A 131,779-nucleotide genomic window follows, 5' to 3' on the forward strand; every position below is an offset into this window, starting at 1 on the left:
CATTGTCTTAAAAAAAAAAGACTAATAATTAGACCTTAGACAATGTCGTATTTCCGAGAATATCTACATGTGTTGTAAACACTGTAATTTCTGGAAATAGTGAGATACTTAGTTATTTAAATATAGTAGATCCTTAAAGTCATGTGTATATATTGAATATGAACACGACAAACAAGGATGAACTATAAATAACCAAGTAATGGAAATAGGTCAATAAATTCTTATTTAAACACGTTCAATAAATCACACTATAGTAAGTGATGATGAGATCAAACCATGCAATGGTGCAACCTGTTTTGGCACCAAAGGGATGTACACCTTGATAGGAAGACTTGTTATCTTTAGATATAAAGTCTGGTGTATAATCTAAAGGTATGCGAAGTGTTAATTTGTTCTAAAGTAAATTTATTTACTATGAACAATTTGACTTGACCTTAAATGGTAAGTCAAAGATCACTTGCAAAAATGATGGGAATCTCAATCCTGGGTCAAAGTCTAAACCGTCTATAATGATGGCAAAGAATTAAATTGGCTGAAGGAAACTTATCTTCTCTGGTCAAAGTGGGAGATTGTTGGGAATATTTCCCACTTGAAGATAATGAATAAATGATTACTAAATTCGATAATAAGATTACTTTATTAGCATTATATGATTAGTGGGTTGAGTTCTAAACAATTAGAATCAATAACAACTATCTTCCATAGCCTCCGTATCTAACTGAGTCACGTGCTGGGCACCTGAGTTCGGGCGGTGTGCTAAAACGAGGTCGATGACTGATATACGCCTGAAAAGCTATATCTAAAGTCATATATGTGGAACACATAGGTGAGGGCTGATCATTATGTGGGAGCATTCTACACTTGTGGTAAGTGTACGACTTGGACAGGTCTTGGTTGTAGATGTGTCGTTTAAGGACCGTTACGACACACTAACCGAGGCCGCTATGATGGTCACAGTGAGACTTGATCTGAATCCTGAAGTGATCATGGACACTGGGTCATGCTACTGAGCTCTTTGACTCATTCTCTAAAAGGCTATCCATGCTAATCACAGCTTATGTCTTGGGAGTCTCTCAGAGCATGATTCGAGTGGGAAGTGATTTACAAATACGGAATCCAGCCTTCCTAAAAGAAGGTTAATGTTCACTCACCTAAGGGTTGATTCCAGAACCGATAGATTGCTAGCACTTTTGAAGTAAGTAACGTTCGAAAGAATCTTTCGCTGGGGAAGCAACAATGCTTAGGGCTGATATGTATCAAGAAAAGTATAACGGAAAAATTGACTTCTCTTGACACGGGTTGAACCTGGAGGATCTTGATCACGAACTGACTATATCAGTGGATACTCGTAACGATGAGTAAATATAATTCTAGTATTAAAGGAGAGTTCAGTCTTGGCTTACAAAGTGGAGTATTTGACCAAGATTAGATGAATCGATGGAAAAAGAGAAATGACTATTTCGTCTTTTTCATCGGATTTGTTAAGCTTCTATTACTAGGTCCATAGTCCCCGATTCGGCTCTGATAAAGGCGGATAAGAACTTTCGTATAATAATGTTTATCATTATTAATCTCACTTGCTGTAATTGTGATTGACATCATTAATTCTGGAAAACGGGTATTCGCAAAATTAAATAAATATTTATGGTAGAATTGTTTATTTATTGTTTGATCAAGTAAATAAAAAATTATTAATTATTTGTTTGTTGTTGGACCAAGTAAATAAATGATTAATTGGGTTTTAAGCAATAGGGCCTTGCACAAAATATGAAAATCGGATTTGGGAATTTCGGCACTAGGGTTTGCGCAAATCCCCCCTTGGCCGTGTGCCTAAAATTCGAATTTTATAATATTGGTATTTACCAATATTTTCTCTTTAGTTGTTTAAATAAAGGAGAGAGAATAATGTAAGATATTGTCCTATATTTCTCCTTATTTAAAGGAAAGTATTTAGGAGAATATATGAGAATATATTATTCTCCTTTATTCTCTCACTAAATAAAATATTCTCTATTTAAATAGAGAATAATATCCCATAGATATTGATCTGATGGATGAGAGAAAAAGTAGGATTCACTTGTTGAGATCCAAGGACCTAGATTTAATCCACTAGTGTGAACACAATAAAAGGAAATAAAATATTCTGGAAGATTCCATGAATATCTCCTTTTTACTACTATAAATAGGGGTTCGTGAGAAGGCAAAAATAAGGAATTATTTTGTGAAAATTTCGTGCATCACTAGCCTCCCTTGGCCGTGCATCTGCCTCTCCCTCCCCTCGGAAATTCGTTTCCATTTTAGTAAAATAAGAGAGAGATCTCGAAACACCTAGTTTCATGATCTAGTGAGATAAATACTGTGCCCACTCATCTTTCTTATTCGTCTCGGAGATTACGTTTCGGAAGACTAAGGTGTCATCCTCGAGTCCTTCATCAAGACGACGCAAGGAGTACGCGATTGGTTTAGGAGCGTTATGTAGCTGAACCAAAAAACAATGTAAGTATTCGTTTTTCGCTCAAATCGGTTGCTTGATAAACATGCTCACGTGAATTAAACATAACTAGATCTTGTTAATTATAACCATAATTTAATTAGCTTATGATCAGCGTAATTAATTATTTTTCCTCATTAATATGGTTATATGGTGGAATCATCTCAAACGAGTCGTATCGGAGCGATTGTTCGTGTCTGATGCGAGCTCGATTCCCCAACAGCAATAATGCTTAGGGAATATAAGTATCAAGAAAGGTATAACAGAATAATTAACCTTTCTCGATACGGGTTGAACCTGGAGGATCTTGATCACGAATTGATTATATCAGCGAACACTTGTCACGATGAGTAAATATAATTCTAGTATGAAGAAGGGTTCAGTCTTGGCTTATATAGTGGAGAATTTGACCAAGATTAAACGAATCGATGGAAAAAGAGAAAAGACTATTTCATCAGATTTGTTAAGCTTCTATTACTAGGTCCATAATCCCCGATTCGGCTCTGATAAAGACGGATAAGAACTCTCTGGTAATAATGAATATTATTATTATTACATTATCTCAAATGTAAATTGTTTAACAACATTCATTCGAAAATTTGTATATTTGTCGAATTAATTATTTATTGTTGAATTAATTATTTATTGTTGGATCAAGTAAATAATTAATTGAATTTTAAGTTGAGCATATGGACACTGTAAAATTCGAAATTCCTTGGTCGAATACTAGTCTAAGTTGGGCGCCTACATTTGATGTTAATTACCCAATATTCTCTCTTTAATTAGTTGTTAGATTTGTGAAAAACAAATCATGTAACTAATTAAATAAGACAGAGAATAATAATGGTTGAGAGATTCTTTCTCCATTAAATAAGGGAATAAGATATTGTCATTTATTCTCTCTCATAATTATTTCCTAATATCTAAAATAATAATAATGGTAGAGATATTCTCTCCATTAAATAAAGAAATAAGATATTGTCCTCATTATTCTAAAAAAATCTAGATTCCTTAAATATATGAGAAAAATAAGGAAATATATTTCATAGATTATGATCTGATGGATGTGAAAAAGAGTAGGATTTGTAGTCAAGATCCAATGGCTCATGCTTAACTAAAAAATAGGAAAGAATAAAGGAAAATTAAATATTTCTAGGAGCTTCCTAGAATATTGTTGATGTCGAAATCTGTTCCTCAACAATCACGAAACTATATATATTATATTTAGTATATCGTTTTTATTTAGATGATGTGGATCTCAAGAATTCGTCGTAATTAGAATTGAATTACAAAGGAATAATTGCGAAAAATAACGAAAATAATATCGGAAAATAGACTGGAAATAACTTCTTTTCTTATTGATCAAAATCGAGTATAAAGCAGCAGAATTTTTGGGAATACATGATACTAATGGCGTAAAAAAATGTAGAATCACCTCCCTGCGAAATCTGCTTCGTCGTTTATTTATAGGTGAGATCGCTGCTCCTTTGCTGTTGATCTGGGGGACACGTGGTCGGTCTGGAGCATTCTGCGATGCTAAGTCCGGAGTGGTTTGACTTGTTCTCACGAAGATTCAGCATGAAGGCCGCTTCCTCCGGACTCACGAGATGGTCAGCTTGAAGACCGCTTCTTCCGGGCTGACGGGGTGGATGTTGAGGGCTGGTTCTGTCCGTGTGACTTAGATCCGAGCGAGCTGGGCCTGGTTAAATCTTATCAATCAATCAAGACCCAAAAATCGATTCGGGCTTCCAAGGAATGGCCCAAATTTCCGGGTGGAATTTAATATAGGATTTAATTAAATAAGGTTTTATTCTAGTACCCACAAATATCTCATTTCTACCACTATAAATAAGGGTTTAAGAGAAAACAAAAATTACTCAAGTTGATAGCTAAAAATTTCGACCAACTCTCCCTGTGTTGGATGAAACTCTCTCTCTCTTTCTCTCTCTCTCTCTCTCTCTCTCTCTCTCTCTCTCTCTCTCTCTCTTGGAATTTCGTGATTCCATTCCCATAAACACGGTACGATCTGAAATCATAAATCGTGGTCATAGTGAGATTCAGAGTGTGTCAACACTTTCTACTTATTCGTCCGGTGATTATGTTTCGGAAGACTACAGTATCACTTTTTGAGTGCCATACGACGAGAGTACTAAAGCCATTCAAAGCTAGAAGATCGGGTTACTAGAGTTCAGAACGAGATCTTGAAGAACTTGATTAAAATTTATGTAGCTAAGGAGAAACCTGTAAGTTTTTTTAATGACTCTTATGTTTAACTCGGTTGCTTGATATTGCTCTCATACTTAATATTAATTAAAGTCAATCTAGATATTGTTATATAACCTTAATTAATTAGTTAAATAGCTTAATTATTTTTGTCCGCATGGTTATATGGAGATTTGGGCGAAACTCGACCACAAATTTCATACCAAATCGAGATTTGCGAGGTCTCTTCCCAACGCGGCGCTTCTTGTTCTTCACTGTATGCCGGTCGTTTCGGACGATTTCCGAAGCTTCCCGGCGTCCAAACGTTGCATTCTTCCAAAACTCAGCGTTCATGCTTTTATTTCTTCCTGGTTTTGATTTATGAGATTTAAAGTTTGGGAAGAAGATGAAAGAAGTAGGAACAAGAAAAAGATTATCAGAGGAGAGAGAGAGAGAGTGAACAAGTTTTTGAAAAATGTAAAATATTAAATAATGTATCCTTGATTTGTGGTGTGGGCCGTAGGAAATTAGAGTACCACATCTCATTAATAATAAATAATTAAATCATCATTACTTGATTTATAAATGTAATAAAAGAAAAATAAAATGCAAATACTCTATATTATATTATATTATAAAAGAGGCAACGAAATGGAACCGTGCCAATGAAAGAGGCAAATACTCTATGGTGAATTGTACTTTGCTGAATTGTTTTTTTTTTTTTTTACTTATTTCTTTTACTTAATGCTATCAACATTTAACACTAACAAATTTAATTAAATATTAATATTTTTAAGTTATCGTAGTATTATTATTAATTTATGTATAAACTTATGAATACATGTTTGTATTTGTTTGTTCACCGGATACCCTCTCGGTAAATCCGATATTTGATGATAAAACATATCGGTAACGGTAAGTTCATCGATACGGTTTAACCTTACTTTCACTGGATACCCGGTAAACCAATGGTATCTCCCGGGAACCCAACAAAATTTGAGTCTCGGTACGGTACCGATAACGGTATTCGAATCTTTGTGTATATCTACAATTTGGTATGTAGACATATATAATTTTGACAATGTAGACATATATGTCTACAAATTTATGTAATTGTAGACGTATGTTTACAATATTTGTAGCTTTGACTTTTGGACGTGATGTTGCCGTTGCCGTTGCCGTTGCCGCTGAACGCGTCGGAGAAATTGATGTTGATGTCTAGAGAGAAGAAGTCGATGGTGGGAATTAAATCGGAGAAATCTTGCGGATGCGGTGGAAGGGATCGGAGAAGAAAGGGAAAGAGAAAAGAGAGAGAAAAATAATTAAAAAAAAAAAGAAAAATAAAGAAAAACAGAGAAAAAAAAAAGAAAAAAAAAATATAAACAAAATAAATTTTAGAGTAAAATAGACCTTGCATATATTAGGCATACTACCAAAAGTATCCGAAACTATACTTTGCATATTGTGGTAAAAAGTATTAAACTCACTAGCCATTTCCCATCCTCAAAATACAAAAATGGCTTGTGGGCCTAAGATTACGGCCCAAACGAAGACACGAGAATGTGTCGAAGGAAAGCCCACATCTCTGTTCTCAACCGCCATTAATCTCTTCTTTGCCTTACCCTCTTCTCCTATCATCCTTCTTCGTTCTCTGTCTCTCTGCTCTAATCTCCGTAAAATCAATTAATTAACTTCGTATTATACAAGAAGCCTGTACAATTCCGTCTTTCTTATTCATCGTCTTCATTAAATAACATCACTATTTCTATCTTCTGAAGTTTTTCGGAAGATAAGCTTTTAGTTGCTCTCCTTATCCAAAATCGAAGCGCACTTTGGATTTTATTGATAAAGCGAATTGTAATAAAGCTCTCTAAATGGCTTCTACTTCTCAGGTTCGTTTTGATTCGCTTTCATAGAAATTTCATGTCGCTTTTGTGTGATTTTCCGTCTCAAGTCATATCTCGTTTCTATGGCTGCGAAGTTTCAATTTTGATGTTTGGCTAAAATTGAGCTTGTTTTCGCTCTACTTTTTTTTTTTAATTTTTTTTTTTGTTCCTTTTCAACTTGGTGACCGAGTGAATCGTTAACTTTCTAAGTATCTTCGTTCACTTTGTCATAGAAATTTTCCGTTTTTCTTTCGGTTAGATTATTGGTAAAATACATTTACTTTTATGTAGTAGTTCCTTAAATTCTAATTTATTGGAAGCATTAACCTTTTTATTATATTTCGAAGCGGTGTACAGTTCATACTTCATAGTACTTATGAACATATGTTCTTTTACTGTCATCCAGGTCCTTCTGGGTTAATGATCGGTGGTTGAGGCAAATATAATGGTGTTGGTGACCCATCAAATGCAGGTGAGTAATTTGATTTGAATATTATCACTTTGCTTGTATCAATAATTCGGATACAATATATGGTATCAGGCAATGCAAGCATGATTATGATGTTCCCATTTGTGAATTTTAATATGGTGTGTTAAACTGAGGACTTGGGTCTTTTCGCCTGTTTGTTTGTTAATAGTGACTATCTAAGCCTGATAAGTTAGTGGACCAGCTTTTTTGTGAAGTTTGTATCGGATAAAAAGCTTCTCCCAGAAGTGGTAGAAAATAATATTCTGGTTCTCTAATGGTATTTATTGTATAGTGGTAACTGTTGATTCTTTTTTCTTCGGAAAAAGAACATATTCTTTGTTTTTGGTTGTCGGTCATAAATATTGTATGCACTACAGTGCAGCAACTTGAAGACCATAGATTTCGCGTTTGGTGCTATTTATGGCTGTTAAGTGATTATTCTTTTTGAATATTTTTTCAGGGTTCTTATGTCACATTACCCTCACAACCGCTACCATGGATTAGGGGAATCAAGTTGAAGAGATCCGTAACAACGTGTCATGTGCCTGGTAGATCAGATAGGCCGTTATTATCGAAGCGGAATATTGGTCTAAGGTAAGAAATAGTATCTTAAGCCGAATGGAATTTTTTGTTTACTCTTTTCTTGGAACGTATTCGCTTAATAGTAGAGTTAATGACATCCCATAATTAGTGCTGTATCAATGTTATCGTTGAATTCAGAAGCTTTTCAATGCATGCTTTGCATGTATATACTTGAACTTTGGAATTTTATTTCAGTGTAGGGGCTTCTTGTGTATGTAGACCGAAGCTCAAAGATTTGCGTATTACGGCCTTTAAAGGCATTGCTCAAAACGATGAATCTGGAGGACGAGGAAATTGTTCCAAACCCGCCAAGAACTCAGTCAAATTAAAAGACAGTCACGATCCTATTAAAGAATCTTCAAACGCGAATGAGATTTCACTTTCTTACCCCTCCGAGGCAAACAAAAGTACAACGTCATCCACAGCTATTCGCAGATTATTTAAGAAATGGTTGACGAACCTAAGCACACCGTCCTCGGGTGAAATAATGGACGGGATATTGGAAGGTGAAACATCTCCCGGGGAAATATCAGATACTCAAGTTACGAGCGTGGTGAAGGAAAGAAATGCTGTTCTAAAGACAGCTTTGTGTCAATTCCTGGCTTTGGATGCAACGGTCAAGATACCCTTGCTGGTTTTGTAAGTAAAATAGCTATCTCTCCCTCTCTCTCTGTCTCTCTATCACATTGTTAACATGCATATTTTTTTATATAATAAGCAAGTATGTCTCTATGGTCGAATGAGATCTTTGCATGGATAGCCCTGTTGATTACTGAGGTTCTAGACTATTGGGTATCAACTTTCACTGAAAAACAAATGGTTATTGGCTTTCCTTGTCTCATTTTGTATACTTATGTGCAAATCTCACTCTAAAAGGCATTCATGATTATGTGGAGGTCAATTCGGGTTGTCCATGATTTTAACAACTTTTACTCTGTTCATGGATAATTTAGTCGTTTAATTGGAGGAAATCCCTCCATCAATAGAGAGAGCCTGTAATTACAACTGTACAAGATCATTGTAATACAGATTCTATTTCTTAAAAAAAAGTATTCTTTTTGGTTTGTTTGGCAATCAGAATTCCTCTATCGATTGTTTGTTCTTACAATTTATTGGGCTATATCTGCAGTATCCCTTTTTACCTGGCAGTCAATGTGGCATACGGACCCGAAGTTTCAAAGGAATTGACTCCCTTGTGGATCCTCGGGCCAGTGATCCTAGCTTTCTACGTAAAGATGCTTCAATGGCTGTTCTGGCTGTACGCATTTACCTTCAGGATGACGGTAAAAGTTATTAAAAACTCACCCACTTACGCAAAGGTGGCGTACGTGTACCTCGTTCAGGGCAAGCTCAAAGAGCTCCTTCATGCTCACTTGGTCCAGCCTTTCGTAGACATCCGAAACATGGACCGCAAAGAGTTTTTTACCCGAAAGCTGAAGGGATTGCAGGTATGGGCTTTGGACAAGTACCTTGATTTCGTGGAGTCGATATGGCCGTATTACAACAGAGCAATCAGGTTCTTAAAGAGAGCCAATCTCATTTAGAAACACGGACGAGTGTCTTCTGAGTCGCGTCTGAAGGTTAAGACCGATGATTCGACTTAAATTAAGCTCAAATTATTATAACTTGCCGACCCGGTTTTGAATGAGGATTCTGTAGCCAGTTTTGGGGGGTTCATGATTAAGCCGAGTAATCTGATTTCTGTTATTCTCACAAGGCAGTAATTGTAATTTTTTTTTTTGAATGAGGCTTAATTGTATTCAGTTATTAAGGGTTTATAATGAGATTAGAATTATTTGGACTCAAATGTATTGAGCCAGGAGAAGAATTAGGGGTTTTGATGTTGAGCACAGTCCATCCACACTTCCCTTTACTTTTCTGATCATTCGTGATTTTCATGTTAGAATGATTGATTTATTAATTTTTTTTTTCTCTCATTTGTGCCCTTATATAAGTTGTTTGTGTTGAATCCTCTTGGCCTTGGATCATTGGACATAAAAAAAAAAAACTTTCATATGGGACCTCGGATAAGCCTTTTGAACAAAATATTGCAAAAAAGTCTATATTTAATCGACGCTCGGGAAAAACGTGGAAGCAACAAAAATAGTAGTTATTAGATTATTTAATTTTTAATAGGGGTGAAACATGATCGGTTTCGTTTTCACCCTTTTTAATAACCGAATTCAAATTTTTGGTTTTCAACATTTTGAACCAAGAATATTGATTTTAGTCCAAAATTGAAATTATACCCTTGTTCATGGAGCGACTTGTGCTTTGAATCTTCCCGCCAAAAGAGTGCGAATTTCTTAAATAAGTCCAACATTCGCGTAATTTTTCATTAATTTTTTTAAGGTAGCTCAACAATTTCTAATAGGTATAAAAGCAGAGTACAAATATCTTATATATATTAATAAGGTAGAATGAGACCTCAAGAAAACGATGATTCAAAATTAAAATCATATGAAAACACATTGTATGAGAGCTTCTGATGATCACACTTAAACACGAGCAACTCATTGGCTCTTTCAGAAAACTATCAAAGGTTAATAAACGAGTCAAAGTGCTCGATTACCACCAACTGTTGAGAAAAGCATTCGAGTATTTGCATCGTCAAAAGACCAAAAAACACTCGATCTAGAAATCTGATAGATGACTAGATCATCTTTGAAACACAAAAACCACTATAATAAAGTGGACAAAAAATCAAACCTTAAACAAACTTAATGCACAAGATAAACATTAGACAAAACCCTTACCATCAAGAGTAAAACACTCAATTTCAAGAAAAAAAATCACTATAAAGAAGCCATCATAAGAAATTACAACAAACACCACCAACGCGCACGAGGGAGAGAGAAAGAGAGGACGACTGGGGCGATGCAGTCGGAGATGGAGGCGTCGAAAGTGAGACCAAATTTGAGTGAGTGATCACCCAAAAAAGAGAGAAAACTTAGAATCCATCGCCGGAGCAAAAATCTTTTGTGAGATGGGGGAGGCAGAATTTGAAGAGATGAAGGAGGTAAAATCCGACGACAGTGGCATCAAGTGCTCCAATGGTCTAGAGAAGATGACATAAACTTCCATCTCCTTTTAGATCGACAAACACCGGAGAGTAGCGTCTTACTTTTTAGAAGGAGGATGATAATTGTCAATCACAAAACCCTATATTTGGTTGTATTATGAAAAATAAGTGAGAGAGAGAGAGAGAGAGACTTCCTTAAAAGTTCTTTTACATCCTAAATAATCAAATTAGACATCTTACAACGAGCAAATGAGTTCAAAAGGAAAAACTAAATGTAGAATCATGACAAATTAAAGAGTTAATAGTGGCAAAAATCCTTAAAGTTTTTTCAAAACGATACTTATATACCTGAACTTTTTTTTCTGCGGCAAAAGTACTTGATGTTATGATTTCGTAGGGGCGTTAGTACTTTGGACGTTAAGTTTAAATTGAACGGCCAGGATGTAAAGCTTCTAATATATGTTGGTTTTAATTATTTTTATTATTCTTTATTAATATTTAATAGTTTTTGAAATTAGAAAATATACTGATAAATTATAATTAGTTTCCCAAACTTAAAAGAGAACATCGGAACCCTAATTTCCTAAAACCAAGAATCAGAAACCGGACTCGATTGAAGAAGAAGATGTCAGAACAACAACAAGGGGGCGACGGTGATGGCGATGAGGAACAGTTTCGTCTGCAAGAAGAAGAGTATGCTGAGGAAGAATCGAACGAAGATGAAGATGTTCAAAACACCCAGACATGCGATTGACGCTCAATCGTGAATGACGTATGCAATAATGGAGACGTTGGTGATGGTGATTCTGATGGGGTGAGATCAGATAGCGACCTCGACAGCCTGCATAGTGACGACGAGGAACAGACGATCACGAAGAGCAGGAGGGAGTTCAACCCGCATTCAAGTTTGGATGATTTCAAGTTCAAATTAGGTATGGAATTCCCTACTATTGGTGATTTGAGACATGTATTGAGAGAGGTATTCATTAAGTCTGATAGGGAATTTCAGTACGTGGTTAATGACACAACTAGATTAAGGGCTAAATGTAAAGCAAAGGGTTGCAACTGGATTCTTTATGCGAAGGTTCAGGACAACAAGACAGTTAGAGTGAATACGTTGGTCGACAAGCATGAGTGTGACATAGTATTTGACAACAGGCTTGTCACAAGCCCCTGGTTAGCGATGCATTTTCTAGAGCATTTTAGGCTTAATCCTAACATTGATTATAAGTTGTTCAAAGAGATGGCTGCTAGTTCCAAATTCAGCAACGTGTCGAAGACAAGATTCTATAATGCCAATAAAAAAGCTAGAGAGGTGTTAGAAGGCTCGGTGAAGGACCAATATGCAATTCTTGATGACTATTGTAAACAACTCACATCTACAAACCCAAGTACAACAACTCTCCTTAAAACTACTTTGGTGAATGGAAATAGAGTGTTTCAAAGGATTTGCATTTACTTAAAAACTTGTAAAGATGGGTTCAACAAGGGTTGTAGGCCTTTGTTAGGTTTCGATGGTTGTTTTCTAAAAGGGTATTGCAAGGGAATGTTGCTTGCCACTATAGGTATATATTCTAATAACTCGCAATATCCTGTAGCTTTTGCTGTGGTGGAGAAAGAAAACACCTCTAGTTGGACTTGGTTTTTGCAGCTTTTGAGTGAGGATTTAGATGTTCAGAATCCAAGTAGATTCACGATGATAAGTGACAGACAAAAGGGTTGGAGAAGGCATTGTTTGATGTTTATCCTGGAGCAGAGATAAAGTTTTGTGTGAGGCATTTGCACGCCAACTTCAAAAAGGATCACAACGGTCTATTGCTTAAACAAATGTTGTGGGCATGTGCGCGAGCCACGACACGAGAAGAATTTAATCAGAGAATGAATGAGTTAAAAGAAGAGGATGATAAGGCACACGCGTGGCTGTTGAAGAGAGACCCAAAGGAGTTGACAAAATCACATTTCAGAGAGGTGGTCAAATGTGATATGTTACTCAACAACTTGTGTGAGACCTTTAACGCGGTTATCATGCCTGCCTGAGACAAGCCTATTGTTACCTTGTTGGAGAAGATACGATTCTGGCTCATGTGTCGGTTTACAAAAAAAAAGGGGGCTGAGGTTGAGAAATGGCATAGACCAATCGGTAACCGAATATTGGCCTTCATTGAGAAGCTTAAGAATTCAGCAAGGTATGTGAGATAATTGCTATAATGTTAGATTTGATTGTTAGATAATTGTTCTCACATGTGGGTTTGTATGTGATTACAGGTACTGTCAAGCAAGCTTTGCTAGAAATGGCAAGTTTCAAGTGGCATTTATGGGAAGAGAGACGTTTGTGGTTGACTTAAGAGCCAAGGTATGCACTTGCATGGCATTTCAATTAAGTGGCATACCGTGTCCACATGCACTGTCGTGTATATGGTCATCAAATCTTGATGTCTTCGACTTCGTTGATGAGTGGTGCAAAAAAGAAGCATACACTACAGCTTATAGTGGTATTATTGAGCCTATGACCAATCTTGATAAATGGCCAGAGGTTGGCCTAAACCCTATCCTGCCACCACCTGATTAGTCACTTCCTGGAAGGCCAAAGAAGAAGAGAAACAAGTCCAATGACGAGCCACCTCCTGGGTTTCCGTTCCCCGAAAGAGCAAAAAAAAAACTTTCAAGAAAAGGCCAAGTGAATCGTTGTAGCAAGTGTAGGCAAACAGGACATTCAAGGCTGACATGTCCTAATCCAGCTGCAGAACAGGTATGTATTGTTATATTTTTAAGTTTTGGTTCTATTAAAGTAGTTGTTACTAATTGTATTTAAACATTGCAGACAAGAATAGTAAAGAAGAGAGGCCGACCAGTCAAGGCTAACCCTAATCCAGAGACAATCAAGAGAGCCGAAAGAAGGAAGAGACAACAAATGAGGCAAAGTTCATCTCAGCCAAGTACATCTCAGTCAGGAGCATCTCAGCCAAGTTTAACTGTGTTTAATCCTTCGATATGAATGTAGTTGTGTTAGTCTTTTTTGGACCTGAAAATATGTAATCAGGTGAGTTTATTTTGGACCTGAAAATATGTAATCAGGTTAGTATATTTTGGACCTGAAAAAATGTAATCAAGGTAGTCGTTTTTGGACCTGAAAAAATGTAATGAAGTTAGTCATTTTTGGACCTGAAAATATGTAATGAAGTTAGTCTTTTTTGGACTTGAAAATATGTCACTCTCACATTACAAAAGCAATTACAGAACTTGAGCAAAAAAATCCTGCGAAATTCACAGTCAATTAAGCAAAGCAATCATGAAATATACACTTCCATTTCATTCAAAAAAGAGTCGATTACATCATCTGAAAAGCATAACCATAACCATACATAACAGAGTCAATTACATCATCTGAAAAGAGTCAATTACATCATCTGAAAAGCATAACCATAACCATACATAACAGAGTCAATTACATCATCTGAAAAAAGTCAATTACACTTCCAGTAAAGCACAAAGTACATTACCTTACTTCTATATACATAACAAACCCAAACAAAATACCAACAAACAAAGCACAAGCATAAATACAAATAGTTTACAACTTCCGAATATGGTGCTACTTCGTCTCAAGTCTTCATTGTTTGCACTCAATTCTTCAATTTTTCTGACTTCCTCAATCTCTACTCGTAGTTGATTAATTCGTCTAAGTAGACCTGGAATCACTTGCTTAGATCTTTCGTACATCTCTGGATCAATCCACACAAAGAAATCGCAACCCCCATTTTTCTGAAGGAAAAAAAAAACCGATTTCAATAATAAACTAAACCCTACAATACAGAAAAAACATAAGATCTTCACCTTACCTTTATCTTACAGCAGCTTAAGAACCTCCTCCCGGGATTCAAATACGTCCACGACGTCCTCTCAACCCAAGGCACGTCACAAAAGCATCTCCCTTGTTGTATCGCCATCGAACCCGAGTTCCTGTCCACTGCTGTTGCTGAAGACGAGCCTCGCCATCGAACTTGACTCTCGTACGATGAACACGAATTTTTTGATGCCATAGAGAAACCGAACCTAACCCCCAAAGACGAGTTTAGGGATTTCAACGAGTTTAGGGATTCAGTGTTGAAATTCGGTTTTATTTTAGTTCTTTCGATCAAAACAATTTATTTATTTGTATCCTTTATTGAATTTAAAAACCCGTGTAACATTAATTCAAAAAACTAGGTCCCTACACGTAGAATTCTGTTAAACATAACGCCCAAAGTACTAATGGCGCTACGAAATCATAACATCAAGTACTTTTGCCACAAAAAAAAAAGTTTAGGTATATAAGTATCGTTTTGAAAAAACTTTAAGGATTTTTGTCGCTATTATCTCCAAGTTAAAATATGAGATTTCAATCAATGCATACTTCTAAATTTTTTTTTGTTTTGTTTTTGTTTTGCCAAGTGATGTATGTTTACTTAATTTACTATATAGTTTGGAAAATTATAGAATCGGATAACTAAAGACAAATATCCCAATAGGAAAATTAATCAAGTTCTTGTTCGTAGTTGCATTTTGCACCTTTTTCACGCTTCTAGAAGAGGATAAAATAAAGTATAAAATCAATTAAAAAGAAAGAAAAATAAAATAAAATATTCCGTACAGGTGAAGGTGAAGAGTGATACAAATATGATACCACACTAGACGACGGAGAATTGAAAAAAAATCCTCTCTTCTCTCTCTCTCTCGACATATATATAAAAAAAAACAAACGTAGTCGGAAACTCGTCGTTTCTCTTCCACTTCTTTCGCTTCCGTCTGGTTCGTGTTTTGTTACACACTCTCCGAAAACTCCCCCCCTGAGAATCTCCGAGTATTTTCGCTTCCCACGGCTTCGTTGTTTTTAAATTCGCCAAATTTCCCACCTGGGTCCGTTCGATTACCATTCTAGTGAAATGGGTTCGCTTGAATTGGCCGAAACAAGGTTTTGGAGCGAGTGATTGTGGTAAAGCGTGTGTTTTAATTTTTTTTTAATATTTTTTTTGGGGGGGCTAATAATGGCTGTGCGAGTTGGGTCTTCGTTCTCTTGCTTGTCCACTTCTCTTTCTTCTCCTTCTCGGACTAGGAATCGCTTACAGGTATTGCTTTCTCTTCACTAACTATTTGATCCTACTGGCTCATTATTTATTTGGATTCCCTGTTGTTTTAAAATTTTATTGCTTTACTGGTTAAGAAAGGTAAAAGAGGGAAAACATGGTGGCTTAACAATATGTGGGAATTTTTTTTTTTTTTTTAAAAATTAAATGTGAAACCTTTATCTTGTTTGCTTAGATATATTCTTTTGTAATTTATGTGTGTGTGTGTCTTGTGTCATATTTTGTAGCAAACGTGTTTAGCTTTAAATTACAGTGATACCTGTTCCAATGGGCTTGTTTAGGATGTTATTAGATTAAAGGAAATTATATGAAGTAGATAAAATGGATAGTAAAGGGGTTCACATAGAACAATTAGGAGTTGTTTAGTCTAATAATAAATAGGGGAGATTTTGAATGTCCGATATCTACCATTGTAATTCTATACTATCTCCGATATTTTCGTTAATACAAAGTATATTAGTTCGTATCAGGCTGTAGTTATTGATTCTTGTGAAACCCTCGATGACGTTTTTTCGATTTAGATAAATGCTCTTGGTTTAATTTAGCTTAAGAGCGTTTTCGAACAACAGAAAATTATGCCACAACTTAATAAAAAAAATACTGTGAATTTTTAGGCTCGTCAAATATGATGAGGGAAACGAAAAACGCTTATTAAAGGTGCTCATGAAGTGTGATATGTATTTTAAACAAGTTTTATACTATTTAAGGATCAGAGCATCAATGGCTCGGTGATAATGAATAGCACAATTATGGTTTCCTAGTTTTTATCTATCAATTCCTTTTTTTCTTGCTGGCAATTCACGCCGAAGGGATTTAAACTGATATTTATTTCTTCGTGTCTAGCTTAACTTATCACGACCGTACATCAACCAGCAACAAGAATCTCAGCTTCTAAGATTCTCTAGAGGTATCTTCTTATTCTCCCAAAACTCAGATAGTCTCGATATTTTTCCCAGATTGGTCATATAAAAAAGAAAAAAGCTTTATGTCCTAAGAAGTGTAGACAAATATTTCTAGATTACAGGGTAAAATAAAATTATTCCTATTTTGCTCCGTGCTCTCAATTTTTATTTTTATTTTTGTTTTCATATAATTCTAGTGGATCGGCCGTGCAAAACCAGGAAGTGGAATGGGATTGTGTTTGCAGTCTCCGAAGATCAATCGCAACAAGACGAGATAGAACTAGAATTAGCTTTTGAGGAGAAGGAATTTCCTCATCCGAATGGCGATGCCGAGGAGGACATAGCCTCTGTAAATGCCTCGGATCTCGAATCCGACGATGATGCTGTTGGAAAACCCGGGTTTGTCTCTTTCTATCGGCGGCCGTATAGAGCAGAGATTGAGGAACCCATCGTCAGCGGAGTTGTTAGTCCCAAAAAGAGCCAAAACAACCTTCTCTGGTTTGTGGGTCCAGCTGTACTTGTCGCCTCTTTCGTGTTTCCTTCGCTGTATATACGCAGATTGCTCTCCGCTGTGTTCGAGGACTCTTTGCTGACGGGTGAGAACACTCTCGCGTTAGTTTGTTTGTTCGTTGATTCGTTCACACTATTCTTTTTTTTATATTCTTATTTTAGTTAACTTTTTTTTAACTTTATAAAAAAGGCTTTCTGGCGCAACGGTAGGCTATATATATATATAAATAGATTTTTCTAGTTGATTTTTATATCTGCGTTAACTTCCCTGAACTTTTGGTTTATTTTGTTAAACCATTTATTTTAAACAATTCAAACACATAACTAATTTTGAATGCGTAGTTTTACAAGATTACTAATTATGACACTGGATATATTAATGATAGCTAATAAAATACAGGTAGTTGTCAATTAAAAATTAGTTATAAGCTTGGAACATGATGTGATTATAGTCGCTAAACCTTCAAGAGGTCAGGAGATCACCGGGAAACAAAAAATTGATCTGATATTGTTTTAGCCAGTAATGAAATTTTTTTTGTTGTTCCCCTCAGATTTCCTGATACTGTTCTTCACGGAAGCTCTGTTCTACTGCGGCGTCGCGGTTTTCGTTCTTCTGCTGGACCGGTTGAGAAGGCCTTGTTCCGTGAATAACGTTGTCCCGGCGGTGGTCCCACCAGAGATGGAACAGAGGATCTCGTCGGTGGCGACTCTGGTGCTGAGTCTGATAATTCCGATGGTGACGATGGGCTTTGTTTGGCCGTGGACCGGCCCAGCGGCCTCGGCTACTCTCGCCCCTTACCTCGTTGGCATCGTCGTTCAGTTTGCCTTCGAGCAGTACGCCAGATACAAGAAATCCCCTTCTTGGCCCGTCATCCCAATCATTTTTCAAGTAAGTTTCACACACACACACACACACACACACACACACAGATATATATATATATATATATATATATATATATATATATATATATATATATATATATATATATAGACTACCCCAGTGACTCTAATATTGAGTCCACGAGGTCCCAAGTCCTTGGAAATATATATATGTGTGTGTGTGGGTTAACTACAAAAGAATACCCTCAACTTTTTATTTTTTTGCAAAATAATGCCCTCACTTTTTAGTTACGCAAATAAATGCCTTGGAAACAAGTTTATAATGAAGGAAGTTCTATTAACTTGACATAACTACTTGACTTTTTTTTTCTTTTTTTTTTAAATTTTTTAAATGGGTATCAAAATCGTATTTTTTTAATTTGCAGGCATTTAGACTGTGTACTATTTTGTTTATGTAACCGATCCCCGGAAAAAAGGCTATTACTCCCCGCCCCCCCCCCCCCCCCCCCCCCCCCCCCAGATGAGATGAGTAAATGTTTAAAAAAAATGAAAAAATTGCTCTTAAAATCAGAGCAGCATTTGTCACGTAGGAAAATAATTTGCAGAAATTTGAAATGTGAGGGCATGATAAAATTCGCAGAAATCAAAAGTGAGGGTATTATGTTTGAGAAATTTAAAACGTTTAAAGTATTATCTAGCCAAAAAAAAAGACAAATATTATTTGGTATTGAGATTACTTGGGGAGCAAGACATAAGTGTGTTTGTTTTCGGGTGTGGACAGGTTTACAGGTTGCACCAACTGAACCGAGCAGCGCAACTTGTGACAGCGTTGTCGTTCACTGTGAGAGGAGCCGAAATGACAGCCCACAATTTGGCCATAAACGCCTCTCTCGGCACTCTCATTAACGTTCTTCAACTTCTCGGTGTCATTTGCATTTGGTCCCTTTCCAATTTCCTCATGAGGTTTTTCCCCGCCACTCCGGCTTCTGCTCAATGAGCACTCTCTCTCTCTCTCTCTCTTCTTTTTTTTCTTTTTTTTCTTTTTTTTTTTTAAGAATTATTACCAATAAAGCCATTGAATTTTGAAACCACTGGTTCTTTTATGATTTTATCATTCTCTCTAAAGCCCAAACCATGTAATTTAGTCATGTTTGTTTTGGGTTTGACGAGATATTGGTGGCAGTGAAGCATTTTGACTTTGCTTTGACACACACGTCTCTCAGGGTTTTGTGCACACAGATCTAGAGATAATTCAACGAAATACATGAATTGAAGATTCTAAATTTTGATGACTTTTTTGTTTTTTGTTTTTTGTTTTTTTTTTTTGTGTCGTATGTGAGCGACCATAATTGGCCTCGCAATATCTTCAAGTTGTTACCCTCCAAATTGAATGGTAAAATAAAGTCTTTAGAATTGTACACCTATGAATAAATAAGCCGGTTATTTCACATATTTTTTTTTTTCAAATTAGACAGATTTAAAAGTGTTTAGTTACAAACTCTCTTATAAAAAAAAATAATAAAAAATAAAAAAAAAAGCGTGCAAGATTAGGGTTTTCTCTCTATTAAGAAAAAAAAAACAGCGCTCCTTCCTTTGCGCCGCCGCTGCCTCCCCCGGACATCGTTTTCAGCCCTGAGCCATCGGCGGCGGGCCTTGTCCGGGGGAAGCTTGGAAGGACCTCCGCCTTCCCGTCTCCCTTTCTCTTCGGTTTTTCTTTCCCTAAATCAACCAAAGCTTCCCCCCTCGTCGGTTCTTCTCTTCGACATCGGACCTTGCTACGGCGGAGTGCGACCACGGTGGAGTTTTTCTTCCCGGCACCGTCTTCCCCCCGCGGCGTCGGTGTGAGCTCAGTTCTCTCGACCCGTTCTCGGCGGCTCTGCCTCCGTGGTGTAGTGTCTTCCCGGCGTCTTTCCTCCCCGGAGTCGGCGGCGAGCTCTCGGTTCTCCCTCCTGGTGTGGCTCATCGATCTCTACCCAAAGTCGATCCAAGACAGGGAACGATTTTTTGGTCGGAGAACTTCTTCCGGCAACGTCCTACCCTCGGCGTCGTTGTGTGTTTGATCTGTCCATTCTCTGACTGAGATTTGTTCTCCTATTTTGGGTCGAGTCTCCCTGCCTCGGAGCCTCGGCTTCTCCTTGTCTTTCCGTCTGCGAGAGGTGGGTGGTCAAGGCTGGATTCGAGTTTATGCAGCGTGAGAAGTTGTGGGTTTTTACTTTTAGGTTCCGCGTATGTTTCAGTTTAGCCTTAGTGTTCTTGGTTTGAGTATGGATCATTGTATTTATTTTTCTGCTTGGTTTCTTTTGGTTTGTTTTGGACTCGGATTAGCCGTAGTCTCATCTCCCGTTGTGGATTTCCTGTTAGGTTTTGATCTATGCAGGTTGAAGAGTCATCTTGGTTGTGGCCATCGGACCGAAGTTGGTTGGATTTTTCCATCGCCAATCTTTGAGTTTTTGAACGAGCCTCTTGTGTGCTCTATTTGTGCTTGTAATTCTTCCCGTTGTCGGAAGTTTGCACATAACATACTTTTACCGAAACTTAGTGTTAGATTCACTTCGACTTAGGTTTAGGTGATCCATGTACTAAGGTGTTATTCTCCTGTATTGATGGGTCTTTTTACCCAATTTTAATGGAAAAATCCGTTCTATTAAAAAAAAAAGTGTTTAGTTACAAACAAGTAACTAATAGTGTCAATTTTGTGACTATTAGTTACATATTTGTAACTAAATACTTTTAAATCTGTCTAATTTGTAAAAAAATAAGGTGAAATCAGCCACTTATTTACTCTTATTGATGTCCAAAACCCCAAAACCTACGTGGCAAAGCTTTATCTCTTTTGAGACGAGGGTACTATTTTTATTGTAGTAAAACAAGTTATAATGTTGACATTTAAAGTTTATCTCTTATAATTTTACCTTGAAATTTTTAAATAATATTGGTGTATAAAGTATAAACCATACCAATATAACAAAATTGCGTTTATTAAAAACCTGGGCAATAAATCTTATTTTCTCTCGACAAAGACAAATTAACGTCTATTGGTCTCACAAATGATAGATTATGATGATCGACTTTGTTAATAATAAAAATCCTCCCTATTAAATTAAAGAAAAATTATACAAAATAATTTTTTGAAACTAATTGATTAATAAAATAAACAAAATTACGTAGTCAAATTTTATTTTTGACAATAAGATTAATTTTTTTTCGATTACTATAAGCAATTTATTACTTAAACAAATTAATCTTAGGATCAATTTTTTTAATCTGATTATTGCAAATTTTAGTTATTTTACTTATTTTAGGTAAACTTTTGACTATTTTATAAATTCAATAGTATAAATTGGTTATTAAGCTAAATCAACCTTAAATTAATTATAAAAACGCCAGTGAGCGAGCATTCCATCTGTGTCATATTTTCTCGAGAAATCGGACATGGAAAACTAGGAATAATGTAAATGATTAGTGTATAATTAGATGATAGAGCTCATATATATTCATATTCACTCAAAAGTTAAGAAGCGTTCATTTTATTATAATGTGTGTGAGACGACCAACTAAAAATCGAAACATATGTCAAAGTCAAACATACTAATATAAAATTAAGTCAATATTAAACGATTTTATGAACAATTTATTAAATAAACATAAAATTAAGATTCTGAACTCGGAGTGACCGACAGAAGACACAATATAGATACATAATAGTGGTTAAATATATGACCAATTAGAAGTTTCCACTTAGTATTTGCTAATCTTTTTGCATTGGTATTTGATACATTCTCTTTGGATCACGACTTCATGTTTCATCATACCATAATATTAAATTCTATGTACGGTTTTCATTTTCAACACTTCATTTGATTGGACAAATCAGATTACAAAAAAAAGAGGGGTTTTATTAGCATAATATATCCAACTTATTGTAATTTTATTTGCAACTATATAATATATCGCCAATTATGTACCTTCTCCTTTGTAATTATGTCTTTGATTTATTGTCCAAGTGTCTATCAGTTGGTGTGTGTGATAATATATCAAAGATTAAATTTAAACCATGTTATTCGGCTTCTTTGAAAGTCCAGAGTTGGTAAGTGATTATTGTACAACATTCTATTATTCTTTGTTGAATATCAGATTAAGACTAAACAAAATGTGATTAGGTTTTAGACAGATAAGATCTTTTTCATTCAGAAACTAACAAGAGAACGCAATTAATTGGTTGGTTGAGAAAGAAAAAAACACACACACACTAGCTTTTAGTTTAATAATCTTAGAAGATAACGTACACAATTATATATTTTCATTAATCATATTCTCTATGTCACTATGTGTATATCTTTTAAAATTGGGTAACTTTGTGGTCAACATGGAAAACAAGAATATTATAATTACTTAAATATATAAATTTGAATCTGCATTTCATATATGCGTATTAACATTTTTATCACACTCGTAATCGAATCTTTAATGTGATATTTTGTTTCAAAACTATTATGAGAATAGGACTATTTAGCTTATTGAAATACTCCATGAAAAGATTTATTATTCAATTATGTATTCTAATTAATAATGAAATATCGCCACAGATTTATAAGTATATCATAGACAACTGAAAAGGAAAAAAATATATCAATAGGGTATGAATTTATGAACGCACATTACAAACACTGAAATAAATATGTAGGAAAGTAATACTGGCCTGATAATCCAAATTAAAATCATTAGGTAATTAAAACTTTCAACTCAAAGTAATTCATAATCTATTGATCTCAGACTTCTCAGCCGCATATAACATTTGATATATTTAATGATGATCTTTACAAATAAAAAAAAAAAAAAAATTATATTCGCACCTCCAATCTGATGATTTTTTTTGTATAATTTTTTTTTTTAATTATTACTACATTGTGTCAAGGCATGCCATGCTTTATATCATTTTCTTGGGATATTTTTCAGTGGGACAAGCAAACTTAGAGTCTTTTTTATCCCATCCCCAAAAGAAATCCTCTGAAAACTAAGAAAAAGTGTGGGACGTGATAGTGATATCCAATACAAACACTCGTTCCCTGTTAACAAAAAAAAAAAAAAAAAAAATCCAATTCTGATTTGTGAAGAAAAAACTATTTGTCCTCTTTTGTTTGTGTCTGCAAGAAAAGAATCCTTACAAATTACAATATACTAAACTCTCTCATTTATCTAGCTCTACTCATTTTTTTTTTTTGGTTTAGAAATAATCAACACCAAACCTCACATGGTTTTTGGCTCTATTCTTGTTTTTCAACATGATTAATTAAATTTTTTAAAAAAGGATCACACACACACACATCTTTGAACAATGATAAAAACAATAGTGGTTTTGGGCTTCTCTGTTTTCTTCTTGTATTTTAATTTTTGTATTAGGTGGTTTTAGGTTGAGGAGGGAGGAAAATTTTCAAGGTTTAATTTTTATTCAAATCTGATGGAATAATAATCATCACAAAAGAGTGTAGGTGGTGAAAATAATATGGTACACAATTTTGTCTTGTACCGTAAGGAAAAATCAATCAATCAACACACGTCTCAGAAGCACAAATGTTTGTTTCATTTTCTTCTTCCACTAATAAAAAGGACTGATTTTGGCCATGAAAATTATTTACAATAGAAGTGCGCATGTATCTTTTGTACATATGCTTATGTGAAGCTTTTCATTTCCTTGGATTTTTCAGTAACATAGTGGCTTTATACCCATTTTTAAGTTTGACAAATCTATGAATCTAATGTGAGACATACTTAATAACACAAAGTCAAACATAATTAAATCCTTTTTCAGATTTCTTTTCAAGTGGATCATTAATCTTTTCAAGATTCTTGTGATTTTTTTTAATATAACAAAAAAGAGCACAAACAAATATGAATAAAAATAAATAAGAATTTGATAATCCTATGTTTTGAAACTCATCATCATAGAGCCTTAGACACAGCCCCCTACTTTTCCACTTTATTTATATCAAGCACACATTCATGCAACTTGTCCTTAAAAAGTTTTTGCTCTTCTTCTTCTTTCTTTCTTTCAGAAATTGCCCATCACACCACCAAAAAAATAAAAATAAATTTAAATAAATTAATCTTATCTCAAACTCAATAACTTTCCACACTCGTAAATCTCTACTCATTCTCATGTAACACATCTTATATAACATATATAATATAAAAGATCACAAAACAACCCCCCCAAACTTTTTGCCAATCAGATCAGTAATCACATAAACTGTTTATAAGCTCTCTCTCTCTCTCTCTCTCACACATATATAAACACCAAACATTGTTGTGAGTGAGTTTTTGCTGTGTATTTGCCTCTGTCATGCACTGCACAAAATGGGCAGAATACTCTCAGTCTATTCATGTCTGCCATTGATACTGATCATCATTTCGCTGCTCTTCGCTCTCGGCCACGTAGGAGGACAAGAAGACCAGTCCCATTGGCTCCTCGAGATCAAATCGGAGCTTGTCGACCCCGCCGGAGCCCTCGAAAGCTGGTCAAACCGAACCCAGCCATGCTCGTGGCGAGGCTTGACTTGCTCCAACGATCGCAACGGCTTCGTCGTCGCTCTCAACCTCTCCGGCTCGGGGATTTCGGGACCCGTGCCACATCACATCTCGAGGCTCGCTCATCTCCGGGAGCTCGATTTGTCCTCCAACTCGCTCTCCGGCGCGATCCCGCCGGAGCTTGGCCAGCTCCAGAGTCTCCAGACACTTCTCCTACACTCGAACTACCTCTCCGGCGAGGTTCCCCGGGAGCTAGGGCTGTTGAAGAAGAGCCTGAGGGTCCTGAGGATCGGAAATAACGATCTATCCGGCAACATCGGCGAGGTGATCGGCGAGCTCGTGGAGCTGAGAGTGTTGGGACTGGCATTTTGCCGGTTCGACGGAGAGTTTCTGACGGAGATCGGACGGTTCGAGAAGCTCGAGTTTCTCGACGTGCAGAGCAACGCTCTCTCCGGAGGAATCCCCGGCGAGATTTCTCGGCTCCGGGGGCTTCGAATCTTCTCGGCCTCGAACAACCGGTTCTCCGGAGAGCTTCCGGCGGCCTCGATCGGATCCTTGGAAAGCCTCGAGATCTTGAACCTGGCGAACAACTCTCTCTCGGGAACGATCCCGGCCTCGCTGGCGAATCTCCGGCAGCTCGAGTACTTGAACCTCCTCGGGAACAGGCTCTCCGGCGAGATTCCCGCCGAGCTCAACGAGCTTTCTTGGCTGAGAGTTCTCGACCTCTCATCGAACAACCTCTCCGGAGGCGTCTCCGTCGAGGCTTCCCGGCTCGGGAGCCTCGAGTCCCTTGTCCTCTCGGAGAATTCCCTTTCCGGAGTCGTCCCTGGGAACTTCTGCGCCGGCGGAGACACATCTCTCCGCCAGCTCATCCTGGCTAGGAACGACCTCTCCGGCGAGTTTCCGAAGGGAGTGCTGATGTGTCGGAGCCTCGAAGAGCTCGACCTCTCCGACAATGCCTTCACTGGAGAGATTCCCCGGATTAGCAGCCTCGCGGGGTTGACCGACTTGCTGCTCAACAACAACAGCTTCTCCGGCGGAATCCCGCCGGAGATCGGAAACCTCTCCGCCCTCGAAAACCTCTTCATGTTCGGCAACGAGCTCTCCGGCGAAATCCCGGCGGAGATCGGGAATCTCCGGCGGCTCAGGGCTCTCTACCTCTACGACAACCAGATGTCGGGGAATATTCCGGCCGAGATCGCGAACTGCTCGAGCCTAACGCACCTCGATTTCTTCGGCAACCACTTCATTGGACCGATCCCGGACGAGATCGGGAACCTGAAAGCTCTCGTTCTGCTTCAGCTGAGGCAGAACGGGCTTTCGGGCCCGATTCCCGCGAGCCTCGGGTTCTGTCGGAGCCTCCGGTTCTTGGCTCTCGCCGACAACGAGCTCTCAGGTCCGTTGCCGATGAGCCTCGGGTCGCTCGCCGAGCTATCGACAATCACTCTCTATAACAATTCCTTGGAGGGCAATCTTCCCGAGTCTCTCCACCGCCTCAAGAAACTCGAGATCATCAACTTCTCTCATAACAAGTTCAACGGAAGCGCGTTCCCTCTCACCGGCTCGGCCAATCTCGCGGCTCTTGACCTAACCAACAACAGCTTCTCGGGCCTGATCCCGGCAGAGCTGGCCCAATCCGGGACCAGTTTACGCCGGATAAGGCTCGCCCACAACGGCTTCACCGGCGTAATCCCGCCGGAACTCTCGAGCCTCGTCGAGCTCAGGTTCCTCGACCTCTCGTCGAACCGGCTCTCCGGGGAAATCCCGGCTGAGCTCTCGGGGTGCGCGAAGCTCGAGCACCTCTTGCTGAACGACAACGGGTTGTCGGGGAATCTCCCGCGGTGGCTCGGCGGTGCGAGTCAGCTCGGCGAGCTCGATCTCTCGTCGAATTCCTTCGCCGGAGAATTGCCTCCTGAGATCGGAGGGTGTTCCAAGCTCATTAAGCTCTCCCTCCGCGCCAACGGAATCTCCGGGAAAATCCCCAACGAGATCGGAAACCTGACCTGGCTCAACGTCCTCGACCTGAGCGGGAACAACTTCTCCGGCGAGATTCCAGCGACGATCCGACGCTGCGAAAAGCTCTACGAGCTGAGGCTCTCGGAGAATTCCCTCTCCGGGCCGATCCCGCCGGAGCTCGGCGGGTTGAGTGACCTCCAAGTAATCCTCGACCTAAGCGAAAACAAACTCTCCGGAGAAATCCCGTCTTCTTTGGGAGACCTAACGAAGCTCGAGAGGCTTAACCTATCTTCGAATCTCCTCTCGGGGAATATTCCGGTCTCGCTCGGGAGGCTCACGAGCCTCCACGGGCTCAACTTGTCGGACAACGACTTGGCGGGAAAAATCCCGGCCACGTTCTCGGGGTTCCCGGCCGGGTCTTTCGCGGGGAACGATCAGAGGCTGTGCGGCGCGCCGTTGTCCGCCACTTGTCGGAGATCGGACGGTGGAGACGAGCCGAGGCTGTCGGGGAGAGCGGTGGCAGCGATCATATCGGCGATCGTGATAACTTCAACGGCTATATGTCTGGTGATGATTTACATGATGGTGAGGATTTGGACAGAATGGAGGCGAAGAGTCTCGGTCTCCACTGATGATCACGATCAGCTTCACGGCATGAAGATCAGGGAAGAGAAGAAGAGATCGTGGGGTTTTTTCGGAGGCGAAAAGTGGAGCAAGTACTGGAAAGTCGACTCTTCCTCTACGCAATCTCAAGACGGCAAGGAAAGCCCCGACAGGACTAAATCGGCCGCCATGTCATCGTGTATATTCAGTCTCAAGTTGGACCGAGATTCCATGGAAAATACTCTCGTCTGAGAATTAGAAAGTTGGGTTTCTGTTTCTGGTTTTGTATATTTTATTTTTCTTGTAGATAAGTTGATCAGGGAAAAAGGAGAGAGGAAAAAAAATGTTCATGTCATAAAGTTTATAATTGACACATTCTCTTTTAATGAGTAACACAAAAGGAGATTATTTATATACATTAGTGTTGGCTCAAATGAATGTACCTACATCAATATCAGAAAAAAAAAAAAAAAAAAAAAAAAAAAAACAAGCTCTAGAATTTTTTGCTAAGAAAATACATGTTTATTGTTATTATTATCAGAAAGCAAGTCATAAGATTCAGATATACATATCTGTGACTCAAAAGGCTTATTCTGGACTATTTATTTATACACAAATATATGATATTCACAGCTGAGAAGACTAGTTGAGGATAGCACCAGCTTTGATGAGAAGATCCTTGAGCTGACCCGACTGGTTCAACTCCATAACCGCTGCCCAAAAAAATATATATACATATATATCAGACAGTCCTTAGTTATCTTTTTGCTTCAATTAATTGGGTAACTAAGCCACAAAAATTCGAAGATTTGTTAAAAATAGCAAACCTTTCATAAATTTTAAGTAAATAGCTGTTATGCTGGCGTGCCATTGTTTGAACATTTTTACCCATTTCATTTATACCTTTGGAGTCTGATAATTATTTACAATAATTAATGAATATTGATAACAATTAACATTTTTTTTTGGCTTTGTTAAAAAAAATCTCATGGTTATTTAATTAAAATATACCAAAGATTGGCTATATGGCAAAACTTGAGTTTTCATATGATTATATATCTGTCTGGAGAGCCATTTTTTTTATTATTATTATTTGTTGAATACTACTAACACATGCGTTTTGAGAATGTCAAGCAAGGAATAATGGGAGATGTGTCTTACAATCGCAACCGCCGACATTGTTGCCGGAGATGAAGACATTAGGGACGGTAGTCCGGCCAGTCCACTCTGCTAGAGCCGCTTGCATATCGCTCCCATCACCTTCACACCTCTCACAAATATGTTACATTAAAAAAATTTAAAAAAAAAAATTATAAATTTTGCTTAATGTTTCGAGGCAATGCAGTTTTTTTTTTTTTTTTTTTTTTCACTCAATACCGTAACCAAGCATATATTTGTAAAATCCAGAAATATCAATGAAAATCTAGACACGATACACACATAAATAATTCATGTATACACAAACATACTTTCTTGATTGAGCTCAATGACTTTGAAAGTGGCTCCGAGTTGGGTGAACAATTGCTTGACGTTCTTGCAGTAGCCACAATACGTTTTACTGCGCACAGATCAAGATCGTATTTTTAGCGATTCGATTAGGTCAAATATTCTTTGATCGGAATTTAATACAAATACCCATAAATTAAGCGAGAGAGTGACCTGAAGACGATTACGGGGTGAGAAGAGACGAGTTGTTTGACTTTGACGAGAGCCGCTTCGAGTTCTTCCTTGGTCCTGCTAACCCCGAACACCGATCCCATTATTGAGAAATGAGAAGAAAGAAAGAAAGAAAGAAAGACCAAGAAGAAGAAGATGAAGAGAACCGGTGTGTAATCAAGTTTGATTCATTTTTTTAAGTTGTTGACATAATTGCCCTCTTAGCTTAATTTTGTTTTTCTGTTATTTTCACTCCAAAATAAACTATTTTTTTTTTTGAGTAAAAAATAAACTATTTTGTTTTGGGAAAGTTCTATACTTTTCAAAAAAATTATTAATTAGCTCTTTATTAATAATATAAGATGATTTTGTCGTTATGTTTTGAAATAAAATCGTGAACTAGCGGAAAAACTAATTGAAACTATAAGGATAAATGAAAAAATTCGAATACAAATGCAGTATTTTTTTTTTTTTTTTTTTACATGCTCGGGTCATTTTTGCTTATATTTTTATTTAATTGTAGAAAAATTTAATGCCTAAATATTTTGACTTAAAAATCAGTAATTAAACAGATCTAATATATATATACAGTGACGGAGCCAGTATAGGCCCAGCAGGGGCTTAAGCCCTCCCTCAAATTTTTTTTTTTTTACTTTTTGCCCATTTAAAAAAAAATACATTTTTTTCCCTTGAAAATTTATACTTTTGGCCCAATTTTTATAAATTTTTTACAATCAAGCCCCCCTTGAATTTTTTTTTTCAAATTAGTCCCTCCTGATGGGCTTTTCTGGCTCCGTCATTGTTTGACACAGCTTTTTTAAGCATGTTTTTGCTGTTAGCAAAAACCAAACTGCAATCTTACTGTTTGGTAAAACAGTTTTTAGAAAAAAATTTCAAAAACGATTTTAAAAATTGTACGTGAGTCACAAAAGCTAAGAATCTTAACTTTTAGAAAAAAGCGTTTTTGTATCTGATATAAAATTACTTTAATATCGTCACGTGATTATCCATAGCACTGTTAAATATTTATTTTATGTCTATTTTAGTCTTTTTACTATAATATATTTATTTGGGCATTATAGCGAAATAGCCAAAATGAAACTATAAAATTTATTTTTAACCTATGTTTCACAAATTTTAGAGAAATAGCCAACATGATTATGTGACAATAATTAAGGTCTTATTTACCCTTATTTATTAATAAATTCGTCATTTTCTCTCTCCTATTTTTTTCCTACACTTTTTTTACGTAAAAACTTCAAAAAACCATATCTATCTCATATGAACTCGAAATTGAGTGATTCCAAATCCTACGGATTCGTGACGCCGAGATCTTCAAAAATAGATCCATTGTGTTGGATGAAAAATAATGTTTAATACCATAGATGTAGAAAAATCTACCTTAAATATGGAAATAACTGAAATTTTTTGAAATTATCAAAAAAAATAAATGGAAATGTAAATATGATGCATTAAAAATAATTTTTATCAAACATAATGGGTCTATTTTTGAAGATCTCGACGCCACGAATTTGTAAGATTTGAAATCACTCGATTTCGAGTTCGTATGAGAAAGATACAAATTTTTGAAGTTTTGATGCAAAAAAAATTATTTGAAAAAAAATAGGAGAGAGAAAATGACGAATTTATTAATAAATAAGGGCAAATAAGACTTTAATTATTACCACATAAGTCATTTGGCTATATACCTAAAAATTGTCAAACATAGGCTAGATCCAAAATCACATGTTTAAAGTGGCCTAATTAGTTACAAATCTCTATTTATTTTACCAAACACAAAATCAGCTTTTGTTACCAGCAACAACTGTTTTATAAACAACTTACCAAACACCTGTCAGTTTTTAAAAAAAAACAGTTTTTTTCTAAAAACTGAATCTAAAAGCATGTTTTTTTTTTAAACAAAGCTATGCCAAACGATGCCTTTATAATTTTTTTAGATTTTTTTTTTCAAATAAAAATAAGAGATTGGACCATAGACACAAGTAGTGTTCATTTATCAATTTCTTTTTTTATATATAAAAAAAGATAAAAATGTTTCCAAAACATTTTAAATACATTTTTTTAAAACCTAAATACTTTTGAACATGTTTCTATATATTTCTTCCTTCAAACTAAAATATATTAATTATTCCGCAGTAACGTACGAGACATACTGCCTGTATATATATAATTCTATAATTTTAAAATATCACATTTCAACTCTTAAACAAGTACTTTCTTATACTTATCTCACAAAATTATTTAATTTTAATTATTTTTCTCCGTATATAAATATCTTATTAGTTTGAAATACAGCTGTATTTACACCATCAATATACCCACCTAAAATATAAAAATTTCAAGTGCACAATCACCTGTCAAAATTGATATGATCCTACTAGCGAAGAAACAATGGCATTTTGAGGAGTCAATTTCAAATTTTAAGGGTTCAAGGCTTCAACGAAGACTTTCATGGTTTAAATCAAGATCAATAGAAGAAGTATAAAGCTTGCTTGGACTGATCTACACTTTTGGAGGTAAAATACTTACTTCATCATCAAAGCAATTGAAGAGATGTTTAAGAATCCAAAACCATTTTATTCTTCATCAGATTACAAATGAGTATGACTTGTAAGTTCGATAAAAGTTCATGTAGAACTCAAGAGAAGACTTTCAATTTTTTTTAAACGCCACAAGATTAGTCTTGATAAGTTCGATAAAAATTCATATAGAACTCAAGAGAAGACTCTCATTTTTTTATATCAGAATCTGGATGCTTTTCTCATTAAAATGAAGAGGTATTTATATGCATGAAACAACTCTTCATGCAAGGAAAATCAAAAGCCTCATTTAAAACCCATTAACACAATCAAACCATAATTAAAACCAAAGATTCGAATACCGTTACGGATGCCATATCGAGACTCGGATTTTGCTGGGTCCCCGGGAGATACCCTTCGTTTACCGATGTATCCAGTGAAAGGAAGGGTAAATTGTACCGATGAACTTACCGTTACTGACGGGGTTTACCGGCAAATACCGGACTTACCGATAGGGTATCCAACGAACAAATATTTATCTAATTTTTTTCTATATATATGTATAAATTAATAATAGTGTTAAGATAATTAAAAAATATAAACACTAGATAAAATTAAATTAGCGAAATAAGCCACCGAAAGTCTAAGAATTGATAGATAGCCAACATTTTGTAAATTTTTTTGTAAATAGCCACCTGAACTTTTATTTATGACACTAAAAAAGACAAAAATACCCAAAAAACATTCCCGCTTATTTTGGATTTTTTTTTTTTTTATATTTTTGAGTGCCATAAATAAGTTGAGATGACTATTTTTAGAAAATTTACAAAAGGTTGGTTACTATACAAAACGCTATAAGTCAAATGACTATATAACTAAAAAACCCATATTTGTTTATGTTAAGTTAATGTTGATAATACTAAATAAAAACAATTGAGAAGTTAGTATAGTTTGTGACATAAATTAAAAAAAAAAAAAAAAAAAATTGTTCCGCAGAATTGTGACATAAAAAATTTCCCTACAATTTACTTTGCCTCAAAATAATAGGAAATCAAATCGATTACAAATATATATATATATATATATATATATATATATATATATATATATATATATATATATATATATATTGAATCGTGTTGGCAGCAACGCATTGCTTATCAAGTTCAATTAGAGTCTTTTCTTTATTCTTTATTTTGCTCTTGTTTTTCCCAAAAACCTTTCCCCCCTCTCTCTCTCTCTCATTGTCTTCTTTCCAAACAAACCAAGCAACAAAACTAGGTGACTTCAACGTCAGGAATCGTCGAGATGAAAAAGACTTCAACGTTGGCCAGTCGAAAAGCTTTGAATCGGGAGCCGGACCGCTTCTCGTCCAGTTTCCGACGGTTTACGCGGAAAAAAATGGGTTTTGAACGTCCAGGTGCAGGTCTTCTCCATTTTTCCGATTCCCGAGCGAAAACCCCGAAATTTGAAACCTCGATTAAAACCCCCTAAGTAAGCAGACTACATAATCACATATCTGAAACCCAATAAATACAACATTTTACATTCAACCTACTAATAAAATGAAAATAAACAATTCTCAATTGAAGCAAAAAGTCGTGCAAAAAAGTCATGCCCGTTTGTAATCTGATGAAGAATAAAACGTGTTTGACTTTTTAAACATCGCTTCAATTGATTTGATGATGTAGTAAACATCGTTTCATTGAAGTCTTGAACCCTTGAATTTGGAATTGGCTCCTTGAAATGCCCATATTTCTTCACTCGCAGGATCATAAAAAAAAAAAAAAAAAATTCATCCAATCCTTAATTTGGAGCATGAAAAAAAAACCCCACAATAAAAACTAATCATAATAATAATAAGAAAAAAAAAAGGTTAACTTCCAATACAAGTTACCCCACATACCAAGCTCGCTCAATCAAATCCCTTATCTCTTCCCATCTTCACACAAAGAAAAAGAATGATGGTCTCTCTCTACTTGGCTGCAAAAATATCCTCTAAATCTTTGTACAACAAGCCCTTATTAGACTTATTTTTATCGGCATTTCCGACCCCGGGGCTACTTCCACTCTTCTTGGAGCCCCAGAGTCCACTCCAACCACCGCTCCGGCTCGTCGAAGCCTCGTTGGCTCCGCCGCTTCCTTCTCGGCTAAAGCTCGCCTTAGCCATTTCCCTGAGCTGCCTCAGCCACGGCTTCTCCGCCCCAACCGACCCTTGGCTCGAGCTCTTCTCCGTGCTCTGGCTCCGGCTCTGACTCTGGCTCCGGCTCTGACCAACCCTCGGCTTCGAGAACTTCCTCTCGAGCCCGTCAACCCATTTCCGGGGCAGGAAAACCAGAGCCGACCCGACCAAGGCGATCAAAACCCCTCTCGCCACGGACCTCTCTTCCGGGTCAAGAAGCCTGACCTGTCCGTACAGGGCCCACCACTCGTTGGCCATCTGAGGCACGTACCAGACGAAGAAAAGCGACACCATGAGAACCCCGACGAGGCTCGAGGGAGATGATAAGGGGTGTGACTTGAGGCCCAAGCAAGCGGCGAAGAGCGCGGCCTCGGCCGAGACCGAGAGGATCTCCGTGAGCTGGACTCTTTTTTTGATGAAGGGCTTCTTGAGGAGGAGGAAGAAGAGCTGGAATGAGGTGACGCAGAGCAGGGCCGTCGCCGGAGACCTCGACAGCGACAGCCAGTCTTGCGCGTGGGTCCCGGCCATTACTCCGAGCAAGACCCTCTTCGAGCACTCCAAGACGGTGTAGTAGATTCTCAGGATCCCGAAGAGTTTTTGGATCGCCGGCGCTTCGGCGTCCTCGGTCTCGTCGTCCGACGCGATGATTCGGTCCCCCGCGCTCTTGCCTGCACAGAAGAAGAGGAAACGGTTTTTTTTTTTTGGCAGATACTAATTTAACTGTAATAAATAGAAGAAAAAAATCCTTTTTTTTTTATATTAATTGTAGTAGAAATAGTAAATTTCGTGTTACTCCGAAATTCTTTGGCCAAAGGTTAATTTGAAAGAGATGGAAGAAAATACATGCGAGAAACCAAAAAAAGTGACATATTGTTAATAATTTTTTATTATTATCATGATTATTATTCTTGTTATGAGAATGGAATTTTAATGTCTAAACTATTTTTATTAGCAAAATAGTACTAACGTTGAGCGTCATACCGCGCGTTTGAAGTATTTTTCAGCTTGTGAACTAAAGTGATTAATTCTACTGCATTACATACTAATACTTGAAAATATTAAATTCTAATCAAGGTTTAAACTTGCCTGTGGTGCTATTGTTTTGGTCTCCTCTGGCGATGATCTGGGAGAGCATGTACTTTGGTGGGCCGCGGAGGTCTTCGAAAATCGGGCCGAGAGCGAGGAGTGATCGTGGGCTTTTCTTCTTCCACGTCCACTGGCCTCGTTTTCCCGGGCCGAGCGTGACTCGGACAAGCTCGCGGTACCACCGCCACGTGCTTCCTTCTCTTTGGACCTCCTTGTACTGAAGAAGCCTCGCGAACGTGACTCCGTACGAGAGGAACACAAACAGAGACGTCAGAAGAATCGCTACGAGGCTCAGCATTGAAATTCCGACTATCACCCCTGACGTGTCCTTCCCTAGTTTTAACCGCGTCGTATCGTCAAATTATAAAGTCGTGATTCGTAGGAAAAAAATATATAAAATGGCCATAAAAACACTAATTGATCAGCAGCTAAAGTGACGGTTGTCAATTTGTTTTTACACTGTCATTTTGACTATTTCACTAAATTTAGACAAACCTCTGAGATTTTTACAAATCTATTATTTTACCTTTGAGTAAGGCTGAAGAGACTTGGGAGAGGCAAGGAAATGCGAGGATGAGGAGGAATATCTCGAGCCTCGGGAACGTGAGAGCTCCAAAGCCTGCACTGCTACTTTCGGGGCTTTTCTTCCTGAGCTTTAAAAGGGATAGAAGTAAGATATGAAGCAGCACCAAAGTGCCTGCAATCAAGGCTAGCCAGAACATACTTCTTTCGAAATTCGTCCACCTACAAACAATATGAAGAAATAAATAAATTAAATAAAAAACATTATTGGTTTTTTATCGATTACATATCCCTTGCATTCGTACCCGTTTCTATTATGAGGGTCCAAAAACACTTCTGCTTCCGGTTTAGTATTCGGGTTCTGCGACACACAAAATAAATAAATAAACCTTAGTAATCCGGGGTAGTATGATAATCAATCGATAATTAAGGGGTTAATATATTACTAATCATAAGCTATGTAAGCTTCAAAGCAATGATCAAAATGCCGGTCGCGGGTGATTCTATTTTTTTTTTTTTTAAATGATGATGGCTGATGGAATTATATCTCAAAATCCGTCCCTTATCCGAATGATGTTTTTCATGAATATTTGATAAATAGCCACAAACATGACATGTTTGCCATTTCATTGAAATAAAAGGGGGTGATACTTATGTCAATTTAAGCGTGTAAATACGTGGATATAGCTATTTACCAAATATTTACTAAACGTTGGCTAAATAGTAATCTAATATCCAATGGATCCTTATATGTAAATATACATATATGTAATATTTGCCTGAAAATTGTCGGTTTTCGCTGGAATTTCAATTTTCGCTCAAATTTCAACGATTTCTCATAATGAAACAAAATAAAGTATTGCTCTTCCGCCCATATGCACCAAAAATAAAAAAGTCGACAAATTTCAAGATTTTATAACCCATGGGTAGAAGAGAGGTATAAAGAGCCGACCTCCAATTTCAAATAAATAAAATATAAAAAATAAAGAAAACATACGAACGGTTTACCTCGAAGTAGAACCGGTATTCCATGGGATCAAGTGGGAGACCAAACACCTGTGTCGGTTTAAATTTCTCGGAGATCACCGCGGTGTAAGGACTAGTCCCGACCATGACATTGCTAGCGTGACGACTCTCCCATGGGAGATGAAAATATGGAATACTCCATTGGAGGCCGATCACAAACTCGTAGTACTCGACCGGCAACATCACCGCGAGCCATCTCGAGAACGCGAAGACCTGAATGTGGCAAGCGATTCTCTATAGAAAAAAAAAAGAAAAAAAAATGAGAATTGGTTCACTTTTGATGTAACTTGTTCCCCAAGAAAGAAACAAGTTTTAGTTCAAGTGTGTTTGTTTTTTTCAGCTTACAAAGAGATTTCTCGCGGGATCGGTTCTGAGAGAAGACGGTCCTTTGAATGTCCAGACTGTTTGAAGGCTTGAGGTCGAGAATGAGAGAAATCCCGACACGAGACACGTTGCGAGAAACGAAAAAGTCACGAGCCCCGAGGCTATGGAAGACACTAAAGGTACCGAATCTGCGCATTAATCAAACTTAGTCGCCGAGATTATTTTAAGCCCCGAGAAAGTGAATATAAATTAAATTATTTTTTTAAAATGTAAGGCCTTACAGTGTCTCAGTTGTAGAAAGTTAGAGGCGAGATTTTTGTTCCCCGAAACATCGCCAGTCACGTTTTCGGGCACGTGGACTGTTATCGAATTGTCGCTTGCTTGTATGCCAAGAATATATGTGCTTCTACTTATTTGGTGAAAGCTGGAAAAAAATGATAGTATAGAGAAATTTATTAGTATAGTTTTCAAACCATTTGAAGCTTGTGCTTTTACAAAATAACCAAATTTAACAAACAAACAAAAATCTGCTCGCATTAGAACTGTAGTACTACACTCAAATGGTTAAAAATCACTATAAAATGCGAATTCTTGATTAGTTTGTTATATTTCTTCGCAAGCTAAGGCTAAACATGGACAAACAAAACGGAAGAGAGCCATAATTCTCTTCCGCTATGTTTGAAAAAGACCGGAACCAGAATTCTGTTTCGGTTCCAAAAGAAACAAAACAGTGTTGGAAACTCGGAATGGTTTTTTTTTTTTTTTTTTTGAACAGTGACAGAAAAAATTTAACTGAGGTAAATCCATGACATTTTTTTTGTTCTACTTGCCTTTTTACATGCCCTCCCGAAATGGACACGTGAGAAGAATTGAAATCGAAGACGGGCTTCACAAACGTGATGGCGATAGGGATGTTGTGGTCTCTCGTCCGCCAGCTGGACGTTGTTCTCAGCTTCACCGAAGGCCTCTTTGAATCTATAATAACTTGTCCTTTTCATTGTTTACAAAATAAAAGTAGCCGATTCGAGAGAGATTTGTCGTTCACTCACCAAAGAGGAAAGTAGTTGGTAAAACCGGAGAAACCGGGGTCCCGGCTCTGCTTATGATGATGCTCGACTCGACGCTCAATGTGACCACCGAAACGCTAGGCACATTCTCAATCTAAAAAAAAAAAAAATCAAATTAATTATTTTTTACAAGTTAAGTCATGTTGTTTACAATTACTAATCTTTGCAGCATAATTGACACACATAGAGACACAAAATACATGACATTAAGTACAAAGACTTGATTACATCTACTAAGCAGTAATATATTTATATTTGTTTTAAAAAAAATGTGATACTAAATTGTCAAAATGCGTATAACTAGAGGACTAGTATACTGACTAAATTCATGAGAGAGAGAGAGAGAGAGAGAGAGAGAGAGAGAGAGAAAGTTCAAATATTTATTTCTTCTTCGTCTTTTTTTTTTCCTTTTAAAATTGTGCTAACCAGAAAGCCGAATCTACGGTTCCCAATGGTCTGTGAGTGAATCGGAACGAGCTTCCCTTGGCTTGTTCTCACAGAGCCCAGAATCTCTGCAGACGAGTTCAGAATCGGTTCCGAGAAATACAAATACGCTCTCAGATGTCTCTCGTTATTCGTCGCCAATACTGTTCTGGTTTTCCCGCTCAGCTCAACCAGTCTCTCTGGAATGTGAACCCTCACGTTCACAAACACACTTCTTCTATCTATCAATAAATAAATAAAACAATTTATTAGAATTTAGAAGGAAGAAAAATGTATATAAATAAAGCACAAAAGTGAACTGACCGTAGTGAAGAAAGAAAGTCGAATTCGCTGTTCTTGCGAATCTGTTTCCGGCGATGTCGGAGCAGAAATCCTTGTCCATCGCCAGAACCACTCGTCCGTACGAAACTTCCGGCGATAAACTCACGGCGAGCGAGTATTTTAGGTCCTTCTCGAGAACGCCGAGCGACGCCGGAATTACTCGTCCCGATCCGTATACCAATACCTAAAAATTGAAAAAAAAATTCCATAAATCAAAACACAGAAACGAAATCATTTATGAATCGAAGAAAATAAAATACATATGTATTTGTGGTTGAGAACCTACTCACGTTGCAGGCGTTCGCAGAGAGACACGCGAAACCTCCATTGACGATACAAGGCTCGCTGAAAGAAACGTTGACCGAGAAATTCAGAGCGTTTGTGAAAGGACTCGCCGCGGTTATATTCGCTGTTGGAGGCACTGTATCTGCAAAAAAAAAAAAAAAAAAAAGTATTTAAGAGTTTGAGAGAAAGAAATAAAAAAAAGAAATGAAAGGTTATTTTTTACCAATTGTCCAGTTATAAGTAACACAGCCAAGTCCTTGAAGTCCATAATTATTTGTGCAAACTTCAAATGTGTGTTTCCCATCTTGCAAATTTGAGTATGAAATTCTTTTGGAGTCGCATTCGGAGGCAATACCATTATCTAGCTGCATTAAAATGAAAAAAAAAATTATAAAATAAAAGAAAATCTTCGAGACATATGTGTATGTATATATATACCTTGCAAGTGAAGCTACAATTACTAGAACACTCAGTGTCTGAAACATTATCGAAGGCGAATAAAGGCGAGCTTCGATGCGAGAACTTGCTCGGAGTCTTCAAGAGCTTCACGGAAGCCTCTGAGAGGTAACAGAGGAGTGATGTGAAGGCAAAGAAGAGCAATAGTTGTGAGGTTTTTCCGGCGAGCCGATCCATTTTTGTTATGATCGGATTATTGATAATGGCATGTTTGGCTGTTTTGTTGGTGAGTTTTTTTTTTCAGTTGGAGAGTGTACAACACAGCACGAGAGAGAGAGATGAGACTGAGCCTATTCAGTGAAAGAAGCTCTTTTTCATGGGAAGATAAGAGAGAGAGAGAGAGAGAGAGAGAGAGAGAGAGAGAGAGTGAGATTTTGTATTGAATGAAGGCAATAATCGATAGGGACAGGAAAAATGTAAACAAGGCAATTAAAATTTAAAACATACAAATTAGTAAAATAGTCATAACTTATCATTTGTTAAGAAAGTAGTCAAACAACCTAGTGATATTACTTCATATGAGTATATGACCATCAAAACCATATAAATAAACTTTAAGTTGAAACTTCAATTTGTCTGAATAAAATATTATTCTCACATAGACACCACAACACATACTAAATAGTAAATAAAATAAATAATAATATAACTGCTAGTAGTGCTAATTTTAAATACGGAGAGAAATTTCACTTAATATGTGTAAAAAATTGCGAAAAATTAAGCATTTTTAGAGCGAAAAATGTCACCAACTTAATGCTGTAGGTATTAGTATCGATAAATTTTTGTTGTTTTATAGTTTTAGAATATCATTTATCATTTTTTTTATTCACATATGGGATTTATAAGTAACATCTTCAAAATTGTTGACCATACGTGATCAAATATATTATACATTATTAATTTTAATTTTTGCTTTGATAATAATAATACTAAGACATATATATGTATAAACTATTTTCGATTTATTGATGAATAATCATCAATTCAGTTTAACCTTCCGGTAAGTGTTTAGCTATCAGTATTGATCATTTACTTTGTTGAATACTTGTGGAATTCCTCGATCATATGTGATTTACTAATAAAATCAAAATTGGGACACATTAATGATATAGGTTAGTTTTTTATTATTGATATATTTATGTTTATTCAAGTAAAATAGTATTATATAAGATTCGTGATCTTATAAAGTTTAATATAGATTTAAGGACTGTTATTTAATATTTTTGTCGAAAAACATTTAGGGATCTTTTGAGTGTTCCAAAGACCAAAAATTACTCAATTGCTTGTCATCATCCCATGATGGAATAATAATTATCTTATTAGCCCCAAAACAAGCGTGTATAGTGAATCATGTGATTGCTTTTTTTTTTTTAGAGGAGTTAGACATATAATTCTTATATTAAAAATCTAGCATAAAAGATCATTCAAACTGAGAAAAGACACATGAGCTATATTACATGAGCTATAAAATCTAGCATAAACATACGTTAAGTTATTTTTTTTATTTGAATAATTACACTAGAATTTTAATTGAACTTAGCTATTTTGCTATTTCATCATACGGTTTTTATTTATTTTTTTAGAAAAAGATAAAATTTTATTAATTCTATTAAAAAAAAAAATTGTGACTGCGAGAGACATCTTAAGACTTTTAGATAAAAATTGTTTTGTCAAACAACTACGATGGACGCATAAGTAAATCTATTCGGATGTACATCTTAAAACTTTTAGATAAAAATCGTTTTGTAAAAAAAGGCATGACTTGACACGTCTTCATAATTATCATTTAATAGAGCCGATAAAAGAAGTCGTTTCTAACCACTCTCACTCTTTGAATATATGTTGTTATAAAATACTACACACTGATTCAATGATTATCGTAATGTTCGAGATTCTCCGTTGCTCACAAACGTTGCCATCCAACCTTATAAGAGGGCCATTAAGTAAAGTAAGATCGATTTTTATTGCAACTCTGGATCTCAAACCTCTAACTAATTTACTCAAATCATTAATCTAGAGTACGTGTTTTGATTATGCAAATCTCATATCGAAATGTATTGTCGAGCGCCTTAAAATTACTATGCCTCATTGTATTTCAGAGAACCAAAGTGCTTTCATTGGCGGGAGGCAAATCTACGACAACGTGATGATATGCTACGAGGCGATCCACACCATGTCTCGGGGAAGATTTGGCAACGGGTCGTGTGCGGCTCTAAAAATTGATATGGCAAAGGCATATGATAGGGTGGAATGGGCTTTCTTGGAGGCAATGATGCTCAACCTCGGCTACGATGCTCGTTGGGTGGAGAAGGTTATGCGCTGCGTGACCTCGGTGAGTTTTTCCTTTAATATTAACGGTGATATTCGTGGTAGTGTGATCCCTGGCAGGGGGCTGCGACAAGGAGACCCGCTCTCTCCTTTCCTTTTCCTCTTCTGTTCTGAAGGGTTGTCTAGTCTCCTGCGGGCGCGGGAGGAGCAGCAGCTTATTAGGGGGGTTCGGTTCGGACGTCAGGATCTCTCTATCACCCACCTCTTCTTTGCGGATGATAGTATTGTGTTCTGTCAAGCTACGATGGAGGAGTGTGAAGAGGTTACGCGTTGCCTTCAGGAATATTCTAGAGCATCTGGTCAGGTGGTCAATTATGCCAAATCCGATGTTTGTTTTGGCTCGGAGATTGAGGAGGCGGCTGGGGCTGAGCTTGCTACTATTCTTCATGTGTCGGTTACGGCTTGCCATCAACGATATCTGGGGCTCCCTACGACCGTGGGTAGATCGAAAAAGGAGATCTTCGCCTTTGTTCGTGAACGTGTTTGGGATAAGATTAACTCATGGCGGGGGTTGTTTTTCTTGAATGCCGGGAAAGAAGTCCTTATTAAAGCGGTGCTACAAGTGATTCCTTCCTATGTCGCCAGCTGCTTTCGCATTCCGCAGGGGCTCGTGGATGATATTCATAAAGCCATGGCTAGCTTTTGGTGGGGAGATCAGGTTAGTCAGAAGAAAATCCACTTGTGTAAATGGACGGAACTGACAGTCCATAAGGATAAGGGTGGGCTGGGCTTCCGTGATATTGGGAGATTTAATCAGGCTCTCCTCGCTAAGAATGTTTGGCGTCTCCTTAGGCGCCCGGATAGTCTGGTTGGCCGTGTGTTCCGGGAGAGCTGCTTCCCAACGGGTGGCATCATGGACGCGTCTTGCGGGTCTTCGGGGTCCTTTTTGTGGAGAAGCCTTTGTTGGGGAAAAGAGGTGATTCGGCGTGGCTCGAGATGGAGAATCGGGGATGGTGAATCGGTGTCAGTTACTGAAGACAGATGGATTCCATGTCCCCCTTCTTTTGGTTTGGAGGATCCCTCTGCGGGTGTCAGAGCTTATGTCAAGCACCGGGGAGTGGAACGTTCCTTTAATCGAAGCTATGTTCTCTCCCGAGGATGCCGATGTTATTACTAGCATTTCGCTTAGCCGTAGCGGCGGCCCGGATATGCTTCGGTGGCATTACACGAAGGACGGTGAGTATTCGGTCAGGAGTGGCTATCGGGTGGCAATAGATACTTTTTCCCCTCTGGCCAGCACTTCGAGGCCTTCAGGAAACATTGAGTGGTGGAAGAGACTTTGGAAGATCCAGGTGCCCCCTAAGGTCAAAAGTTTTGTGTGGAGGGTGTGCCCCGGGTGGATCCCCGGTTCGGGTTAATCTTGCGTAGAAAAAGATTGTGGACGAGACTCATTGCCCTATTTGCTCCTTCAATGATGAGACCATTTTCCACGCTTTTTGGGGATGCCCTTGGGTCCGGAAAGTTTGGAAAGCTGGAGGCTTTAAAGCCCTCCTTCCTTTGTTCCGGGAAGGCGATACGATATGAATGTTCCTCGAGGTTTCGAACTCCCTTCAGGTACGAAGTCTTGAACTCTTTATTTCTTTAATTTGGGAGCTTTGGAACCACATGAACAATGTTTGTGCTGGGAAAAAGGTGTGGAACCCGGGGGATCTCGTGGAATGGACGGGAGGTTTTGTTCAAGATTTTAAGGTTGCCATGACTGAGGCCCGAGGAAATGCTCCTCCTCGCTTGGATAAAAAATGGAAGGCTCCGCCGAAGGACAAGGTAGCGATATCTGTTGACGCTGCGGTACGTCATCAAGATAGAAGATACGGGATAGGATGCATCGCGAGAGATTCTTTGGGTCAGGTGCTTGGTTCGGAGATTATCCCCCGGCGTCAAGGTCTTTCTCCTCAACTAGCGGAAGCCTCGGCGATCCTCCAAGGTATGGTCTTTGCATTGGATGTAGGTTGGAAGAAGGTGGTGATCCAATCCGATTGTCTTGAGGTGATATCGGTTATTTGTCAGGGGACTTCCCCTGCTTCGGAGCTTGGTACTTTCATAGATGATATCTTTATGCTCAAGCCTGATTTTGATTTTATTGATTTTGTTTTTCACTTTCGGGAATGTAATAAAGTTGACACAACCTTGCTAGTTTTGCTCTTAATTTTGAGACGGGCGCCCGGTGGATAGGCTCGGCTCCTCCCTGTATTGTTGAGGAAGTCGAGCATGATCGCCGTGGTATTAGTCCTTGCGTGTAACCACGGTTTTCCTCCGCCATACGTGAGGGTTTTAATGATATTTGCTCGTGGTACCGGCCACGATTATTAAAAAAAAAAAAGTATTATCTATTTTGCAGATCATTTGCAAAGTCTACCATATAGTTTCATTACTCCAATGATTTTTGTGTTATCAAATTTCCGGCTACAACAAATATCTATATTTGTCTTTCCTCTTTATGTTTATTTTAGGCAAATTACACATGATATAGAGATTATCTGATAGTAAAACATAACCCCCCAATATTTAATCTTTGCAAAATGTCATATTTTTTTAAAACTTTTTAACATACGTTACTCCTTGATTCTCTCTTTTTCCTTCTATTTCAAGCTTGAGTCAAGGCTCAAAATCAATTCACTGTCGGGAAATAAATAAAATGATAAAACCATAATTATTTTTAAGGGGGAAAAAAAACACAGAAGACAGTTCTCCACGTGCATGGACAGCTTTCAAGGGCACAGAACAAAACAGAACCAACCAAACTAGCCATGCTTAGATAATTCTTTTAACAAAAAGAAATGATATAATCAGGTAAATCGGTATTTATGTACGCAGAAAAAGAAAAATACTTAGCAAAACAAATATATTAAATTTCAATGATGATGCCTTTTAACAAAAAAAAAAAAAAATATATGGGTAAAATTATCTAGATCATTAGAAAATGAAAAATATAATCTTAAGGAACAAGTTAACTATTTTCGCCATCATATAATTTGCTAACCATGCATGTCTAGATAATATTTTAGCTAAATGTGATGGGAATGTGGTATTTATATATATTTAAAGAATTCTTAAGGAACAATATAATCTTAAGGAACAAGTTAACTATTTTCGCCATCATATAATTTGCTAACCATGCATGTCTAGATAATATTTTAGCTAAATGTGATGGGAATGTGGTATTTATATATATTTAAAGAATTCTTAAGGAACAAATTCAAAAAAAAATTCTTAGCTAAATGAATGTTTCTATGATAATACTTTTGAACAAAGTTATAATCTAAAATATGTGGCTTAACCTTGATCAATGAAAGATATAGAATCTAGATCTTAAAGTCTTAACGTATGAACAAATTTAACTTTTGCTAGTTTTATTAGGAAATATTATACAAAATACATCTTGTTGTAACTAATTGATTAGCAATATAGTCAACAATTAGTTTTCACTAAATTAGCCAAAGTTACGCGGTGCATTAAAAAAATTGACAATTAATACGAACGTTTTTATAAATTTTGACTACTCCACTAATTTTAGATTAATCTTAATTATTTTACAAATTCATTACTTGACATTTTAGCTATAACACTCTTATTATTAGTATTACTATTAGTTCATCATCTTTTTTATGTCAAAACGACCCTACTACTTGCATTCCTGATGATGAATACACCCAATACTTCTCTATCTGGGATATCAAGTCTCTTTAATAATTCATCACTTTGTCCGTTTGTTTTGTATTTCTAATCTCACATTTCCATTGATGCTTTTTAACGTTTCTCAGAATGCAATGTCACGTCAAATCATATACTACGTTATATCATCAAATTCATGAGCTATGTGTTCTGAGAATTACGAAATAAAAAAACTAAGAAATAGAATGTCAAAGTATTAATTATAACTTGCTTTATCCAAAGGGCTCCATTATGTTTCAAAAGAATTCCAGTCCATATATATGCATAAACTATTAACTGGTTTTTGGAATGAATATGTCATAGAGTAATAAGAAGAAGCAGATTCTGAAAATAGAACCGTTGGTTTCTTCATTTATTGTCAAACGTCAAAGCGAAAATGTTACTTCTTAATTTCAGCCATTATTTCAGGTCCCACACAAGTGTGTTCGAAATTTAAAATAAATAAAATTTATAATGTTTTAAAAAGGAAAGGGCTAAATTGATTGCGGAATGTGAGCCTTTTGTTGGCGTTTTCTAGCAATAAATTATTGATAGGATAAAATGGAAATAGAAGCTCAACCTCAAACGCATTATCTTTCTCTTCAGTGCTTAGTAGGCAAAGAAGAAAAAGAAAAAGTCCAAAAAATATGACAAAATACTGGAATATTTTCTAAGAGGAATGTACATGCACATATAACAATTACAAGACCCTTGAAAATCTTAATAAATAAATGGACCACAAATAAAAAGCTACAATAGAATGGAATCCTATATGAATGTGATGTCAAACCAAAACAAACTAAAGAAAATCAATTACGCAGAGTTACTATCAATATGTTGATCTATGACATTATCAAGTTAATTTAGCCACAACTAATAAGGCCAAGTAAAGATATTTTGCTCTGTTTTTTTATATGTAATTTTATTGCGTCGATTGGGACAAAAACACGAGCTAATGAGTTAACTTCTCATCTCATAATTCATATATATAACTTCGGTACAAACTATTGGGATTATGCGTCATTAAATTTTTTTTTTCTTTTGGAAAAACCTTCATTAAGTTCATGTGGGGTTTCTTTCTCAGCTTTCTGTTTGGTTTGATTTCTAAATAAAAAATACAAGAGAAAATGGCAATAATGTATAAATAAAGAAAACAAAATTATGTACATTATGGACCACCCAACTTTATAAGCGTTTTTTTTTTGTTAACACACTTCTCAAAAGGTATGAACTTTTACACCACATATACTGGAACTTTTTATCTCCTAACTCAAGTTTCCATAGAGATTGTAATAAAAGTAAAACAATATACCATAATTCTTGGAGCTTTTATCTCTAAACTCTCTCCTATCTATTGCAACACGTTAACAAATAATCTATGGGCATAAATACATTAAGCAAAGATATATAATCAAATACTAAAAGTGTACTCTTGGCCCTATGTTTGGCTGAATATTTTAAATCATTTAGCTTCATTAACAAAAAAAACAAAAACAAAAACCCTTGTTCTAAGATTACATGTCTAGACTACAAACAAACAGAGCACGATTATAAATAGAGTAAACTGCATACTAATACCCTCACATTTCATTTTTTTTAAAATACCCTCACTTTTCAATTGTGCAAAGTAGTACCCTAACATTTTAAATTATGCATAACGGAAAAAATCCGAATTCAAATCAGTCACGAACCGATCGTTTTATTTTTATTTAATGGGCCTCGAATTCGTGCGGATGAAATCCGAGAACTTAAACGATGCTAGAAACTAGATAAAAAGGGAAAAGCGAGAATAGAAACGAGATTATATTAACTAGAAATGACTACGAGAGCTTTTTTTTAAAGTAGTAGCTATTGTCTTAGGAATGTGAGATAAAGATACTGAAGAAAAAACTTTTTTAGCCTGTTTACATGGTATTTGTATACATTTCAAAGAAATTAAACAACTCTCTTCATGAACGTTGGATGGATTGGTCGTTATCTCCCATTCTTCTCGGATCACTTCCCATGTCCTCCCTCTTTTCTTGGATCGCGACTTTGACTCGAATCTCACCTTGTTCAATTTCCTGCTAACTTGAGCCCATGGCTTCGGAAGCCCAAGATGGGATTTTCCAGGTTGAACCGAGCGGCCGATACCATTTCCCTCAAATGGACCTATCCTTTTACCCGTTTACCGACCTTAGTGGGCTTACCGTTTATAAAGCCCGAATGAATGAAATGAGCCTCTATAGTCAGCCCCCCAGTTTGCTAAGTACTGGTTACTTAGGCAAACTAAGCAGAGAAAAATTCGCGAAACGAGCCTTTCTTTGTAACTAAATGAGCTATCAGGCTACCAATTTTCAAGTTCGCTAGTCAATAGGCGATTACATGTCACCCCGTGATAGGTTCATGCGCGCTGAGGTCAGCGCGTTCCTCACACATCTTTTCTGTGTGATTTGTTTTTGAATTCCCGCGGAGAATTCGTAGAGTCCGTTCATAATTGCCTCGTATAAAGAGCGGATGTCACCTCTTTTCAAAAATTACCCACCGCTTGGATTGTCTCCTCTGGTACACTTATTATTATTATTATTATTATTTTGTTTTTCTCTTCGATGTTTTATCTTCATCTTCTTGCTTTCTTTCGCGAAAAAAAAAAGAAAAAGACCAGAGAAAACTTTCGTTCCTTCCTCCTTTTTTTTATTAGACCGCCATGTTTCCTTCTAGCGAATCCCCCTCTTCTGCTGACCCACTCATCCTTGCCGAACGAGATCGCATATACAGGGTCTGTCAAATCCCGAGGTCCGTACACATCGTTCTTAGGGAACCCGTGGATACTATTAGGACCGTGAAACTCGGGTTCGTAGCGGTCTATGAGACCTTCTTTTCTTGTGGTCTTCGATTTCTGTTCCATAATGCCCTAACCAAATACCTTAGGGCGCTGAACCTCTACCTCCCACAATTGTGCCCTAACTTCATTAGGGTTATCATGGCCTTTATAGTCCTAGGGTGCGAGCAAAATTACACTCTGAAGGCCGGGGATCTTTGCAGGGCTTTAACCCCCCCGAAAAAATTCGAGGAACGAAGGCACTTAATATGCCGTGGCTCGTAAGGGGATGAGCGTCATTTCTAAACTCCCTGGGAAAGACGAACACTCGGGGGACAATTTCTTTTTCTTTAGGATCAACGAGTTCTCGGGGGGAGAATTGTTCTACCTTCTTAAGACCTCTTGGTCATCCTATATGGGTACTGATAAGATAGGAACGTTTGATTCATTAAATCCGCAAGAGTTTTTCGTGCCGTGTTCGCTGATCACGTCTTTCATTTGGTTATTTTGTGCAAAAAACGTCCCGCCTCTCGAGATCTCTGATTCGTTCCAGAGGAGAATCGCTCGATTCCAGGAGAGGAGAGGCACGTGGGCCAGTTTCTCCGACCAGAGGTTCCTTCGATCCGGGGCCTGGGACGAAAACATAATTTTACGCGACGAAGGTGAGAGATTTGTCTCCCCCTTCCCTTTGTTATTCCAGCTCACTGCTCGGAGTGCACCATTTTGTCACTATATTGTTATTATTTTTTCTTTATTCTTTTTATAGCTGTTCGCGGAGGACCTTTTCCGGACATGGATTTTCGGGCTATTCGCCGAGCCGCCTTGCAAGAGGAGCGGCAACACGGCGTTGTCCCCGAGGTAACGGGAGAGCCCATGCGGGGCCAGGCCGAACCCTGCATCATCCTCCGGAGCGCCGTGAGGACCCAGCGGCCGAGATCGAACAGGAGGCCCAAGAGGAGGAAATCGCTCAGATCGGGGGCGGTTCGCCTCTTCACGAACATGAGGCTCCCAACGACCGCACATACATTCTTCCCGTCGAGCAGCCTTCTGCCGGGACAGGAACACGGGACACTTCTTCGGAGGTGGCACTGCCGAGCTCGCGCGCACCGGCGCCTTTTGAGGTGGTGGGTTCTAGGGGCGGCAATCGCTCGAACTCTGGAGGGTCGTCCCGCTCTTTGCTGTGAGCTCGATCGAGCTCGCCTGTTCGCGATGGCCCGCGCCACCGTGAAGGTCCATCAAGCGTCCAGTTGGGGAAACGGTCGCGGGTTGAGGTTACGCACCCATGCCCATTCTTCCTGAAGGCTTTCTACAACGGTGATACTCCGTTGTCATCTGACGCGGCTGCCTGCGGAGCCCTGGTGAAGCAAATGATTCTCCCGCAGGCTCGCCTTCCTGCCGCGAAGGAGATGTTCGACTACGATCAATTCAAGCGGGCTGCTGCTGCCGGGGTGAACGTAAGCATTTGTCGTTTCTTTTGATATTTTTTTTTAATAAAAAAAAATTACATTGGCCTTATTTATTCATTTCTCTCATTCCTTTCGCTGCCTCAGTATCAGTCTGAGGTCAACAAACTGGTTTTCAGCTACGAAAGGGAGCTAGACAGGTTCAGAGACGAGTTTCGGAAGAGGTCTGCGAATCATAATAGGGTAGACGAATGGAAGGGCAGCGTCAAAGCCAACCTTTGCAAGCTACTTGCTGACGCGAGAGCTAAAGCGAAGAGCGAAAGAGAGCAGTGGAAGGCCGAAGCTGCTGATCAGAAGAAGGTGGAGCTGGAGTTGGACTCGGCCTACGAGAAAATAGGTGTCCTAGAGGGTGACCTCGCCTCTCTCGAACGCAAAGTCGAGGAAGAAGCCCAGAAAGCATCCGCTCGAGCCCGCCGAGATGTTTCGCGGCAATATAGAGAGTGTATTAGGGCCATAAAGGCTCGCCTCGTTGGTCGGGAGAAATTCCATCAACTGGAGAGCCTTCGCGCCCAGGCTAAGGCGAACGTTGAACTTCTTGGCGAATTCGCGGATGGTCTTGTTGCGGATCTGGCCAGAGAGCAGAAGGCGTGCGGCACTTATTTTTGTGGAGAAACAGCTGGAGATTGACGCCCTTGGGCCGGTCCGGGTTGACTTTGACGATCTCCTGCCGCCTTCTCTTGCAACGACCCCCATGGTGGTGATCGTAGACGGCAATGGCTCTGGAGGGGCTCAAGATATGGAGGTGGACGGATTTGGTTCGAACCTGCCGTCGTCCGCCGAAGTCGTTGAGTATGCGCCGCTGGTCAGGATTCCGCCCTCCTTTTATTTTCCTTAGTCTTCTCTCTCCTTTCTTTAGTTGTTTTTTTGTGCATGGGCCTTCGTGTGGGCCTCTTTAATAATCATTTTCAGACAATTTTTTGTTGCTGGTCCCGTGTTTTGGGCAACTTTTTTTTTTAATATGTTCGGGCCCGCGTGTATGGGTATTAATAATGTTTAGATTTTTTGAGTCGTATCAATTTTTGAGCTTCTTTTGTTATGTGCTCGTTGTTTATGGTTTTGCGTGAGTGAGGCGAGTGATCAGCTCGTCTTATTCACTTTGTGCGAATTTGATTCGGCTTATTTACATTAGTAGGACCGGCCTTAACCGGTATATGCGAGTAATGTTGCTCGGCTTGTTGGTTTGCGCGCGCTTAGTGAAATTCGGTCAGCCGTTAGTTTAGCTCGTGGCTGAGTTGGTGTGGGATTGTGTAGAGAAAAAACTCCTTTTGGAAGAAAGGGAAAGATGAGGGGTTTATCCTTCTATTCCCCCCCCCCCCCCCCCCCCCCCCCCCCCTTTTTTTGTCCAGCTGCACCTCAGAAGGTTGCCTACGTACCCTTTTTGAGGATCAAGCCGGCCGTAGTTTGATGTATTTTCCTTGGGTTTATTTGTGGTATATTTTTTAAATGTTGTATGTTCCACGACCTTAGGACCGGTTTTCCATCTAAGGGTTCCATTTCGTAGACTCCGGGTCTTACCATTTTCGAGACCTTGTAGGGTCCTTCCCAGTTTGCTCCGAGCTTCCCGGCGATTTCCTCGGTTGTGTTATGAAAGACCTTTCTAAGAACGAGTTGTCCTTCGGCAAATTTTCTCACTCTGACTTTTGAATTGAAGTACCGGGCCGCTGCTTTTTTATAGTTCTGAGCACGGATCCGAGCTCGGTCTCTTTTTTCCTCGATAAAATCCAGCTCGTGCATTATCGATTCCGAATTTTCTTCCTCACTTTTGTCCGTGTATTCTCTGCGGATGCTCGGTACCTCTATTTCTGCGGGGATAACCGTTTCCATTCCGTATACTAGTGAGAATGGGGTCTCTTCTATTGTTGTTCTCGAAGTGGTTATGTAACCCCATAGGACTCCAGACAGCTCATCTGCCCATCCTCATTTCCTGCTTTCGAGTCTCTTCTTTAAGGAGGTCACTATTATCTTGTTCGTGGCTTCGGCATGTCCATTGCCCTGCGGGTATCGCGGAATCGATTTATTGAGCCTGATCTTTCATCCTTCATAGAATTTTTCGAATCGAGCAGAAATGAACTGCGAGTCGTTGTCTGCCACGATTTCTTTCGGGGCTCCGTGTCGGCAGATTACGTTCTTCCAGATGAAGGCATTTACATGTGTATCTTTTATGTTCGAGAAAGCCTCAGCCTCCACCCATTTCGAGAAGTAGTCCGTGAGCACAAGCAGGAATCTCCTCCCTCCTGTTTATGGGGGGAATGGTCCTACGATGTCCATTGACCACTTCATGAATGGGTATGGCGATGATATCGAGGATAGTTCTTCCGCGGGTTGGTGTATTCACTACTACAAACAGGGGATTCCACTACAGTACAGTACGCGGCGAATATGTATTGAGTTTTTAAAAAATCTCGCCGCAGCAAGGTATACTTTTGGCTGCAGCGAGATGAATTCCCAGGAAAATTTTTCAGCGGCCAAATTATTAGACGCCGCAGCCAAATTGTACCTGAGAGCTATTTTTTTGTTTGCCAGTTAAAAAACCTGAAAATGAAATTATATATTCAAAACCAAATATCCATTACATCCATAACATCCTAAACATATCCATAACATCCAAAACCAAATATATATCCAAAACAAATATATATATCCAAAATCAAACTAATATTCACATTCTATAAAAGTTTGTACGTATAACACCCACTCTTCTCTAACTTTCTCTAAGTTATCCGGTGTATATGACTTCTTCATTTGTAATTTATCTATACCAACTCCAACAATATTACGCATATAACTTAAGACATAATACCCGCATTCCGTGTTTCCGATTTGTCTAGGAGGCGAGGCACTTGTGATTAAGGTTGATTGATCGTTACTTCGGGCTTCTTGATTGTGAAGCTTGAAATCCGAAAAAATCCTTATACGCCCAACAAAAAAAAAAATTAGAAAAGAAGCATTAGTGTAAATGAAATACTTCAAATAACATGTAATTAATTTACCTTTTTATCAACTTCCTTAAATCAAATGGGATTTTATTTTTCAACGGATCGAAGAACATCGCTTGATCTTTCCAAATATCGAAGACAACAAGCATCCAATGTTCATTTAAATTGTACGGCATCAAAACTAGTTGTTTTGGTTTGCAATTTTGTACTATTTTGCCGATTTTCTTGACGCGTTCGGATAAATGGGCCTCATCGTTGTTGGTTTGGAGGTAGCAACTTAAACCCGCTTCAACAAAACACATTACTTCACTCGGCTTATTTTTGTCTAATATGGATTGTAGATAACTACGAAAAACAATTATTGAATTAGTTAATAAAATGAAATATTGTATATTGATATAAGAAAAAGAATATAAAAGAAATATTTACCCCATTTAAACAGTTATGCACGACGCGCCTATTTCCTCGTATCTAAGGAATTCTTTAACATCGGCAAACATCACCGGAATATGCTCTACGGCGATACTTGCACAAACTTTGAGATTGATTGAATCCCCTTTCGGTAACATTACTCGGTTGGCATGTTGGGCGAGCAATCGAAACTTTGGATTAATCAACTTATATGAAATCTTCTTATCGTCATCGGCGCTAGGTTCACTATCACCACCGACCTTCAACACTTGTGTGACCACCGGACCGCGACTCTCTTTTGCAATTTCAGTTTCTACTAATCTCATTGGCCACTTAAAGAAGCCCCCTACGGCTTCTTCAATAGTCTTGGCTTCATCGGTGGGAATCGGCAAAAAAGCTTTCTTAATCAAAGCCACCGCAATGCTCACTCGTACGTTTACATCCTCCAAAGATGAAAAAGGAACATGTTCGGCTTTCATGTACGCTCGCCCGTTTGCTACATGAACTGTGCCTCCATTCGTGAAATCATCAAGGAGGAGAATGCATTCGATGCTTTCATCCGAACACGGTGTCACCGGCGTGGTTGGATTCATTGAGCAACTTGCTCGAACACTATCGGGTTTGTCGATAATTAGAGGATTAATATGCGGACGCTCTATGACACTAACATTGAGATCCACGGCAACTTCATGTTGAGATTGTTTATGATAAAACCTTAGTCTTTGTCCATAAACAAACCTAACAACACATGAAGAGACAAATGTAGATTTGCATGAACAAACTCTTCATGGTTTGCTTAAAATGATATATTCGCAATCTAAGGGTCAAAGGACTATTGACCTCAGTACGATTGTTAGGAGAATCTATGATGTCTGGTTATGGGACATTGAGAGTTGGAGACTCTATAGTTCTTCTAGGTAGCTTCCGAAGGTACTAAATTGACCAGTGCACTTCTAGAGACAAGATAAGAACAAACCATTTAACCTCTTATGTCTCGAAGTCACTACATATGAATTGCATCATGCTTACCTTAATCCTGAAATGAGACATGCCATTTCACAGCTTACGTATTCTCGTTTGAGAAAGTCAGAGTTCGGACTCACTATGTGATTCTGAACAGGACCTATTGGTGAAGTACTAAGTTGTGAAGATATCATGAGTAACTTTTGAAGTTCTCATAGATATGGAATTCATGTACAAGATTGATGAAATGCAATGTATATCACCTCATGTTTTGTTCCTTGGAATGTGAATAAATGAACTGGCCAGTGTCCAAATTGAGTATTGACTCTTTTGGATGAAACAATGTGACTTGTTAGCTCCTCGTCAATACATTGTTTCTAACTTATTCACAAGCGACAAAGGAGTTGAGGAAATAACAGCTAGAATGGAAAAATGGTAATTTTGTAAATCCCGACTAGCTGATGATATTCATGAAGGGTAAACGTAGATAATATTCAGTGGATCCACTCATTACAATTAGGTTGAATTCTTGAGTAGAAAATAAATTCATTTGAGCCGAGAGATTTTCAGTGTCAACTCTTTAGTGGAGTCAGTTGACATTAAGCTAAACTTGGAAAAGGTTTGTGAAGTTTTGAGTCCAAGTATTTAGCTCAAGCTTTGTTCATTTGGATCCATGAGGTCACTGTCACAAATCATATCGAGTATGAATAGTTAAACTAGAAGCTAAGTCAAAACAAGAACGAGACAAGTTTTACGAAAATTGTCAAAAGGGTATTTTTGTCTTTTTGGACATAAGATGAAATGAATGTCAATAAATTTTTTGACAATGTCATATGATGACATATTGATACTCGGCCATGATAAGTTCATTGGGCCTTGTGGATTAATTTCGTTTCATAGAATTTTACTTGAAAATTCTTAATGGGCTTTTTCTTATGTTGTCATGAACAAGTAAAAAAAAATCTAGAAAGCCTTTCTAGAAGCTCTTGGCCGCCCATCACCCAAAGAAAAAGAGAGTTTATTTTGTGCATCAATGTATGAAGATACTTGCCAAAAGAAAAAGAGGAAATAAACTTTCCCAAGAGGAAAGGGGATTTTCGGCCAACATGAGTCAAGGGAGAAGCAAAACAAAAGAGGAAACAAATCCAAGGCTTCTAGAAGCCTAGTTGGCCGTGTGACTCTAAGGGAAGGAGAGCAATATTTGCTGATGAATATGTGATATTCTATAAAAGAGGAAACAACCTTATTGAAGGTAAAACCTCTCCTATAAATAGAGCTCTCATTCTTCTCATTTCATTCATCCCAAGTTTTAGAGATTTGAGAGCTTCTCTCTCTAGCTTGGCCGCCCCTCCCTCCTTCTCGCTCTAGTTTTCTTTCGTTTTTGTTTTGGCACCTAGGTCCACATTTAACCTAGTGTTTTTGATCTTCGACTCCAAGACTTGTTCTTGAGTCGTCATGTTTAAAAAGTGCCCACTCACTAATTCCTTTTTTCTCGAGTGATTTTAGTGATAGAAACTTTCGTGGTTGCTCGAGTTCCCGAGGAAAGAAGAGAGGCGTGCTACGAGAGGTGACGAACGTTTCAACCTTCCGAAGGCTGCTCAACGTTCATGCTTCTAAAATGTTAGTAAATTTATAATGCTCATTAATAGTGTTTATTTACATGTACTTGCTCTTTGTCTAGGTTAGTAAAATCGTTTTACTTGTTTTAAATAAAAAAATTTTAAATTCCGCCGCTTGCTCGAAGCGTTAAAATTTATCTTAACCGTAGATGAATTCCAACAGTCACTTCATTAGCCTTGTCTTCATCACCACCTTTAGCCATGTCTTCATCACCGCCCTTAGCCATCTCTTAATCATCACCCTTAGGCATCTCTTCATCATCACCAATATTTTCCTCTTCATTTGTGGGACGTAGGACACTAGGCAACTCGTCATTAGCATCTTTGAGACTCAAACCATTTTGAGTTAAGGCTTTCATAATGAAAGATTTTAACTCACACATTTCTCGACGTAACTTAGTTACCTCGTCACTCGAGTTTGACCGACGAGATACGGAATTGCAACTTGACGAGTATTTAGATTGCCCACGAACACGACCGGGATGTTCCTTAGTTCCCAAATTGACTCATCCGTAACTTCTTGAGATGATTTTCCCTTCATTCTCGACTCAACCCATAATACCTCTTTTGTAAGCCATTCACCCGTCTCCTCTTACTATTATCAAGCAATACCACAAATTAATTAATAAATATTATGAAACATGGAATATAAAATAAAACATGTAAATCTAACCTTTTGTTGATCAAGTTTTCGATACCCATTGCGGCCGGTTCTAGATTTGTACACGTTCTTCCTCGCTATTTCTTTCCCATTGTCCGATGATTTTTTGAACACTTCGAAACGTCTATACTCAACAAATTTTATCCAATCTTCTTCGGTGATATTTCTATAGCGTTTTAGAACGTATTCCGGCCTCTTCAAGACGCTTGGATCATTGAGGTTGTCTTTGATTAGATCGTTGTATAGCTCGTGACGGAACAACCTCGCCGCTTCTCAAACTGTCATAAGATAATTATTCTTAAGTTCGATAGGGACCGTAAATGCTTCACATATTTCGTTCCAAATAATTTCTTTTAGCTGTTTATGCTCTTTTAGTCTCCAATCGATCATCGAAATCGGAACGTGTTCTCTAGCTAACACGCCAAAATAACTCGATAACTCATTACCCTCCTTATTCAATGGTGCATCTCTATCATTAAATTTGACATTTATCTTATTACCAGGAGTTTTAACCTTATTAATCTTGGGCATAAGAGTATTTCTTCTTTTCCCGGGACCATCGATATTGGTGGATCTCCGTTTACCGCTAACGGTACTAGTAGAAGTATTAGACATAATCTATGAAAAAACAAAATTCAACATAATCTCAATTCAAACCAATTCCGATACAAACTTAAACCGAAATTCAATTTCAATTCAAACCAATTCCAACACAAACTCAAACCAAAATTCAATTTCAATTCAAACAATTCCAACATAAACTCAAACCGAAATTCAATTTAAATTCAAACACATTTCAACACCAAACTCAAATCGAAATTCGATTCCACACTAATTTTCTACATAAATATCAAATTCCATATTCAATTTATATATAACTTAAACACAAATACACAATTATAACCTAATTTCAACATAAAAATACAAATTACATAAAAAAAACACTTACCCGGAGTGAAGACGACGAGCACGGAGGCGGGGTGGAGAGATAAAACGTCAATGACGTTGTCGGAGGGTTGTGGTCGGAGGCAAGGTTTTGTGGGCTTAGAAATTTGTGGAGAGTGGGTGTGGTGAGTTTGTGAGAGTGGTTTTGTGAAGAAGAAGAAGAAGAAGAAGAAGAAGAAGAAGGAGATGAGGGCGGAATGTGGGTCGGAAGGAGAGGATGGGCGGAGGAAGAAGAAAAGGCTGCGAGGAAGAAGGAGATGAGGGGCGGAGGAAGAAGAAAAGGCCGCGGGGAAGAAGGAGATAAGGGGCGGAGGAAGAAGAAAAGGCCGCATGGAAGAAGGAGATGAAGGGCGGAGGAAGAAGAGAAGGGCGGGGGAAGAAGAGAAGGGCGGGGGAAGAAGAGATGGGCGGCGACGGAGTGGGTGTGGGGTGGCGACGGAGTAGGTGTGGGTCGTAGAGAGAGAGAGAGAGAGAGAAGAAGAAGAAGAATAAGAATGAAATTTCTGAAAATTTTGAAAAAAATCGAGTGGAAAAACTGTTTTAGGGTCAGACCGCGATATTTCACCGCGGCCAAGATACCACGCCGCCGCGGCGAGTGTGTTCCACAACGGTACGACCGTCCCGTTGTGGAATATTTCGCCGCGGCCACGTATGTGTTTGGCTGCGGCGAAACAGTCTGACCGCAGCCAAATTATAGTGCGGCCGCGGCGAAATAATTCTCAGATTTACATAGCACCTGGAACTCTTTTCGTCGCGGCCATGTATCTATTTCGCCGCGGCGTGAACTATCTGGCCACAGCCAAATTCTAGTGTAGCCGCAGCGAAATAGTTCTCAGATTTACATAGCCCCTGGAACTCTTTTCGCCACGGCCACGTATAATGTTGGCCGCGGCGGGATGATCTCGCCGCAGCAACATTTACACTTGGCCGCGACGAAAATTCTACAACGGAACGACTGCCCCGTTGTGGAATCAATTCGCCGCGGCTATGTATATCCGTCGTCGCGGCAAAACATCGCGCACTGGATCTATAACTTAAACTTTCTCGTCATTTTCATTTTCTAATCTCAAAACCTCATTCGGAAACCCACTCCAAACCTAATTTCGACCCGTTCTGCGCCATCCTTGGTTATCATTCTCAACTATACGTCCAAATCTTGTAAGTTATTCTCTTACTTGCTTTGAATATGCTTGTCTTTTATAATTTGGTAATTAGAATGGGTATTTGTTGTAAAATCTAGGATTTTCTATCATTGAAAATGAAAAAAATGGATGTGGGAGAATAGATTAACTGAGATATATCAAGAAGGTGTAGATGAGTTTTGTAAATTCGCTAGAGATAATATGGACGACGTGAAATCTATTCATTGTCCTTGTGTTCGATGTGGAAAACATAGGCATTTTTCGCTTGATGTTGTTCGAACCCATTTGTTTGCGTATGGAATAATGACCACCTATCAAAAATGGTACTACCATGGTGAGGTTTTTCGTTCGACGATAAAAAATAGTGTTGATGATATTGAAGATGATGTTGATGATATGCCCGGAATGATGAATGATTTGGAGGACGATTTTGTTGACTGGCCGGAGTTGTTTGAGTCGATGATGATTGATGCGGAGACACCATTATACGAAGGGTGTACAAGTTTTTCGAAGTTGTCATTTTTAGTTACATTGTTTCATTTGAAGGTGTCGGGTGGTTGGACAAACACTAGCTTTACAAAATTGTTGGAAACACTTAAAGAAGCCTTTCCGAAAGACAATAAAGTTCCTTTAAGTATGTATGAGGCGAAGAAGACTTTGGGAACATTAGGTATGAAGTACGAGAAGTTCCATGCATGCCCGAATGATTGTGTTTTATATAGACACGAGCATGAAAATCTAGATGAATGTCCGACCTGCAAAGAGTCGAGGTGGAAGAAGGGTAAAATGCCACGTGACGGAGTCAAAGGAGTTCCAGTTAAGGTATGTATTCACTACTCGATTATCAAATACATATATAGCCTATAATGGTATGCTTCTTATTGTTTTTTTATGATTAAAGTCGTTATGGTACATTCTTCCAATGCCACGCTTCCGACGAATGTTTAATAGTGCCAAACACGCGAAGAACATGGTTTGGCACTTCGAAAAACGTGTCCATGATGGTGTTCTCAGACATCCTGCCGATGCTGCCCAATGGAAATACTTTGATTTTGAGTATAAGGATTTCAGTACTGATCCCCGAAATCTTCGTCTTGGTTTAGCAACTGATGGTATGAAACCCGTTTAGCATGATGAGCAGTAAATACAGTGTTTGGCCGGTTATATTGGTGAACTACAATCTCCCTACAAAACTCTGTATGAAGAGAAAGTTCTTGATGTTAACGCTTCTGATATCAGGACCGAGTTAAGCAGGTAATGATATCGATGTTTATTTGGCACCGCTTGTTGATGATTTGAAGATGTTATGGGATAAGGGCTATGAGGTCAAAGACGCTTATCGTGGAGATTCTTTCAACTTACGGGCAATGTTATTGTGGACTATTAACGACTTTCCGGCCTATGGAAATTTGTCAGGATATTCTCTGAAATGCTCGATTGGTTGTCATATTTGTATGAAAGACACATCTTCCATCCGGTTGAAGCATGGGAAGAAGAACTGTTTTTCTCGGGCATAGAAGATTTTTACCAAGAGACCACCCGTTTAGAAGGTTAAAATAATAATTTGATGGCAACACAAAAGAATGGCTCCCTCCTCGAATTTTATATGGTGAAGATGTCTACGAGATGGTAAAAAACGACAATGAAGTCCTTGGAAAAAGAAAGCGCCGTGCTAGTACTAAAGAGTCGTTTCAAGAGAATCCTTAGAAGAAGAAATCAATATTTTATGACCTTCTGTATTGGAAGACGCACTACGTTCGGAATTGTCTGGATGTTATGCATATCGAGAAAAATGTTTGCGAATCCGTTATCGGTACGCTTCTTGATGATCCACATAAATCGAAAGACGGAATAAAATCTAGAAGGGATCTCAAGGACCTGAATATAAGAAGTATTTTGCATGCCGAGGAGGAGTGCGGACAAAAAACAAAATTGTCAGCGGCAAAGTACACTCTAGATCGGAATGAGAAGAAGAAGTTGTGTAAATGGTTTGTGTCTATCAAAGTTCCCGATGGTCATTCTTCAAACTATACGAGATTTGAATCTATGAAAGATTTGAGACTTATTGGAATGAAGACTCACGACTGTCATGTGCTTCTACAACAAATGTTACCTCTCGCCTTGCGTGGAATTTTGTCACCCGATGTGAGATTTGAAATATCCAAGATATGTGTATTCTTCAACTCGATTTGCTCGAAGGTTATCGATCCCACTCGGTTGGATTCCATGCAATCGGAGTTGGTAAAAAATCTATGCATGCTAGAGAAGTTTTTCCCACCTTCATTTTTTGACATCATGATTCACTTAACTGTTCACTTGGTACGTGAAGTGAAATTATGTGGGCCCGTATTTTTACGTTTGATGTATCCAATCGAACGTTACATGAAAGTGTTGAAGAGTTATGTGAAGAACTACAATAGGCCGAAATGGAGCATAGTAGAAAACTATATAGCAGCGGAGTCCGTTGAATTTTGTTCGGAGTATTTAACTAATGCAGACGCAATTGGGTTGCCAAAGAACACAAGTCATGAATCAAAAGCTTTATCTACATGTATGTTTTGTGACACTTTCTTTTGTGTATTTAACTTATTCATGAGAGGACCACTACTTATATGAGTGGTTATGTATAGGTACTTATTCTATCGTCAACCGGAAAGAGTGGGAGCAAGCCAGTCTCCATGTCTTGCATAACGTTTCCGAGGTCACGCCGTTTGTGGATATTCATTTGAAAGAATTGAGAGCAAATAATCCAAAAAGAGCTAAAAATGAAAAATGGTTACAAGAAGAGCACAATCGTTTGTTTCAGAAGTGGCGTGGAAAACGATTATTTCAAGAATCATGACATTCAGAAACGTTGAGCAAAATATCTGGCCGTCCTTCGTCAATGGTTACAAGGTACACTGCTTGGTCTGTTAATGGTTTTACTTTTTACACCAAAGAAAGAGACAACAAGCATCCCGTTCAAAATAGTGGTGTTACATTACTTGCTGAAGCATTACACGTTTCTTCGGCAAATGATAAAAATCCAAAAAAAGCTTTCATGAACTGTTATGGGTACATTAAAGACATTTGGGAACTTGATTATTGCGGGTTGCGAATCGCTTTGTTTAAGTGCAAATGGGCAGACAACAATCATGTTAAAGTTGATAAAGACGGAGTTACGATTGTCGACTTTCGACATACAAGTTACGAGAATGATTCATTTATTTTGGCCTCACAAGCAACTCAAGTGTTTTACGTATCAGAACCCGTCAATCCAGATTTGTCATTAGTGGTTCACATGAAAGCGAGAAATATTGATGAAGATGAAGACGACAACATGTCTAATATCCTCACATTTACATCCGGCTTGCCACTTGTTGATGAAGAGATCGAAGATTTTGATGATGATGATGTTTCTCATTTACATCGTTCGGATATCGATCATATTTTAGTGTGAAAACAAAAAAAAAAATATGTATTTTAAGTTTTAGATGATGATCTAGAAGTTTATTTTATGATATATACTTTATATAGTTGTTATATTATTGTTAATATCTTGTTGATAAATACTAATATGGCCGCAGCCAAGACTATAAAACGTCGCAGCTTAATATTCCGTCGCGGCCATGTATTAATCCCGCCGCGGCCAAATAAGTTCCAGAGCTTATGTTTTTTAGGAACACATTTCGCCGCGGCTAAGTACGTAACACGTCGCGGCTAAGTACGTAACACGCCGCTGCCCTAATGTCTCGCCGCAGCCAACAAAACACGTGGCCGCGGAGAAATAAGTTCCAGAATCTATGTTTTTTTAGGAACCCATTTCGCCGCGGCCAGGTATAACTCACGCCGCGACCGTGATGTCTCGCTGCAACCAACAGAACACGTGGCCGCAGCGAAATAAGTTCCAAAATCTATGTTTTTTTAGGAACCTATTTCGCCGCGGCCAGGTATACCTCACGTTGCGGCCAGACTGACTCGCCGCAGCCAATAACACACGTGGCCGCGGCGAACGAAGTTCTAGAATCTATGTTTTTTTAGGAACCCATTTCGCCGCAGCCAGGTATAAACAACGCCGCGGCCATGATGTCTGGCCGCAACCAACAAGACACGGGGCCGCAACAAAATAAGTTCCAGAATCTATGTTTTTTAGGAATCCATTTCGCCGCGGCTGGATGTACTACTCGCCGCGGCTACCCTACCTGGCCGCAGCCAAAGTAAAGCTTGGCCGCGGCTATATGATGCTTGGCTGCGGCGAGAATGTATGCTTTTGAAATTTTTTGAGTTTTTTAACTTACAAATAATCTAGTTATTATTTTTTTTATCTAAAGTAATATCAAACACTATCAATACATAAATTTTAAATACACAAATCATCCATTCAATACCATAACAAGTCGTAAACAGAAATTCATACAATACCATAACGAGTCTCAAACACAAATTAAAAACTGAAACAAGTATCAAACAATCTCAGAAGACACATAAAGACATAAATATTTAAGTCTCACACACATAAAAAAAAACTTGAAAACAATAATTAAACTTAGAAGGTTTCGAAAAACACATATAAAAAAAAGTTTACTCGTTGTCGTCGTTGTCATTCCTAGGTGGTTGTGGTGGTGGTGGTGGTGGTGGCCCCGGGTATTGAGGATGTGCCATATGCGGTGGCCATTGCGGTGCTTGCGCCTGATAGTATGTGTATTGAGGATATGGAGGAAACCGGTATTGATTCTCCTGATTGATGTCCCATCGACCTATCAGCTCGTTCAATCCTTCGAAAGCCGCGGCGCCATATTGTCCTTGTTGGTACATGTAATCTTGGGTATGTTGATACCCGCCAACGAGATAGTGGTTACACCGAGCAATGTACTCTTGGGTGGCGGGATAATACCCCGGAGGTGGTTGTAAACACAATAGTGGCTCGTTGCGTGACGGTTCATCCTGCTCTTCTTCATCATCTTCCTCCTCTTTCGGCTCTTTGAAAATGTATCTCTCGATCGTCTTGTCATTAATAGGCGCCCCACACTTCTTGGTTGTGTCGTGTTTTGCGCCTCTAACATCGGCATTCAAACACAAGCTGTAGATGATTGACGAATACGGCAACCCATTTTTGATATTCTTGTAGTCGATTCTCTTCATCCGATTGTAGATGAATCGACCAACGTTGATGGTGTTACCACAAATGACACAAAATAAAAGATGGACATGTTCCTCGTCGAGATGGGTGAAGTGCTTTATCGGAAAGAGACGGGAGCAAATGAAATAAATCCACGTTTTTGCGAGCCTGTAAATTAAACACCGTTATATTTAAAACATGCAACAGAAAAAATAAACACCGTTCGATTTAAAATATACAATAGACAAAATAATACACACAAAAAAGAAGAAAAGTCTAACCTCGTCAATGATTTACGGAAAATCTTTCTAACTCCTTTGTCCATGACCCAATTCTCTCCTGGATTAGTCAACAAACTCAACATTTCATCAAGATTAGTATTTCTCAACCATTGTCGGTAACCCTCATTCTCGAATTCGATGTCCGGGCTTCCTAGCAATGCGTTGATGGCTCCGACACTACAATCGACGTCTACACCACGAACCGTCACCACATCATCCTCGTAATCTGGTAAGTTTGCGTAGAATTCGTACATGAGAGTGACATTTGCTTTGTGCTCGGGTGTGGACCAAAATTTTCTCCAAGAGAAACCTTCGATGTTATTGTTGATTTGAGCCCCTATAGACGTGCTTGAGCTCACCTTCAACCCTCGTTCAAAGATCGGAGTTAGTTGAACGAGGATGTCGTAGCAATCTTCTGTGGCCTTGCTAGTGAATACTCGACTATTATAATCCACTACGGGTTCGGGTTCGGCTTGACGAGACCTCTTATTTTTTTTGTGGGGGGCCTAGAAGAGCTAGGGCGGAATTCTTTGTGACCGGCGGGGGTTTTTGTACGGCCCATTTTCACCTAATTGAACAAATCATTTCAAACTCAAATTCAACAATATTTTCAAATAATAAATCATTTTCAACACAAAATTAAACTTAATTCAACACCAAATACATATAAAAACACATTATATTCAAATAAATAAAACATAAAACTCATCACAAACACAAATTCAAACTCAAATCCGAACTCAATTTAACCACAATATCAAAATACAACTCATTTCCAACCTAAAATAACATTATACCCAAAATCATAAATTAGAACAAAAAACCCAAAATAAAAAACCCTAATTTCAGCCAAATCTACACCCCTACTATCATAAATTACAACCAAAATCAACCAAAATCATAAATTAGTTTATAAATCACACAAAACATTCATGAAAATTAAGATTTTGATATGAAATTGAGATAAAAACATACCTTGATAAAAGAATTCGGTGGGAGAGAGAGCAAGGGAGGCGACACCTAGAGAAAGAAAGCAGAGACATGGCGAGATTTGGCTTCGGTGAGGAGGGTGGAAAATGGCGGCAAAGTTTCAAGGTGGGTTTGGGAGGAGAAATTGCACAGAATCGGCTGAAATGAAGGTCTGAGGCAAGAGAAAGTGAAAAAAGAAATCGAAATGAGGCTTTTATAGTGAAGCCCTAAAAATTTTTACGGCATTTCGCCGCGGCGAGTTTAAGCCTTGGCCGCGGCGAAATGTCGTAAAAAATTTCAACAACGGGTTATTGTCCCGTTGTGGAATCAACTCGCCACGGCGACGCATAAACTTCGCCGCGACGAGATCTCTGACTTTATACCTTTCCCACAACGGTTCAGTGTACCGTTGTGGAATACGTTGGCCGCGGCGAGTTGATGCCTTAGCCACGGCGAGATCCAACAACGGGTCAATGTCCCATTGTGGAATGTCCGAGATTCTACAATGGAACACAGTACCGTTGTGGAATCTCGGATATTCCACAACGGTACTGTGTTCCGTTGTGGAATATCCGTTGTGTAATCCAACATTTGTAGTAGTGATTGTGTTAGCGTGCCGTCGGCACTTGTCGCATTTGAATGTGTAGGAATGTGCATCTGAAACCATCGTGGGCCAAAAATATCCTTGCTTCTTCATTTTTTATAGCCAGAGATTTAGGCCCAGAATGGTTCCCACATTGGCCTTCGTGGATCTCGCTCAGCACTGCCTTGGCTTCTTCTTCCCCAAGGCATCTTAAGTAAGGCCATGCGATGCTTCTCTTGTATAAGATGTCATCTATTATACAGAATCTCGAGCTTATCTTCTTTATTTTTCTCGAGTACTGCTTGTCCGGGGGTAGCGTTCTATCCTTAATGTACTTGTATATTTTGGTTCTCCAATCTGTTTCCTCCGTAATCATCGTATTGACGTCTATAGAGATAATGGGATCTTTGAGAGTTTCGACTGGAATAATCCTTTTTGTTTCGGGGTCGGTTGTAGATGCTAGTGCTGCGAGGGCGTCGGTAGAAGAGTTTTCACTTCGAGGGATGTGCTCGATCTCGAAATTTTCGAACTGTGAGGCCAGGTCCCGGACGAATCTTAGGTAGGCTTCCATGCGTTTGTTTTTGGTGTTGAATTCTCCATTGTATTGGTTCACTGCCAATTGAGAGTCGCATAGTGCAATCACCTTCTGAGCTCCGATACCTCTAGCCAGTCTCAGCTCGGCGATCAGGGCCTCGTACTCTGACTCGTATTCGAGGCATTGAAATTTAGTCGGAAAGACTACTCGATTACCTGCCCTGTTGGAGATTTCAAGTGTATCCCGATTCCCGAACCGTGGGCTGATGACGCTCCGTCAACTTTGAGTGTCCATCTGATGTCGCTTCTTTGCTCGCTGCTTTCCCTGGGCAACTCGATAATTATATCGGCCAACGCTTGTGACTTAGAGCAGGTCTGTGCTTTATACTCGATGTCGTATTCGCTCAGCTTGATTGCCCATTTGGTCAATCGTCCGGATTGGTTCGGGCTGTGGAGTATGGTTCTTAGTGGTTGGCTTGTTATTACCACGATTGTGTGAGATTGGAAATACGGTCGTAGTTTTTGGGCCGCGGTGATGATGGCGACGGCCAATTTTTCAGTCGTGGGGTACCTAGTTTCTGCTGTCTCCAGGGATTTGCTGACGTAGAAGATGGGTTTCTGCTCCCCTCTATCTTCTCGAACGAGTACGCCGATCACCGCCGAACTGGATACGGCTATGTACAGGAATAAGGGTTCGCCGTGCTCTGGCTTAGACAACACTGGGGGTGTTGCGAGGTAGTTCTTCAGCTCGGCGAACGCTTTTTTGCATTCTTCGTCCCATTTCGCGTTCTTTTTCCCCCCTCAACATTTTGAAGAAAGGAAGGCACTTGTCGGTGGACCGCGAGATGAATCGATTCAGTGCAGCTATCCGCCCGGTTAATCTTTGGATCTCTCTCTTGGTTCGTGGTGAGGGCATTTGCAAAATGGCGTCTATCTGTTCGGGGTTAGCTTCTATCCCTCTTTGGGTCACTAAATACCCTAGGAATTTCCCGGAGGTTACCCCGAATGTGCATTTTGATGGGTTCAGCTTCATGTTGTACTTGTTCAGCATCTCGAAACATTCCCTCAGGTGGGTTACGTGGTCGTTGTCCGAGAGTGACTTCACAGCATGTCGTCGATGTAGACTTCCACTATTTTTCCGAGCTGTTTCGAGAACATTTTGTTTACTAACCTTTGGTAGGTGGTTCCAGCATTTTCCAAGTTGAATGGCATCACTTTGTAGCAGTATATTCCTCTATCGGTGATAAAAGAGGTCTTGTCCTGGTCGTCGGGGTGCATGAGTATCTGGTTATAGCCTGAGAAGGCGTCCATGAATGATAGCAGCTTATGGCCTGCGGTTGCTTCCACCAGGCGGTCTATGTGGGGCAGTGGGTAGCTGTCTTTTGGGCATGCTTTTGTTGAGATCTATGAAATCTATGCACACCCTCCATTTTATATTCTTCTTTTTTACCACCGTGGTGTTCGCGAGCCAGTTCGGGTATTTCACTTCTCTTATCGAACTGATCTTAAGCAGTTTTTCGACCTCTTCGTTTACTGCTTGTGCTCGGTCCAGGCCGAGTTTTCTTCTTTTTTGTTTCACAGGTTTGTAACTTGTGTCCACGTTGAGTTTGACGGAGGTGATTCTTATATCTATCTCGGGTATGTCTTCTATAGACCATGCAAAGGTGCCTTTGTTTTCTTTCAGGAAGTTGATTAGCTGATCGCGGATCTCTTCTTTCATCTTAGAGTCTATCCCTACACGGCGGAAGGGTCGGATTCGTCTATCTGTATTTGGTCGACGAGCTATAAATTGGGTTTTTCGCTTTTGCGATCCTTGTCGGCTCCGGAGATCTGTAATTGCTACTTCTGCGGTTTGATCTTGAAGGCTCTCATACAGCATCCCCTAGCGGCCTTTTGACTTCCCTTGATCTCTTTTACCCCGTCTGGGCTTGGGAATCGGACACACTTGTGGTAGGTGGAAGGAACGGCTGCCATGGAATGAATCCAAGGTCTTCCGAGTATCGCGTTGAAGGGAGTGGGGCAGTCCAAGATGGTGAAGTCTACCATCTTGCAGACCCCGACTGCCCACACAGCCAGTCTAATTTCCCCGAGCGCGGCCGAGGTTTTCCCGTTGAAGCCAGTGAGCTCGGTGTTGCTTGTCCCAAACTTGTCTTGCTCGATTCCCATCTTGAGGAGGGTTTCCTTGAAGATTAGGTCCACTCCGCTTCCGTTGTCGATTAGTATCCTCGATACTTCGCATCCCGAGATATCCAAGGTTATGACGAGGGCATCGTCATGTAGACCGTCGAGCTCGTCGGTGTCCCTTTTGCTGAACGAGATGACGTCCTCGGGATAATTCGTTTGGGGTGCTCGCCTGGCCGAGTCCAATTTTCTTTGGTGGGCCTTGATCGAGTTTACCAACTCGCAATGGAATTTGGATCCTCCCATGATTACATCGACTCGTCTCTTCAGCCCTGCTTGTTCTATGGTAGATGCGTCCTCGTTGCTCCTTCCTCGTTTTCTAGGTGACTGCCCTCGATTCGGTGGTCCGTTGAACTGTCTTCTCGGGGGGCTTCGGGGAGCTCGATTCCTTGCAGCTCTCTAGCGGTGAATTTTCCCGTGAGAAGTTCCTTGACCAGTCGGCAATCTTCGGTCTTATGGCCATACTATTTATGGTGGGCGCAATAGGCGTTCGGGTCTCTGGCCCAGGTGTTCGATCTGACAAGGGGTCCTCCTTTGGTTTTCCCGTCGGAGATGCTGAAGGCGAAACCGGTCTGAGTTCTTCTTCCTCTGAAGGGTTGTTGTCCTCCTTGGCCCGCAGGCCTGTTCGCTCCTGAGTTTCCAGGGGCAGCTCGTTTTTTCCTCGGCGATTGCCCAATTTGTTGCCTTATGCAACACGTCTTCGATGGTGGCTGGGCGGTTGATGATGAGTTCTTCTCGGAACTTGGACTCGTACCAGAGTGCATTTTTCAGCGCGGCGATGGCTCCGGCGTCGCTGATTTCGTTGACCCGAGCCATCACCTTCTTGAAACGCGTCATGAAAGCCCGTAAGGACTCCCCTTGTTCTTGTTGCATCCCCCAGAGGTCTGCGTCCGACGTCCCGGTTTCCACGAACATCGAGTAGTGCTTCAGGAATGCAGTTGACAATTGCTTGAAGCTGTCGATCGAGTTCTCCTTAAGTTTTGAGAACCAATCTAGAGCTAGCCCGGTTAGGTGTTCGACGAAGAACCGAAAATATCCTGCTTCTTTCTCGTCGTCGTCGAGATGAGCTCTCCCAATGGCAATCCTGAAGGCTGTGACGTGAGCCTTGGGGTCCCCGGACCCATCATATGTGGGTAGCTTTACCTTGACAGAATTCTTGATCCGTGTCTCGGAGATGCGAGCCGTGAACGGAGTTTTTCATAGTCTCTTTGATGAGCCTATCGATCTCGGGTGCCGCGCTGGTGGCGTGGTGGACTCGCGAGCTGACTGCTCGTAGGCCGGCCTCGGCTTCCACCACGGAGCGTTTCAACTGCTCGAGCTCGCTGCTCTTTGGATCCCCGAGCTCGGCCCCTTTGGGCTGCTCGTCGAGCAGGACGTATTCTCGCGGTTTTAGCCCCATGTTGGGGTTTCGATAGGTTGGATTTTCAGCTCGGGGTGAACAGGATCAGGGATCTTTTCGAGTCCGGTCGGTTCAACCGGTTCCTTGGAGCGTGATGAGCTCGGATCGCTCGCAGGGGTCCTTGGCCTGGCGTTAGGGTCTTGGTCCTGGTTTCCTGGGGCCCGGAAGCCCAGAGGAGGTGGCAGGACACTAGTTTCTCGACGACTTGCCGCCGAGGACAAGGGGACTCCGGTGAAATCAAGCCTCAAGCCCTGGAGAGGGGTTTCTTTGGCTGAAGTTCCTCCGTCTGGGTGAGGTTATCGTGAGGTGTTCTCGGGCTAGCGCCCACCCTCTCGGAGGTGAGGGCCATAAGGTAATCATAGACGAGATAAGGTCCATGGTGGACTTCATGGACGAGATAAGGTCACTGTTGGTGTTTTCGGACGGGCTGGAAGACATCCTCGAGTTTATGAGATTTCGCTGTTAAAGAATTCGATCGGAGGTTCCCACAGACGGCGCCAAACTGTTGAAGTCGGAAAAAATCCGAATTCAAAACAGTCACGAACTGATCGTTTTATTTTTATTTAATGGGCCTCGAATTCGTGCTGATGAAATCCGAGAACTTAAACGATGCTAGAAACTAGACAAAAAGGGAAAAGCGAGAATAGGAACAAGATTATATTAACTAGAGATGACTACGAGAGCTTTTTTTTTTTTCAAGTAGTAGCTATTGTCTTAGGAATATGATATAAAGTTAGTGAAGAAAAAACTTTTTTTAGCCTGTTTACATGGTATTTGTATACATTTCAAAGAAATTAAACGACTCTCTTCATGAACGTTGGATGGATTGGTCGTTATCTCCCATTCTTCTCGGATCACGTCCCATGTCCTCCCTCTTTTCTTGGATCGCGAATTTGACTCGAATCTCACCTTGATTGGGTCGAGCTCCCTTGCTCTTTCTATTCAATTTCCCGCTAACTCCGGCCCATGGCTTCGGAAGCCCAAGATGGGATTTTCCAGGTTGAACCGAGCGGCCGATACCATTTCCCTCAAATGGGCTTATCCTTTTACCCTTTTACGGACCTTAGTGGACTTACCGTTTATAAAGCCCGAATGAATGAAATGAGCCTCTACAATATTACCCTCACTTTTTAAATTATGCAAATTTTTATCCAATTTTTAAATTTATGCAAATGTATACCCTTTCTAAAATATTATGACAATTAATACTATAATAATTGTGTATGTGAGGGTATTATTTTGCTAATAAGGCTATTTCGTTGCGTATGCAAATTTGAAATAAAGTGAACAAGAATGGGGTATAAATTTATAGTATTAATTGTCATATAATAAATTAGAATAGGGTACAAATTTAAAAGTGGGGGTAAAAATTTGCACAATTAAGAAAGTGAGGGTAATCCCCACTGCAGCAAAACTGGCTTCAAAAAAAAAAAAAAAAAAAAAGTGAGGGTAATATTTTACAGAAAAATGAAATGTAAGGGTATTAATACGTTAGTTTACTCTTATAAATAAATAGACAACAATAATTTAGATTCTTCTTGACCAAAAATTCAGGCACCATATAAAAACCAATGCACATAGGAGGAATATTTGTGTTCTTAAAATAAAAAATCAAACTGGATTATGATGATCAGCCTCGGGAATCCACACCCTCAAAAGCTTATCGTAGAACGAGCAAGTGGCAACCAATGGGTCTCCTCCTCTGTGCCAATCGCAGCCGTAAGCGAGCGAGCCGTGCTTCCCGTACCTCTCCAAAACGCGAGCCTCGGTCCCGTCGATCTTCACGATCGCAAACCCGTTGTGCATACAAGCCGCGAGAACGAGGCCCGGGACGACCGGGCTGGGCTTGACCCGCCAAACCCCTCCTCCGAGGCCCACCGAGACCTCCTCCACCGGCCTCGACACCGACCTCAGGTCCCACGCCCTGAGGCCCTCGTCGTAGCTTCCCGTGAGGACCACCCCCGAGGCGGCGGGGGCCACGCAGCACACGCCCATCTTGTGGGCCCGCGAGTTCCGGAAGGCGGGCCCGTGGGGCCCGCGGAGGTCCCAGCCCGCGAACGTGCAGTCGTCCGAGCCCGTGTAAAGGACGTGGGGCCGGCCCGGGTCGAAGGCCGCGGTCCAGACCTCGAAATCGTGGGCCTTCCATTCTCGGACAGTCTCGAGACGGGACTCCGAAAAGGAAGCGATCACGGCCGAGCCGTCGGAGAGGCCGACCGCGATGCTTGTCGCGCAAGCGTCCCAATCTAGGTAGAGGCACATTGAGGAGCTGATTTTTTTACCGGTTACCTCTTTTAATGAAACCTCTGTCACAAAAAAATTAAAAAAAAAAAAAAAATTTATAACTAATTCATTTTTAGCATGTTGTATGACCCCAAAAGCTCCTACCGAGATTTTTGATCACTTAAATATCCTCCATCGGGCAGTATATTAAGATAACATTAAATAAATAAACATCAAGCTAATCCGAACAAAGCTTTTAGTGACTGAGTATTACACTCACAGGACAACTAACCATTTTTTTATATATGTGTATATATATAAAATAGGTCCAGAGGCCATGGATTCTGAAGGGACAACATATAGCATAATAATAAGGTAATTTCAGAGCACTTAGTTTTTTCAGAACCCCAAAAGCCTCCACATTGTGACCGCCCGAATATAAAAACTTTTTACCTCAACGGATTCTAAGAAAACAGATTTCAATCGTAAACTAATGTCGTTCAACAGCTTCAAGCGATTCTTCAAATTATAAGTTCTGTCTAGACGAGACCGTATCTGAGTCCGATCTTACAATTTGTATCTAGCACTTGTTTTGTACCTTACCATATATATCTCTCTCTCTCTCTCTCTCTGTGTTAGTTAGTTCATCAACAACATCTTAACAGTCTTAGTCAAGTGTAAATCAACAATCAATTGAATCAAATAACAATCAAAATAGAGAAACAATTCTTTCGTCTCTAATTTCTGTTCACCAGTCTTCTTTTTCTCAATCCCTTGGTGTTTGTTAACAACCCAGAATATGCAATGTTTAAAAAAACTGAAAATCCGTTGTGTTTTCTTACTCTCGTTCGTATTGAGGAAAATTTGCAAATAATAGGACGTAAAATGTATAGCTATAGATCTGAGATTTCATTTTCCCTGAAAAATAAAAAATAAAAAATTCAACCAAATTCGCACGTCTCTCTTCTCACTCTCTCCTACATTTTCGATCACAAAACCCATATTCCTAACATAGCTCAAGGACTCCGAAAAGACGTACCTTCTGTTCCATCGGAACCGCTCTGGAGGCCGTGGATCCTCAAGAACCCGTCTGCGTCGGCCTGACCGAGCAGAGGAACCGACGAACCACCTCCGATCGGACTCCACTTTATATCGAATATTCCGGCGGTCTCGACGCGGTGCGAAAGCTCGAGCCGGCAAGTTTCCCGATCGACGGAGAACAGCGATATGCTACCGGATCTGCTCGGCCGATCGCCCTCCTCCTGCAACGTGTACGTCGACGCCGCCAACACGTGGCGATTCGGCTCGTGCGGACAAAACTCCGCCGCGTCGGCGTTGCCGTCCAGGTAGCACTGAGCCACGTCCATAGCCTGTGAGGCATTTCATCGAACATGTGGTGAGCAAGAAATAAAATTTGAAAGAGATTAGCCTTTGGCGTAAATTGCTTCATCGAACAAAAGCGAGATTTTGAAGGAATGAAAGAAATGGAAAAGAGCGCCAAATAGAAGAGGATTCGTCGACGTTACCGTTATTCTCGTTGACTGGGTTTCGTTTTTGGTCTCAGACTCCGAGCGACATTGGATTCAGCTTTTACCGTCAATAGTTGGGTTTTCTTTCTTCATTAAAATATTGGGCTTCTTTATTAGGCCCAATTCTGCCCACTCTCTATCCGGTCTGAATTTCTGATTTCACAATTTCAAACATTCCGTCACTAACCACCAAATGGACAACGAATTCTGTAGATATCTTATAATTGGAATTATTTCTGAATTATCAAGTTCAGACAAAAAAGGGAAATGACATCAACTAGTTTTAACATTTCTACTAGTAACTGTAGACCTATATATCTACAATTGTTATTCTTTGTAGACTTATAAATCTACACTTTATGACAATTATATATTTTTATGTCTAGTAAAAGTGTTCAAAAACATTGTTTTATTTATTTTGGTTCAAAGTATCAAAGTTATTACTAATTGTGGTCATTTTCCGACAAAAATACACAAATACATACTACAAAAATTAAACACATTTGTGTTTCACAAATATTATCTTTCGTCTATGGTCGCGGACAAGGAATTTTTTTTTTTAAGTGATGACAAAGCTTGAAGTAAGTATAATACAAAATGTCCACAAGAGGCTTTTCCCAAAAATAAAAATGAGAAACAAGTTTTTATAAAAGAAAAATTAAAAGCGATATATAACTAAGGTAATTTCTATAAAAAAAAAATATATTCGATTCCACTAATAAATTTTAAAAACAAATGACAAATTTTTAGTGGCTTAGTTACTTAGAATTTTGTGTATATATATCAGTTAAATATATTGATAATAGACGTGTATAAAGATAGTTTATTATAAGTGGCTAAAATGCACTATTTATAAAATTTTGATTATTTTGTTAAACATTAAGATTGAGATGACTAGTTCATACAAAAAATCTTATGGGTAATCACTTCTCCATCAAATCGAGCAGGAATTAAGCATCAATATATCTGACTCTAGCAAACTTAAACACTTAAAACTGCCAACACGGAAAATAAGAAAAATGATTTGAGAATAGAGAAGGTTGTATATGATTACTTGTATTCGGTATAGAGAAATGAGCCATTGCTACCTTTTATAAGTGAAGCTCTAAACGGTTTTGCCATCACCATTTCATTCATTATGGCCCAAGTTATTCATTATTGCATCATAACCCATTTTTAAGATTGAGTCATCCTTCTGGACCCCAAACCTTTGTAAAAGGTATCTATACAAACGCAGTCGAAAATACACATCTGCTTTCCATGTGAGATCTTTACAATCCTAATTCATTTGACAAAAATTTATGATATTTCTTTTAAACTCTTTGTGCATTAATTTATTTATTTATTTTAATTTCGATTTTGACAAATAAGTAAGCAATTGCTTAGACCTCTAACTACGAGAAATAATAGTCCGTTCCCGGATGTTTCGATGAGTAGGTACCACTTGAAAATTTTATCACAAATGAGCCATTAAATGAAAATTTTGACATATACCCCATTATATATCTCATGTGAAGTTTTGTATTTGGAAATTTAAAAACAAGGGTATCGCATCTATTGAAAGATAGCTTGATCAACTCCGGAATGAGGCTTGCAAAAATCTAAAGGGGCTATCACTCAAGATGTTTAAACAAGTATGAGAGAATAAGAATTAGGGGTGTAAGTTCAAGAGTTTCCGAAAATGGATTCAATTCTTTTCGTTTAGTGGATCAAGACCTTATATACACAATGAGTGGAGGTGGTCGTGCATATTTGATGGTTCGACCAATATTAAAACTATTGTGTTGAAGATCATATATTTTCATTTAATTTTGAGTGTTTTTGTTATGGAATTAGTTTCAAGTCATTGGATTTTGAGTAGCCAAAATTTTTAGAACGGGTCTATTCAGTATAGATTTGATACCACATAATGAATTATATCTCGTTGACTATGTAATCGATCATATAGTTGACTCGAAGATGTAAAACGTTTTTCATAAAATAATAATTACTCAACAGCAAAAGAAAAAAAAAATACTGTAATTTTCACTACCGCAAGATTAGAACAACGTCAATCAATATTAACTTATTCATACATTATTGATTACATATTCCAATTAGTATATTGGACATACTTAATTGTTTATACTCATATTATATATATAGACATACACATGTATGTATGTATGTATGTATTAACATTGTAAAATCATCAAGAAAAAATTAATAGGCCAAAATACTATGGTCTAACATGGTGGACCTATGGTTTATGATGTATTATGTTCGAGTGCTTGTCATCTTATGAAAATGATATGAGGAGGGAGCGTTTGCATCATGATTTAACTGGGAGACACGAGATTGTGGAAATCAATTTTGTTATAATCCATTCCATGTCATATATCTCACGTTTCTAAACACTAATTAGGTCATTCGTGTAAAATTACCTAATGTTTCACGTTTCAATTTTATTTTTTGTGACTATAATCTATTGCCACGTGTACCTTACATTCTAATACAAAAGCTTAAGTATCCTTATTAGTGCTTTAAAGCATAATTAAAACAATTTGGTATATATATTGGTTGAGTGATAAACAAAATTTAAGAAGGAAATCAAATAATGAATTTAGGAGAGAGAAAAAAAAAAGTTGAACTTAAAGTGAGTAACAAAAATAAATTATTCATACAAAAAATTAATATGTTTATTAATTCTAAATGGATTTAGAGGGATTAATTACAAATTAATTGTATTATATAAATAGAAAAATAAACACTTTTGAATAAAATACATAAAATAAGAAAGGTTAAATATTAGTTTATGTAGCAAACCAATTGAAAGGATAAAAGTAAATAAGAATTTAGTGATCCCTCTTGCTAATATGTAGGCCCACAGTCTGTACATCAATTCATAGTGGAAGTAGCTTACAGTAGCCGTTTTTTTTTTTTTTTTTTTTTTTTAATAATAACCACTAAATCTTTAAGTCTTTATAAATAGTCATTTTAATTTTTGAAGTGTCAATTTTATTTTTCAATTGTTAATCATATTTCAATAACTGTTGACCAGATTTTAAAACTGTTAACCAAATTTCAATAACTGTTAACCAATTTCAATAGCTTTAACCAAATTTCAATACATCAACATTTTTAAATCAGATTTCAATAATTGTTAACTATGTTTCAAAAATTGTTAACCATATTTCAATAGATGCTAACCAGATTTCAATAACTTTTGATAATATTTCAATAATTGTTAGCCATTTCAATAACTGTTGGCCGAATTTGCAACACAAATGTATTTTTGTCCGAAGAAAAGAGAAATGGTTACTGTCAAAATATTTTGAAAACATGAGTGATATATGAATACTAACGCACATTTGAAGCTAAATATATATATATATATATATATAAAAAAAAAAAAAAAAATTCTTCACAATATTCAAACAATGAGTGTTTTGCTAGTAACATTCTCACAATTGTTTTTATTAGTTGATGGTATTTTTTTTTGTGCAAACCAGAATCAAATTTCATTAACTAGGCAAATCAACCTTTATATCATAGTACAGCCAAGGGAGAGCTTCATCAAGCCATACAACCGAAGAGTCAAATTTCAGGGAATATTTTGCCAGTTAATGAGCTGGGACGTTGCAACTACACGGGATGAACAAGAAGTCGTAACCTATGAAGCATTCACTGAGGCATATACTCTTGTCAACAAGCATCCCCAATTCCATCGTCAGGGAGTGGGGTTGAGCAAGCGTCTTGATCACCCTTTGACAGTTCGACTGGACGGAGATTTCCCTGTAATTGAGAGCCGGTGTCGTCGTCATGCCAAATGGAATAGTTTTTGCTCAGCTTCGGGGACACCGATTTGCTGGTTTATCGCCGACATTGCCGAAGCCAGAAGCTTCCATTCGGAGTTGCGGAGGATACACCCGGCCCAGTTTTCCTAGCATTCGAGTCTATAGCTCCATCGATTGTCACTGCCACTGAAACCGTCGGCGGAGGTGGCCAGGTGACCACACGAGGACGACTTCGTTCCACTGAGCCTGGTTTTGCAACTCACTCCACTGATTTCATAGCATCTTGGCACTTTTCGTTCATAACCCATTCATTACGGAGGCTCCAAGCTTGCCAGGTTAGATCTAGGAACCACTCCATCTCATCTTTCTTCAATTCTAGTACCAATCTCGCGAAAGCTCTCTAAATATCGCCGGAGTCCTCCGGCTTCATGCTCTCATTCATCGTCGCAACTCTCCACATCTTCTTAGCTTTGTGGGATCCCCACAAGGCATGGAGGGAGGTCTACAAATCCTTACCATTCGCGGACAACTATCGTTAATGATGATATTCTTTTTCTTCAGATTAGTAGAAGGAGTCCAATTATGACAAAGCTTTAATATGAACATTTTTATTTTTGGGAGCAGGTTCGTACCCCAGAGAAAAGACCACCATCAGTCATCGAATCTCGTCTCGGAGCCGTTTGCCTCTTCTTTGTGGTCTTGAGTGACTCTGTAACCACTTTTGACGCTATACTTGCCATCGACTGTAAAGTACCACATGAGCCGGTCAACCCTCAGCTGGCTACTATACGGGATGGATAAGATATGATCGGCGTCGATCGGGGAAAACATAGCCGAGATCAGCTCTATGTTCCATGACCCATCAAGATGTCTCAGTTCAGCGACCGTCATATCGGGAGGGAGCGGTGGTGGATCGACGATCCTGAATTCCTTGGGCCGTGGGATTCATCTATCTCACACAATATATGTTCGCTCTCCGTCGCCAATCTGCCATCTCGGGCCTTTTTCAATAAGTTCTCTCCCCTACAAGATAGCTTTCCAGATTTGAGAGTTGTCATCCCGATCATTGACCTCCAAAAAATCAGTGTCGGGAAAATTACTAACCTTGAGAACTTTGTTCACCAAGCTGTCCGGATGTCGGATGCCGAAAAAGAGCTTGGTTAAAATCCTCCAAAGTTTGAGCCCACCTCTCGATTTGTGTTTGCAAAGCCTTTCCCACTTATACCAACGAGTTTTTTTTTCTTTTGTACTCCCCCACCAAAAGGCATTCACGAGCTTATGAATGTTATTGACGAGAGAGAGAGATAGAGTCGGAAACAGCTCATCGCATGACTTGGGATTGCTTGCACGATGACTTTAAACTATGGTTTGACGTAGGGCTATGTCGCGTAATCCTGAGCATTGAAAGCTAACTGAAATACTGTTTTCGTTAATGTATGCCTTTCAATGCTTAACGGAAACAGTAATTTTCGTTAGCTAAATACTGAAATTTCGAGCTCAACATAAGTGGTATTACCGTTAAGCTTATTGGAAATAATAATTTTGGTTAATATTCAATTCTTAAAAATATAAAGGAAAAAAATGAATTTTGAGTAAGAAATAAAGGGTTGAGATTGCTTTCAAATGTTTAAATAGGAAAAATCAACATTGTTCTCTCTCTCTCTCTCTCTCTCTCTCTCTCTCTCTCTCTCTTTCTCTCTCTCTCTCTTTCTCTCTCTCTCTCTCTTAGCGGTACCTATCGGAAACCAAGACTTCTACTAACACTCATGCCACTTCCGACACGTTGTCGGAAAGAAGGCTTCCGTTAAACGAGTCATCGGAAGCGGTTCTTCCAGTTGGTTAAATTTATGCGTCAAAATCAGAGTTTTTGATAGCGCTCAGTTTCGATGCCCAAAATTAATGTCACGTGGTATTTTACTTCTCGCAAGAATGCATAAGCGGTTTAGTATTCTCTTGCACGTTCGATCAAATCCCATAGTATTTTTGCAGATATCAATAACATTTTTCAAATATCACAAATATCGCACATATACCGCAAATATTGCAAAAGTTAACGCTAACAATATATATTTTTATAGAAGGGGTTAAAGCTAAATTATATGGGAAATTGTCCTATCTACTACTAAATCACTAACTTTTTCCAATTTTCCACCAAAACCATAATTTGGCCAAAAATGCCACTAACTCAAATGTACAACTACCATTTTACCCTCCACTTAAATTTTTCTTACAATCCACACCAACTCTCAATATCCCGCTCATATCTCACATTAATCCATGACTCTTTCTCTCTCTCTCTCTCTCTCTATCTCTCTCTCTCTCTCTCTCTCTCTCTCTCTCTCTCTCTCTTCGCGTCAGTCTTATCTCTCCTCCTTCTTATTCTCTCTTCCCGTCAATCGATCTCTTCCACTCACTCTCTCTTCTCTCTTCTCTCTTCTCGTTCTCTCTGTCCCCTCGTCAGACTGTTTTTTTCCCAAAGCCACCAGACCCAAGAAACCCAAGAGCCCGAGGACCAGCTCTCTTTCTCGCACCAACTCTCTAAAACTCGAGGACCCAAACGCCGACGAGACTCAAAACTCTAGATTTAGTCCAAGATCAGGTCGCGCACAAGGTTCGTTTCGCTTTTTAGGATATTGTTTGGGTATGTTAAGAATCTTCAGAGTTCACCAGTTGTTTAGGATATTGTTTGGGATATTGTTTGGATGAACTTTGTGGTTAAGATTTTAGGATATTGTTTGGGTAATTTAAAAACTCTACAGAGTTCATCAGTTGTTGACATTAGTTGCCAAAAATTGACGTCCATTGTTGACATCTAATGTCAACAAGTGATGACATCTAAACTCTATAGAGTTCATCAGTTGTTGACATGTAATGTCAACAATGGACGTCAATTGTTGACATCTAATGTCAACAACTGATGAACTCTGTAGAGTTTAGATGTTAATTTGTTGACATTAGATGTCAACAATGGACATCAACTGTTGACATCTGATGTCAACAACTAATGAACGTTGTTGACTCTAATATTGACCAAATTATGCAGAAATGTCAGAAAAACACTCCATTGAATCTTCGGTGACAAGCTATGACGACTTCGAGCCCCGAAAGAGAAAATGTTCTAAAAATGAGGTACATTTTGATGCCAAGCAAAGCTGATTTTTTGTTATTATTTTTTATGATTGTAGACATTCATACCTATAATTGTAGACAATTACTAAAATTGTAGTCAATAGATGTTAATAAGGTAATTTAAAAACTCTACAGAGTTCATCAGTTGTTGACATTAATTGCCAAAAATTGACGTCCATTGTTGACATCCAATGTCAACAACTGATGACATCTAAACTCTACAGAGTTCATCAGTTGTTGACATGTAATGTCAACAATGGACGTCAATTGTTGACATCTAATGTCAACAACTGATGAACTCTGTAGAGTTTAGATGTCAATTTGTTGACATTAGATGTCAACAATGGACGTCAACTGTTGACATCTGATGTCAACAACTAATGAACGTTGTTGACTCTAATATTGTCCAAATTATGCAGAAATGTCAGAAAAACACTCCATTGAATCTCCGGTGACAAGCTATGACGACATCGAGCCCCGAAAGAGAAAATGTTCTAAAAATGAGGTACATTTTGATGCCAAGCAAAGCTGATTTTTGGTTATTATTTTTTATGATTGTAGACATTCATACCTATAATTGTAGACAATTACTAAAATTGTAGTCAATTGATGTTAATAAGGCAAGCGGATCGGAACTCGGTGATGCACAACTCACGGAGTTTCAAATGAGCCAAGCTGAGTACATATGGTACTTGGATACATTTTGTAGTGAGACTGAATCGGGTCCGATCATGTGTCTCGAAAGTGTTATGAAAGAAATCCTCGGAGACGACTGGGAGACTCAGTTGAAGAAAAAAGGAGATTTTATGGAAGTCGTGCCCAAGGGGACACAAGTGTTTATGCTGAAAATCCAGAGAGATGAACTCCTCTACTATAGGAGGATGAGGATTAACAAGAAATGACTATGCCGATGAATTCCCCACATCATTGGTCTAAACTTCGTGATATTTATGTATGAATTTTTGTATGACTTGAATGCCTGAAACTGCTTAATATGTCTATTTACACTATGTTTTATATATGAACAAACTAGTCATTGACAACAGATGTTTGACATAAGAGTACATAATCTAGTACATGAACTACAAAAGATTCCTTAATCTATTATATGAACAAACTAGTACCTAAATCAAGAGCATGTCATAATTTAACCAACCAAAATAAAAAGTTTCCTAATCATCATCCATTTCAAAGTCTGAACCCACTTTTGTTGCTATTTTAACCGCCCCGTGTCTGTATAGATCAATTGTGATCTTTTGTCGATACATGGCCATGTCGTCTTGTCGGATTTCCGATAGATCATACCCGTGAGTCAAAAACTCCATGGCCTTTATAACAAACATTCCATAATCGCCACTGTTTTAAAAAATTTGAAATTAGACATCTTGAATGTTCAATAATATGATATTATTCTATAATAGCAAGACGTACCCATTATTCTGTTGAGGCATGTTCGTGTAAGTTCCGACTTTGAACTTCGACGAACTTGTGTCTTCAATCCCCAGCCCATCAAACGCACCAACAGAACAAAGAACTAACGGGAGAAATTCATCAATTTTTTGTACGTGGGCCGTTACCATTTGTCGGTGATGCTTGTTCCCGGACAACGAGTCGTAGATCATGATAGAACGTTCCCGAATCGTCACAGCTAGAAGAAGCCAATGTGACCTACATGTGAAGCATACGGGAAGGTAAACTACCCCGACGTACACCCAGGGAGAAGAATGCTTCAAGGACTTGTTGGTGGCTGTAATGTAGTCATGGATTCGGGACTGGTTTGTCCAATCAAACCTATCTTTATCTTCACAGTTGAGCCATGCTTCGTACCCTTTGATGCAGTAGCTATGAAAGAAACTGCTCATTATTGTGAACGATTCTTTCAACTCACCTGTCATTCTCTTCTTCCTCAGGTAGTATGACACAACATCTACATGCTGCAAAAACAATGAAAAGGTGAGGGATATTAATATAATAAAATATCAATTGTAAAAAAAACATACACACTACTACAAATGTTGGATTATACAACCCACTTTCTACAACGCTTAACATAAGCGTTGTAGAAACTAGGGATTCTACAACGCTTAACATAAGCGTTGTAGAAACATAGTGTTTCTACAACGCTTATGGCTAAGCGTTGTAGAATCTCGGTGTTTCTACAATGCTTATGGCTAAGCGTTGTAGAATCTCGGTGTTTCTACAACGCTTATGGATAAGCGTTGTAGAATCTGGGTGATTCTACAACGCTTTTGTAAAGCGTTGTAGAAGAACTTAAATTTCAGATTTCCCACAACGTTAACACAATCCGTTGTAGAACCGTCGCCGCGGCACCATGTGATTTTCGCCGCGGCGAAAACTTTCTACAACGCAAGTTCAAAGCGTTGTAGAAGGATGGACCTCGCCGCGGCACGGTTTAAACCTCGCCGCGGCGAAGAATTCTACAACGCTTTTTATAAGCGTTGTAGAATAGAGTCGCTGCGGCGATGGTCATCTCTCGCCGCGGCGAGATTATGTCGCCGTGGCTGGAAATATACTCCGCCGCGGCGAGAAGGATACCGTGGCCTAGCAGGTTTTTATGAAACTGCCTCGCCGCGGCGATGAAGGACTCCCGCCGCGGCGAGAGGATCCTACAACGGTTAGAATATTCGTTGTAGGATCTTCTCACCGCGGCGAAGACATATTCTCGCCGCGGCGAGGTTTTTAGGTTTTCGCTATATAAACCAGTTTTCAGTTTTTTTTCTCATTCTCCTCAAAATACAAACACGAGACAAACTATTTCGGCCGAGTCTGTCTTCATTTTCTCTTCCAAATTCCCTCGCCACGTCCTCGCCGCCCCGATTTCTCGCCGTCGCCTTGTCCTCGCCGCCATTCTCGCTCGCCACATCCTCGCCGCCATTCTCGCTCGCCACGTCCTCGCCGCCCAACTCTCTCGCGCCTCTCTCTCTCTCTCACCGCCTCTCACTCTCTTTTTAAAGGTATGATTTTCTAAGTTTTTAAGGTGGTTATTGATTTAATTTCGTGTTGTTGATATGGATTTCGTGTTTTTGAATATGGATTTCATGTTATTTCCCCGAGTTGCATGTTGTGATTATTGATTTAACAAAATTAGGGTTATTGATTTAAGGTGGTTATTGATTTAACAAAATTAGGGTTTTTTATTTTATTATGAATGAATTTGAGTTAGAATTTGTGTTAGAATGAATTTGAGTTAGAATTTGTGTTAGAATGAATTTGAGACGTTAGAATTTGTGTTAGAATTTGTGTTAGAATGAATTAGAGTTAGAATTTGTGTTAGAATGAATTTGAGACGTTAGAATTTGTGTTAGAATGAATTAGAGTTAGAATTTGTGTTAGAATGAATTTGAGTTAGAATTTGTGTTAGAATGGAATTGTTTATGAATTTGATATTGTTATGTTTAAATGAAGTTGGAATTGATATAGAATTTGTGATTGTTGTGACATTGTTAGTATTTAAAATGGTTATGTTGATTGTAGATGTCGAGATTGAATTTTTTATGATTATGCTTTGTGAAGGTAAAAAATGGTTCGAACAAAAAATCCGGCTGGCGCCACGGCTCCGAGCACTTCCAAAGGTCCTAGTAAAAGTAAAAGTAAGTGAGCTCGTCAATCGTCCCCTGAAGTAGATTATAACACGAGTATCTTCACCAGCAAGGCCGCAGAGGATCGTTACGACAAAATCTCGTCGCGCAGTGTGATCCCTGAGCGGGGATTCAATGTGAGCTCTAACACCGAGATAGGAGTGTCAATCCGCAACAGTATTCTTGGTCATGACTGGGTGAAGTATTGTGCCGTTCCCGAGTTCGAGGCGAACTTAAATTTCGTGTACGAATTCTACGCAAACTTACCAGATCACAATGGAGATGTTGTGACGGTCCGAGGTAGATCGGTCGATGTGAGCGTCGAAGCGATCAACGATTTGCTTGGGACCCCAGATGTGCCTTTCGAGAATGAAGGCTATCGGGAATGGTTGAGAACTTGCAGCCACGAGGAGATGGCGAGGTTGCTGTGCATTCCAGGAGAGGATTGGGTCCTTGAAAAAGGGAAAAGGGTACTCAAGCGTGACCAACTCACCAGGATTGCTAAAGCTTGGATTTACTTTGTTTGCGCTCGCCTCTATCCGATCAAGCACTTCACCACTCTTGACGAGGGTCGTATCCAGGTGTTGTTCTACATCATAAAAGGTCATTCTATCAACGTCGGTCAATTCATCTACAATTGGATGAAGAGTCTAGACTATACTAATGAACGACACAGTTTGTCATATCCGTCGATCATTACCGGCCTTTGTACAAATGCGGGGGTAGGACGCTCGAAAAGGGATACGATCAAGGGTCCTATGGGGCCTATTACGAATAACATCATCGATCGCTACAAGATTAGGGAGGAACAACAAGGGGAAGAAGCGGAGGAAGAGGATGAGGAAGGGGAAGAGGGACCACCAGTCAACGAGCCTCGATTGTTCTTACCAGCACCTCCGGTAGTCGACCCCGCCACCATCGACTACATAGCTCAATGCTCCAACTATCTCGTCGGCGGGTTCCAACACACGCAACAGTACATGCACCAACAAGCGGAGTATGGCGCCTCTCACATCAACCAACTGAACGATCTCTACTCTCGGTGGGACATCAACCAAGAGAACCAGGTGTTATTTCCTCCATATCCTCAATACTCCGATTATCCGTACCCACCACCACAGTGGCCACCGCATATGGCACCTCCTCAATATCCGGCGCACTCACCACCACCACCACCACCGAATGACGACTAAACCAACAACACCAACTTTAAATTTTAAATTTAAGACTCGTTTGGTTTGTTTAAGCTTCATTTTAAATTTAAATTAAGACTCGCATGGTTTGTTTATGTTTAAGACTCGTGTTTTAGTTAATGTGTGTTTGAGACTTGATTAATATTTAAAAATTGTGAAATCTGAATGTGTGATGGTTTTTTATTTGAATGATAATTTTTCTGTTGAAAACCAGGTTTAAAATGGGAAAGAAAGTAAAAAAATGTGTAGGCTGAGGTGATTCTATTCTAATCTCGCCGCGGCGACGTAGAAATTTCGCCGCGGCGTGTTTTCTACCTTGCCGCGGCGAGGCATTCTACAACGCTTTCCAAAGCGTTGTAGAAAGTCTTCGCCGCGGCGAAACTTACACATCGCCGCGGCGAGAAACTTACCGAGAGCATGCATTTTTTAAAACATAATCTCGCCGCGGCGGCGTAGTCTTCTCGCTGCGGCGAATACGTGTCGCCACGGCGCAAATACAACATAGCCGCGGCGAGAAACCTACCGAGAGCATGCATTTTTGAAAACATAATCTCGCCGCGGCAGAATAGTATTCTCGCTGCGGCGAAAACGCGTCGCCGCGGCGCAAATACAACATAGCCGCGGCGAGAAACTTACCGAGAGCCTTCATATTTGAGAACATATCCTCGCCGCGGCGAGTTGATATTCCCGCCGCGGCGAGGTCGCGGCGTAGTGACCTCGCTGCGGCATGGAATATACGTTGCCGCGGCGAGGTTTCTACAACGCTTGTTTAAGCGTTGTAGAAGTGTCCTCGCCGCGGCAGGATTTGTATTTCGCCGCGGCGAGAGTTTGATTTTTTTATACTGAGAGTCTGTGTTTTTTAAGAACTTGTCTCGCCGCGGCGAGTTGATATTCCCGCCGCGGCGTAATGACCTCGCCGCGGCATGGACTATACGTTGCTGCGGCGAGGTTTCTACAACGCTTGTTTAAGCGTTGTAGAAGGTCCGTCGCCGCGGCAGGATTTGTATTTCGCCGCGGCAAGATTATCCTGCCACAGCGAGAGTTGTACTCAGCCGCGGCGATGTTGGAGAAATGTAAATGACATTGTATAGAGAAATTTTGATTGAAAAATAAAGTTGTCCACAGGATAATAACATAAAATCCAAAATGAAAATACATTATCTAAATGTTCAATATCAAACAAAAATAGGATCTATAACCTTACGAAGTAGATGTGAAACATCGTCATCATTAAAATCATCCACCTCTTGATCAATTGGCGGTAATCCTGATGTGAACGGAGGAATGCTAGACATGTCTTCGTCTTCTTCTTCGTTACCGTTTCTCGCTTTCATATGAACCACTAACGATAACTCAGGATTTGTTGGATCCGAAACATAAAACACTTGACTTGCTTGCGAAGCCAAAATAAATGAATCATTCTCGTAGCCAATCCGTCTAAAGTCGACAATTGTAACTCCTTCATTATCAACTTTAACGTGATTATTGTCTGCCCATTTGCACTTGAATAATGCGACTCGCAACCCGCAATAATCAAGTTCCCAAATATCTTCAATGTATCCGTAATACTTCATAAAAGCATGTTTTGGATTCTTATCTTTTGCCGACGAAACATGTAAAGCTTCAGCAAACAATGTAACACCGCTATTTTGTACGGAATGCTTGTTGTCTCGTTCCCGTGTGTAAAATGTAAAACCATTAACAGACCAAGCAGTGTACCTTATAACCATTGAGGACGGCCCGCCAGATAGTTTACTCAACGTAGATGAATGTCCTGCCTCTATAAATATGCGTTTTCCAAGCCAGTTTTGAAACAAACGGTTGTGCTCTTCTTGCAACCATTTTTCATTTCTACCCTTCTTTGGATTATTCACTCTCAACTCATTCAAATGAATATCCACAAATGGCTTGACCTCGGAAACGTTGTGTAGCACATGGAGACTTGCTTGCTCCCATTCTTTTCGGTTGACGATCGAATAAGTACCTATAATGAAACAAATACTTAAAAATAATGTTCATATATAATTTAAATAAACAAATAAAGTGTTAAAAAAATACCTTTAGATATAGAGCTTTTGAATCAAAATTGGTATTCTTGAGTAACCCAATTTCGTCTGTTTTAGCTAAATACTCAGAACAAAACTCAACCGACTCTTCTGCTATGTAATTTTCAACTATGCTTCCTTCCGGCCTATTGTCATTCTTCACGTAGCTTTTCAACACTTTCATATAACGTTCGATTGGATACATCCACCGTAAAAACACAGGCCCTCCTAATTTCACTTCACGTACCAAGTGGACGGTTAAGTGGATCATTATGTCGAAAAACGAAGGTGGAAAGATCTTTTCGAGCAAGCACAGAGTTTTCACCAATTCTGACTGCATTAAATCCAATCGAGTTGGATCGATGACCTTCGAGCAAATCGAGTTAAAGAATACACATATCTTTGATATTGCAAACCTCACATCTTTTGGCACAATTCCTCGCAAAGCAAGAGGCAACATTTGTTGTAGCAGCACATGACAGTCGTGCGTCTTCATTCCAGTAAGTCTCAAATCTTTCAAAGACACGAACCTCTTATAGTTTGACGAATGACCTTCGGGGACTTTAATAGAAGCAAACCAGTTACACAATTTCTTTTTCTCCTTTCGATCTAGAGTGTACTTTGCCGGTGGTAATTTTGTTTTTTTCCCACCCCCCTCCTCGGGATGCAAAATGCTTCTTATATTCATCTCTTTGAGATCCAATCGAGATTGTATTCCGTCTTTCGATTTATTTGGATCATCAAGAAGTGTACCAATAAGCGATTCACAAACATTTTTCTCGATGTGCATAACATCCAGACAATGCCGGACGTAGTGTGTCTTCCAATAAGGAAGGTCGTAGAAAATCGATTTCTTCTTCCAAGGATTCTCTTTGAACGATTCTTTAGTACTAGCACTCCGCTTTCTTTTCCCAAGCACTTCATTGACGTTTTTAACCATCTCATAGATATCTTCACCAGACAAAATTCTAGGAGGGGGTCGTTCTTCTGAATTTCCATCAAACGCTTGTTTCAATCTTCTATACGAGTGATCTCTTGGTAAGAATCTTCTATGACCCAGAAAAACAGTTTTCTTACCATGCTTCAAACGGATGGAAGATGTGTCTTTCATGCAAATCGGACAACCAATCGAGCATTTCATAGAGTATCCTGACAAGTTTCCATAGGCCGAAAAATCGTTAATAGTCCACATTAACATTGCCGTTAAGTTGAACGAATCTCCACGGTAAGCGTCTTTAACTTCCATCCCTTTCTCCCATAACATCTTCAAATCATCGACCAACGGTGCCAAATAGACATCAATATCATTTCCTGGTTGATTCGGTCCTGAAATCAAAAGCGTTAACATCAAGAACTTTCTCTTCATACATAGCTTTAGAGGGAGATTGTAGTTCACAAGTATAACCGGCCAAACACTGTATTTACTGCTCATCATGCTGAACGGGTTCATTCCATCAGAAGCTAGACCAAGGCGCAAATTTCGAGTATCAACACTGAAATCCTTATACTCTAAATCGAATGATTTCCACTGTGCAGCATCAGCAGGATGTCTCAACATACCATCATCGATACGCTTTTCGGAGTGCCAAACCATGTTCTTCGCGTGTTTGACACTATTAAACATTCGACGAAAGCGCGGCATTGGAGGAATGTACCATAACGACTGAAATATATTTAACGAAAATCAGTAATAAATAATGAATATGAGCTACATGTATTTCCTAATCAAGTGATGAAAATGTACGTACCTTAACTGGAACTCCTTTAACCCCGTTACATGGAATTTTACCCTTCTTCCACCGTGACTCTTTGCACGTCGTACATTCATCTAGATCTTCATACTCGTGTCTATATAAAACACAATCATTTGGGCACGCATGGAATTTCTCGTACTTCATGCCTAATGTACCCAAAGTCTTCTTTGCTTCATACATACTTAAAGGTACTTTATTGTCTTTCGGAAATGCTTCTTTCAGTGTTTCCAACAATAGAGTAAAACTAGTGTTAGTCCAACCCCCCGACGCCTTCAAATGAAATAATGTAACTAAAAATGACAACTTCGAATAGCTTGTACACCCTTCATATAATGGTGTCTCCGCATCATTCATCATGGACTCAAACAATTCCGGCCGCTCAACAAAATCGTCCTCCAAATCATTCATCATTCCGCACATATCATCAATATCATCTTCAACATCATCCTCATTTGCCGTAGAACGAAAAACCTCACCATGGTAGAACCATCTTTGATACGAGGTCATTATTCCATATGCAAACAAATGGGTCCGAACGACATCAATCGAAAAATGTCTATGATTTCCACATTTAATACAAGGACAACAAATAGATTTCAAATCTACCATGTTCTCTCTAGCAAAATCACAAAACTCATCTACACCTTTCCGATATATCTCATTCAATCTATTCTCCCACATCCACTTTCTCATATTCATAGAAAAACCCTAATTATACAAAAAATTGGCAATTCTAATTAGTAAACTATCAAGAGAACAACAATTAGAACAAGTTAAAGAAGAACTTACAAGATTTGAATGCGTAGATGAGACTAGTAAACGAGGACGCTCTAGAATGAGGTTATGAGAATTTTTTCGAGTGAGGTTATGAGAGAGTTCAAAGTGAAAAAGACCGGAAATGAGAATTTATATTACCAGTCTCGTGTCACTCGCCGCGGCGAAATTTCTACTTCGCCGCGGCGAGACATTCTACAACGCTTCCAAAAGCGTTGTAGAATGTCACGCCGCGGCGAGGTACAAATCCCGCCGCGGCAGAAGTCCTGCGCCGCGGCGGGAACACGTCGTCGCCGCGGCAAGAATCTTACCGAGAGCACCATGTTTCAGACATATAGTCTCGCCGCGGCAACATACATTTTACGCCGCGGCGAATGTATTCCTCGCCGCGGCGAGGCTTCTACAACGCTTACAGAAGCGTTGTAGGAAGGTGTCGCCGCGGCGGAAATTGTCTACTGCCGCGGCGAGGACATATAGGGTTACCTCGCCGCGGCGATGGTAAATTTTCGCCGCGGCGAGACGTTTCTGGGTAACTCTCGCCGCAGCGAGAATTTGGTTTCGCCGCGGCGAGGATCCTACAACGCTTACTCTAAGCGTTGTAGAATCATCCCGCCGCGGCGAGAAATACACTTCGCCGCGGCGAGCTTCTACAACGCTTAGAATAAGCGTTGTAGGAGCGTCTTAAAATCTGAAAATTTCAAATTTTTTTAACTACCCGCCCATTTCATATCTATACTTAGCGTTTTTTTTTTCAAGTTTCCCTCATTTCTCATTCTCATTTCTTCTCATCTCCACTACTCATCTCTCTCGTCCCTCTCTCTCTCTCCGCCACTCTCTTGCCGCCCCGCCTCTCTCTCCCCACCACTCTCTCTCTCTCTCTCGGCCCCTCTCTCTCTCTCTCCATCCCTCACCTCGCTGAGCCCCCGCGCCCGCGCCCCGCGCGTTCTCTCCCTCTCTCCGACCCTCACCTCCATCTCCTCGCCGTGCGCCCACGCCGCCCTCTCGCTGAGCCCCATCCCTCAACTCACCGTGCGCCCACGCCGCCCTCCGGTCTCACCTCGCTCGTGCCCACCCTCGCCGCTCGCCCTCACCTCGCCGCGCGCGCGCCCTCACCTCGCCGTGCAAGTCCATGACCTCTCCGGCCCTCATCTCACCACCTTCTCTTCGCCGCCCTTGTGCTCGTCCAACTCCGGGTAATTTTTTTGAACATTTTTACATGGACTTTATTTAGTGTGAATTCGATATTGATTTGAAATTAGGAGATATTGTATTGGATTTGAGTTTATTGAATTGAAGTTTGATATTGATTTGATTTGAGAAATATATTTGATAGTAGATTGAATTGGGATTGAAATTGTGTTTTTGTTTAGAATCGGATTGCATTTGAGTTTATATTGTGATTGGAGTTGAGTTTATCTTTTATTTTTGTTACATTTGAGTTGAAATTTTGATTACATTTGAGTTGAAAATTGAAATTATGATTTGAATTTTGTTTATTAGATTCAATTTCGTCCACTACTACTACTTCTAGCGGTAGTGGTAAAAGAAAAATTAGAAGACAACTAGCGCTTAACTCCGATGAACAAGGAAAACGAAGAAACACTCTTATGGGTCGGGTTAATAAGGCTAAAACACTTGGTAAAAAAATTCCGGTACAATTTGATGATAAATGGCAACCAATCGGTAAAGAGGGTGATGAGTTGTCGAGTTACTTTGGCGTGTTAGCAAGAGAACACGTTCCACTTTCGATACGTGATTGGAGATGTAAAGACAACGCCCAAATTAAAGAACGGATTTGGAACGAAATGCAAGAAGGATTTACGATTCCTATCGAACAAAAACACGATTGCCTTATGAGAGTCGGAGAAGCCGCAAGGTTATTTCGTCATGAGATATACAACGATCTACTCAAAGACATAATCAACGAACCAATCGCCTTAAAGAGACCGGCTTGTATTTTGAAATACTATACAAGTATCACCGAAGAAGATTGGATAGCATTTGTTGAGTATAGACGAACCGAAATGTTCAAACAAACATCGGAACATGGGAAATCAAATATCGGAAAAAGTGTGTACAAATCTCGAACGGGCCGAAATGGATATCGAAAGCTTGATCAAGAAAAGGTTAGATTCATTTTTTTCTTTTAGTTATTTCAAATGTTGCAATTATTTTTTAATTTATTATATAATTACTTCTTACTAGCATGACGAAACGGGGGAATGGCCTACGAAAGAGGAACTTTGGATTGACTCGCGAATGAAAGACGTAGATAACTACAAGGATGAGAAAGACAAATTGATGGGAGAAAAAATCGTAAGTTCTTTACCTTTGTTATAACAATTAACCTTGTAATTTTATTTTCAAATAATTTTATGTGTAGAAAACGTTATCACAACAAGCATCGCAAGGGACATGGTTGCCGGAATCGGGAAAGAGTGTTTTGCAAGAAGCTTTGGGAACGTCGCGAGTTTGCGGTCAATCCAAACACACGTCGCGTTTTAAGTACTTTGTTCCTCCAACACCCAACGAAGAAGTAATGAAGATGCGTCGGGAAATGAGCGAGTTAAAGTCTTTGGTGATGAAGGCATTCGGTGGAAATGGTAGCATTAATGTCGAGTCGCCTAGTGTCGAGCAAGTGAAAGAGAATCTCAACGCGAAGGTTGTTGATGATAAAGAGATGGCAAATGTTGAAGAACACGTCAATGAAGCGGTCTCTTTAGGTATGTTTAATTTTTTTTTATCTATTTATTAAAGATAAATGTTTTGGTATTAAGTTATTGATAAAATTCTTGATTCGCTTAGAACACGACGATGTTGATGATCGTCCGAAGATCGATCCTATCATTGTTGATGATCGTCCGAAGATCGATCCTATTGTTGTGGAAAAACCCAATAGTGTTCGTGCTAGTTGCTCTTTGAATCCAACCACGCCGGTGACACCGAGTTCGGATGAAAGCGTCGAGTGTCTTCTTTTCATTGATGACACCGAGTTCGGAGGCACAATTCATGTTGCAAATGGGCGAGCGTACATGAATGGAGGCGTAGTTCATTTCTCACCTTTGGAGGAAGGAAATTTACGCGTGGCCGTTTTGGGGGTTTTGATTAAAAAAGCAAAATTGCCAATTCCCACCGAAGAAGCTCAAACCGTTGAAGATGCTATAGGCGGGTTTGTCTCGTGGCCGAAGAGACTCATGGAAATGGACTCGGGAATAGAGAGTCGCGGTCCGGTTGTCAAACAACTCTCAAAGCTCGGTTTTGAGAGTGAAGCTAGCATCGATGATGCTAAGAAGATTCCGTACAAGGTGATTAATCCCAAGTATCGATTGCTCGCTCAACATGCCAACAAAGTAATGTTACCGGAAGGGGATGTGATTATGGTCAATGTTAGTCCAAGTCTCGCGGCTATCCCGATTCCGGTGTCATTTGAAGACATTTCCGATTTTTTGCAATACTTGGAAATTGGCGCGGGGAGCATAACGGTTTATATGGAGTAAGAGTTTTCTTTATATGCGTTTTTAATATCAATATTCAATATTTAGTGTTTTGATCAACTAAATATTTGTTTGTCATAGCTATCTACGCTCGAGGCTAGAAAAGGCGAAGAAGACTCGAAATTTTTGTTTTATAAATCCGAGCTTAAGTTCGTATATCGAAAATGACGACGAGGAGGCTTATTTGTCAAAACGAGTCAAGGACGTTGGAAACGTGGTACGAGATTGCAAATTTGGTGAATTAGTTTTGATGCCGTATAACAAAGGTGCGCATTGGATGCTCGTTGTCCTCGACCTTTGGAGAAATAGCGCTATGTTCTTTGACCCGTTGAGAAATAGAATCCCAACCGATTTAAATCGATTGATAAAAAGGTAATATTTTGATTTCTTAAATAATTTTTATTATAAACCGTTCTAGATGTTTTTTCTCTTATAATCTCCGTGTTATATAGGATTCTTGTTGATTTCAAGCTCGAGCATCAAAACGCCAATAGTAACGGGCAATCAACGTACATCAAGGCTTGGGACGCTCCGAGACAAACGGGAAACACGGAATGCGGGTATTTTGTCATTTCTTATATGCGTGATGAATGTATTTATTTTCGCCGCAGGTGCTAGTATCGTGTAAAAAACAGATTCTGGATTGAAAATAAATGATTCTCGCCGCGGCGAACTTTTTTTCTCGCCGCGGCAAGTAATTCGAGCCGCGGCGGGAAATATTATTCGCTGCGGCGAGACAAGATACCGAGAGCAGGCAAATTAGAAATCTTAGTCTCGCCGCGGCGAGATTTTTTCTTCACCGCGGCGAGTTTTTTAAAAAAATTCATCGCCTTCCTACAACGCATAATAATCCGTTGTAGAATAATCTCGCCGCGGCTAAGATTTGACGTCGCCGCGGCGAATTTCTCGCCTCGGCGAAGTGTATTATTCGCCGCGGCGAGTTGATTCTACAACGCTTCAAAATCCGTTGTAGAATGTTCTCGCCGCGGCGTGGAACGTACCTCGCCGCGGCAAATAACTCGCCGTGGCGACGTGCTTCTACAACGGATTGAAGATCCGTTGTAGAATATGTCGCCGCGGCGAGAAATATACTTCGCCGCGGCGAGATGTTTGAAAATATTTAAAAATTACACAATGGATTCAAACCGTTGTAGAAGCTTCTACAACGCTTAAGAATCCGTTGTAGAAGCTTAGTTTCTACAACGGATAATTAAGCGTTGTATAAAGCTGTTGGATTCTACAACGGATTTTTAAGCGTTGTAGAAGCTTCTACAACGCAGGATTCTACAACGCTTAAGAAGCGTTGTAGAATCATTCTACAACTGTTTTTAAGCGTTGTAGAATCCTATTTTTGTAGTAGTGACAACAATAGAAATCAACAATAGATGTCAATTGTTGACATCTAGATGTCAACAATAGATGTCAACAATACACGTCAATTGTTGACATTTAGATGTCAACAATACACGTCAATTGTTGATATTTAGATGTCAACAATACACGTCAATTGTTGACATCTAAATGTCAACAACGGACATCTATTACAGTTGACATCAATGTCAACAATAGATGTCAATTGTTGACATTTTGATGTCAACAATACACGTCAATTATTGACATTTAGATGTCAACAATTGACGTCTAAAGTCTATTGTTGACATCTAGATGTCAACAATTGACGTCTATTGTTGACATTGATGTCAACTGTTGACATCTAGATGTCAACAATTGACGTCTATTGTTGACATCTATTGTCAACAGACATCAATCTTATTACATGAAAAGTAAGTAGATAGTAGTAGTCATACCTGATCGCACAACCTTTCTTCTTCGGTCCAAAGGGTGTAAAAGAAAGTCTTTGACCTGACTTCTACCTCTGTGAAATCTCATCTCCATGGTAAATGATCTTCCTTTTTCACATACCATAAGCCTTCATCGTCCTTCTTCTTCCTCAAGCCGATCTTAAGCCAAGTCTCCATTACGAGTACGTCCACAAGAGACGTTGAATCGAACTGACCAGTGAGAGGGTTCTTCATCGGGCGATCGATGTTTTTTTTTAACTTCAAGTACGGCCTTGGGATAGGAGTCGGAGTGTATTTCTCCGGAGATCTCGTGATTCGGACAGGTCTTCTCGGTGAATCGTCTATGTTTATCGGAACGATCTTCCATGATTCTCGATTCTCCTTGTCTGTTGCAGCGTTGATCTCCTCATCCATATCCCCCAAGGTTTTGCCCTCAAGAACTAAGCCAATATAAATCAGTTGGATGTCGTTGTACATCTCTCTCTCAAACTGCTCGCAATCCAGTCGTAGAAGGTGCGATCTAGCTTGTGATTCAGTTAGATTTTGGGATGAATCTAACTGACTGTCTTCGATCTCGATCGGTCCTGAATTAACAAGAAATAGGAATATCAGTTAACAACAATGTCAACAATTATAGTCAATAATTGCATTTATTGACATAATGTACGTACCATTTATTTCTTTTTCTTTTTCTTCTTCTTCTTTTTCTCCTTCTTTTTCTTCTTCTTCTTTTTCTCCTTCTTATTCTTCTTCTTCTTCTTCTTCTTCTTCTTCTTCTTCTTCTTCTTCCCCTTCTTTTTCTTCTTCTTCTTCTTCTTCTTCTTCTTCTTCTTCTTCTTGCCCTTCTTCTTCTTCTTTTCCTCCTCCTTCTTTTTCTTCTTCTTCTTCTTCTTCTTCTTCTTCTTCTTCTTCTTCTTCTTCTTCTTCTTCTTCTTCTTGTTCTTGTTCTTGGTCTTCTTCCTCCTTGTTGTCCTCTGGTTGATTATCTTTAGAATTCTTGTTGGACAGCTCCAACAGTTGATCCTTCACACTCTTGGTGAATTCATGGAAACGTTGTCTCATCTCCATCCGGAATAAGCTCCATTCACCCTTCATGTGGTTGACTGTGTCTTCCACATTTTTCAACTGAGCCTGTGTTAAAAAGATGTTAGAAATGTTATTCATACTTGAAGGAAATCAACAAATAGTGTTTTAGATCAATTGACATACCTCAGAATCTTGGCTCGGCCCTGAATGAGCCGTTGTCGACGGATGGGATGTTTGTACCTTCGGCAGTGGCTTGGTCTTCGTGTTCTTCCTCACGATGTACTCCTCGTCGCTCAGGGGTTTGAATTCCAAATCCTCGGATTGGAAATCGATGTGTTGGAATTTGTTGTCAACAACATGTGTCACCGATTTCCACCGACGCATCAGTGGAGATGCCGTCTTTGAAACTTTCTCGCAATACGAGAGAGACGTGAGCACGGGCATTGTTTCAAACGCCCATATCTGTAATGGATACAGAAATGAAGGGAAGTTGATCTTTCCCTTAGAGGCTGACTTCAAGGAGACGTTCTTTATGTACTTCTTGGCACATTCCAAGAAGAACTTCCATACCACGTTACCCCACGAATGTTAGTTAAATTGGTCTAGGTCTTTCACCAACCTCACGTACGTCCAGTCTGGGATGTTGGTATGCGGTGCGACAGCGAGAAGAACGTTGATGAGAAAATGGAGAACCAAGAGCTTCACCCGCTTTGTCGGATTTTGCCAACCCTTGCGCTCTTTGAGCGGGGAGGTTAGGACGCCACGAGTCTTGTATGTCCTGTTGTTGAACACTCTCCTGAACAATCCATCTTCAACAACTTCGGTATAGTTGACAGCTTCGTAGTTGTCGACTATACGAAGACCCGTGATCTCTGCGAAATGGTGGATGGTAAAAGCCCGAGGTTCACCCCCGAGCTCAATGAAGAGCGCATCCTTACTCGCGTGCCCTTCACACTGACCGACCCTCATCAACAAGTGGTTGATTATCTTGGACGACCTGTTGATCTTTGGAAGCTTCAGAAACTGGCCGAAGCAAGACTCTTAAAAAAGAGCTGTCTCCTCCGCTGTCATGTCAGCGGCTTCTTCAAATTTATCTAGTGAACCATAAAAACTAAAATCATGGTCCACTATTTCCCCTTCGGGGACAAATCTCTCCCATCCCTGAAAACCATTACAGAAAAGAATGAAAAAATCAAAATCAACAATTGATGTCAACTATTGATGGCAATTGTTGACATCTATACGTCAACAATTGATACCAGTTGTTGACATATAGATCTCAACAATTGTCATCAACTGTTGACATCAAAGTCAACAAACATTGATGTCAACTGTTGATGGCAATTGTTGACATCTATATTCATACCATTTGTTGACGTATAGATGTCAACAATTGACATCAACAGTTGACATCAATGTCAACAATTAGTTCAACAACAACAATATTCATTCAACAACAACAATATTCAATCAAACCGTAACAAAACCGAGATAGCCCAATGCAAACCGAGATAACCCAAAAGTAGTTAACCAAAACTAAACCGAAATTAAATCAAGTCTATCCAAAAATCAAGCAAGGTCCCATCAATCAACAACAAATCAACCGAAAACCCCCAAACTAACCTGATTATTGACGGGACTTAGGGGCTTGCTCTTCTTCCTCGGCGTCAGACGTGACATGCATGGGCTTCCCCTTCCGACGCCGAGGTTTCTTCGCCGAACACTTCACCGATTTGGGTGAAGCTGTTGTTTTTCTTTTCCGGGACGGTTTGGGTGAAGACGGCGACTCTTCCGGCGCCTTCGTCTTTGTCCGGGGACTCCGTCTAACAACTTCATTTTGGTTTTTCCCGTGTTGTTTGGGTGATTGAAAGTCGTTATCGTCGTCCATTTCCGGAATAGCTTAGGATTAGGATTTGGAGGTTGGGTGAGAGAGGGAAATCACGACAGAGGGAGAACGCGAGAATGAGAGAGAGCGCGAGGATGAGAAGGAGGAAGAGAGAACGCGACAGAGGAGAAGTGGGGATGACGACGGTTAGACGGGAAATGAGGAGAAGTGGACGATTTTAGGAAGAGAAGAGATGAGTGACCGTTTGAGGAGAGAGAGAATTTTGAGGAGAAAACGAGGGAGAGATATGAGCGGGAATGAGCGAAAATGAGGAATGATATGAGATATGAGGGAGAGTTGGTGTGGTTGTAAGAAAAATTTAAGGGGAGGGTAAAAAGGTAGTCGTACATTTGAGTTAGTGGCATTTCTGGCAAAATTATGACTTTAGTGAGAAATAGGAAAAAGTTATTGTTATACCGTCTTTTTTCTTATGGTAAAAAACGATGCCTCAATTGCAAAAATGACGTTACAATATAAAAGGACAATTTAGTCAAAGGCTAAAAATACGCATGACTTAAACCAAGCAACAAGCGAATTTAGGACAAGCGACAAGCGAATTTGAGACAAGCGACAAGCAAATTTTCAACAAGCGACAAGCGAATTTGTAACACACGACAAGCGAATTTGGGACAAGCGACAAGCGAATTTGGGACAAGCGACAATCGAATTTTCAACAAGCGACAAGCGAATTTGTAACACGCGACAAGCGAATTTGAGACAGGCGACAAGCGACAAGCGAATTTGAGACAAGCGACAAGCGGATTTGCGACAAGCGACAAGCGAATTTGCGACAAGCGGCATGTTTTCCCTATAAATAGCTCACTCACACAAATCAAAATTCAATTCACAACTGAGAATCCTTTGAACTTTCAGTTTTTCTCTCAACCCCAGAATTCTCTGAGCCAAATACTCTCCAAACTTCAAAATTATCCCGGATCATAAACAAAGACCGATAGCCACCTCTCGACGGGAGGAAGAAAAACAAAAATCCAAGAATCCACTCACATAGCAAACACACTCGCCCTGAACTACGTCATGACCTGATCCCGCAAAGCGGGTACGTAGGCAGCTCACGAAGAGCACAGTCACACCCCCCATTCACCCTACTCGCTCCTAAAAAACACAAATCCTCTTGAGAGCCGAGGAAACGTGACCCTGACAACAAAAGATCGAGACACGTCGCAAGCTCGCACCCCGACACGTGTCCCGTAAATGTTATCCGAGAAATCGCATTAACATTGCAAAGAACGCGAAGAACACGAAGGTCGACTATTGGCAAAGTGACGAGAAGCCGGAAACTACTTTCCGGTGAGGCAAGGACGACGAGAATAGAAGAAATTCACCACACCTAACCTACGTGCGGTCATAGGGTCCGTCCCTAGATCGAACCACGGACGGTTCTGAATGTTAATCCAAAAACGCGATTAACATTTTGGCGCTATAAGGAGGGGATCTCGAAAACAACCACGAGTTCTCCACCGGCAAATCCACCTCCCTCTACGGGACCATCAAAAGCCTCCCTGGTAGTTTTTCTCTTTTCAAAACCGGAAGACTCCTCCGGCAAAAATCTCCTGCAAGATGTCCAACCGCATCGCCGCTTCTGGAAGCAACGCCCCTCAATAGGCGGAGAGCGTAGCACTTCACACACGGGCCCGAACTCAAGCTAGGCACGGCCAAGAAACCTCGCCACCAAGCGTCGTCCCGGCAGCAGGCACTGCGCCTCTGCCACACCCAAATACCACTGGCGTTAGAAATTCCGCCCTCGACACTGTCTTTGTCGAACGAGACGGTCGCATGGAGCGCCTCAAGAACAGTCTTTTCCTGCTATCAAGCGAGTTCGCAAGAGATCGAGAGGAGAGGGTCATGACTTTACACGCCTATGCAAGAGAAGGACGCCCGCAAAACGCTAACTCCGGGGGTCAAAGGCGCGAACAAGGGCAAACACTAAATGCGAACATCGAAGGCAGACAAGGCGACGACCCTGACCCAAGTATCCGAGACATCGGCCGCCACCACCACGCAGAACAAAGAACCGCTCGGGGGTTACCGCAGAACTTAGGCACCGACCCACAATGCGTCAGTATCCCTCAGGCCGCCCGCTCCGTCGCAGGAGCCGGAGCCGAATCACGAAGGTCTGCTCTCGATAGATTAGGCCAAGGAGAAGAGATAGCAGATAGAGGAGACGTCAGAAGACCTTCCCCACCACGGCGTACGAGGTCGCCAGGACGCTTAGGGCCCAACGTGGATCTACGACGTCACCTCAACGCTCGGTGGGAGATCCCGAGGCACCAAGCCATCCCCGAAATAGGCGAACCATAAGAAGTCGCCCCTCCAATTACGGCAACGCCGCCTGCAGCACATATCACTCTGATCGATCAAGCATCGAATGAAAGAGAACGTACTACCAGATTTGAGCCTACCACCATACATGCCGGAAATGATGAAGTAACTAACATGTTCTACGTGTTGAGAGAGGAAATCCGAGAGTTGCAGGTAGCACAGACCAGGACCCCAATGGTAAAGAGCATGATTAGTGGGGTGGTCTCACCATTTGCGGCAAACGTGCTCGCTGACGACACCACAGGGAACTTCCGTCCGCCCACCATGGCACTTTACGATGGGAGCGCTGACTCACTCTACCATATTCACCAATATCAGACAAACATGAAAATGGCGGGGCAGACGCCCTCGACGATGTGTCAAGCGTTTTGCCTTACACTCACTAGAACTGCGTTCGAATGGTTTCAAAGGCTAAAGCAAGGATCGGTCAAATCTTTCGAGGACCTTCAAGAAAAGTTCCTGACACCTTTCGTTGTATCACGCGTCCAGAGGAAAGAGAAGTCGCATCTCCTAACAATCAAACAAGGAAACCATGAGAACCTACAACGTTACCTAAACCGGTTTATCGAAGAATCTAATAAGGTAGACGATTACGATGACAGCGATGCCATTTTCGCTTTTATCGACGGGCTAAGAACTTGCAATTTTTTGATATCACTGGTGAAGCAACGCCCAACAACCATGTCAGAACTCATCACTCGCGCCACCCAAGATATCTCTATCGACGAGTACCTCGACAGTCGGAAGGCTAATGACAGGGGAAACCGCCGGAGAGAATAAGAACAATTTGACAATGACTCACGAAGGATGTTGTCGGCCCGTCTAAGGCCAACGGGAACAAAGGCATCTCTTCGACCTACGTGGCTGGTACGAGGTCTTGGGCGGCGAAACCCTGACTTAACCAGGGGCCGGCCCAAACCAATGGCCAAGTCAAATGCCTTACCCAGCCATGGGCCGAGTCAACGGCTCACTCAGCCATTGGTTGGGTCAATGGCTCACTCGGCCATTGGGCAGTTCACTCGGCCAATGGCCGAGTGAACCCTCCAGCCACCAAGGCAGTTCACTCGGCCAATGGCCGAGTGAACCCTTCAGCCGGCCATGTAGTTCACTCGGCCATTGGCCGAGTGAACCTTCCAGCAGTTCACTCGGCCAATGGCCGAGTAAACCCTTCAGCCGGCCATGCAGTTCACTCGGCCATTGGCCGAGTGAACCTTCCAGCAGTTCACTCGGCCAATGGCCGAGTGAACCTTCATCCGGCCAAGACTCCTCACTCGGCCATTGGCCGACCCAACCCTTCAGCCGGCCAATGGCCGACCCAAACTTGCTCACTCGGCCAAGGGGTCTTCAAACCACCCCTTGGCTGCCTATAAATACAGGGGCCGCTCCCCTAGTCCAGGTAATCCGAATTTGAGTACTGAAACGCTGTCGAACTCGTACCTCGCTCGTTTCTCTCAAGTCTCGGCCTCTAAACACTTAAACCTCCTATATCCACCTCAATCCTACTAATGTTGAGCGTCGGAGAGGTAAACAGAGGTAATCCCTCTGTTTCCCCTTTGTAGTTCACACCTTTTTGCTTACATTTCAGGTGCTCGGACGAGATAGGGATCACCTACAGCTAAGGGACGGCTTGGGATACCAAGCCCGACACGCTCGAGTTGAGATGAGACCACTTGGTCCGGCCTTGGGTCTGACCGTCTGCGACTCCTAAATCGTTGTCTGAAAAACTGCGACAACATTTTGGCGCTAGAAGGAGGGGATCTCTCGACCTTGGCGACACATCCCCTCTACCAGTCTTCTTCTCACTTCTACGACTCTCGAGAGATGAGTCGTGGCCCCGCCACCGCCGTGGGCGCCCGAGTAACGAGCTCGAGGTCCGGCCTCCGAAGCCCCGTGCGTCGTCTTGGAGGGCAACCTCGTGATAACGAGAGCCAGCCCCGAGACCCGGCGAATGACCCCGAGGCCGCAGTCCGAGAGGACACGGCTCGAAGGCTCGCCGAACTCCTAGACCGCCCCGGCGTTACCGGTGCGCTCATCGCCGACCTCCTCGACTCCAACAACGTCGACGACATCAACCACGAGACCAACCTCGACCACGCTATTCACGAAAGTGGACATACGCGCACGCTTCCAAGGGGACACCCTCGGGCGGCCGCGTCGAAACGTCAACTTTCTGATGAGCACCCGCACGCGCCCTCGAGGGGACACCCTCGGGCGACCACGTCAGGACGACAAGTGTCGAAAGGTACACGGGGGCGCTCAACCTCTAGGCCCCGAGAGGGACGCTCCAAGCTCACCATCCGCGTCCAAAACCCCCATGGAGATGACGACAACAATGGCCGTGTCGTCTATCGAGAACGTCACTCAAATGACGCACTCTCGCCTAAAGTGATAGGGACGGCCGCCGGAGACTTGAGAGATCACCTCAATTCCCGGAAAGAATCTCATGAGAGCGACTTGAGAGAAAAGCTCAACGCCCAACGCGAGATCGCGAGCAAGATTGTCTTGGGACGTCAACCACCTAACGCTGCTAACTGCGCACCTAACAAGAAACGCGCCTCCACACTCGCCGCATCGGCCGTCGCTCCGGACTCGCGAAGGAAGAGGCGCAGAAAAGGTCGAGCCCCTAATGACCTTCCTTCTCCGACCCCGAAGCGATCCTTCATCCCCCTCAACGCAACGCCCGACCGGATCCTGAGCTTACGCCGCGATGAGCTGGGAAGCCCCGCTCCACTCACAAAGGACCCCGCGAAGCGAGATCGAAGTAGGTTCTGCGAATACCACAAAGATCACGGGCACGTGACGATCGAATGCAACCAGCTTAAGAAGCGAATTGATTCCCTAATTCGAGGTGGGGACTTCAAGGAATTCGTCGCATCTGCTAGCAAGCCATGATTGTCGCGACTTCGACCTTTAAATTCACGCCCGAACTCGATCGGCTTCGTGATCACTTTTATTTCGAAAATGTAATTTCCTTTTTTCAAAGAAGGCCAAGTGCCATGACAAACTGTAACGATCCTCTTATTGCAATAAAGAGTTATTTCACACATGAAAAAATGTAACACACACTATTGTATACCTCTAACACGAGAGTTTCTTGGCCTTTGTCTCACGAACGCAAGAAACTCGGGGGGCTAACAGGGATCAATGCTCAATCAAAAACAACTCAACAACAACTAAAAAAAATAATAATAAAGTCTCAAGGGGCCGATGGTTACGCCGGAGGTCCCAAAGAAAGACTTCTCACGTAACTCCTCGAGATGAGTTCATTCCTCGAGTCGAGTTCGAATCCACGAGTCGACTGATACTTCTCGTGCCGATTCTTCACGTAACTCCTCGAGATGAGTCCATTCCTCGAGATGAGTTCGAATCCACGAGTCGACCGATACTCCTCGTGCCGATTCTTCACGTGGCTCCTCGTGCAGGCTCTACATGAGTCCTCGAGTTGAGTCCGAGTCCACGAGTCGACTGATACTCCTCGTGCCGACTCTAACGAATTGTTGGGATTTCGAGCTCGTCACCTCGCCTGGACGAGCTCGTCACCTCGCCTGGTCGATCTCGTCACCTCGCCTGGTCAAGCTCGTCGCCTCGCCTGGACGAGCACGTCGCCTCGCCTGGTCAAGCTCGTCACTTCGTCTAGTCGAGCTCGCCACTTCGTCCAGTCGAGCTCGCCACTTCGTCTAGTCGAGCTCGCCACTTCGTCTAGTCGAGCTGGAGCGACTTCATCACTTTATCCAAACGTCTTTGGATTCGGTTCGTCAGTTCACCCAAATGTGTTGGGCTAACTCTCTCGAAACAGAAAACAAATAATAATAATAGTAAAGTCTCAAGGGGTCGATGGTTAGGCCGGAGGTCCCAAAGAGAGACTCCCCACGTAACTCCTCGAAATGAGTACATTCCTCGAGTCGAGTTAGAGTCCACGAGTCGACCGATACCTCTCGTGCCGACTCTTCACATATCTCCTCGAGACGAGCTCATTCTTCGAGTCGAGCTCCGAGTCCGCGAGTCGACCGATATTCCTCGCGCCGACTCTTCACAAAACTCCTCGTGCAGGCTCTACGTGAGTCCTCGAGTCGAGTTCGAGTCCACGAGTCGACAAGCCACTCCTCGTGCCGACTCTACGTAACTCCTCGAGACGAGCTCATTCCTCGAGTCGAGCTCCGAGTCCGCGAGTCGACCGATACTCCTCGCGCCGACTCTCCACGAAACTCCTCGTGCAGGCTCTACGTGAGTCCTCGAGTCGAGTTCGAGTCTACGAGTCGACTGATACTCCTCGTGCCGACTCTCCACATGTCTCCTCGAGATGAATTCATTCCTCGAGTCGAGCTCCGAGTCCGCGAGTCGACCGATACTCCTCGCGCCGACTCTCCACGAAACTCCTCGTGCAGGCTCTATGTGAGTCCTCGAGTCGAGTTCGAGTCCGCGAGTCGACAAGCTACTCCTCATGCTGACTCCACATGTCTCCTCGAGATGAGTTCATTCCTCGAGTCGAGCTCCGAGTCCGCGAGTCGACCAATACTCATCGCGCCGACTCTCCACGAAACTCCTCGTGCAGGCTCTATGAGAGTCCTCGAGTCGAGTTCGAGTCCGCAAGTCGACAAGCTACTCCTCTTGGCAACTCCACATGTCTCCTCGAGATGCGTTCATTCCTCGAGTCGAGTTCAAACCACAAGTCGACCGATACTCCTCGTACCGATTCTTCATGAAACTCCTCGTGCAGGCTCTACGTGAGTCCTCGAGTTGAGTCCCGAGTCCACAAGCCAACTAACCACTCCTCGTGCAGGCTCTACATGAGCCCTCGAGTTGAGTCCCGAGTCCACAAGTCAACTAACTACTCCTCGTGCAGGCTCTACATGAGTCCTCGAGTTGAGTCTTGAGTCGCGCTCGCCGCCCAGCTCGTGATCCAATAGGCAACGAGTTACAAATGGGTTCAAGGTTTGCGTCCGCTGGGCGTATCTGGTCTAGCCAGCGTCCACGGGAAACCTCGCCACACAAATGTGGCATCGCGCTCGCCGCACAGCTCGTGAGCCGATAGGTAACGAGTTACAAATGGGTTCAAGGCTTGCGTCCGCTGGGCGTATCTGGTCTAGCCAGCGTCCACGGGAAACCTCGCCACACAAATGTGGCATCGCGCTAGCCGCCCAGCTCGTGAGCCGATAGGCAACGAGTTACAAATGGGTTCAAGGTTTGCGTCCGCTGGGCGTATCTGGTCTAGCCAGTGTCCACGGGAAACCTCGCCACACAAATGTGGCATCGCGCTTGCCGCCCAACTCGTGAGCCGATAGGCAACGAGTTATAAATGGGTTCAAGGTTTGCGTCCGCTGGGCGTATCTGGTCTAGCCAGCGTCCACGGGAAATCTCGCCACACAAATGTGGCATCGCGCTCGCCGCCCAGCTCGTGAGCCGATAGGCAACGAGTTACAAATGTGTTCAAGGTTTGCGTGCGCTGGGTGTATCTGGTCTAGCCAGCGTCCACGGGAAACCTGGCCACATAAATGTGGCATCGCGCTCGCCGCCCAGCTCGTGAGCCGATAGGCAACGAGTTACAAATGGGTTCAAGGCTTGCGTCCGCTGGGCGTATCTGGTCTAGCCAGCGTCCACGGGAAACCTCGCCTCACAAATGTGGCATCGCGCTCGCCGCCCAGCTCGTGAGCCGATAGGCAACGAGTTACAAATGGGTTCAAGGTTTGCGTCCGCTGGGCGTATCTGGTCTAGCCAGCGTCCTCGGGAAACCTGGCCACACGAATGTGGCATCGCGCTCGCCGCCCAGCTCGTGAGCCGATAGGCAACGAGTTACGAATGGGTTCAAGGTTTGCGTCCGCTGGGCGTATCTGGTCTAGCCAGCGTCCACGGGAAACCTGGCCACACAAATGTGGCATCGCGCTCGCCGCCTAGCTCGTGAGCCGATAGGCAACGAGTTACAAATGGGTTCAAGGCTTGCGTCCGCCAGGGCGTATCTGGTCTGGCCGGCGTCCACGGAAAACCCGGTCACGCAAACGTGACACCGAGGCCCCCCGAGGCCCAAGTCGTGCTAATCGATCACGCCTTCACTGGTAGGTCGAGAAAATAAGCCGCACACAACAAAGACGTGCAAGTTGATTATGCCTTCGTCGGTAAGTCAAGAAAATAAGCCACGCGTAACAAAAGCCATCCCTCACGACGCACAAGAGCCGTCCCTCGTGACGCACAAAAGTCGTCCCTCACGACGCGCAAAAGCCGTCCCTCGTGACACACGAAAGCCGTCCCTCGCGACGCACGAAAGCCGTCCCTCGCGACGCGCAAAGGCCGTTCCCCGTGACGCAAACCCGAGAGCATTCATCCCGCATCCGCATAAAAGCGTAGATTTTGAGTTTCCACTCGACCTACGCTCGACCGGAAACTCGGGGGGCTAATGTTGTCGGCCCGTCTAGGGCCAACGGGAACAAAGGCATCTCTTCGACCTACGTGGCTGGTACGAGGTCTTGGGCGGCGAAACCCTGACTCAACCAGGGGCCGGCCCAAACCAATGGCCAAGTCAAATGCCTTGCCCAGCCATGGGCCGAGTCAACGGCTCACTCGGCCATTGGTTGGGTCAATGGCTCACTCGGCCATTGGGCAGTTCACTCGGCCAATGGCCGAGTGAACCCTCCAGCCACCAAGGCAGTTCACTCGGCCATTGGCCGAGTGAACCTTCTAGCAGTTCACTCGGCCAATGGCCAAGTGAACCCTCCAGCCACCAAGGCAGTTCACTCGGCCATTGGCCGAGTGAACCTTCCAGCAGTTCACTCGGCCAATGGCCGAGTGAACCCTTCAGCCGGCCATGCAGTTCACTCGGCCATTGGCCGAGTGAACCTTCCAGCAGTTCACTCGGCCAATGGCCGAGTGAACCTTCATCCGGCCAAGACTCCTCACTCGGCCATTGGCCGACCCAACCCTTCAGCCGGCCAATGGCCGACCCAAACTTGCTCACTCGGCCAAGAGGTCTTCAAACCACCCCTTGGCTGCCTATAAATACAGGGGCCGCTCCCCTAGTCCAGGTAATCCGAATTTGAGTACTGAAACGCTGTCGAACTCGTACCTCGCTCGTTTCTCTCAAGTCTCGGCCTCTAAACACTTAAACCTCCTATATCCACCTCAATCCTACTAATGTTGAGCGTCGGAGAGGTAAACAGAGGCAATCCCTCTGTTTCCCCTTTGTAGTTCACACCTTTTTGCTTACATTTCTGGTGCTCGGACGAGATAGGGATCACCTACAGCTAAGGGACGGCTTGGGATACCAAGCCCGACACGCTCGAGTCGAGACGAGACCACTTGGTCCGGCCTTGGGTCTGACCGTCTGCGACTCCTAAATCGTTGTCCGAAAAACTGCGAAAGAAGAATCGAACCGCAACGGTCGCATTCTCGAATGTTCGCCCCCCGCCGAACCCTCGACCCCTGCTGGTCGAGAAGTTCCAAAGAAATGCGGACTTCACCCCGCTCAAAACAACGCCAGACCGGATACTTTCATTAGACAAGAATATGTTCACTAACCCGCAACCCATGCATGCAGATCCATCTAGGCGAGACAAAAGAAAGTATTGCGAATTCCATAAAGATCACGGGCATCTTACTGCAAAATGCATCCAACTCAGGAGACAGATCGAGGACCTTATCCAAAATGGAGAACTAAAAGACTTTGTCCTGCTGATGGTCGCCAATCAAGACGCCACTGAAAGGAGGCGAGCAACTCAAGCCAACAAGCAGCAAGATCGCGGGAAGAGGCCCACCATCGATAGCAGCAACCGCGGCATCCAAAGAAATGCCGAGAACGCCCCACTTAACGTCGTGACAACCATCTTTGGAGGACCTGAGACGGGGGACACCGCGCACGAGCGAAAGAATTATGCACGCGCAGCAACTGGGGAAGCCCACTCTCACCACATCAACCTCACGACAAACAAATGCCCGACCACGCAATACGAAACTATCCACTTCACTGAAGAAGAAGCTCTCCGAGTGATTCACCCTCATAACGACGCAATCGTAGTTAAAGCACAAGTGGCCAACAACATGGTGAAAAGAATTTTCATTGACAACGGAAGCTTGGCCGATATCCTATTCAAGACGGCTCTTGAACGGATGGACCTCGGCGATATCCACCAAACCCTGGTTAAGACCCCGCTCTTCGGATTCACCGGAGAACGCGTCTACACAGAAGGATCCATCAATCTCCCGGTTACCTTTGGAACGAAAGGAGAAGCTCAAACCACCCGATTAGTCAACTTCCTAATTATGGACCGTCCTTCTGCCCATAACATTATTATAGGCCGGCCGACGCTCAACAAACTCCGAGCCGTTACCTCGACATACCACCTTCTTATGAAATTCCCGACACCGTCAGGGATCGGAGTGATGAAGGGAAATCAGGCGGACTCGAGGATGTGCTACGTCCAGGGTTCCCGCACCAAAAAATTCGACGCTACTAAGATATGTGACGAGATGAAAGAAGTTGTATGCCAAATCGAAGACGATCATGCAGGCGAGGTCAAAGAAGCCCAAATGTTCGGAGACTTGGACCCAAGGGAAGAAGCTGCCACGAAAAAGGTGGAAGCGTTAAGCGACCTCTCCTTTGTGATTCTCGACGATGATAAGCCTGAACAAGTTGTCAATATAGGAGCACACCTAACACCTGAAATAAAACAACAACTCAAAGAATTTTTTAGAAAACACAAAGACGTCTTTGCATGGACTCACGCAGACATGCCTGGAATCGACCCAGAGATCGTTTCCCACCGCCTTAACGTGCTCCCGGGAGAAGCAGGAAAAATCCAGAAAAGAAGATCTTTCAACTCCGAGAGGTACCTCGTCATCAATGAGGAAGTGAAAAAGCTGATTACCGCGAATTTCATCCGTGAAGCAAAATTTCCCAAGTGGGTCTCAAATGTAGTCATGGTAAAAAAAAAAAAACCAACGGAAAGTGGCGAATCTGCATTGACTACACCGACCTCAACAAGGCATGCCCAAATGATTGCTTCCCACTACCAAAGATCGATCAGCTAGTTGATTCCACAGGTGGTCACGAACTCATGAGCTTCATGGATGCGTACTCTGGATACAACCAGATAAGGATGCATGACCCTGACGAGCTCAAAACCACGTTTACCACAGATCGAGGGCTTTTTTGCTACCAAGTAATGCCATTCGGACTTAAAAACGCAGGAGCCACGTACCAACGCTTGGTGAACCAAATGTTTGCAAAACAGATAGGGAGAATAATGGAGGTCTACGTCGACGATATGCTCGTCAAAAGCCTCAAGGCGTGCGACCACGTTAAAAATTTACAAGAGACCTTCGCACTCCTTCGACAATACAAAATGAAGTTGAATCCAAATAAGTGTGCATTCGGGGTGGAATCAGGAAAGTTCTTGGGGTTTATTGTCAACCAACGAGGAATAGAGGCTAACCCTGAGAAGATCCAAGCCTTGTTAGACATGAGATCCCCCACGAAAGCAAAGGAAGTTCAAAGCCTAACCGGACGAGTAGCAGCACTAAGCCGGTTCGTCTCCAAAGCAACGGACCGTTGCCAACCATTTTTTCAAGCCATAAAAGGAGGAAAAAACTTTGAATGGAGTGTCGAGTGTGAAACCGCTTTTCAAGAATTAAAAAATTACTTCGCAACACCACCACTTCTGGCAAAGCCCAAAGACGGCGAGACTCTCTACTTATATCTTTCTGTGTCACAAAGAGCCGTAAGCGCGGTCCTTGTCCGAGAAGAAGAAAGAGCACAGTGGCCCGTGTACTATATAAGCAAAGCCCTCCTGGACGCGGAGACTCGATACCCGGAGATAGAAAAATTAGCCTTGGCTTTAACGGTGTCAGCAAGAAAACTTCGACCATACTTTCAAGCCAACCAAACTATGGTGAGAACCAAGTACCCAATTAAGAAGGCCCTACAGAAGGGGACATCAACAAGGATGGCCAATTGGTCTCAAGAATTGAATGAATACGGAATAGAGTTCCAACCAAGAATTGCGATTAAGGGACAGGCAATCGCCGACTTCATAGCTGAGTTTACATATAACGTGGACCTTGGTAAAGATGGCAAGATCAATGAAGAACCAAAAGCGTCAAAGAAAAGGAAGGCTATCCCCGACGTTTAATGTTATGCCGTCTTGTTCTTATGTTAAAAACGACGCCTCAATTGTAAAAACGACGTTACAATATAAAAAGACAATTTAGTCAAAATACGCATGACTAAAAACAAGCGACAAGCGAATTTGGGACAAGCGACAAGCGAATTTGGGACAAGAGACAAGCGAATTTGGGACAAGCGACAAGCGACAAGCGAATTTTCAACAAGCGACAAGCGAATTTATAACACGCGACAAGCGAATTTGGGACAAGCGACAAGCGAATTTGAGACAAGCGACAAGCGGATTTGCGACAAGCGACAAGCGAAGACAAGCGGCATGTTTTCCCTATAAATAGCTCACTCACACAAATCAAAATTCAATTCACTCTCAACTCAGAATCCTCTCAACTCTCATTTTTCTCTCAACCCCAGAATTCTCTCGGCCAAATACTCTCCCAACTTCAAAATTATTCCGGATCATCAACAAAGACCGAGAGCCACCTCTCGACGGGAGGAAGAAAAACAAAAATCCAAGAATCCACTCACATAGCAAACGCACTCGCCCTGAACTACGTCATGACCTGATCCCGCAAAGCGGGTACGTAGGCAGCTCACGAAGAGCACGGTCACACTCCCCATTCACCCTACTCGCTCCTCAAAAAACACAAATCCTTTTGAGAGCCAAGGAAACGTAACACTGACGAAAAAATATCGAGACACGTCGCAAGCTCGCACCCCGACACGTGTCCCGTAAATGTTATCCGAGAAATCGCATTAACATTTTGGCGCTAGAAGGATGGGATCCCGAGAACAACCACATACGGGCTCTCCACCGGCAAACTCTCTTTTCTCCGAGAGGAAGGATCTTCGACAACAACCAAGGAATTTCCACTACGATGAGAAACCCACCATGTCGAACCACGCGGTTGTCTCCGAAAGTGCCTCCCCCCGACGAATGGAAGGCGTAGCACTCCACACGCGAGCACGAATGCAAGCAAGACATGGACAAGCACAAGGGTCCCCGCCGTCGAACGCAGGCCCATCGACAAGCGCTGCCCCGACGGCCAATCCGAACGCCACCGGCATGGCGAACCCTACCAGCCCGGTATTCATCAAGCGAGATGATCGGATGGAACGTCTCGAGAATAGCCTTTTCTTGCTGACGAGCAAGTTCGCGAGAGATAGGGAAGAACGAGCCATGAGGCGCCACGCTCGGGCAAGAGACGAGCAAGTGCAAGAGGCTTATTTGGGAAGCCATGGACACGAGCAAGGACAAGCCCTCGTTGAAGAACTCCACGATGAAGGTGGCCAAGACGACGTTCCCGATCCGAGCATCCGAGATATCAGCCACAACCACCAAGAAGAGTGGGCAGCCATCCGCGAGCGAAGACAACTACCTCAAAGCTCGGAAGCACGTCAGACCGATGGGCAAAAGGACCCGCGCCCACGATCCCGCGCCAATCTTCCCCAAGCCGCTCGCTCCGCGGCAGGAGCAAGGACCGAATCACGAAGATCCGCCTTTGAACGGCTAGGACAAGGAGAAGAGGTCGCCGACAGTGGAGACGTGATGAGGTTCTCACCACCCCGACGCGCAAGGTCGCCAGGACACCTAGAGCCACACATAGACTTGAGGCGCCACCTTAACGCCCGGTGGGAGATCCCAAGACACCAGACCGCCTCGGAGGTCCATGAACCACAAGAAATCGTCCCCCCGGCTATGATAATGCCAACGCCGCCTGCGCCGCATGCCACTCAAGCATCGAACGAAATGGGATGCACTACTCGATTTGTAACTGCCACCGCACAAGCCGGGAATGAAGAATTGACGAATGTGGTCAATGTGCTAAGAGAAGAAGTCCGGGAGCTACGAGCGGCACAGACTAGGACCCCGCTTGTGAGAAGTATGATTGAAGGCGTAGCTTCGCCGTTCTCCGCAAACATGCTCGCCGATGATACCGTAGGGAACTTTTGCCCACCTACCATGCCACTCTACGATGGAAGCACGGACCCACTTTACCACATCCATCAATATCAGACAAATATGAGAATGGCAGGACAGTCGCCATCGACGATGTGTCAGGCATTTTGCCTCACATTCACTGGCACTGCGTTCGAGTGGTTCCAAAGACTAGGACGAGGATCGGTCCAATCGTTCGAGGATCTCCAAGAGAGATTCCTCACTCGTTTCTCCGCTTCACGAGTACGAAGAAATGATAAGTCTTATCTCTTGACGATCAAGCAAGGAAGCACCGAGGCATTCCAACATTACCTCAACCGGTTCATTGAAGAATCGAACAAGGTGGACGACTACGAGGATAGCGACGCCATCTACGCCTTCATCGACGGTTTGCGTGCTTGCAACCTCTTGATGTCGCTAGTAAAGCAACAACCTACCACAATGACAAAGCTCATTTCTCAAACCATGCAACACATTTCGGTCGAGGAGTATTACGAAAGCCGAAGGATCCGTGATAGAGGAAGTCGTCGCAAAGACTAGGACGAGGCCGACAATGACCCACGACGGAAGAAAAATCGAAGCACCAATATTGCGGTCTCAACCGTCCGACCCTCTACGAACCAGAAACCCCTATTGGTCGAGAAGTTCCAGACGAACATCGACTTTACGCCACTCAAGACCACGCCGGACAGGATCCTAGCTTTACACGGGGACATGTTCACTGAGCCCCGACCCCTACTGAAGGACCCCTCGAAACGCAACAAGAAAAAGTACTGCCATTTCCACAAAGACCAATGTCACCTCACCGCCGAATGCATCGAGCTCATGAGGCAGATCGAAAATCACATCCAGAATGGCGAGCTTAAGGAGCTCGTGATGGCCATGGTTGCCAATCCGGACCCCGCGCCGAGGAGGCAGGTTCCCCAAAACGACAGGCGGCAGGAACGAGGGAAAGAAGTTGTCGCGGGTGGAAGCAACAACAAATTAAAAAACTGGGGGGTTAACGGAGTAGGACAAACACCAAGCATAAAATGCAACGACAAATTAAAAAATACCAATAACACGCACACGTGTGAAAATGCAGGAATACAGGCGTTGCAATCATGACGATGAGGGCCTTGCGGCGTCGAGCCCCAAACGCACCTCAAAGTGACCACGAGATCCGAGAAATGGGGTTTCGCAACGATGAAACTCCGAATACATCTCAAAAATCCCGTGCGACCCGAGATGAGGGGACTTGCGCCATCAAGTCCCCGACCAACCTTAAAGCGTCTACGGATCCGAGAGATGGGGATTCGCAACGTTGAAACTCCGAACACGTCTCAAAAAATCCCGTACGACCCGAGATGAGGGGACTTGCGCCATCAAGTCCCCGACCGACCTCAAAGCGTCTACGGGATCCGAGAAATGGGGTTTCGCAACGTTGAAACTCCGAACACGTCTCAAAAAATCCCGTACGACCCGAGATGAGGGGACTTGCGCCATCAAGTCCCCGACCGACATCAAAGCTTCTACGGGATCTGAGAGATGGGGTTTCGCAACGTTGAAACTCCGAACACGTCTCAAAAAATCGCGTACGACCCGAGATGAGGGGACTTGCGCCATCAAGTCCCCGACCGACCTCAAAGCGTCTACGGGATCCGAGAAATGAGGTTTCGCAACGTTGAAACTCCGAACACATCTTAAAAAAAAATCCTGTACGACCCGAGATGAGGGGACTTGCGCCATCAAGTCCCCGACCGACCTCAAAGTGTCAACGGGATCCGAGAAATGGGGTTTCGCAACGATGAAACTCCAAACACGTCTCAAAAATCCCGTGCGACCTGAGATGAGGGGGCTCGCGCCATCGAGTTCCCGACCAATCTTAAAGCCTTTACAGGATCACAACTCAAAGAATCATGTGAAGCCCAAGATAAGGGAACTCGCGCCATCGAGAACCCAACCCACCTCGAAGCCTGCTCAAGGCGCAAGAAGGGAAAAGGCAGCAAGAGCCCCGCACAAGCTCAGAGCATTTCCATACAAAAAAAAAGAGCTCGACAAAAAATATGGAGAGCTCGCGGAGTCAAGACCTCTCACAAAGAAATATGGAGAGCTCGCGGAGTCGAGACCTCTCACAAAAAAAAATATAGAGAGCTTGCGGAGTCGAGACCTCTCACAACAAAAAAATAATAGAGAGCTCGCAGAGTCGAGACCTCTCACAAAAAACAAAAAAATAGAGAGCTCGCGGAGTCGAGACCTCTCACAAAAAATATGGAGAGTTCGGGGAGTCGAGACCTCTACAAAAAAAAAGAAAAAAAAGGCTACAAGACTACAAAATTTTTCGCACGACAAGTCGCACGCGAAACTGGGGGTTTAATGTTATACCGTCTTTTTTCTTATGGTAAAAACGACGCCTCAATTGCAAAAATGACGTTACAATATAAAAGGACAATTTAGTCAAAGGCTAAAAATACGCATGACTTAAACCAAGCAACAAGCGAATTTGGGACAAGCGACAAGCGAATTTGAGACACGCGACAAGCGAATTTGGGACACGCGACAAGCGAATTTGGGACAAGCAACAAGCGACAAGCGAATTTTCAACAAGCGACAAGCGAATTTGTAACACGCGACAAACGAATTTGAGACAAGCGAAAAGCGACAAGCGAATTTGAGACAAGCGACAAGCGGATTTGCGACAAGCGACAAGCGACAAGCGGCATGTTTTCCCTATGAATAGCTCACTCACACAAATCAAAATTTAATTCACAACTGAGAATCCTCTGAACTTTCAGCTTTTCTCTCAACCCCAGAATTCTCTTAACCAAATACTCTCCCAACTTCAAAATTATCCCGGATCATAAACAAAGACCGAGAGCCACCTCTCGACGGGAGGAAGAAAAATAAAAATCCAAGAATCCACTCACATAGCAAACACACTCGCCCTGAACTACGTCATGACCTGATCCCGCAAAGCGGGTACGTAGGCAGCTCACGAAGAGTACGGTCACACCCCCAATTCACCCTACTCGCTCCTCAAAAAACACAAATCCTCTTGAGAGCCGAGGAAACGTGACCCTGACAACAAAAGATCGAGACACGTCGCAAGCTCGCACCTCGACACGTGTCCCGTAAATGTTATCCGAGAAATCGCATTAACATTGCAAAGAACGCGAAGAACACGAAGGTCGACTATTGGCAAAGTGACGAGAAGCCGGAAACTACTTTCCGGTGAGGCAAGGACGACGAGAATAGAAGAAATTCACCACACCTAACTTACGTGCGGTCATAGGATCCGTCCCTAGATCGAACCACGGACGGTTCTGAATGCTAATCCAAAAACGCGATTAACAGTTATCATATAGGTAGTAGATGTGACAATTTCTCAAATTATATTAAGACATCTTGTTAATGTGTTGAAATTAAAAATAAAAAAATTCATTTTCCAATGGTCTTTAGGGCTACTGTTATGCATTTTTTTAGATATTAACTATATATGAGTACTTTATCAATTACATTAATCATTTAAGCATCAATTATAAATTATAAAGAATAACTTTAATTTTGAATACAAAGTGTCTGTTATATTTCATTAATGATTGAACCGTCCTCGTTCATAGACCAAATATGATTTTGCCACCCTTCTAATCAAGTTCCTACTAGGGGAGGTGTGTATCCTATTTTTTTTTTAAAAAAAAACGGATGTGTATATACTATTTATCATATACCCTTTTTAATTGTGTAGAGAATCGAATTACTCCTCTTAAATAACGTTGCAGACTTGCATATAAAAAAAGAGGTAGTGGGATCTTTAAACAAAAGCGGTTATAACGTTGACAAAGCCCACTACTTTTCTTTTTCTTGACCAAAAAATAAAACTCAGAAGAGCGTAGTACCAACGCTCTCTAAGACGCGTGAATGAGAGCGAGTTAAGTTCGTAGGAATGGCTAACAAATCTCTAAACTAAATTCACTGAAAGAAACTGAGCATAAGAGAGAGAGAGAGAGAGAACACAGTCTTACACTCACTCTTCTCGTCTCTTTCTCTTTCTCTTCAGTTCAGTCTCAACTCTCAAAAGTGTTTCTCTTAAGAGATTTTCAGTCTTCAATTTCCACTACTTTGTTTTCCCTTTCATTTTCTCATTGCCTCTACGCTAAACTTTACGCTTCCCAATACTCTCTCTCTATATATATATGTTATATTTATGCGTGTGTGTGTCTTTCGGCTCAAACTCAAAAGACTGATCTGGCTCAAGATTTTCGCTAATTGTATAGCCAAGGTAGTAATCACAGCGATGAGCGATAATAACGACGATCTGTACGGACTCGGCTCGATTACGAGATTCGGAGAGATCGAAGAAGAGCGCGAGAGAATGGCGGCTTTCGGATCGGAGAGTTCGGCGATCTCCGACGCGGCTTCGATAATCGCGGCGGAGTTTCGCCGGAGATCCTCGGCGTCGACGATTGTCTCCGGCGGAGTAATCAGAGAAAGGATCGCCTCTCATCCTCTATTCCCCAAACTTCTCGGAGCTTACCTCGACTGCCGAAAGGTCTAGAATGTTCTTAATTCATGCAATTTCTGTTGATTTTCTGAGCAGCCAAACACTACTGTTATGTCGGTGCAGTTTCAATACTCAGGAAAATAAATTAGAATGAAATTATAATTTTCAACTAATTAAATACCGAATTCTTTGGATAACAAATTAGGTCGGAGCGCCACCGGAGATAGCGAACGAGCTCGAAGAAATCCGGCGAGATAACGGAGAGCCGTTAGTTGGTGCCGTTACTTCCGATCCGGAGCTCGACGATTTTATGGTTGCTTAAACACTAAACTCTAAATCGTACCTATTATTTTTTTTTTTGTTTAAGCATTGATCTCAGAAACCCTAGCTAATAATTTATAATTTCGTTATTATAATATGTAATAGGAAACTTATTGCCAGATTTTGGTGAAGTACAAATCGGATTTGACTAGACCGTTCGACGAAGCGACGACGTTTTTGAGCGAAATGCAAGCACAGCTCAACGATCTTATCTCTAATTCCAGTGCTTCAACAAGCTACGTTTCTGGTCTCTAATCTCTCTCTCTCTCTCTCTCACTCTATTTTTTAATGATATAAAATTAAGTTGTCACCAAAATCTACAGTTCATTTATGTACTTTCAGTCTCTATATTAGTATTTTCCATTAATGTTTAATACATGGGTTTGTTTTGAGGTTTGATGTTTTTCCTCCATTTGGTCGTGTTTTTTTATCGTAAATTTATATATTATATGTGTCGTGAAAATGAAACATTGTATTAACTATAAATAGCCCAGATTTTATATAAGCCCGGATAAAGCTGGACAGAAAAGAACTGAGAGCTTCACATGAGCGTACAGTGATTGTTCTAGTTTCCAAGGATTATGAGGATAAAATATATATGTGTTTATTTAATAGATTCGAGGATAAATGAATTACATGTATTTCAAACATTTTGTTTCACTGATTTTCAAGAAAAAAAAAAAAGAAAACATTTGAAGCAATAGAGAGCGAAATACTTTTTTATTTTATTTTTATAATGAGAACAAAACACTTTAATTATAGTGAATTAAGATAAGAATGGCAATATATGTAAATAACAATCGTGAAAGTGAACGCAACGACAAAACCCTAGATTTAAGTGAAAACTGAATGAAACTCTTTTCTTGGAAATGGATGACCTGTATTGGGTTGATCTTTTGTTATTCCTTGGGAATGTTTTTCTTTCCTTCCCTTGTATATTGCGATATAAATATCGGTCTTAGAAAAATACTTTCCATATATGTAAATTTATGGATTATTAAATTTCTCTCCTTGCTGCCTTAATAATAATATATGTATTTAGGAGGAACAGTGATTATGAAAATGTACCTCTATTTTTTCCATTTTTTTTTCTTAGAACCTAGTTTGATCTATATTGACAAAAAAAGGTTTGGAATTGTTCTTTATTTTTTTTCCTGTGTCTGCGCTCATTTCCTATAAATGGCTTTTTTGCTGGAACTTATTAATATAGTCAAACCTCTGTTGGTTTATTAATTCTGCCCCTACCAGTATAGCAAAGCAATTGTGTAACACAAAAATGTAATCCTGAATTACTTGCGAGAAAGTATCTTTGCAATGAATAAAACTAGAAACCGTAACTTATTAGATCAAATCGTTTACTTGATCATCAGCAGCAACAAAAATAGAAAAAGTAGAGGAGTTGAAGATTCCCTCTAGAATCTTGCAAACTGTGTGTATACTATATATGTAATTATATATTGATAATGTCAGATTGAAGTACACAGCTGAGTTGGTTTTCAAAAATATTTTGTTTGCTCGTGGTGGTGGTGGGTGACTTAAATTATCTCCCCTCAGGTTCCATTGATATCAGTATATGGGGTTGATATCGTACTTTTTCTAAACTGCAATGATATATTTAGTTTAAATAATAGTGCTTAATTTGGCTTTATGTATAATCTTTTTAAATTATTGGTACAGATGGATTGATTTCGTCGTCTGAATTATTTATTTTAACATCATCTTTCGAGTTTTTGCTTCCTAATTTAAAGTTTAAACTTTAGATATATATAAATATATAATTATATATATAGATATTATTTCTGTGTCATATAGTATGGAAATAAAGCTGCGTACTTTCATAATGCACTGTGTCGAGTTTGTTAGGTTTGAAGATTCTTGATTTGGTTTGGAAATGAGTACATGTATTGGAAATGAATACATTACACACATACATATCTACTTTTTACTATATTATTATTATTATTATTATTATTATTATAATGTACACAGTGGATGGCCTTGAGCTCCATTTTTATAGCTTAACAACTTGTGAGTAAGTGCTTTTCCTGGATAATATTTTATATATCACCCAGCTAGTTCCTTAAGTACTGCACGTGGGTTCTTAGTTTGTGGACTGCACAGAATAATAATAATTTTAAAAAGATTTATATGTTTAAATATTGCTTGCTGTGTTTATCAAAATTTTACTCATATCTGAAATATTAAAATGTTATATGGTGTTTGTATGTAACAAAGGTCCCATCTTTTTTTTTCAAGGATATCTATCAAATGGGAACATTTTAGGTTCATCAAGCATATCACCAATTGTGTGAAATGCATTAAAATTTAATGATTTAAAATGTCCTTGATGAGGCGTTATTAGGGTTATTTATTGTGTAGAGTTTGAATATATGATCGAATCGAAGTTCCTTTTTTTAATGCAGTCTAATTTTTTTGCAATTTTTTTATGTGATCTTGGAAGGCTTATAGAATAAAATATACAGAGCCCTGGTAAATGAAAAGATGCATTGACTAACGCAACAGCAAAGCTTTATTCAATTGAAATGCCTAGAATAGAAGATCTGTTTTTAGTGTGCTCTAATTTTCCTTCCACTTTACCTTGCAATTTATACCATTTTATCTACATAAGTCCTCTCTGCCTATGTTATTGTTATACTTATTGTTTAACAGCTAGTTTATATGCCTTCTTTTTCTCAAATTCCTTCTACATATATTTGCTCTAAAATGTTTAGTTTATTTGTTTGAAACCCTTGATACAAATTTTAGTTTGTTGTTTTAAACAAGACTTGTGATAGTTGTAATTTGTTACCCAAGTTACCTAGATGCTTTTTTTTTATCCGTTTTCTTTCCGAAGCTTGAATTTCATGTTCTTCCAATATAATTAAAGCTTATGGATTTTCTTAATTTAAAAGTTTAGAAAACGATCACTAAAAACCAGCAACATAAAGCTTTATATAACTGTGATGCATTTTCTGCTAGCGAAAAAAAAAACTATGATGCATTTCCAAAAGAGATAATGGCGTAACGGTGGCGTAACGGTAATAAAAGATGCATTGGAAATTGGATTACATTTTGAAACAAAGAACTGAATGATATAATTATGGACAATGCATTAATTTATCAGCAATAAATAGACTCCCGATTTTCCCGCTGAAGCCAACTGTTAGGATCAAAACAAGCACTCGTTTATTAGTATTATATATATGCAAGTATTTTCAAATGCCTCAAAAAGTAATTTAATTATGTATGCTTCCGTTACAAAGTTACTTGAATTTCTGTGCCTTTCTATATTTCAGGGATACTAAAGTGGATTCACTGGTCTTACTGGTCTTATTAAGAGCATCTTTAATGATTTATAACAAATTTAGGGATTTACTAGTAAATATTTAAAGTGCTTAGTTAGTTACTTAACCATTATTTTACATATTAGTTATTGATTTAGCTAAGCAAATTAACTCTATAGAGCTAGTTACTTAACTATTTAGCTCTAAAAAAATCTATGTGACAAATAAAGCTAATACATTTAGTTAAACCATGAAAGATGCTCTAATAGGAAAATTTAACAGATCAAGTATTAGTATTGATATTCAAATATAGAAAGAAACTAATGTATATACTAACGGAATAAATAGACGAAAAAACATATTTCAGAAAATTAAGAGCAAGGTCATTGACTCTTTTGCTACCAGGCAAGGGAAAGAACCATTATGTAATAGCATGAAAGGGTTGATCCCTTTATTTTATTATTTATTTTTCTTCTTGGTTCAGAAGCTTTTCAGTTTTTAAAATTATGATGTACTTTACAATTAAGATAGAGAGAGAGAGAGAGAGTTTATATAATATTTGACGGTCGTACGTAGGCATAAACGTTACTGGACAGTATTACACATGACTCATGACACACACTGACTGCGATACGACTCCACGAATTTCTCTCTCTAGATATATATATATACATATAATGTAACTTGGCTCAGTGTTCCATCACATCTTCATGTAAAATTCGCTCAGTGTTCCTCTCTCTAGTCTCTAGTCTCTATCTAGTAGTGCCAAATGCCAATCTTTCTATTTCGTTGCTCTTTATATAATATAATTATATATATAACCGGTTCAGTGGTTTATAATATTATAATATATATCACTGACACTACTAGTATATTGGTTTTGGTTGGAAGCTTGTCTCGTTTGAACTTAACTTGCCTTAATAAGATGTACATATGTGAATGACCAAGCATAAAATGAATTTAATTCCATAAATTAGGTCCTATTTTATTTAAGAAGATGGTGCAACTTATTAGTTATTGCTCTGCATATATAGAAGCAGAACTAATAGGTTTCAATAAAATAAATATAAGCTCAATCTTATTATTATTATTATTATTTATTACTTGTTAGATCATGAAGGTGTAGGTAATTCAACAGACGAGGAGAATGAGAACGAGATTGATTGCGCGTTGGATATTCCGTGCCACGTCATCGATCGGGAGCTAAAGGAGAAGCTGATGAGCAAGTACAGCGGACAGATAAGCTCGTTGAGGCGCGAATTCTCGAAGAAGAAAAAGAAGGGAAAGCTTCCAAAAGAGGCGAGGCAAGTCCTGTTCGATTGGTGGACCCTTCACTACCGATGGCCCTACCCGACGGTATGTAATTTTTGTTACAATAATCCTAAAAGCAACGTTTAAAATACCGACGGGCGACAGTATACTTCGGTATATCATCGATATATCAGAAAATGGAAATGTTCTGTACAAAAACTACTATAACCCATTAAATATCGATACATTGTTGGTATTTCTTTTTTCTAAATTTTAACTAAAACAAATTTCACTTTTACAATGATCGGGAGCTATGTTTAAAACTATTACTACATGCACAACTACATTCAAGCCTTCATACAATCCATTTTTGTGCGCATACATAAATGATCGAAATATTTTATGAATATGTATGTACGATTTCATCGTTGATACGATTCTTTGTTTTGCATTTACTTTATATATATATATATATATATATATATATATATGTATGTATATATAAACAAATACATAAAAATACATATATTTATGTATATTTATCGTGTTGGTATATATTATATACATTTAAAAAATAAATATACAACATATTTATAATTATATTTTGTTATAATATATTAGTCGGTATAACTGTCGATAAGTAACATATAAGCGATATATCATCGATATTATCTGTAGTCGGTATATATATTTATATATTATAGGATATCGATCGATATATCATTCGGTAGCCGATATATCATTAAAATCAAAACTTCGATATCGATATTTTAAACATGGCCTAAAAGTACATAAGGCCGCTTCATTAGTTTGAAAAAAATTGAAACTCAAAGAGTTGCCTTGAGTAGACGTGCAATAGCTTAATTTCACAAAAATATCATCGCAAATTACTTAAAATGCCCGTAATTATTATGAACGAAAAATTGGTCAATTAGTATGTGTGACCTTTACTAAAAAATTATTTGCTCTGTATAATATTGTGAATTCCTTCTCAAAACTAAATTGGTAATTTGATGAGTAACACGTCGCTCTCTAAAATATCAGTAAAACTTATCATCTTTTTCATATGCGAGATCTTTAACATTTTAGATTTTTTTTCCTTTATTTTTTTTTTCTTTCGAATTTGATTTTGTGGAAGAGTTGCATTGGAAGTGTGATAACCAACACCTGAATTTATATTTTCATGATGTTGTATTGGTTTTGAAGAGAAATATTAGTAGTCAGTAGAGATAATGTAGTCTCTATTTTGGTTAATGTATTATGCATGTATATATATTGTTTTTCTTCGTCTTCGTATTAATGTTACACAGATGATATTCAAACAAACACGTATGGATGTATATATATGTTATATAGGAAGGAGACAAGATTGAATTGGGCGAGGCGACAGGGTTAGATCAGAAGCAGATAAACAACTGGTTTATCAATCAAAGGAAGAGACATTGGAAGCCTCCGGAGAACATGCACGTTGCTTTCATGGACTCCCACTCTCTATTATGAATGTAATTATATATATATATATATATATATATATATATATATATATATATATATTCGGATAAAATAGGACATATCATATGTACAGACACGTCTGTATTGTATACTCTATGCACATACACACGCTCACGGAATGCGACATTGTCCCCCAAATAATTTCAATAGCTAGTCATTACTTATCTGTATAATTGCATATTCTGTAATCTGTACATGCAAAAAACATAATGTTACACGTTTCTACGAACGTCACGTGCCATGTGTTGATGCCTGTGGAGCTTCTTTTTGCCCAACAGAAAAGAAGATTCAGTCCAATGAATGAACGTAAAGAGCTTTTGAATGCGCATTAGAATCTCGCATTAAAACAGAATGAGAATTAGTATTGTTCGATAAGGTCATGATCATTTATTTGAGATGAGACATCATAGACTACTTTCATTTTCTGGTATTAGAAGAGCTCACAAAGCTCAAACAAATATTCAAATGTTTGAGAATCTCGTATTAAAAAACGAGTGAAAACTAACGATGTGTTTAATAAAGTTATGATCAATTAGTTGCGATGAAACATAGTATGAGAACTCATAAAGTTCAAACACTGATCCAGTCTTTTAAATTGGGCTCAAAAATGAGAAAATGGAAGTCTTAAAAGGCGCGTTAAAGAATCACACATCATCGTAAGAAGAAGGGAATAAGAACTATCAAAATTTATAACGGATATGGAATACCCATCTAATTCTCAAGTGTTGGTTCGAAATATAAATCAGAGCCGATTTAAACACTATATACAGACCTAAAGAAAATTTTTAAAATTAGGGTCTTTACTCTTTCTATTATTTTTATTATGCATTCCATTTCAAAAAATTAGTTGAAATTATCTATAATAACCGCATTTCAAATTTAATTTCTTAAATATCTTTTATATTTTTTTATTACATGCATATGCACATTTGTTTACGTGATTTTTCTTGTTCACGATTTTTTATTTATTATTATTTATAATTATATGTAGTTTTTTTTTTATATTTATAGTTTCATTTAGTATGAGGGCAATATCGCTTGAAATAAAAAATAATAAAAATATTTACGTACAATTTGAAAATGTACAATTTTTTTTTTTTTTTCAATTATCAGCTTCAAAAAATATATACTTGTGAAATTTCCCTACAGTCTATTTAAGATGTTTGTGAATTTTTTAAAATAAATTAATTGTTTCTTTTTCTTTCTTTATTTTCTTGCCTATATAATAACAAAACTCTTGGGTGGAAAGTTAACAACATTTGCAATAGACCTCCATTTTGCAAGGGTTTGGGTCCTCAGGAGGCCCGGCCCTGCCCGGCCCAAAAAACTGAGGCCCTTAGCAGGCCCGGGCCTCGGCCCAACCCGGCCCAATAATGAAGGGGCCCGGGTCGGCCCAACCCAAAGTAGAGAATCATCAAGACCAGCCCGGACCCAGGCACAAGGCCCTCTGGTTCACGGGCCGGGCCTGGTCCTGGGCCGGTCCTGGGCTTGGTCTTGGGCCTTGTTTGGGGTTTATTTTTGTCATGTTTTGGGCTTTATTTTAAGGTCTTGTTTCGGGCTATTTGTTTTTTTAATTGTTTTGGCTGCTTAAGTGCCTATTTTGATATTGAGATTGATTTGTATTTCTTTTGTATATAAAACACTGATAAATTGTAAAAAAAAAAAAAAAATTCCTCAAAAATATCATTTCATGAATATAAAAAGAATTAAAATACTTAACCACATTCATTAAAACTTTTGGGAAGATGACGACGATGAATGATGTCTCGAATTATGAATCAGATAATACTTCCAAATAGTGTATACCTGATAATACTTTTGTGCTTTTGCAAAATACTATAAAAAATCCATGAGAAATAAAATGAACGATTTAGAGAATTAAAGATGTACAACAGTATGAAATAAATCTCTTGACTTTATATAGAGAATATGACATACAAAATGAACGATTTAAAGAATTAAACACCAAGAGCTAGAACATTATATATTTTTTTACTTTATTTTAAATAAGTGTAAGTGTTATTGATAATATTATATATATATATATATATATATATATATATAAATATACATATATTTAGAGAATAAAAAAATTTGGGCCTCAAACGGGCTTGTGCCCGGTCCGTGCCGGTTCTGTGCCTAGGCCGTGCCGGTTATGTGCCTTTCAAGGGCTTTGGGCCGGGCTCGGATTTTGGGCCTAAAAGGAAAGCCCAAACCAGGACCGATTTAAAAACCGGGCCGGCCCGGCCCTTTTTTAATCCGGGTTGGGCCGGCCCAAAACCTATTAAAATAAGGGCCGGACCGGGTGGCCCGCGGACGGCCTGGCCCAATTGACAGCATTCCAATTTTTTTAGGAGAAAATAATAATAATATCTCTTGTGTTTAATCGAAATACGCGATTTGTTCCCCATATTTCCAAAAATATCAGACATTTCTTCTAAGTTTAATATAAATGACAAATATTTCCCCCTAAAAATATGTTATATTGCAAATACCATCCTTTTCGCTTATTTTTTTTACAAAAATAAAAGTTGAACTCCCAAAAATGTCCTTAATAATATAAATATTTATTTAAAAAAAACTAAAATCTCTCTTTATAACAAAAATCATAAACTTTTTATAAAGAAAGAATTTAATTTAATTTTTTTTATATAAAAAATAAAAAAATCAAGAATTATTTTATTAAAGGCATTTTGGGAGGTTTAAGGCATTTTGGAAAGTTTAAATTTTATTTAAAAAATAAACGAAAAAGGTGGTATTTGGGATATTATATATTTTTATGGAAGATATATGTCATTTATATAAAACTTAGGGGAGATATCTGATATTTCTGAAAACTGAAGGGATAAATCTCACATTTCAATTAAATACATGAGATATTGTTGACATTTTTTGAATTTTTTTTTTTTGTTAAAATGCATCCAAGGCCTCCACCACCACCATATATGTGCGTCCAATAACCGGATGAACATGCCGGGTAAAAAAAGGGTATTTCTTAATTTCGAAGAAAAATATTTATTAATTTAATTTTTGTTTAAATAATTGTCAAACATGCTTAACAGTCATCATATAACTTTGTCAGTTATTTTTAAACACATTTGACTTTAATATGATTTTTTGTCGAGTGAAGAAATTCGACTTCTTTATCGTTGCATTACCTACTTATACTTTGATCCTCTTCTAATGTCTCTCAGATCTCAGTCATTTGTTCGAAGGCGATTTTTACGAGTAATTTATGCTATAAGAAAAATATGAGCACCTAATCTGTACGTGTTCGGATTGGTTTCTAGATGCAAGGACAAACGTTTACAAGCGGTGGACTTCTAGAATGCTTGTCTAATTTTGGACGGAGTCGCGAAACATCTTAAAGATCTTAGTCCATAAGTCACGATTTCGGCAACATAATCCTACCATCTACGACATTCGGTCCTAAACGTCGGAAAGGAGAAGAGAATTAATGGGGAATTCTCTTCCCTTCTCTTTCCTTTTAGGGAAGAGAAATTTATCTTCTCCTTAAATGAGGAAAGAGAATTCTCTTCTCCTTGCAATAAAGAGAAGAGAAGAGATGTAAAAAAAAAGTGTTCTCTTCCCCCTCTTCCCCTTTATTCCACTGTTACTTTATGTTTTTATTTTTATTTTTTTTAAATCCGAGCCATTGAATTGTTGACCGTTGTAGATCCAATGACTCAGATTTTTTGACCGTTGGAGATCCAATGGCTCAGATTTTTTTTTACCGTTGGACCCTCAAAAATTTAAAAAAAGTCACTCTCAAACTCTCTCATTCTTCTAAATCTCTCTCAAAAGTTTTCAAATTCATTTCTCCACAAGATTTATGATATAGTTATAAATTTTATCATTCAGTAATAATTTTATTATATACTTCAATGTCTCGTAAATCGTCTAACTCGTCCCGATCCCATCATCCACATCCTCTACCCCAAAACACACCTCCCACAATTTCTCCACCACCCCATGATTCACCGACCATCCAATTTCCTCAAAATTGGTTAGGATTAAACCAAATTCCTAATTTTGAAAACACCGAGTTTGACACGACTCCATTACCTTCATCTTCTAACCAACCTCCATCATTCAACACAACCCAATATGAGACCGAGTTCAACCCAAATCCCCCATATGTTCAATCACCTAGTCAAATCCAATTCCAATTCCAAAATTTCCAACAAGTCTGTATACCACAAGAGGATGGCAATGAAACTCAAGATCCTTACCAAATATATCGACACTATGAAAGTCAACATTATAACCACGAGGAGGAGGAGGAGGTCGATGAGGAGGAAGACGATGATGAGGAGATCGAGGAGGTGCAACCACATCATCCTCCAATCCAAATATCACAACCAAGACAACAAGAGGAAAGTCCCCGAAAGAAAAGAAAGGCACAAGCCCACGTATGGCAATTTTTCGAGGAAATAGGCGAAGGCTCTACCCGTCGAGGAAAATGTCTAGCATGTGGAAATGTCATCAAAGCTCAAAATGGCGTGCAATGAACTTCTTGTCTAAAACACCACTACAAGAAGTGTTCCTCGATCGGTTCTTCAAGTAATGTAAGTATTCACGATCCCTTAGAACATATGAGACAATTGGTTGAGTACATCATTTCCACAAACCAATCATTTAGTCATGTTGAGGATGAAGGTTTTATTAAATATATTACTTATTTGGTAACTAGTATTCAAATTATTTCTAGATCAACATTGAGGCGTGACCACTGCCGGCCTTGGGCTAAGGTGGGCTAGGCCCAGGCCTAGGGCCCCATATGTGGATGGGCCCCAAAAATTTACACTTTTTGCCTATTTTTAAGAAAATTTACATTTTTTATCCTAAAAATTTACACTTTTGGCCCATTTTCTAAAAAATTTACATTTTTTACCCTAAAAATTTAAATTTTTATTAGTATTATAGGGGCCCAAAATATTGAATCGCCTAGAGCCCCCAGTGAGTTTGGGCCGGCCCTGGGCGTGACGTACTCAAATATTTTTTGGAAGAAAAGGAAAAAATGAAAGCCATTTTATCTTCTGGAACGTTTAGTGTAGAGTTGACCTCTTATATATGGACGGGTGAATCTAGGATGGATTTTATGAGTGAGGTTGTTCATAACATAGACGAACAATGGAACCTTAACAAAAGGATTATAGCTTTTAGGAGAATAGAAGGAAAGCACACCGCGAATAACATTTTAGAGATTATATTAGGTGTTATTCAAGAGTGAGAACCTAGTGCTAGAATTATTTCCGTGACCCTAAATAACGCCACTAGCAATGATTCCATGATTAGAGGATTACAAACCAAAATACTTCGTGAGGAAAACCTTATGCACCAAAGATGTGCCACACACATCATTAACCTTATAGTTCAAGCTGGGGCACTAGCTTTTCATTATGGGATGAAGAGAATTAGACATGCTAAGTTGGATCATGTTGGTGATTCACTCGATTAAACGACACCAGAAAAAAAAATCATGATGCAGCAGAAGCAATGAAATTACGCTAACAAGAGCTAGTTAAAACATGATTATTTATACAAGATCTAGATCTACGTTATTTAATGAGAGCAAGCAATATGTAAAGCAACCGATGAGAAAGACGAGTTTAAGAAAATTTACAGTTTTTGGCTCATGAACCAAAAGCTTTTACAATCCGTCTTCGTCTTGAACGTACAAGCCTCCACACGATCAGATCTGGAACTCTTCCTTCAAGGACTCGATGTGATGACATCAAGGTCTTTCGAAACGTAATCTTCGAGGAAGATAAGAAAAATGAGTGGGCAACGTTGTATCTCACTAGATCTGGAAACGGAGTGTTTCCGATCTTTCTCTCTTATTTCTAAGAATGGAATTGAAACAATTCCGAGGGGAGGGAGATGAAGCAAAAGTCGGCACGCCCTAGGCAAAGGAGGCCACGAATTTTGTGATTAAATTAGGTTAAAATTTGTTTCTCATCAGCCCTTTATTTATAGCAGTTCAAAAGGTATCTTATAGAATATTCTAGAAAATATTATTTCATTTTATTGTGTTCACACTAGTGGATTAATCTCAGCCATTGGATCTCAACAAGTGAATCATATTTTTCCTCTCATCCGTCAGATCAGTATCTAGGATTTTATTTTATACAACAGTATAAAATATTTAGGAAAATATATTCTCCTAATATTTAGCCTAAATATTAGGAGAGAATATAGGACAATCATATTTCCTATATTTTCTCCTTTAATTTAGGAACATAAAAAATACCAGTACAAAAATCGCCTATACCAAGGTAGGGATGCCCAATTTTTTGTTTTTTCAAGGCCCAATAGCTTTAAACTCATTTAACACATATTTACTTGTCCAACAATAAATATAAAATTTATTTACTTGGTCTAGGAACAAATAAACAACATTGTCATAAATATTTATTTAATTCCCAAAATATCATTTTTGGAATCAATGATGGCAATCACTATTACAGCAAATGGGATTATAATAATAAAACATATTATTATATTAACGTTCTTATCCACCTTTATCGAAGCCGAATCGGGGACGATGGACCTAGTAGTAGAAGCTTAACAATCTCGATAAAAGACAAAATATTCATTTCTCTTTTCAAATCGACTTGTCTAGTCTCTTTCAATACTCCACCGTGTAATCGAAGACTGAACCCTTCTTTAATACTAGAATTTTATTTACTCATCGTGACGAGTGTCCACTGATTTAGTCAGTACGTGATCATGTCCCTCCAGGTTCTGCCCGTATCGAGATAGGTCAATTCGTTGCGTTATACCTTTCTCGTTACATATAAGCCCTAAGCATCATTGCTTCCCCAACGAAAGATTCAACCGAACGTAAGTCAACTTCGGAAGTGTGCACAATCAATCGGTTCTGGAATCAACCCTTAGGTGAGAGAACATTTACCTTCTTTCAGGACGGTTGGATTCCGTATATGTAAAACACTTTCTTCTACAATCATGTCCCGACTTTCCAAGACACCTATTTATCAGCGTCTTACTAGCCTTTAACGTGGTGAGTCAAAGAAGTCGGTAACATGATCTAGAAGTCCATGATTACTTTAGGATATTAGATCAAGCGTCACTGTGACCATCTTAAGCGGTAACGGTCCTTAAACGACGCATCCATCCTAACCAAAGTATGTCCATGTCGTACACCTTCTGCAAGTGTATAATGCTCCCACTGAGTCATCAACCCTCACTCATGTTCCACATATATGACTTTAGATAAGGCTTTCTAGGCGCATATCAGTCATCGACCAAGTTTTAGTTCACCGCCTGATCTCGGATGCCCAGCATGCGATTCAGTTTGATACGGAGACTATGGATGCTAACTGTTTATTGATTTTGAATGTTATCAGACCTCAATCCACTAATAAAATGATGCTAATAATATAACTTCTTATCTTATTTAGTAACCATCATCTTCTAGTGGGCAATATTCCTAACAATCTCCCACTTTGACTAGAGAAGATAAGATACCATGAGCCAATTTATTCGTAGCCATCGTAGAGATAGTTTCAGAAGTTTTGACCCAAGATTGAGATTCCCATGGATTCTCAATTTTATCATACTCCACAAATTATGTCGATTCGACTTGCATCCCAAATATATATCCACCGTCCATGTTAACATTGTTGAAATCGATCTAGGGTTTAAGAAAATAATTAACGCTTCGTTAAGCGGCGGAATTTTAAAAAATTTCTTTTACAAGTAAAACCAGTTTTTACTAACCTAGACAAAAGAGCAAGTACACGTAATTAAAAACTATTATGAGCTAAGAAGTTTACTAACCTTTCTTGAAGCTTGATCTTTGAGAAGCTCTTAGAAAGTTGCAACGCTCGTCTCCCCTCGCAGCACGTCCCTCTTTCTTTCCTCGGCACCTCGAGCAACCACGAAAGTTTCTATCACTAAATCACTCGAGAGAAAAGGAATTAGTGAGTGGGCACTTTTAAACACTACGACTTAAGAACGAGTCTTGAAGTCGCAGAGCTAAACTCTAGGTCAAATGAGGACCTAGGTGCCAAAACAAAATCGAAAATAAACTAGAGAGAGAGAGAGGAGTTCGGCCAAAGTTCTAGAGAGAGAGTCTCTCAAATCTCTTAAACTTGGATTGAATGAATTGTGAAGAAAAGGGGATCCTATTTATAGGAGAGGTCTCACCTTCTATAAGGTAGTTTCCTCTTCTATAGAATATCACATATTCATGAGCCAATTACCTCTTTTCCCACTTGAGATGCTCGGCCAAGGATGCCTTCTAGAGGGATTGGATTTGTTTCCATTTTTGTTCATTGCCTTGCCTTGTCTCTGTTGCGATTTTTTCGTACGCAAGTGCACGTAGTCGCTCAAGTAATAAAGTTCGTAAGTACGAGTCGATCCCACGAGGAAAATGTTTAATTAAATTGACAAGATTACTAGCACGAATTGAACCCAATGATTTGATGATTATGATGGTTATCAAAACAAACGAAAATTAAAAACAATTAAAATACGAAAGATTACGATAATGAGAAAGCAAGAACTATGGCTTCACAAGTTATTCCTATGGTTTGGATTCGGGAATTACGCACAAAACACACACTCTTATGTTTGCTAATCACGCTCACGATAATGGTAATCTAAGATTTCTCTCGAACATCTAAGAATCTAAACCTATGCCGGGATATCTTCTCTCGATCTCAACCCCTAAAAACAATGGCTAGCATTAAAAACAAGAACGTTCACACAACTCCGAAACAGCCTAGCTATGTCTAGCCTAGGAATGTATCCCGGTAAATTAATCATTGTGCACGACTAACCTAATCTCTTCCGAGCATTAAGCAATCCTAATATCATGAACACGGTAGCTAATCGAATTCAAGCATTACACACGGAATTAAAATAAACAAACATTATAGAGCATATGAACATTAATTTGACATGAATGAATCCATAACCATATTCCTAACTTGTTACACCATAGCCCTTAAAGAATTTAGTGCATGATTGAACGGAAAATAAACGGAGATGAATATAAAGCAATCATGAATAAACTGAATTATATTAATAAAAACGGGAGTTCCAAAGATTCAGAGAATATAGATGAAAACTGTGAATGATGAAAACGAGATTGTGGCGACGATGATCCTCTCTGAACGCTTCTTCTCTCCCGGGATTTTTGCGGCCGAATAAGAACAAAAACTAAAAGCAAAAGTAAAGATATGTTTCTAAATAAACTAAAGTGTTTTTGTAGGTTTCCTAGGTTTTTCGGAGCTCATATGGGCCGTCGGATTGCATCCAACGGCTTGGATTACAATTAAAACGCGTGACAAAAAAAATGGGAATC

The 131,779-nt window shown here is 40.3% G+C and overlaps 11 protein-coding genes across 16 annotated transcripts; 6 read left to right on the forward strand and 5 right to left on the reverse strand.

The window, feature by feature from the left end:
- The first annotated feature begins 6,299 nt into the window (after positions 1–6,299).
- Positions 6,300–9,564, forward strand: EMB2759 (embryo defective 2759). Its single transcript, XM_089629606.1, has 5 exons — positions 6,300–6,585; positions 6,986–7,051; positions 7,509–7,642; positions 7,826–8,269; positions 8,760–9,564. The coding sequence occupies exons 2-5, from the start codon at positions 7,025–7,027 to the stop codon at positions 9,172–9,174; spliced, it is 1,020 nt and encodes a 339-aa protein (XP_089485732.1). The 5' UTR covers positions 6,300–6,585; positions 6,986–7,024; the 3' UTR covers positions 9,175–9,564.
- A 1,713-nt stretch (positions 9,565–11,277) lies between these two features.
- LOC149383548 (uncharacterized) lies at positions 11,278–12,414 on the forward strand. The gene is made up of 2 exons (XM_089627829.1): positions 11,278–11,398; positions 11,477–12,414. Exons 1-2 carry the CDS (start codon positions 11,278–11,280, stop codon positions 12,412–12,414), a joined length of 1,059 nt encoding a protein of 352 aa, XP_089483955.1.
- Positions 12,415–15,317: 2,903 nt separating this feature from the next.
- LOC149383549 (uncharacterized) lies at positions 15,318–19,313 on the forward strand. Its single transcript, XM_089628230.1, has 5 exons — positions 15,318–15,757; positions 16,619–16,682; positions 16,875–17,273; positions 17,739–18,076; positions 18,812–19,313. The coding sequence occupies exons 1-5, from the start codon at positions 15,677–15,679 to the stop codon at positions 19,025–19,027; spliced, it is 1,098 nt and encodes a 365-aa protein (XP_089484356.1). The 5' UTR covers positions 15,318–15,676; the 3' UTR covers positions 19,028–19,313.
- Positions 19,314–24,045: 4,732 nt separating this feature from the next.
- On the forward strand, positions 24,046–27,604 carry LOC149383550 (uncharacterized). The gene has a single exon (XM_089628762.1). The coding sequence runs from the start codon at positions 24,385–24,387 to the stop codon at positions 27,364–27,366; it is 2,982 nt and encodes a 993-aa protein (XP_089484888.1). The 5' UTR covers positions 24,046–24,384; the 3' UTR covers positions 27,367–27,604.
- Positions 27,505–28,973, reverse strand: GRXC1 (Thioredoxin superfamily protein). The gene is made up of 4 exons (XM_089628763.1): positions 28,774–28,973; positions 28,584–28,672; positions 28,276–28,374; positions 27,505–27,827 (listed from the first exon to the last, which is right to left on the reverse strand). Exons 1-4 carry the CDS (start codon positions 28,872–28,874, stop codon positions 27,757–27,759), a joined length of 360 nt encoding a protein of 119 aa, XP_089484889.1. The 5' UTR covers positions 28,875–28,973; the 3' UTR covers positions 27,505–27,756.
- Positions 28,974–32,896: 3,923 nt separating this feature from the next.
- LOC149383552 (uncharacterized) lies at positions 32,897–39,358 on the reverse strand. Of its 2 annotated transcripts, XM_089628744.1 has the most exons (14): positions 39,006–39,358; positions 38,791–38,932; positions 38,573–38,709; positions 38,265–38,466; positions 37,944–38,182; positions 37,500–37,611; positions 37,281–37,425; positions 36,732–36,874; positions 36,472–36,638; positions 36,109–36,360; positions 35,406–35,461; positions 35,105–35,322; positions 34,579–34,911; positions 32,897–34,160 (listed from the first exon to the last, which is right to left on the reverse strand). In XM_089628744.1, the coding sequence occupies exons 1-14, from the start codon at positions 39,198–39,200 to the stop codon at positions 33,286–33,288; spliced, it is 3,216 nt and encodes a 1,071-aa protein (XP_089484870.1). In that variant the 5' UTR covers positions 39,201–39,358; the 3' UTR covers positions 32,897–33,285. The 2 variants fall into 2 exon arrangements, with proteins under 2 accessions (XP_089484870.1, XP_089484871.1); XM_089628745.1 differs by lacking the exons at positions 38,791–38,932; positions 39,006–39,358 and having other exon boundaries at positions 38,569–38,646.
- Positions 39,359–42,956: 3,598 nt separating this feature from the next.
- Positions 42,957–43,523, forward strand: LOC149383553 (uncharacterized). Its single transcript, XM_089627830.1, has one exon. It carries the CDS (start codon positions 42,957–42,959, stop codon positions 43,521–43,523), a length of 567 nt encoding a protein of 188 aa, XP_089483956.1.
- Positions 43,524–50,630: 7,107 nt separating this feature from the next.
- On the reverse strand, positions 50,631–51,089 carry LOC149383554 (uncharacterized). Its single transcript, XM_089627831.1, has one exon. The coding sequence runs from the start codon at positions 51,087–51,089 to the stop codon at positions 50,631–50,633; it is 459 nt and encodes a 152-aa protein (XP_089483957.1).
- Positions 51,090–62,365: 11,276 nt separating this feature from the next.
- LOC149383555 (uncharacterized) lies at positions 62,366–66,718 on the reverse strand. Its single transcript, XM_089627832.1, has 7 exons — positions 66,579–66,718; positions 66,408–66,537; positions 65,665–66,196; positions 65,173–65,572; positions 64,674–64,790; positions 62,645–63,001; positions 62,366–62,372 (listed from the first exon to the last, which is right to left on the reverse strand). Exons 1-7 carry the CDS (start codon positions 66,716–66,718, stop codon positions 62,366–62,368), a joined length of 1,683 nt encoding a protein of 560 aa, XP_089483958.1.
- A 3,720-nt stretch (positions 66,719–70,438) lies between these two features.
- On the reverse strand, positions 70,439–72,824 carry LOC149383556 (Transducin/WD40 repeat-like superfamily protein). Its single transcript, XM_089629176.1, has 3 exons — positions 72,734–72,824; positions 72,247–72,577; positions 70,439–71,290 (listed from the first exon to the last, which is right to left on the reverse strand). Exons 2-3 carry the CDS (start codon positions 72,572–72,574, stop codon positions 70,599–70,601), a joined length of 1,020 nt encoding a protein of 339 aa, XP_089485302.1. The 5' UTR covers positions 72,575–72,577; positions 72,734–72,824; the 3' UTR covers positions 70,439–70,598.
- A 42,711-nt stretch (positions 72,825–115,535) lies between these two features.
- Positions 115,536–122,674, forward strand: LOC149383557 (homeobox protein knotted-1-like 6). 5 transcript variants are annotated; one of them, XM_089628502.1, is made up of 6 exons: positions 115,540–116,125; positions 116,283–116,390; positions 116,504–116,645; positions 120,794–121,038; positions 122,290–122,449; positions 122,504–122,674. In XM_089628502.1, exons 1-5 carry the CDS (start codon positions 115,781–115,783, stop codon positions 122,431–122,433), a joined length of 984 nt encoding a protein of 327 aa, XP_089484628.1. In that variant the 5' UTR covers positions 115,540–115,780; the 3' UTR covers positions 122,434–122,449; positions 122,504–122,674. The 5 variants fall into 5 exon arrangements, with proteins under 5 accessions (XP_089484631.1, XP_089484630.1, XP_089484629.1 ...); XM_089628505.1 differs by having other exon boundaries at positions 115,536–116,125; positions 116,519–116,645; positions 120,803–121,038; positions 122,290–122,674; XM_089628504.1 differs by having other exon boundaries at positions 115,537–116,125; positions 116,519–116,645; positions 122,290–122,674.
- The last annotated feature ends 9,105 nt before the right edge of the window (positions 122,675–131,779 follow it).

Source organism: Urtica dioica, chromosome 10 (assembly GCF_054948205.1).
Source record: "Urtica dioica subsp. dioica isolate 48M chromosome 10, U.dioica_male_clone48M_v1_H2, whole genome shotgun sequence".
Lineage (NCBI taxonomy): Eukaryota > Viridiplantae > Streptophyta > Magnoliopsida > Rosales > Urticaceae > Urtica > Urtica dioica.

Excerpts from the sequence above, each read along its gene's own strand:
- EMB2759 (XM_089629606.1), top strand. The coding sequence starts at position 7,025 with ATGGTGTTGGTGACCCATCAAATGCAG. Across the intron at positions 7,643-7,825 it reads AAGCGGAATATTGGTCTAAG|TGTAGGGGCTTCTTGTGTAT; the intron begins GTAAGAAATAGT and ends ATTTTATTTCAG. Across the intron at positions 8,270-8,759 it reads AAGATACCCTTGCTGGTTTT|TATCCCTTTTTACCTGGCAG; the intron begins GTAAGTAAAATA and ends CTATATCTGCAG.
- LOC149383548 (XM_089627829.1), top strand. The coding sequence starts at position 11,278 with ATGTCAGAACAACAACAAGGGGGCGACGGTGATGGCGATGAGGAACAG. Across the intron at positions 11,399-11,476 it reads TGTTCAAAACACCCAGACAT|ATAGCGACCTCGACAGCCTG; the intron begins GCGATTGACGCT and ends GGGTGAGATCAG.
- LOC149383549 (XM_089628230.1), top strand. The coding sequence starts at position 15,677 with ATGGCTGTGCGAGTTGGGTCTTCGTTCTCTTGCTTGTCCACTTCTCTT. Across the intron at positions 15,758-16,618 it reads GGACTAGGAATCGCTTACAG|CTTAACTTATCACGACCGTA; the intron begins GTATTGCTTTCT and ends CTTCGTGTCTAG. Across the intron at positions 16,683-16,874 it reads GCTTCTAAGATTCTCTAGAG|TGGATCGGCCGTGCAAAACC; the intron begins GTATCTTCTTAT and ends ATATAATTCTAG.
- LOC149383550 (XM_089628762.1), top strand. The coding sequence starts at position 24,385 with ATGGGCAGAATACTCTCAGTCTATTCATGTCTGCCATTGATACTGATC.
- GRXC1 (XM_089628763.1), bottom strand. The coding sequence starts at position 28,874 with ATGGGATCGGTGTTCGGGGTTAGCAGGACCAAGGAAGAACTCGAAGCG. Across the intron at positions 28,673-28,773 it reads CACCCCGTAATCGTCTTCAG|TAAAACGTATTGTGGCTACT; the intron begins GTCACTCTCTCG and ends ATCTGTGCGCAG. Across the intron at positions 28,375-28,583 it reads CATTGAGCTCAATCAAGAAA|GTGATGGGAGCGATATGCAA; the intron begins GTATGTTTGTGT and ends AGAGGTGTGAAG.
- LOC149383552 (XM_089628744.1), bottom strand. The coding sequence starts at position 39,200 with ATGGATCGGCTCGCCGGAAAAACCTCACAACTATTGCTCTTCTTTGCC. Across the intron at positions 37,426-37,499 it reads ACCAACTACTTTCCTCTTTG|ATTCAAAGAGGCCTTCGGTG; the intron begins GTGAGTGAACGA and ends AAGTTATTATAG. Across the intron at positions 36,639-36,731 it reads CTTTCTACAACTGAGACACT|ATTCGGTACCTTTAGTGTCT; the intron begins GTAAGGCCTTAC and ends ATTAATGCGCAG.
- LOC149383553 (XM_089627830.1), top strand. The coding sequence starts at position 42,957 with ATGAACAATGTTTGTGCTGGGAAAAAGGTGTGGAACCCGGGGGATCTC.
- LOC149383554 (XM_089627831.1), bottom strand. The coding sequence starts at position 51,089 with ATGGAAACGGTTATCCCCGCAGAAATAGAGGTACCGAGCATCCGCAGA.
- LOC149383555 (XM_089627832.1), bottom strand. The coding sequence starts at position 66,718 with ATGGACGCCTTCTCAGGCTATAACCAGATACTCATGCACCCCGACGAC. Across the intron at positions 64,791-65,172 it reads ACGCTACCCCCGGACAAGCA|AATCTCGGACATTCCACAAT; the intron begins GTACTCGAGAAA and ends GTTCCATTGTAG. Across the intron at positions 63,002-64,673 it reads ACTGAACCGTTGTGGGAAAG|CTTGTGTTTGAATGCCGATG; the intron begins GTATAAAGTCAG and ends AATCATCTACAG.
- LOC149383556 (XM_089629176.1), bottom strand. The coding sequence starts at position 72,574 with ATGGACGTGGCTCAGTGCTACCTGGACGGCAACGCCGACGCGGCGGAG. Across the intron at positions 71,291-72,246 it reads CGGTTCCGATGGAACAGAAG|AGGTTTCATTAAAAGAGGTA; the intron begins GTACGTCTTTTC and ends TTTTTGTGACAG.
- LOC149383557 (XM_089628501.1), top strand. The coding sequence starts at position 115,781 with ATGCGTGTGTGTGTCTTTCGGCTCAAACTCAAAAGACTGATCTGGCTC. Across the intron at positions 116,391-116,503 it reads CGGAGCTCGACGATTTTATG|GAAACTTATTGCCAGATTTT; the intron begins GTTGCTTAAACA and ends AATATGTAATAG. Across the intron at positions 116,646-120,793 it reads TTCAACAAGCTACGTTTCTG|ATCATGAAGGTGTAGGTAAT; the intron begins GTCTCTAATCTC and ends ATTACTTGTTAG.